The 103,201-nt window shown below is 39.4% G+C and overlaps 2 protein-coding genes, 2 long non-coding RNA genes and 1 other non-coding gene across 5 annotated transcripts; 3 read left to right on the forward strand and 2 right to left on the reverse strand.

The window, feature by feature from the left end:
• Positions 1–34,177: 34,177 nt before the first annotated feature.
• Positions 34,178–35,514, forward strand: LOC138886890 (uncharacterized). The gene is made up of 2 exons (XR_011405839.1): positions 34,178–34,246; positions 35,235–35,514. It is a non-coding gene; the product is annotated as an uncharacterized lncRNA (long non-coding RNA).
• An 18,262-nt stretch (positions 35,515–53,776) lies between these two features.
• LOC138887736 (uncharacterized) lies at positions 53,777–56,068 on the reverse strand. The gene is made up of 3 exons (XM_070169516.1): positions 55,690–56,068; positions 54,642–54,940; positions 53,777–54,493 (listed from the first exon to the last, which is right to left on the reverse strand). The coding sequence occupies exons 1-3, from the start codon at positions 56,066–56,068 to the stop codon at positions 53,777–53,779; spliced, it is 1,395 nt and encodes a 464-aa protein (XP_070025617.1).
• Positions 56,069–58,039: 1,971 nt separating this feature from the next.
• On the forward strand, positions 58,040–59,954 carry LOC138887737 (uncharacterized). The gene is made up of 3 exons (XM_070169517.1): positions 58,040–58,087; positions 58,355–59,076; positions 59,264–59,954. The coding sequence occupies exons 1-3, from the start codon at positions 58,040–58,042 to the stop codon at positions 59,952–59,954; spliced, it is 1,461 nt and encodes a 486-aa protein (XP_070025618.1).
• Positions 59,955–84,262: 24,308 nt separating this feature from the next.
• Positions 84,263–84,366, forward strand: LOC138888824 (small nucleolar RNA R71). Its single transcript, XR_011406403.1, has one exon. It is a non-coding gene; the product is annotated as a small nucleolar RNA R71 (small nucleolar RNA).
• A 1,371-nt stretch (positions 84,367–85,737) lies between these two features.
• Positions 85,738–88,319, reverse strand: LOC138886891 (uncharacterized). Its single transcript, XR_011405840.1, has 2 exons — positions 88,158–88,319; positions 85,738–86,378 (listed from the first exon to the last, which is right to left on the reverse strand). It is a non-coding gene; the product is annotated as an uncharacterized lncRNA (long non-coding RNA).
• Positions 88,320–103,201: the final 14,882 nt, after the last annotated feature.

A 103,201-nucleotide genomic window follows, 5' to 3' on the forward strand; every position in this document is an offset into this window, starting at 1 on the left:
AGTTGTAGCCCTTCGTGTCTAGTTTCTAGTAAGGTAAAGATATTGTAAGTTGGACATATGTAGCAAAGGTTATGGCCAAAATACTAAAGCCTGTCATTGCAGAGAGAGGCCTGTGCGGCCGCGCGTTGCCTTTGCGCGGACCGCACTAGCTGATACCTGAGGGGTACCTATAAATATGAGGTTTTGGGTTTTATTTAATATTTAGACCTAGAGAGCTCGGATTTTAGCGATTTTTTGAAGGTTTTCAAGAAATTCATCAGAGTAAGTGATTTTAACTCAGATTTGGCTAGAATACATGAATCTATCACTGAATTCATCATTTAATTCGTGATTTGAGATGGAATTTGGGAAGAAAATTGTGGAACCTTTCAAAAATGTAAAATGATGATTTGAAAGACCAAATGGTATCGGAATTGGATAATTTTGGTATGGTTGGACTCGTGAGGGTATGAGGATTCTGAAAATGTAAATTTTACCCGATTTCGAGACGTGGGCCCGAGGCTCGGGTTTTGCTAATTTCGAGATTTTTGATATTTTTTGAATGTTTTCGCTTGGGCTTTGTTCCCTTAGCATATTGTGATGTATTCGTTCAGATTTTGGATAGATTCGACGCACGTGGAGGCCAATTCAAGGGGCAAAGGCGTCGTGAGCTAGAGAATTAGCCAGTTCGAGGTGAGTAATGGTTGTAAATGATGTCCTGAGGGTTTGAAACCCCGGATTGCACATCGTAGTGCTATATTGTGGCAAGATACGCACTGGATGATGAGTGTGGGGTCTTTCACTACTAGGGATTGTGACTTGGTCCATCACGATTGACGATTTTACCGAATATTTGACTGAAATTCATTTATTATCATCATGATTTGGGTTGATTGCCATATTTGGGCTTCGTGCCAACTATTTGAACCCTTCAGGGATTTTTATCACTGTTTCCTTACTGCTTGACTTATTATTTGAACTCAGTCCTGTTGATATCTACTGTTTTACAAACTCAGCCACTTTTACTCAGATTTGAAACTTAAATGATATTTTTACATCATGTTTTGGGCTGAGAACTACTGTTTTACCTATGCCCAAGGGGCTTATGATGATTTCTGGACTGAGTGAGGCCGAGGGCCATATGTGAGGATATGCTGAGTGATATGAGGCCGAGGGACTGAGATACTATTTATGCCATGTGGTGGCTTAAGTGATGTGAGGATATGCTGAGTGATGATGCCACGAGGTGGCTTGATATAGCGCTTGGACCGTAAGGGGCCCCTCCGGAGTCTGCACACCCACAGTGAACGCGGGTACCCATGTGATTTGAAACAGTGGTAACAATGACACTGTATGATGCAATTTGGTCAGGTAACAATGGCTGACCATTATGCTAAGTGATTGTGAGGTAGCCCGAGGGGCTGATACTGTACTAAGAGTGAGCCTCAGGGGCTGATACTATGCTGAGCGATTGATACTGTGCCCGAGGGGCGGATTTCTACTTGTTAATTACCTGTTAAATTACCTGTTTTATTTGTTTTAAAAAGGAATATCATTTGATTTTTTCACTGATTTACTGCCTTAAATGATTTTACTGCTTGATATGGAATTGCTTTGTGCCTTTACGTGTTTTCATACTTTCAGCCATTATTTGTAATTATTACTCACTGAGTCGGAGTACTCACATTACTCCTTGCACCATGTGTGCAGATTCAGGCATAGCAGAGTTCGCACCTGAGCGCTGATTCCTTCCAGGCTAGGCAGTGATTTGGAGTTACAAGGTAGTTGTTGACGTCCGCAGCCCCTTGTCTCTCTACCCTCTATCATTTATGTTTCCTTCAGACTGTTGTATCGGATTTTGTACTTTGTAGACCTATAGCAGATTCTGCAGTAGCTCATAACTTGTGACACCCCGGTTTGGGCTGTGTCGGGATGGCTCCTACTGTTAGTATCGTTAAATTCCGCAATTTATGAGTATTATATTATATGTTATTACTGTTTATGATGATTAACTGTTTAAAAGAGGTGTTCCATTTGGGTCTGGCTGGCCTTGTCTTTACGAGAATCGCCATCACGACCGGGTTCGAGGATTAGGTCGTGACAAGTTGGTATCAGAGCCTAGGTTACTTAGGTCTCACGAGTCATGAGCAGGTTTAGTAGAGTCTCGCGGATCAGTACAGAGACATCTGTATTTATCCTCGAGAGGCTGCAGAACCTTTAGGAAAAATTTCATATTCTTGAAACTCTTGTCATGCGAACTTGTTAGTCCGAGTACTAAACTTCTTATATTACATTCTCTCACAGATGGTGAGGACGTGAGCTACTGGACGAGGTGGACGACCACCAGTGCCACCTGCTGAGGCCACCAGAGGTCGTGGATGTGGCAGAGGCAGAGCAGCGAGGGCAGCACCTGTTGATGTACCAGTTGCCCCAGCTCCGGATCAGGCACCCGCTATGGATGCTCCAGCAGCACCAGTTCAGTCACCAGTTATGCATATCGTGGTTTCGGGTCTTTAGGAGGCCTTGGCACAGATCTTATCAGTTTGCACTAGCCTGGCTCAGGCAGTTTCAGCCACTACAGCAGCAGCTACTTGACAGGCCGAGGGAGGCAATCAGACTCCCGCTGCTCGCACACCTGAGCAGGTAGTGCAGGGACTACAGACACCGGGGGCACCTCCAGCTCAGCCGGTTGCACCAGCTCAGGATTTTATTGCGCCAGTTATGCCGGATGATGAGCAGCCTCCATCATTCAGTGGTGCCGAGGGCGAGGATTCCTAGGGTTTTCTTGATAAGTGTCAGCGGATGCTCCGTACAGCAGGGATTGTTTATACTAGTGGTGTGGCATTTACCACCTTTCAGTTTACTGGGGCTGCCTTCACATGGTGGGAGGCGTGTGAGAGGCGTAGGCCGGTTGGAGCAGTGCCCCTTACTTGGTAGTAGTTCTCCACTCTCTTCTTGGAGAAGTATGTGTTGTAGTCTCGCAGAGAGGAGCTGTGTAGACCATTTGAGTGGTTGCGATAGGGGGATATGACTGTGTCACAGTATGCGTCGAGGTTTTCTGAGTTGGCTCGTCATGCCATTTGGATGGTTCCGACAGATCGTGAGAGGATCAGGAGATTTGTTGAATGGCCTTAACTATCACCTCCGTATTCTTATGACCCGAGAGAGGGTGTTGGGTTCTACGTTCGAGGAGGTGGTCGATATCGCTCGCGAGATTGAGAAGGTTCGCCGTCAAGATCGAGAGGAGAGGGAGGCCAAGAAGCCTCGAGGATCTAGCAGTTATAGTGGTGCTTCTTCGAGGGGCCAGTTTCAGCATGGTAGAGGCTGTTCTTTCAGGCATGCTCAGTCAGCCCGCCCAGAGTATCGCGGGGCATCTTCAGGTCATGGTCATCATGGATCTCAACGGGTCCAGTCATCACTCAGTGCCCTTCCAGCCCATAGTTTATCTCGTGCCCCGTCAGCTTAGGATTCTTCTATGCCGAGTGCATCATCTGGTCACTCCGGTGTGAGGGGTTCCCTTCAGTACCCTTCTCCAGCACCTAGTAGTTGTTATGAGTGTGGAGAGTTTGGACGTGTGGAGGAAGTGTCCTCATCGTATGGCTAGTTCATCTCAGCCGAGGGGTCAGCCCTTGACTTCTACTCCAGTTACCTCACCACCCGCCCAGCCAGCTAGGGGTGGAGGTCATGCATCTAGGGGTCACCCTAGAGGGGGAGGTAGATCAGGGGGCGGTCAGGCCCGTTTCTATGCACTTCCTGGCAGGCCAGATGCTATTGCTTCAGATGTTGTCATTACAAGTATTGTTTCAGTCTGCCACAGAGATGCCTCTATTTTATTTGATCCCGGTTCCACCTTTTCTTATGTGTCATCATACTTTGCTCTTTATTTGGGTACGCCCCATGAGTTTCTTGCTTTACCTGTTCATGTATCTACCCTAGTGGGCGATACTGTTGATGTAGACCATGTGTACCGGTCATGTGAGGTGACTATTATGGGTCAGGAGACCCGAGTGGATCTATTGCTATTGAGCATGGTGGATTTTGATGTCATTTTGGGCATGGATTGGCTATCTCTGTGTCGTGCTATTCTAGACTGCCATGCTAAGACAGTCACTTTGGCTAGGCCGGGTGTACCGCAGATCGAGTGGCGTGGTGTGACTGATTACATCCCTAGTAGAGTGATCTCTTTCTTGAAGGCCCAGTGTATGGTTGGGAAGGGTTACCTTTCATATCTAGTATTTGTGAGGGATGTTGGAGGTGAGACTCTTAGTATTGATTATGTCCCAGTTGTGAGGGATTTTCCTGATGTTTTTCCTGCAGACCTGTCGGTCATGCCACCAGACAGGGATATTGATTTTGAAATTAACCTGGTGCCGGGCACTCAGCCAATTTCTATTCCGACATATTGTATGGAACCAACAGAGTTGAAGGAATTGAAAGGACAGCTTCAGGAACTCCTAGATAAGGGGTTCATTCGGCCTAGTGTGTCCCCTTGGGGTGCACCAGTTTTGTTTATGAACAAGAAGGATGGCATGATGAGAATGTGCATTGATCATAGGCAATTGAACAAAGTAACAATCAAGAACAAGTATCCTTTGCCTCGCATTGATGATTTATTTGATCAGCTTCAGGGAGCGAGGGTGGTCTCCAAGATTGATCTCCGTTCGGGTTATCACCAGTTGAAGATCAGGGATTCAGATATTCTTAAGACTGCTTTCAGGACCAGATATGGTCATTATGAGTTTCTTGTTATGTCCTTCGGGCTAACCAATGCCCCAGCAGCATTCATGCATTTGATGAACAGTGTATTTCGGCCTTATCTGTATTCGTTCGTTATTATATTCATTGATGATATCCTGGTGTACTCGCATAGTTAGGAGGAGCACGCGGAGCATTTGAGAGTTGTGTTACAGAGACTGAGGGAGGAGAAGCTTTATGAAAATTTCTCCAAGTGTGAGTTTTGGCTCAGTTCAGTGGCTTTATTAGGGCACGTGGTGTCCAGCGAGGGTATACAGGTTGATTCGAAGAAGATAGAGGCGGTTCAGAGTTGTCCCAGACCGTCCTCAGCCACAGAGATTCGTAGCTTTCTTGGGTTAGCAAGCTATTATCGCCGGTTTGTTCAAGGATTTTCGTCCATTGCATCGCCCTTGACCAAGTTGAATCAGAAGGGTGCTCCATTCATATGGTCGGACGAGTGTGAGGAGAGCTTTCAGAAGCTCAAGACAGCCTTGACCACAGCTCCAGTGTTGGTTTTGGAGTTGTAGAGAAGATTTAGGCTTGAATTGGCGAAATTGATATTTTGGCAAATTCCGGTTGATAGGCGAGATTTTGATATAGGGGTCGGAATGGAATTCCGAGAGTTGCAGTAGCTTCACTGTGTCATTTAGGATGTGTGTGCAAAATTTCAGGTCATTCGGACGAGATTTGATAAACCTTTTGATCGAAAGCATAATTTAAGAATTTTTGGAGTTCTTAGGCCTGAATCCTATGTTAAATTGGTGATTTGATGTTGTTGTGAGCGTTCCGAAGTTTTGATCAAGTTTGAACGATCTCATGAGATGTGTTGGTACAATTGGTTTTAAGTTCCGGGAGTTCCGGGTGGGTTACGGGATGTTTTAGTGCAAAAATCATAGTTGTAGCAGGCCTATAGGGGTTGCAGGCCCCAGAACTTACCCATGCAGCCCGCACAAAAATGAGTGCGCCCGCAGTGAGTTCCGTGCGGGTCGCACAAAGTCGGATGCGGCTGCGGTAGGTGTCACGCATACCGCACAAAGTGGTGTGCGGCCGCGGTGGGGAACGATCCGCTGGTCCTACTTCGGAAGCTCATATCTTTTGATCTACAAAGAATTTTGAGGTGATTCAAAAACAAAAGTTGTAGCCCTTCATGTCTAGTATCCAGCAAGTTAAAGATATCGCAATTTGGACATATGTAACAAAGGTTATGGCCAAAATACTAAATCTTGTCACTACAGAGGGAGGCCTGTGCGGCCGCGCGTTGCCTTTGCGCGGACCGTGTGCGTATTGGTGCGGCCCGTACTAGCTGATACCTGAAGGGTACCTATAAATACGAGGTTTTGGGTTTTATTTAATATTTTGACCTAGAGAGCTCGGATTTTGGCGATTTTTCGAAGGTTTTTCAAGAAATTCATTGGGGTAAGTGATTTTAACTCAGATTTGGCTAGAATACATGAATCTATCACTGAATTCATCATTTAATTCGTGATTTGAGATGGAATTTGGGAAGACAATTGTGGAACCTTTCAAAAATGTAAAATGATGATTTGAAAGACCAAATGGTATCAGAATTGGATAATTTTGGTATGATTAGACTCGTGAGGGTATGAGGATTCTGAAAATGTAAATTTTACCCGATTTCGAGACGTGGGCCCGGGGCTCGGGTTTTGCTAATTTCGAGATTTTTGATATTTTTTGAATGTTTTCGCTTGGGCTTTGTTCCCTTAGCATATTGTTACGTATTCATTCTGATTTTGGATAGATTCGACGTGCGTGGAGGCCAATTCAAGGGGAAAAGGCGTCGTGAGCTAGAGAATTAGCCAGTTCGAGGTGAGTAATGCTTGTAAATGATGTCCTGAGGGTTTGAAACCCCGGATTGCACATCGTAGTGCTATATTGAGGCACGATATGCGCTGGATGATGAGCGTGGGGTCTTTCACTACTAGGGATTGTGACTTGGTCCATCCTGATTGATGATTTTACCGAATATTTGACTGAAATTCATTTGTTATCATCATGATTTGGGATGATTGCCATATTTTGGCTTCGTGCCAACTATTTGAACCCTTCAGGGATTTTTATCATTGTTTCCTTACTGCTTGACTTATTATTTGAACTCAGTCCTGTTGATATCTACTGTTTTACAAACTCAGCCATTTTTACTCAGATTTGAAACTTAAATGATATTTTTACATCATGTTTTGGGCTGAGAACTACTGTTTTACCTATGCCCAAGAGGCTTATGATGATTTTTGGACTGAGTGAGGTCGAGGGCCATATGTGAGGATATGCTGAGTGATATGAGGCCGAGGGCCTGAGATACTATTTATGCCATGCGGTGGCTTGAGTGATGTGAGGATATGCTGAGTGATGATGCCACGAGGTGGCTTGATATAGCGCTTGGGTCGTAAGGGGCCCCTCCGGAGTCTGCACACCCATAGTGAGCGCGGGTACCCATAGTGGTAACAATGTCTCTGTATGATGCAATTTGGTCAGGTAACAATGGCTGACCATTATGCGTGATTGTGAGGTAGCCCGAGGGGCTAATACTGTACTGAGAGTGAACCCGAGGGGCTGATACTATGCTGAGCGATTGATACTATGCCCGAGGGGCAAATTTCTACTTGTTAATTACCTGTTAAATTACCTATTTTACCTATTTTAAAAAGGAATATCATTTGATTTTTTCATTGATTTACTGCCTTAAATGATTTTACTGCTTGATATAGAATTGCTTTGTGCCTTTATGTGTTTTCATACTTTCAGCCATTATTTGTAATTATTACTCACTGAGTCAGAGTACTCACATTACTCCTTGCACCATGTGTGCAAATTCAGACATAGCAGAGTCCGCACCTGAGCGTTGATTCCTTCCAGGCTAGGCAGTGATTTGGAGTTACGAGGTAGTTGTTGACGTCTGTAGCCCCTTGTCTCTCTTACCCTCTATCATTTATGTTTCCTTCAGACTGTTGTATCGAATTCCGTACTTTGTAGACATATAGCAGATTCTGTAGTAGTTCATGACTTGTGACACCCCGGTTTGGGCTGTGTCGGGATGGTTCCTGCTGTTAGTATCGTTAAATTCCGCAATTTATGAGTATCATATTATATATTATTACTGTTTATGATGATTAACTGTTTAAAAGAGGTGTTCCATTTGGGTCTGGTTGGCCTTGTCTTCATGAGAGGCAACATCACGACCGGGTTCGGGGATTGGGTCGTGACAGTTGGGTGAATCCCAATAGTTCAATTCTGACTCTAACACATTGTCTAAGTCTATCTTCATTTTCTTGGAGTGTAGGCTTCAACTCCTTCTTCCATAGGACGCTTCCCTAGGGCTTTTTCAGTTCAAGCATCATCGGAGAGGTCTCCTCTAGAAGATGAGAAGTCCTCAGAGTGATCAAACCCAATGGTGACTAGTTCTGATTATTGAGAAGGGGTTATCCCTTTGGACTGGGTGCTTTTGCGAGTGGAGGCAGAAGGGTTATCGAAGCTTTAGCCATTGGAGAGATAGGGTGAAGATTAAAAACTTAGGGCTTGAGGAGGAGGAAATCTTATAGAGAGGAAGAGAAATGTGAAAAGGCAGGATTGAACCGACGTGACTGATGGGTGCAGAGAAAGAGAACAAGAACGATTGATTGATTCATTTTTCATCTCGGTTTATTAAAAAGGTAGAATGAGAGACTAAAAATGGATGCACCTCACTAATGTTGTTGGCGGTAATGATGAGATACTATGGCACAAAAAGATTTCCTACCAAAATCATTAAAACACACAATCTTTGATAAGTACTGAAATTTCAAATGCCTAATTAGAAAAAGTAATAATGCCAAGTAGGTCCCTAAGGTTTTGAAATTTGTCTTCTAAAAGAGGCTTAGTGAAAATATCAGCTAATTGATTTTCAGTAGTAACAAACTATATTTTAATGTCACCTTAAGAACATGATCTCTAATAAAATGATGGTTGATATCTATATGCTTTGTCCTAGAATGATGCCCTGGATTTTAACAAACGAATAGCACTAGAATTGTCACAGGAAATTTTAACAGGCTTAAAGGAAAGATCATAGTCACTTGGTTGGTGAGTCATCTGGAGTAGTTGAGCATAAAACTGTCTGATATCAATATATTCAGCCTCTGTTATAGATAGTGCAACTACTCGATGTTTCTTACTGTTCCAGGAGATGAGTGATTTTCCAAGTAATGACATGTTCCACTTGTGCTTTTTCTATCATCTTTATTTCCTGCAAGATTTGCATCTGAAAGACCTTCAAGCATAAAATTGTTAAGATGTGGATATCATAAACCATGTGATGTAGTCCCAATGAGATATCCAATAATTCGTTTCACTGCCGTTAAGTGCGACTCCTTGGGAGATTGGAACCTGGCACATCTGCACATACTAAACATTATGTCAGGTCGTCTGGCAGTTAAGTAAAGTAGAGATCCAATCACTCGGTGATATTTTGACTTATCCACCTATTTTCCTTCCTCGTCTTTGTCAAGAGATGTAGCTGGACTCATGGGAGTTCCAAGCGCGTTATTCATTCTAAATTTTTGTATCATTTCCTGCGTGTACTTCGTCTGACATATGAAGATACCTTCGTTTGATTGATGAATTTGAAGTCTAAGGAAAAAAGTCAGTTCTCCCATCATGCTTATTTCGAACTCGCATTGCATAAGATGTGAGAATTCCTTGCATAAGACAGGGTTAGCACTACCAAATATAATGTCTTCAACATAAATTTGAATAATGAGATTACCTGATGATGACCTTTTGATAAAGAGAGTGGTGTCTATCTGACCTCTTGAGAAGCCATGACTAACCAAGAATGAACTTTTTCTTTCATACCAGGCTCTAGGTGCTTGTTTTAACACATAGAGAGCCTTAGTCAACATAAACACTTGGTAAGGAAATTGTGAGTTTTCAAATCTAGGAGAATGTTTAATATAGACCTTCTCATCAATAAAACAATTTTAAAAGAACTTTTAACATCCATATGAAATAACCTAAATCTTTTAAAAGAAGCATATGCAAATAAAATACGAATTGATTCTAACTGAGCCACCAAAGCAAAGGTTTCGTCATAGTTGACTCCTTCCTGTTGGGAGTAACCTTGTGCGACTAGACTTGATTTGTTTTGGATGACTTTTCCTTCTTCATTCAACTTATTTCTGAATACCCATTTGGTTCCTACAATTGTTGCGTTTGCTGGCTTGGGTACCAATGTCCGAACTTGATTTTTGTCAAACTGATCAAGTTCTTCTTGCATAGCTTGTACCCAACTTGAATCTTTCAAAGCTTCGTCGACTTTCTTGGCCCTATTTGAGATTTGAGTGCAATTTTAGCCTTTTCTTTAGATCTCCTCTATTTCATTCCATCAGTTGGATTTCCTATGATAAACTTTTGTGGATATTCAGGTTCAATTCTCCATTTGTTTGGTACTGCTTCAGCATGTTGAGTAGTCGAATCAGTCTAAGATTTAGCATGCTTGCCGGTAGCTTCATTAGTCGACATTGAGATTTCATTTCCATTGTCAACTAATTCTCTTAGCTTGATATGTTCACTAATCTTGGGTTGATTCTGGCTGATATCTTCATCACCTGCAAGGACTCCTTTCTCGGCCACAGATTTATTATCATAAAAAATAACATGAATTGATTCCTCTACGCATAGAGGACGCTTGTTATAAACTCTAAAAGATCTACTATTATTAGAGTAATCAAGAAATATACCTTCATCACTTCATGGATCAAACTTACCGAGGTTGTCCTTACCATTGTTGTGGAAAAAATATTTTCTTCTAAAGGGATGGAAGTATCCAATGTTAGGTATCTCGCCTTTCAGTAGTTCAGATGGAGTCTTCATCAGAATAGGTCAAATCAAACACGTATTTAGTGTATGACATGCTTTGCTAACTGCTTCTGCCCAGGAGAAGTTTGGTAGAGAATGCTCCAGTAGCATGGTTCTAGCCATGTATTGCAGAGTTCTATTTTTGCGTTCAACTATTCCATTTTGTTGTGGTGACCTTGGTGATGAGAAATTATGAGTTTATCCTTGGTCGTCGTAGAATTCCCCAAATGATCTGCATTAAAATTCTCCTCCATGATCACTCTGAATAGTTGAAAGAAGGTACCCCTTTTCTCTATCTATTTTTTTGCAGAAGATCTCAAAGTTCTTTAGAGCTCCATCTTTGTGAGCCAAAAATATTGCCCATGTAAAATGTGAGTAGTCATCAATATTAACAAAAGCATACTTTTTTCTCCTATACTGGCAGTTCTAGTAGGTCCAAACAATTCCATACGCAAGAGCTGAAGAGGTTTGATTGTGAAAACAATATATTTGGGTTTTAAAGAAGTTCTAGTTTGCTTACAAAGTTGACATGCATCACATACATGATTTCTACAATAGTGGAGCTTAGGAAGACCAATAACTAATTCATGCTTGGATAGATTTTCAATCAAATGCATGCTGGCACGACCAAGCTTTTTGTGCTAAAGCCAAGGATCATCAGTGATTGATTCTAGACAGATATGAGTATCCAGATTATCAATGCAAACTAAAATATAGAAATTTCCATTCCTTTTTCCCGGAAGGATGAATTTACCTGATTTGTCTTCAATATCACACCCAGTTTTCTTGAATTTCACTTCATATCTAGAATCGCATAGTTGATTGATGCTTAGCAGATTGTAGTTTTGCTCGTCTACAAGATAAACTTCATTAATATCATAGTTATTGTTAAACGGGACTGTTCTGATACCGACAATTTTGCCTTTTGAGTCATCACCGAACTTGACATTTCCTCAATTGATTTTGGTGACTTATTTGAAGAGATTTTGTTGCCCATCATGTGACTGGAACACGCACTATCGAGATACCATTTTTCTTTTTAACTTTTCTTGTGGTGTTCCTGCAAAGAAAGATTATTACCTTTTTTTAGGTACCCAAGCTTGCTTAGGTATTTTTTTGGTTAGTTTTATTAATATCAGGGCCATTTTTAGGCCTTTAGATCCATCCGACAACATTTGAGTTACGAAATCTACAAAAAGAGTACTTATGACTAGTTCTATTGCAATAATGACAAATAGTAGTGAATTTTTCAATAGATCTACTAGTGCCGTCTTTACTAGTAGTATTATTTCTAGCAGGTCATTTACCAATTGAATTACAAGTCACCTAGTTAGACCTGATAGAACTGTGACTAATGGATTTGCGTATTCTATTTAGTTGCAATTGCAATTCCTGAACTTCCTCTTGAAGAAAATGACTTTTAATTTCACACACTTCAATGTTAAGTTCCTAGTCTTTCTTTTCCCTATTGAGTATCTTTAATTCATTAAACATTTTCTAAGACTCTTTTAGGATAATATCAAGAATATCTTGTAATTCATTACATCTTTTACAATCATAGGATCTTACATCACTTGTTTCACCATGTGTCATGAAGCAATTTTCAGTTTCTTCTTTACTGTCATCGTCTGATACATCCTCATCAGTCTAACAACCAGAGTATTGGTTCATATCATTTTCCAATATGGTCATGAAACATAAATTTGCTATTTCTTCAAGTTTTGAGCTATCTTCATCACTCCAGCTTCGAAGGATTTGTTCTTGGTAAAACCTCTAGAGAATTTCCTTTTGAGCTCCGGGCATTCAGCTTGAACTTGACCATTCCTTCCACATTCAAAACATTTTCCCTCATTTTTGTCTTGTTCACTGAATTGTCTAGTTCTTCTGTGTAACGACCCAACTAGTTGTTTTGAGCAATTATGTCTGTTTTGGTAGTTTAAGGTCACGAGCAACTTCATATTATGTGTATCGACTTGCGTGCGCATTCCGAGTGCGAAATCGGAAAGCTTTTATGTGAAAATATGAAAAATATAGTAATTTCTAGAGTTAAAATTTGGTTTTTAGTTGACTTTGGTCAACATTTTTAGTAAACGGACCTAGATCTATGTCCAACAATCCCGGAAGGTCCTTAGTAAAATATGGGACTTGGGTGTATGCCCGGAATTGAATTCTGAGGTCCCTAGCCTTAGAAAATATTTTTTGAAGAAAATTATTGTGCTGGATTTTAAAGGAAATAAAGAAATGAATTAATGTTGAAACTCGTTGGTATCGGGCTCATATTTTGGTTCCAGAGCCCGGTACAAGTTTGTTTTGATATTTAAGTCCTATATGTAAAATTTGGTGAGAACCGGAATTGATCTGATGTGATTTGGATGTCCGGTTGAAAAATTAGAAAATTTGAGTACCCTTGAGAAAATCATGAATTTTGAGATTTAATTCATAGTTTTGATGTTATTTAGATGATTTGATCAAACGAGTAAGTCCGTATGATATTTATAGACTTGTGTGCATGTTTGGTATGGAGCCCCGAGGGCTTGGGTGAGTTTCGGATAGGTTTAGGCTAAGTTGCGCTTGTTTTTGGATGCTTTATCATCGTTTCTTCAAGTATAAATAATACCACATTGAGCAATTGAGATCCAAATTCATTTTTGTTTTAACCATTAGATTTGTATTAAAATTACGGAGCCATAGGAAAAAGAATCATCGAATTTGGACATCGTATGAGGTTGTTATGCTCATTTTCGTGTCGGAAAAAATTGTTGGTTTCTGGTGTGTTCGCAAGTGCGACTTCTGCCTGCTCTGCTTTGTTCGCAATTTGCGAGGGTTCGCAAATGTGACATCTGAGGCCTGTTAAGTGAGGTTTTTGACGAAATTTTCCCCCATTTTTTAATGTTCTCAAACCCTAAACCTCCATGGGCGGTTTTTCAAAGACCCAAACTTCTCCAATGATGGTAAGTGTCTCTAATCAATTTCCAACTATATTTTATGATTATATCTTAGATTTAACATCCAATTCATGAGAATCTAAAGGAAAAATTGGGGAAAATTGTGAATATTTAAAAAATGTAAAATGATGATTGGAATGACCAAATGGTATCGGAATTAGATAATTTTGTATGGATGAACTCGTAGCGGAATGGGTGTTCGATTTTTGTAAATTTTACCGGGTTCCGAGGTGTGGGCCCGTGAGTTGACTTTTGTTGATTTTTTGCAAATTGTATAAGAATCATAGTTTTGTTAATTGAAATTTTTTCTCATGCGAGGTGACGAGTGTGTGCTCGGACTTATTTGTGGGAAATTTGCCTCTAGGGTTCTTAGGTCCTTATGTTCATTATGTGGAAAGTATCCCGTTATGGTTGGGTTTCCTAATTGCTTAAATTGCCTCTATATGCTCCATATGATGTTATTAGCTTTCCTCTAATTCGTACATGTTACTTGACCCTTAATTGCCTTAATTGAAGTGATTTCCTTCCTTATTGTTTTGATACTTCTTGATTGTGAGTTTCCTTTATGACTTCGTGTAAACATGATACATGTCCAATTGTTGTGGTTATCGGTGTTGTTATCACGTGCTTATTATGTCTGGTTGTTTTGTTGAGGTTATCGTGCTTCTTGGTTTTTCCGTGATCCTTATTATGTACTATTCTTGTTTAAATTGATGATTATTCATGTCGAACAAGACATATGAAATTCTTTTGGTAATTGTCCATTATTGAGTATTGACTCGGGTTGAGATCTATATTGCGAAGCTAACTGTTGAAACAAGATTGGTTATTGTTGATTCCCTTGTTAGGATGTTATTGTGTCTATTGTTGATTCACTTACCGGGATGTTACTGTTTCTACTGTTGACTCCCTTGCTGGGATGTTATTGTTCATATTGTGACTTCCTTGCCGTGATGTTATTGTTTCTATTGTTTGGGTGAGGAAGAGTGTAAAGCGCGAAGGGTGATGTCGTGCATGACATTGTGAGAGAGAGTTAAAGCACGAAGGGTGATGCCGTGCACATTTCTATTTATGCATATTGTAAGGAAGAGTGTAAAAGCACGAAGGGTGATGTCGTGCCACATTATTGAGAGTAAAAGCGCGAAAGGTGATGCGGTGCCACATTATTGAGAGTAAAAGCATGAAGTGATATTGTGTATGATATTGTGAGGAAGAGCGTAAAGCACTAAGGGTGATGTCGTGCACATTTCTATTTATGCATATTGTGAGGAAGAGTGATAAAGCATGAAGGGTGATGCCGTTCACTTTCTGTTTGTTGTGTTTCTTTATAGTTATCAATTCAAGTGTTTTAATTGTTCAGATTGCTTTACTGCAGTGACCCTTGTGATGGAACCCCATAGAGTTTTCAATACTTCGCCATATTTTATATATATATATATATATATATATATATATATATATATATATATATATATTAATACTTCAAATTTTAATAATTGTTTCATTTTTTTTATTCAATTAGTTACTCAATTAAATTCCCTTAAACTATTGGAGGTTGTATTTTACTTAAAAGGAATTTATACTAAGTTAATTTCTTAAAGGTAATAATTCTTTCGATGTTATATTTTAATTGAAAATGGTACTTTCTTTATTCAAATGATTTCTAAAAATAATTTCATCTTTTCTTGCTGAGTTCTTAATTAGCTTATAAGTTGTACTCTACTTTACGTTGTGTAAAAGAGACTCCTTGAACATCTTAATTGCATTGATTATGGACCCTATGTACTGAGTAACATGAGAACTTTGTTGTGTAAAGAGAGATAGAAATATGTGGGCACAAGATGCCGGGTGTGCTAAAAGTTTTGTAATTGAGGTTCTGATATGAGACATCGAGTTGAGATGGCTGGAATTGTGCATCAGGAACGATATGATTTATTGAGATGACATTGCCTCCCTTGTTGAGTACATTGTTACTTGTTTGTGTTCCAACTATGTTGATGTTAATTTAATTGGTTATCTTTTGTTTCCATCCGTGTTTCTCTTTATTGTTTCTTGTGATTGTAGTTTGTTCTTCCCAACTGTTGATATTACTTGTCATTTTTAGGTTGATAGTTTATTATCAAATTATGTTCAATTTAATTGACCAGTAGGTGTTTGGACTGTTCCTCGTCACTACCCACCTAGGTTAGTCTTGATAGATACTGGGCACCGCCGTGGTATGCTCAAACTACACTTTGTACATTTTTGTGTACAGATCTAGCTATTGATCGATAGTAGCTGTGTGAATCATCGCGGTGGAGACCCAAGGTAAACCTGTTGCAGCGTTCGCAAGTCTCGGAACAGTGATTTAAGTTCCGAGTAATGTACTTTTGTACTTATTTCCATATGTTCCTTTTGTTTCGGAACAATGATGTAATTATTTTTGTATAACTACTCTTAGAAAGGCTTATGACTTGTACCACGAGTTTGGGAATTGTAATTTGTTCAGAGTAATTTAATTTAAAGTTAGTAAATATCAATGTTATTTAAGTTAATGTTAGGCTTACCTGGTTTAGAGACTAGGTGCCATCACGACTCCTTCGGAGAGATTTTTGGGTCATGACAAGTTGGTATCAGAGTTTTAGGTTCATAGGTGCTACGAGTAATAAGCACTAGAGTCTTGCGGGTCGGTACGGAGACGTCTGTACTTATCGTCGAGAGGCTACGGAACTGTTAGGAAATTCCACTTCTTTTATTCCTTATCGTGCAACATTGATTCAGCTCGAAGCGTATAACTTATGTTCCTTTATATCCACTCATGTATAATATTACGCTCTCAGTGACCGCTATACGCTAGTGGTTCGTGATGCTACAGACGGACTACGAAAGAGTCAGGGATGCTCAGAAATTGTCTCAACGGGTTGTCCAGACTGAAGATACAGAGATATTGAGAGGCTATTCAATTGTTCATATAGAGGCATGGTGGTTTCCAGCATCTGGTTGGTGAGTGTGAGCTTGGGAAGGTTTAATTGATTGGCTAGTCATCGATATCGTGGCAGGGTCGCGAGGTGGATGTTTATTTAGGATAGCTGGTGGTATTGGAGTACCTTGTGATTTGTGTTGTACGAGCTGTGAAGGTTAGTTTTGAGGATCATCACATGTTGTATTCTATGGCTTCGCGCTAAGTGGAGGAGTCCACTAGCGGCGTTCAGATTGTAGAGTTAGATTTACATCATTTTTGTCCTGAGGTATGTATATAAGTAGTATTGGAAGGTTTCCAAAATTTGTATGTAACCAAAGACTGAGATCTTGCAAGGGCCTTTGAGGGGGGATATTGCATATCGACTATCCGAATAAATGGGTCAGTTCAGTAGTGATGGGGTCAGCATGGCAATGGAAGTAATTGATCATTTTGAATGGGAATTCTTTACTGGCAGTTGTGGCAGCACTCTTGGATTGGACGGTTTGTGTGACTCGGTTGAGTTGAGAAGGTGCGGTCCTGATGGCCTAGTTGCGTGCGGGCGAATCTCGGATGGTTCAACTACGGGCATAAGGAATATGTGGTATATTGTGGTTTTCTCCTGAATTGGTATCAGAAATTAATAGAGTGTGGGCATTGTTGGCTATCACATGTGAATAACGGGCAGTTTGGGAAAGACCCTTGAGTTTTGGTTTGCGGGTGCGTGGCTAGTGGCATGGTGATTACAGGGTTTTGAGGCTTTTGAGGTTCATGTTTTGTTACGCGACCAGAAACCCTATATGGGTGCTTCAGCAGAATGACTGGGTGTGAGAGATATATCAGCCATTTGATTTGCGCAGTTGAGTTGGGTATGGAAATTTTGGCATTCCTGAGGTTTGGAGCTAGATGCCCTCATGTGTGGACTATGTCCTGATTGCGCATTGTGAAGAAATGTTGAGAATGGGATAATTAATAACATGTATATCAATAAGTCATTGTGGATATTTTGAAGCATATTTATCTAATTGGCAAGGATCAAGATTTGGTTGAGACAATGTGAAAGCTCAATGAGAATATGTATCTTGTATCATTTTAAGTTTGTGTGCTCCTGTGAGATTGCCATTTTGGTTATGTTATCAAGTAGAAGGGCTATTATTTATGCCTCTGGCCTATGTTATGTACTGCTCTCTTATGTTGTAATGAGCAATGAGGTTGTATGATTATTCTCCATGCATGTTGTAATTCTGTTCAGGCTTTATGGCGACGTGGGTGAGATAGCCCTCGTGATGTCAATTGCTCATTGCACCTCAGTTGTGCTTGTTTATTTTATGTCTTATTATTTCTATTCATTTTTTCCCACAGTTTTATTTTTGCACTCTATTGTACTTGATATCAGTATTCAAATGATCAATGAGCCCGAGAATTTTGGCTTGAGGAGTATTTGGGAGTGGGATGCACGCTGCAGTGGATGTTATGTGGGATACCCTTTCCTTGCCCTCTGTGGGACGATTTGATTAAAAATTATACTTTTGTTGTTACACTTGTTGTACTTGTTAGATAATTCTTATACTTTGCTTTCCTCTATTTGTTCTACATAATTGAGTTATTGACGGTTTGGTGTAGAAACTGTGTAGTGTGAGAATCTGTGTGGTTCTATGATGAGTTGTTAGTTTGGCTGCTTGTATTGGATGAGATAAGGTTCTTAGACCTGAGATTTGTACCATGGTATTGGAGGTGAGGAGTGTTTGGAAGTATGATGTGTTTCTGCTAAGATTTGGGTAATGGCCCTTGGCGCGCGAGAGAGCTTCTTGACTTGTTGTATTCATGGGCGGCTATGAGTTTCCACATGTTTCTTTAACATGGGTAGAGTTGTGGAAGTCCGAAACAAGGTTGTATTCAATGTGAAGTATATTGCCGGCATCCAAGATGTTATTTGAGCAGCTATGGTGGTCAGAGGTTATTGCTTCGAGTATGTGAGTTGTGTGAAATAGCATGTGATTGTATTCTGGATTGGAATTTTTGGCTCGATTCATCTTGTTTGGGTGTGTTCAGTATGATGATGTGGAATTCGGGTCCTATGATGAATATCGGATGTTGAGGTTTGGGTCTTGTTCTAAGGTTATGGACTAAGGAGGAGATGAGACCATTAGTTAAGTTGCATTGTCAGTTTCGCATAGGTTGGATGATGGGGAATCACCTCTCGGTGTATGTATGAGGAGCTCATGCAGTGGTTCGATGGCTTAGGAACGACTCCGGGCACATTCGAGGACGAACGTATGTTTAAGTGGAGGAGGATGTAATGACCCAATAGGTCGTTTTGAGCAATTGCATCCGGTTCGGCAGTTTGAGGTCACAAGCAACTTCATGTTATGTGTATCGACTTGTGTGCACAGTCCGGGCGTGAAACCGAAAAACTTTTATGTGAAAATATGAAAAATATAGTAATTTCTAGAGTTAAATTTTGGTTTTTAGTTGACTTTGGTCAACATTTTTGGTAAATGGACCCGGATCTGTGTCCCGATGATCTCGGGGGGTCTGCGGTAAAATATGGGACTTGGGCGTATGCCCGGAATTGCATTCCGAGGTCCCTAGCCTTAGAAAACAATTTTTGAAGAAAATTGTTGTACTAGTTTTTAAAGGAAATAAAGAAATGAATTTGAACTCGTTGGTATCGGGCCCGTATTTTGGTTCCGAAGCCTGGTACAAGTTTTTATGATATTTAAGTCCTATCTGTAAAATTTGGTGAGAAACAGAATTGATTTAATGTGATTTGGACGTCTGGTTGAAAATTAGAAAATTTGAGTGTCCTTGAGAAAATCATGAGTTTTGAGGTTAAATTCATAGTTTTGATGTTATTTTGATGATTTGATCGCACGAATAAGTCCGTATGATGTTATTAGACTTGCGTGCATAATTAGTTTGGATCCCCGAGGCCTTGGGTGAGTTTCGGACAGGTTTAGGCTAGGTTGCGCTTCGTTTTTGGATGCTTCATCGTCGTTTATTCAAGCAAATATAATACCACATTGAGCAAATGAGATCCAAATTCAGTTTTGTTTAAACCATTAGATCCGTATCGAAATTACAGAGCCATAGGAAAAAGATATCATTGAATTTGGACATGGTATGAGGAAGTTATGCTCATTTTCGTATCGGGAAAAATTGCTGGTTTTGGTGTGTTCGCAAAGGCGAACTTTTTGACGCAAATGCGACTTCTGCTAACCCTGCTTTGTTCCCAATTTGCGAGGGCTAGGTCGCAAATGCGACATCTGAGGCCTGTTAAGTGAGGTTTTTGACGAGATTTTCACCCATTTTTCAATTTTCTCAAACCCAAAATCTCCATGGGCGATTTTTCAAAGATTCAAACTTCTCCAAATCATTAGGTAAGTGTCTCTAATCAATTTTCAACTATATTTTATGATTATATCTTAGATTTAACATCAAATTCATGAGAATCTAAAGGAAAATTTGGGGAAAATTGTGAAATCTTTCAAAAATATAAAATGATAATTTGAATAACCAAATGGTATTGGAATTAGATAATTTTTGTATGAGTGAACTCGTAGCGTAATGTTGTTCAATTTTTGTAACCTTTGGTAGGTTCCAAGGTGCGGGCCCGGAGAGTTGACATTTGTTGACTTTTTGCAAATTGTATAAGAATCATAGTTTTTGTTAATTGAAATTGTTTTCTCTTGCATTGTTTGATGTATTCAAATCATTTTGTCTAGATTGAGTGGGGCGTTGATGAATTGGTAAAGGAAAAGCTAAATTGAGTATTGAATTGGCCGAATTGAGGTAAGTATCTTGCCTAACCTTGTGTAGGGGACATCCCCTTAGGATTTGTGTCTTCTATGCTAATTGTAGTCCGTGCATGCAAGGTGACGATTGTGTGCTTGGATTTATTTGTGGGAAATTTGCCTCTAGGGTTCTTAGGTCCTTATGCTCATTATGTGGGAATTATCCCGTTATGGTTGGGTTTCCTAATTGCTTGAATTGCCTCTATATGATCCATATGATGTTATTAGCTTTCCTCTAAGTCGTACGTGTTACTTGACCCTTAATTTCCTTAATTGAAGTGATTTCCTTCCTTATTGTTTTGATACATCTTGATTGTGATTTTTTTTATCGTGTAAACATGCTACATGTCCAATTGTTGTGGTTACCGGTGTAGTTATCACATGCTTATTATGTCTGGTTGTTTTGTTGAGGTTATCGTGTGTCTTGGTTTTTCCGTGATCCTTACTATGTACTATTCTTGTTTAAATTGACGATTATTCATGTCGAACAAGACTTATGAAATTTGCTTCGTAATTGTCCATTGTTGAGCATTGACTCGAGTTGAGATCTATATTGCGAAGCTAACTGTTGAAACAAGATTGGTTATTGTTGATTCCTTTGCCGGGATGTTATTGTTTCTATTGTTGATTCCCTTGCTGGGATGTTATTGTTTCTATTGTTAACTCACTTGCCGAGATGTTATTGTTCATATTGTGACTTCCTTGCCGTGATGTTATTATTTTTATTGTTTGGTGAGGAAGAGTGTAAAGCACGAAGGGTAATGCTATGCATGACATTGTGAGAGAGAGTTAAAGCATGAAGGATGATATCATGCACATTTCTATTTATTCATATTGTGAGGAAGAGTGTAAAAGCACGAAGAGTGATGTCGTGCCACATTATTGAGAGCAAAAGCATGAAGGGTGATGTCGTGCATGATATTGTGAGGAAGAGCGTAAAGCACGAAGGGTGATGTCATGCACATTTCTATTTATGCATATTGTGAGGAAGAGTGATAAAGCGCGAATGGTGATGTCATGCACTTTCTGTTTGTTGTGTTTCTTTATAGTTATCAATTCAAGTGTTTTACTTATTCAGATTTCTTTACTGTCGTGACCCTTGTGATGGAACCCCATAGAGTTTTTAATACTACGCCATATTTATATATATATTTTAATACTTCAAATTTCAATAATTGTTTCATTTTTTTATTCAATTAGTTACTCAATTAAATTCCCTTAAACCATTTGAGGTTGTATTTTACTTAAAAAGGAATTTCTACAAAGTTAATTTCTTAAATCGCATGATAAAGGTAATAATTCTTTCGATATTGTATTTTAATTGAAAATGATAATTTCTTTATTCAAATGATTTCAAAAAATAATTTCATCTTTTCTTGCTGAGTTCCTAATTAGCTTAGAAGTTGTACTCTACTTTATGTTGTGTAAAAGAGACTCCTTGAACATCTTAATTGCATTGATTATGGACCCTATGTACTGAGTAACATGAGAACGAAATATGTGGGCACAAGGTGCCGGGTGTGCTAAAAGGTTTGTAATTGAGGTTCTGATATGAGACATCGAGTTGAGATGGCTGGAATTGTGCATCAGGAATGATATGATTTATTGAGCTAACATTGCCTCCTTTGTTTGAGTACATTTTTACTTGTCCGTGTTCCAACTATGTTTATGTTAATTTAATTGGTTATCTTTCGTTTCCATCCGTTTTTCTCTTTATTGTTTCTTGTGCTTGTAGTTTGTTATTTCCCTGCTGTTGATATTACTTGTCATTTTTAGGTTGATAGTTTATTATCAAATTCTATTTAATTTAATTGACCAGTAGGTGTTTGGACTGTTCCTCGTCACTACCCTACCGAGGTTAGTCTTGATAATTACCGGGCACCGCCGTGGTGTGCTCATACTACACTTCTATACATTTTTGTGTACAGATCTAGGTATTGATCGATAGTAGCTGTGTGAATCATCGCGGTGGAGACCTAAGGTAAACCTGCTGTAGCGTTCGCAGGTCTCGGAGTCACCTTTAATTGTACTTATTTCCATATGCTCTTTTTTGTTTCGGAACAGTGATGTAATGATTTTGTATAACTACTCTTAGAAAGGATTATGACTTGTACCACCGATTTTGGGAATTGTAATTTGTTCAGAGGAATTGTAATTTGTTCAAGGCTTATGACTTGTACCGCCTTCAGTCGTGGTTTTGACGAAAATAGTTTTCTTTTTTTTTATTCCTAGCCATGTTTATTGAGATGTGTTTTCTCAAAAGCTATAAGATCTCCACGTACCTCATCATATGGTAGTTTGTCCAAATCTTGAGATTCAAATGCAACTACTATCACACCTCCTTTTTCTATCCCAGAAACGGTATAGGGGAGTTTTTCCAATTTAAGTGACAATCGAAAATGGGATTATTTATATTAAATTCAGAGTCGTCACTTGAGATAATTTATGGTTTCCCAACTCACCGGTTTAAAGTCCCGAATCGAGGAAGTTTGACTCTGTTTTACAGTCTGCGAAACACAAAAATCCGGGTACGGAATTCTGTTAACCCAGGAGAAGGTGTTAGACATTCCCGAGTTCCATGATTTTAGCATGGTCTCTTTGATCATACTTTGCTTAATTAAATTGTCTATTACCTATTTTAGAACCTATGTGCATTCGCCTCTTTTAATTAGTAAGTTGTCTTAAAACAGGTCAAGCGTACGTGTACCCATTTGTTTGACGCGTCAAAAATCATGTCACGCATACGTATCCACAATTAATAATGCTTTATTATTATTAAGAAGTTTAGTCCAAGTTGCGTGAACGCATACTATGATTTTGTTTTTAAGATCGTAATTATGTGACGCGAACGTGTACACAACCACGATGGTATATTGAACGTGCCTAAAGCAAGCTACTCATATTTCAAAACTAAGTTTGGAATTTAATGCATAGCTACTGATTTGTAAGTAACTAAAAAGTGATAAACGCTAAGCCTTTACTTATCTAAGAAAATTTTGTGTTAATACTAAGCCTAAAATTATTTAATAGAAAAAACTAGGCTCGAAATCGAGCCCAGGAGCGAAGACAAGGGCAGACGGTCAAACAGCTTCAAGTGGGCCAAATGTCAAGACCAACTCTGCACAACTGTGCTTTCATTACTAGAAGCCCATGTTTATTATACTAAACAGAAAGTTTAAGACAAAATTGTTGAAGCAAATTAAGTAGGCATGGAGATTTCTGATTAATCTAGGGTGAGCTAAGCGAACAGAAGGCCCAATAGGCTATTTGATCACAGTCCTTATAAATAAAAGAAAAACACAAACGCTGACACTACTTGGGCCTTGAAATTGAACCCAGCATGTGAGACAAAGGTCCAGGACAACACCAAAGGTGATCCTAACCAGGCCACCCATCTAGGCCCACTTTTGGCCCAATTTGTTACTAAAACCTGCTTGTCTTCTAAATATGCTTAATAGCAAGTGCATAAATTTTGAAAATTAAAAATTGACTAACGGTATCCAAGTTTAATCAAGCTATACAAAACAGATAATTAAAAATCAAATTTATACAATTCTAATCATAATGACTCAGTAATCTTGATGTCTAGCTAATTATCAATGAGAAGCTTCACAAGACATTTCATTCTTCCGTTAAGGCAACATACTTCAACACATGTGATTTGTGATTCAAAATAGTGCTTGTATTTGCAAGGATAGCTATAGAGCGAGCTTGCAAATCTGCATCTGATTCATCATAGTTGCAAATAAATGGAGCAAACAGTTAGTGCAATTATAAATCTTCATGGTTTCACCACGCAAGGAAAAATTATAGGAAAAACATATCAAACATTCTTTCAATGCTATCTCACATAACTGATTTGCAAGTTTATCATGACAAGTAACAAAGGCAAAACAACCATTCAAAAAACCTGTAACGACCCGACCGATCGTTTTGAGCTCCGGCGCGTCATTCAATAGTTTGAGGCCATGAGCGGCTTCATCTCAGGTATATTGACTTGTGTGTATGGTCAGAATTAAAATTCAGGAAGTTTGTAGTCAAATCTAAATGAAAATTCTCATTTTGAAAGCTTAAAATTGAAGAAATGAACTAGGATTAGAATTTTGAGTAAACGACCTCGGAATTGGGATCTGAAAGTTCCAGCATGTTCGTATGATGATTTCGGACTTGGGCGTATGTCCGGATTTGGTTTTGGGTAACCCGTGAGCATTTCGGCGTATATTGTGAAAGTTAGTACTTTAGAAGAATTTCATAAATTTGGGTTGGAAGGCATTTTAGTGTTATAGATGTCCGTTTGGGATTCCGAGTCTGGGAATAGATCCATATGGTAATTCTGGAGTTGGGAGCGCGATCGGAAGTGAATTAGAATGTCCGGAGCTCATTTTGAAGTCATTTGGCTAAATATAGAAATTTGAAGGTTTTTGAGAAAGTTCGACCGGAAGTGGAAATTTTGATATCGGGGTCGGAATGCGGTTCCTAAAGATGGGGCAAGTCTGTAATGTCGAATGTGACTTGTGTGCAAAATTTGAAGTCATTCCGGAATGATTTTGGTAAGGTTTGAAACACATAGTCTCTTTTAAGGAGGTTTAAGTTGGAAAAGTCAACCGAACGTTGACTTATGTGTTACAGGGCTCGGATTTGAATTCTGATGATTCGGTTAGCTTCGGGGGATGATTTGTGACTTAGGAGTATGATCAGAAGTAATTTTGGAGGTCCGGTGTAGAATTAGGCTTGAATTGGCGAAGTTAGTATTTTGGCGAATTCCGGTTGATAGGTGAGATTTTGATCCGGGTGTCGGAATGGAATTCCGAGAATTGCTGTAGCTTTGTTATGTCATTTGTGATGTGTGTGCAAAATTTCAGGTCATTCGGACATCGTTTGGTCGGGTTTTTGATTGAAAGTGTATTTTCGGAAGTTTTTTGAAACTTAGGCTTGAGTTCGATGCGTTTTGGGTAATTTGATGTTGTTTGAGGTGTTTTGATGATTTGAGCAGGTTTTAATGATGTTATGAATTATGTTGGCATTTTTGTTCGGGGTCCCATGAGGCTCGGATAAGTTTTGGAAGAGTTTTTGGAAGATTTTTGTCGTTTTGAGCATAAGCATGTAATGATCCAAGGGTCCAGTTATAGTTCTAGAGATCCAAATTTGATTTCGAGACTTCCAAAATTTAAATCATGAATTATAGGACTGATCTGGAAATTTTGGTTTAATTTCTTCAAGTCGCGATTGGGTTTTTGACGTGAAATGTGAGTTAATTGTTTAACGAGCGAAATGGGTATTGAACTGGGCAAACGACCTCCGAATTGAGTTTCGATTGAAGGGTTGTGTTCGTATTATTATTTGTGACTCATAAGAACAAGAATCGTCTAATTACGAGTTCGTATGATGGAGTTAGAGCCTTTTTAGTGAAAATAAAAGCTGCTGCAATTTCTGCTGCTAAGCTATCTTTGGACAGCAATGTGCAGTCGTGGAGCGTACTTCTGAGACCTATATCCTTTGATATACAAGGAATTTTGAGATGATTCAAAAACAAAAGTTGTAGCCCTTCGTATCTAGTTTTCAGAAAGCTAAAGAAATCATAATTTGGACATTTGTAGAGAAAGTTATGATTGATTGAAGATGACTGGTGGAGCAGTTTCTCCAGAAATTTTCTGATTTCATAGAGCCGATTTAGAAGCTCATATCTCGGGATATATAAAGAGTTATATGGTGTACAACCTATCAAATTAAATATCTTTGAGTCTAGTTTCTAAATCTTCATACTGTTTGTCATTTGGATATTTATACAAGACGTTATGGGTGTTTAAACAGAAGGTGTCCGACAAGAAACAATTTTAATAGGATGTACAACGTGTATAGCACAAGTGCAAGGTACAACTCGACGAAGCACGGACAGATTCTTTTAAACACTGATTTGACTTATTTCTTTCATTTCTTTCATTTGGCTTGGATTATTTTGGAGAGAATTTCAAGGGAGATTTCATCAAGCATCAAAGGTGAGTTGTTTCTACTTATTTCCAAGTTAAATACATGGATTAGAGCTGAAAACTCAAGTAATTTATGGACAAAAATGGTGGTTTAGGGCTTGAAACTTAAGAAAATTAAATGGTGATTTGAGGGGTCAAATGAACTCCGATTTTTGTGAAATTGGTATGTATAGACTCGTGGCGAGATAAGAGTCGTATTGATGTAAAAATATCTGAATTTCGAGACGTGGGCCCGGGGCTCAGGTTTTGCTAATTTCGGGATTTTCGACATTTTTCTAGTCTTTTCGATTGGGTTATATTCCCTTAGCCTATTGTAACGTATTCGTTGTGGTTTTGACTAGATTCCACGCGCGAAGAGGTCGATTCAAGAGGAAAGGGCATTGCGGACTAGTCTACGGCCGATTAGAGGTGAGTAATAGATATAAATGCTATTTTGAGGGTTTGAAACCCCGGACTTTCACATCGTAACGCTATATTGAGGCGTGACATGCACTCCATGGTGAGTGCGGGGTCGGATACAATTGGGGATTGTGACTTGGTCCATCCCGTGTGATGTTTATACTATACTAGTGATTGATACACATACTTCATTGATATTACGGGGCTTGATGCCATGTTTGGGGCCTTGTGCCGATTTGTAAAATCCTTCGAGGATTGATATTACTGCTTAGCATGATTTGCATATCATTTAATTTCAGTCCAAGGTTTTAAATGCTGTTTTGCAAACTCAGCCATAATTCTAAGTGTTGAAAACTTAAATGATATTTTTAAATGTATTCCGGGCTGGGAACTTCTGTTTTGTAAATGCCCAAGGGGCTTATTATATTATTTTCTGGACTGATTATAAAGTGACTTGAAACAGTGGTAACAATGACACTGTGTGATATACTTGAAACAGTGGTAACAATGACACTGTGTGATATACTTGAAACAGTGGTAACAATGACACTGTGTGATATACTTGAAATAGTGGTAACAATGACACTGGATGATATACTTGAACAGTGGTAACAATGGCACTGTATGATATAAATTGGTCAGGTAACAATGGCTGACCGGTCAGGTAACAATGACTGACCAAGATATTGCGCTTGGGCTGTAGGAGCCCCTCCGGAGTCTGTACACACCCCCAGTGAGCGCCGTCGACGATAAATAAATATGGATGGCTCGGGCTGCACGCCGCAGTGGGTACTGGAATGTACCATCATATGCATTGCGTTGCATTCATGTATTTGTATTTATACTGGTGTTTAGCTGCTCAATTCCATATATTGCTGTATATTTGGATTTTAGCTTACTTTGTGTATTTACTGGATTTTCTTATCTTCGGACTGTAGTTACTTTTATTACTCACTGGGTCGGAGTACTCACTTTACTCTCTGCACCTTGTGTGCAGATCCAGGGCAGTCTCAGGCTCAGTAGATCCAGTTGATCAGCAGATCCAGCCTTTAGGAGTATCGAGGTAGCTGCACGGCGTTCGCAGCCATTGATCTTCTCCCTCCTATCCTATCTCTTTATTTCCGCATTATCAGACTTTGGATATACCATGTATTAGGATGATATTCTGTATTCTAGAGGCTCAGATTCGTGACACCGGGTCCTAGTGAGATTATATTGTGTATTTTGTTAAAATCTTCAGTACTTTAATCTTGCTTAATTGATATTTTTTCCCGCTATTTTTGATAAATTGGGTTAAGTGTTGAGTAATGGTCGGGCTTGCCTAGTAGTGTGTTGGGCGCCATCACGATCGGGATTTGGGTCGTGACAAAGTTGGTATCAGAGCCTAGGTTACTTGGTCTCACGTGTCATGAGCCGGTTTAGTAGAGTCTCGCGGATCGGTACGGAGATGTCTGTACTTATCCTCGGGAGGCTACAGAACCTTTAGGAAAACTTCACATTCTTGAATTCTTATCGTGCGTCCTCGATTTAGCTTGAAAAGAAACTTTTGAAATTCCTTCCGCGTGATCGTATGCACCAACGGGCGCTCAGTATCAGATGTGTCTTGATGGCTTTTGATTCCCCGATCTAGGGGTGAGGTGTAATATCTGTGAGTTTGAAGTTAGACTAGTCAGGAGGACTTGAGGCCAAATCTTTGCCAATGGCTTGAGCACCGAGGTGCTGATTTTGTGAGCAAGTGTTTTGAACTCATATGTTCATTATTGTCCTTGTTAGCCGGAATGACGGTTGGATATCCACATGATGAGTATGTTAGTGTTGCGAGGTGTATTTGTACGACTTGGTAGTTGCGAAGAAGCCTATTGGATAGTAGATGAACTGTTAAGTGATTCGTTTCTTATTGTGATTTGTTGAGTAGCCCGAGTTATGGGCGCGTGAAGAATATTTTTCGTGTCTCCTAGTTAGATAAGTCTGGGAGCTGAGATCGCTTCCGTAAATGTATTATGACGAAATCGTTGAGTCAAGGAGACCACCTTGAAGGTCGAAAATATTAAAGGAAGAATATGTTCCTACTTGGTTGAATAGCCCAATAATGGAGGGTTGAAGGGTATTTTCTATGTGTTATGATTCAAATAGGTGCAACGCATGTCCATGTATCAATTTAGATTTATGTAATTGATATGCATTATGATGCTTTGTCAAGTTGTGGATGTGTTGTTAGGATGGTTTTGGTGATTCTCTGGCAGGTGGATAGGACCAATTACAAAGGAGGCTCTGCCGAAATTTTTGAAAAATTTAGGACTTAGTAAGTGGGCTTAGCTGTTGTGTGAGTAAATGCAAGAATTGCAGAAGAGTTAAAATTCCAGATGATTCGTGTTTCCACGAGCTTATGATGGAGTGAGTTTAATCTCACCAAGATATTACGATAGCAATAGAGTACATGTGTTGTGATCTATGGCTTCGAGCCAAGTTGGGGAGCTTGCTGTTGATTAGCTGATTGCACGGTTTATTACCTGCGTGAATTCTGGTTATTGGCGTATTGGTGGGTTATTGCAGCTACGGAAAAGGACCATGAGTGGTAATTTGAGTAAATGAATTGTTGGATGCATGCTATGGTTAGCCTTATTGGCTCATGTTCAGACTTGAGGGAAGATTCATGATTTATGCCTCGTATAGGTGCAGGCTTCGAGGGAAGTGATCCCTCTAGTATCGAGAGGGTATTCATATGTTATAAAATTCAGTAGAGTTGGTTACATTCGGGGCCAAGTCAGAGCTGGGTGGCTCTCAATAGCGGTCCTAGTTAATTCAAGAGGTAAAGTGTGGTGCCTAATGATTTTGAGTCTATAAGTACGGTTAAGAGTCAAGCTTTTGAAGCAGCTTATGAAGAAAGGCACAGAATGTTCTATGATGTTTTGACTTGCGGTGTAGCATTTGAGAGACATGAAATGGTCATGGTATTTGAGACAGCATGGTCTCGTGATTTAAGGTCACTCGGGGTGAGTTTGGTTGAAATAAGTTAGGTGTTAAAGGGAGATATTATTATTTCTAAGGCAATCAAGGATAAATTGGAAGGAAGTAGATTGATTAGCCATAGTTGAGTTGGTATACTGGTGTCAGTGATCGGTTCGTTCAGCGTGATCGAGTTATGCATGTGAGGCTTGTCGGCCGCAGTGATTGATGTTATTCTGAAGCATTCTTTTGTTAGGGCCTATTATGAGTAGGCGGATCCCAGAAAGTGTTATGGTGGCTTGGACAACTACTTAGAGATTGGCATATTCGACGATTATGAGGATTCGCCTGTATGCTGCTATAGTTCTCCTGAAGTGAGTTAAATGGAAGGCTTATGTGATGAAGTATTAGCCTATCGTCGGTTCCAGAGTTGTGATGGAGATCGTGTCTATCGTATATCGGCACATAAGGTGCAGTGAGTGGTATGGAATTTGAAGTAAGGACCAAGGTCGCAGTTTGGTCAATGAATGTGATGTTAAGAGCTCGGATGAGCAGGAAAGGAGTTTTAGTGTTTTGAGTAAGATGGGTATTTGTGTCAGTATCACCTGAGATCGGTGTTCTGTGAGAAAGGCCTTGCATCCTGGTTAGGGATTCCTGATCGCTTTTCAGTGTTAGTGCAGCCGGTGGTTTGAATGTGCAGGCCTGTTAATTATTTCGGAAGATGGTGGGAGCTTGTCCCGCGGGAAGATTGTATAAGTGTGACATGTAGTCACTTGATTAATTAGAAATTTAAACCAAGTATGAGGATTTTGGTAATATCATCCATTTGAGAATTTATTCCTGGAGGGCACTCTGCTTATTGGGTTATAGACCTGTGAAATATTATTGGCCTAGCTTGGCACGATCAGGATCGACTTGAGGTCGGTGGATAGATTTAAATGTGGAAGTGAGCCTTACGTCAGGCCAGTTGTGTTTATTTCAGCAATGCGCTCTTTATGGAAGGATAGTCGCAGTCTTATTTCGTGGTCAGTTAATTCATGTAAAGATATATTGCACCGTATGAGTTGTGAGACGGCTTGGTAAATTCCTTATGTGTTGAGGTTCCGCTCAGCGGTGATGTTATATGAGCAGGATGAGACTTAGATCATGTATCGCACCTCAGTTGTGCTTGAGTTTGTAGCCTATAGCGCTATATGTTTCCTTGGGAATGATATTATGCACCTTAGTGTGTTTATGACCGATGTTCGGTATTTTGATGTGATGAGCTATTCAGCTCGACGTATATCTCCTTATGTGAGTTCTATATGTGGATCGGGTGGCACACCGCCATGGGTATGTTGTTTGGATCGGGTTGCACGCCGCAACAGTGTGATGTTCAGTTCAGTGCCCATATTTGCTTTTGTGTGTTCTGTTTCCCTGTTTTCTGAGGAAGTCTATGTTAGTGTGCGAGTTGAGTAGTTCCTTCTAGAGTTCGCCTTCCTTTTGTATCGCGTTCGAATTGATAGCATACTGGCACATTGTGGCGTCTTGTGGGATTTTTGATTATGTCTGAGGTGGCTTATTGCCTGAGCAGTTCGTACTGGGTGAGACGAGGTTACTAGATTTGGGGTCAGTGCAAACTGATTATATGAAGTATATTATAGAGCAAAGATCATTCTTTGGTTTGGGACAAGGTAATGGAACTTGTCAGGAGTGTAGATCCAATGAATTGTTGATTCAGCAGTTGGTTGTGAATTTCGGCACATCTCTTCAGTCGTATCGGTGTTGAAAATAAAAATATAAAAAAAAAACTAGAGCAAGACCTGTGTAGATCATGAGATGCAATGGGAGCATCAGATTCGTGGAATTTCGACCATTATGTTTAAAGAATGTTATTGTGGTTCTATGAGTAAGTGATGCAAAGTGTGAATTCAGCAAAGTTATGCAGTCATGTTTGGGTACAGCGTGTGGAGATTGATATGGTGGTCGTATGATGGAAACAGGCTTGGCAGGGAAATTCAGGATGTTGGAATTGGGCCTAATGGCTTATTTGCTTGAATAAATAAGTATATCTACAGAATTATCGAGCTAATGTGCTCAACGGAGTAGTGGTAGCATGGGAAGGTGCATGATGTGTTAAACAAGTGATTTTGGACTACTTCAGTGTAGTTCTCAGCACGTTCGAGGACGAACGTATGTTTAAGTGGGGGAGATTGTAACGACCCGACCGATCGTTTTGAGCTCCGGCGCGTCATTCAGCAGTTTGAGGCCATGAGCGGCTTCATCTCAGGTATATTGACTTGTGTGTATGGTCAGAATTAAAATTCAGGAAGTTTGGAGTCAAATCTAAATGGAAATTCTCATTTTGAAAGCTTAAAATTGAAGAAATGAACTAGGATTAGAATTTTGAGTAAACGACCTCGGAATTGGGATCTGAAAGTTCCAGCATGTTCGTATGATGATTTCGGACTTGGGCGTATGTCCGGATTTGGTTTTGGGTAACCCGTGAGCATTTCGGCGTATATTGTGAAAGTTAGTACTTTAGAAGAATTTCATAAATTTGGGTTGGAAGGCATTTTAGTGTTATAGATGTCCGTTTGGGATTCCGAGTCTGGGAATAGATCTGTATGGTAATTCTGGAGTTGGGAGCGCGATCGGAAGTGAATTCGGATGTCCGGAGCTCATTTTGAAGTCATTTGGCTAAATATAGAAATTTGAAGGTTTTTTAGAAAATTCGACCGGAAGTGGAAATTTTGATATCGGGGTCGGAATGCAGTTCCTAAAGATGGGGCAAGTCCGTAATGTCGAGTGTGACTTGTGTGCAAAATTTGAAGTCATTCCGGAATGATTTTGGTAAGGTTTGAGACACTTAGTCTCTTTTAAGGAGGTTTAAGTTGGAAAAGTCAACCGAACGTTGACTTATGTGTTAGAGGGCTCGGATTTGAATTCTGATGATTCAGTTAGCTTCGGGGGATGATTTGTGACTTAGGAGTGTGATTAGAAGTAATTTTGGATGTCCGATGTAGAATTAGGCTTGAATTGGCGAAGTTAGTATTTTGGCGAATTCCGGTTGATAGGTGAGATTTTGATCCGGGAGTCGGAATGGAATTACGAGAATTGCTGTAGCTTTGTTATGTCATTTGTGATGTGTGTGCAAAATTTCAGGTCATTCGGACATCGTTTGGTCGGGTTTTTGATCGAAAATGTATTTTCGGAAGTTTTTGGAAACTTAGGCTTGAGTTCGATGCGTTTTGGGTAATTTGATGTTGTTTGAGGTGTTTTGATGATTTGAGAAGGTTTTAATGATATTATGAATTATGTTGGCATTTTGGGTCGGGGTCCCATGAGGCTCGGATAAGTTTTGGAAGAGTTTTTGGAAGATTTTTGCCGTTTTGAGCATAAGCATGTAATGATCCAAGGGTCCATTTTTAGTTCTAGAGATCCAAATTTGATTTCGAAACTTCCAAAATTTAAATCATGAATTATAGGACTGATCTGGAAATTTTGGTTTAATTTCATTAAGTCGCGATTGGGTTTTTGCCGTGAAATGTGAGTTAATTGTTTAACGAGCGAAATGGGTATTGAAATGGGCAAACGAGCTCCGAATTGTTCGATTGAAGGGTTGTGTTCGTATTATTATTTGTGACTCACAGGAATAAGAATCGTCTAATTCCGAGTTCGTATGATGGAGTTAGAGCCTTTTTAGTGAAAATAAAAGCTGCTGCAATATCTGCTGCTAAGCTGTCTTTGGACAGCAATGTGCAGCCGTGGAGCGTACTTCGGAGACCTATATCCTTTGATGTACAAGGAATTTTGAGATGATTAAAAAACAAAAGTTGTAGCCCTTCGTATCTCGTTTCCGTAAAGCTAAAGAAATCATAATTTGGACATTTGTAGAGAAAGTTATGATTGATTGAAGATGACTGGTGGAGCAGTTTCTCCAGAAATTTTCTGATTTCATAGAGCCGATTTAGAAGCTCATATCTCGGGATATATAAAGAGTTATATGGTGTACAACCTATCAAATTAAATATCTTTGAGTCTAGTTTCTAAATCTTCATACCGTTTGTCATTTGGATATTTATACAAGACGTTATGGGTGTTTAAACAGAAGGTGTCCGACAAGAAACAATTTTAATAGGATGTACAACTTGTATAGCACAAGTGCAAGGTACAACTCGACGAAGCACGGACAGATTCTTTTAAACACGGATTTTACTTATTTCTTTCATTTCTTTCATTTGGCTTGGATTATTTTGGAGAGAATTTCAAGGGAGATTTCATCAAGCATCAAAGGTGAGTTGTTTCTACTTATTTTCAAGTTAAATACATGGATTAGAGCTGAAAACTCAAGTAATTTATGGACAAAAATAGTGGTTTAGGGCTTGAAACTTAAGAGAATTAAATGGTGATTTGAGGGGTCAAATGAACTCCGATTTTTGTGAATTTGGTATGTATAGACTCGTGGCAAGATAAGGGTCGTATTGATGTAAAAATATCTGAATTTCGAGACGTGGGCCCGGGGCTCGGGTTTTGCTAATTTCGGGATTTTCGACATTTTTCTAGTCTTTTCGATTGGGTTATATTCCCTTAGCCTATTGTAACGTATTCATTGTGGTTTTGACTAGATTCGACGCGCGAAGAGGTTGATTCAAGAGGAAAGGGCATTGCGGACTAGTCTACGGCCGATTAGAGGTGAGTAATAGATATAAATGCTATTTTGAGTGTTTGAAATCCCGGACTTTCATATCATAACGCTATATTGAGGCGTGACACGCACTCCATGGTGAGTGCGGGGTCGGATATTATTGGGGATTGTGACTTGGTACATCCCGTGTGATGTTTATACTATACTGGTGATTGATACACATACTTCATTGATATTACGGGGCTTGATGCCATGTTTGGGGCCTTGTGCCGATTTGTAAAATCCTTCGAGGATTGATATTACTGCTTAGCATGATTTGCATATCATTTAATTTCAGTCCAAGGTTTTAAATGCTGTTTTGCAAACTCAGCCATAATTCTAAGTGTTGAAAACTTAAATGATATTTTTAAATGTATTCCGGGCTGGGAACTTCTGTTTTGTAAATGCCCAAGGGGCTTATTATATTATTTTCTGGACTGATTATAAAGTGACTTGAAACAGTGGTAACAATGACACTGTGTGATATACTTGAAACAGTGGTAACAATGACACTGTGTGATATACTTGAAACAGTGTTAACAATGACACTGTGTGATATACTTGAAATAGTGGTAACAATGACACTGGATGATATACTTGAACAGTGGTAACAATGGCACTGTATGATATAAATTGGTCAGGTAACAATGGCTGACTGGTCAGGTAACAATGACTGACCAAGATATTGCGCTTGGGCTGTAGGAGCCCCTCCGGAGTCTGTACACACCCCTAGTGAGCGCCGTCGACGATAAATAAATATGGATGGCTCGGGCTGCACGCCGCAGTGGGTACTGGAATGTACCATCATATGCATTGCATTGCATTCATGTATTTGTATTTATACTGGTGTTTAGCTGCTCAGTTCCATATGTTGCTGTATATTTGGATTTTAGCTTACTTTGTGTATTTACTGGATTTTCTTATCTTCGGACTGTAGTTACTTTTATTACTCACTGGGTCGGAGTACTCACTTTACTCCCTGCACCTTGTGTGCAGATCCAGGGCAGTCTCAGGCTCAGTAGATCCAGTTGATCAGCAGATCCAGCCTCTGGGAGTATCGAGGTAGCTGCACGGCGTTCGCAGCCATTGATCTTCTCCCTCCTATCCTATCTCTTTATTTCCGCATTATCAGACTTTGGATATACCATGTATTAGGATGATATTCTGTATTCTAGAGGCTCAGATTCGTGACACCGGGTCCTAGTGAGATTATATTGTGTATTTTGTTAAAATCTTCAGTACTTTAATCTTGCTTAATTGATATTTTTTTCCGCTATTTTAGATAAATTGGGTTAAGTATTGAATAATGGTCGGGCTTGCCTAGTAGTGTGCTGGGCGCCATCACGACCGGGATTTGGGTCGTGAAAAAACCCCAGAAGTTAAGTCATGCTTGCAAGTTTATATTATTAATCTTAAACCAAGCTTTTTCACCATTCAAACTACTTACAAACTTCAACAAGATTATCATAACTACACTAGAAACTAGACATGCTAATATTCAATAATCAAACAACAAGTATAACATGAAGCACATCATCTTTTCATTGCATTAAATCAACATAGAATAAGGTAGGTAAGGTTTACATACCTAAATGCAGAAATAATAGCAAAAGGTTAAGTAATGTAAACACAAGACAAAAATTGACTTCTAAATACAGTAGTAACAGCTTCACTGTCAAACCATCATTATGCTCTAGATGATCAGACGTTTCCCAGAATTTTGGTTCTAACTTTTGGTGAAAAATCAGAAAAAAGAGCTAACAATGAAAATAATAGAGCTGCAATTTTTGGGGGTCTTTTAGGGTTCAGAAATCTGTTTTCAGGAGTGAGGGAAGGGTTCTATATATAGCCCCTAAAGAGTGCCATGTGCTGAAAGAATAAGGGAATTATTCCTTCAGCCTCAAAGGCATCTTTTTAACAAACTAGGACAAACGGCTGTCCCTTATTGGTTTCTGCACTTTGTGCTAACCAAATGAGGTCAGCTGCCCCTATTCTAGACCCTTCTTTCATTGGCCTTGCCTGAAATTCCCATTTCATATCCTTCCAATGACCCTCTTAAGTTTTTTGTCAGTTCAATTAGGGCCCTAGAAGTTTCTACTAATTTACAAACTAAGGAAAACAAAGATAAGACCAGAAGGGATCAAGAATCCAAATCAAAAATGCCAAAACAGAATCCTAATGATGAAATTTAAACCTAAAACTAATCTAATTAGTAAATAAAATACTTATTTAATTAAACCTAAACAGAATGGATTTAAAGGAACAATGCACTTACACAGTACTCAAATCAAAAATCAAAAATGGAACTTCAAAGATGAAAAATAGAAATTATCTTAAAACAAAGTACTGAAAACAAGACAGAAACATGAAGAAGAAAAATAAAAACACAATCATTTCATGCATTCAACCTGAAGATGAACCCTAATTAAATTAAGTTTGAAATTAGACTTATGATGATAAAGTTTTAACATGCTTCTGACTAATCCAAAGACCAGATGCAAAATAAGCAAACAAAGCAATTCTGAATAAAAGAAAAGAAGAACCTAAACCATGCGGCTAAAATCAGAAACAATTAAACATGAAGAGGAATCAAAGAAAAGAAAACAAATAAAAAAGAAAGTTAAAGGAATTACCTATATTTATTTCTTAAAGCAAAATGGACCAGCCAACAAACTTTGACCAAGTTTTAATAGGGTGACATGAACTTTAACCACAATTAATCGACTGTTCTCACTAAGAACAGTCGACTAATGGGAGTTTTGGGTTCAAACCAAACCGATAATTGACCAAAATCGAAAGAGGGGAAAGAACTAGGGTTTAAGATTTCCGGATTTAAGATTTGAAAAAGGGGGTTTTGGGGAATCGGCTATAAGATGGTGGTGAGGGCAAGCCAAGGATCATATGGTGTAAGTTTGGGACTGTTTCGGGTGATTTTGGGTTTTAAGGTCATATTTCAGATCCGAGATCGACGGAAATGGGTGGTGTTTTTGGGGAACTGATGGTGGAATGGTATTGGGAAAGGGCTCAATGTTGTGGAGGGTGAATTTGGGAGGATATGGAGCAACGGAGCCGCCGTGAGGTGACTTCCGACGGGTGGTCAGCAGCGGGGGCGGCGAGGGAATAAGGGCGGCTATGGTTTTTGGTTCAGAGAAGGGAGATGAAACTGAAGGGGTTCGATGTAGGGGGGAGGGTCTGTGTTAGGAGAGTTTTATATTAATTAGATGGCCAGTTCCTAGCCATTAGATTTAGTGATGATCAACAGCTGGGATGAAAGAGGGACAATATGGGGTCGTTTTGGGAGGCAGGGGTTGGACCGGGTAACCTGGTTTTGGGCTTGGTTTGAACCGATTTTTTGGGCATAAAATTAGCCCAATTCAAATTAAGCCCTTTCTTTCCTCAATTTCTTTCCTTATTTCCTTTTTCTTTGTTTTTTCTTTTCTTTTCTTTAATTAAAAATAATAAATTAAATTCCTAAATTAATCTAAATTATAAAATTAAACTAATTATCCAATTATAGATTTTTTAAAATTAGTTGATCCCAAATTAAAAAAAAGAAAGAAAATTGCTAATCTAAAATTAAAAGCTAAAATGTAAAATGAGCCAATTTTTTGTGGTTTTCATTTTATTAAAGCAATTAATTAACTAATTAATCCTAAAATATAAACACAAAATTTAATTGCAATGCATGATATTTTTGACATTTTTTCATAATTTTAACAGAATTAGACGTGCACAAAAATGCAAACAATTAACGAAATTCTACAAAAATCTTATAAATTGCAAACAATTTGGGAAAAATCCATTTCTTTAATTTGTAGGAGTATTTCACATAGGACAAAAATCACATGCTCACAGTTTCCCCTCTTTGCTCGGAAACACGAAGAGTTTTCGGGTAAAGATAAAGTGAGCGGATACGAGCGATTTTTGCCCGTTTGGATACTACGTGAGAAGCATTTTTAAAAGTTTGAAAGAACCCTGATTCCGAGGTTGCCTAATCCTTGCCTGTGAAGGAATCAGGTCAGTGTAGTATTGGAAGTTTTGGTAGCTGGACAACTAGGAAGCTGTGATTTCACTGCTGCTGCTGCTTCTATTGCTGCTACTGCTTGTTGAACTCCTTATTACACTGAGACAAAATGAAAAGGAGCTAGACTAATCTATTATCTATGAGTTACAAGAATCCTATCTATATATCCTCAAACTTGATCTTGAGACCTCTGCGGTTATGTCGCGCCTCTTGAACATGTTGACTTGCACTTTTGAGGTGAGCTGTTGTTATTCCTAACTTACATTGACCCCATTCTTCAAGCGGGCTCCTACTGTTATCTTGGGCTTAACTCTGAAATGTGTTCCCTTGTTTCCCTAGGCGGGTGCTTTAAAATTTGAGATCAATTCCCTTGTTCTCCAACTGAGCGCCTACTGCTGATATTTGAAGTGAATTCCCTTATTCTCCAGGTGGGCGCCTGTTGCCGATATTTGAAATGAGTTCCCTTGTTCTCCAGGTGGGTGCCTACTGCCGATACTTGAAATGAATTCCCTTGTTCTCCAGGTGGGCGCCTGCGATCAATACTTGAAATGAATTCCTTTGTTCTCCAAATGGGCGCCTACTGCCGATACTTGAAATGAATTCTCTTGTTTTCTAGGTGGGAACCTGATGCAAAAACTTGAAATGTATTCCTTTGTTTTCCAGGTGGGCGCCCGATGCAAAAACTTGAAATGTATTCCCTTGTTATCCAGGTGGGCGCCTGATGCAAAACTTGAAATGTATTCCCTTGTTATCCAGGTGGGTGCCTGGTGCCAAAACTTGAAATGTATTCCCTTGTTTTCTAGGTGGGCGCCTGATGCAAAAACTTGAAATGTATTCCCTTGTTATCTTGCTGGGCGCCTGATGCAAAAACTTGAAATGTATTACCTTGTTATCGAGGTGGGTGCCTGATGCTGAAACTCGAAATGAATTCTCTTGTTTTCCAGGTGGGCGCCTGATGCTAAACTTGAAGTGTATTCCCTTGTTATCCAGGTGGGTGCCTGATGCTAAAACTTGAAATGTATCCCTTGTTATCCAGGTGGGCGCCTGATGCAAAACTTGAAATGAATTCCCTTGTTATCCAGGTAGGCGCATCAAATGAATTCCCTTATTATCCAGGTGGGTGCCTGATGCTAAAACTTGAAATGTATTCCCTTGTTATCTAGGTGGGCGCCTGATGCAAAACTTGAAATGAATTCCCTTGTTATCTAGGTGGGCGCCTGATGAAAAAGCATGAATTGTATTCCCTTGTTATCCAGGTGGGCGCCTGATGCCGAAACTTGAAATGTATTATTCCCTAGTTATCCAGTTGGGCACCTGATGCAAAAACTTGAAATGTATTCCCTTGTTATCCAGGTGGGAGCCTGATGCCAAAACTTGAAATGTATTCCCTTATTTTCCAAGTGGGCGCCTGATGCAAAAACTTGAAATGTATTCCTTTTTTATCCAGGTGGGCGCCTGATGCAAAAACTAGAAATGTATTCCCTTGTTATCCAGGTGGGCGCCTGATGTTGAAACTCAAATTGAATTCCCTTGCTTTCCAAGTGGGCGTCTGATGCTAAATTTGAAGTGTATTCCCTTATTATCCAGGTGGGCGCCTTATGCTAAAAATTGAAATGTATCCCTTGTTATCCAGGTAGGCGCCTGATGTTGAAACTTGAAATGTATTCCCTTGTTATCCAGGTGGGCGCCTGATGCAAAAACTTGAAATGAATTCCCTTGTTATCCAGGTGGGCATCTGATGCTGAAACTTGAAATGTGTTCCCTTGTTATCCAGATGGGCACCTACCATTACAACAAAACAGACAAAACAAAAGAAACTTTTCTGCCCCAGTTTGATACTGGGAACATCTGTGAGTGTTAACCAAATAATGTTATCCAAAAGAGCTACAAGAATTTAAAAGCTAAATCCCATTATCCAGGAGGGCCTTGAACATTAAATCTCATTATCTATGAAGGTCTTAAAAACTTAAAACTAAACCCCATTATCCAGGAGGGTCATGAGAACTTGAAATTAAATCCCATTATCCAGAAGGGTCCTGAAAATTTACGTCGAACCTGTCTGGCACATGCTTTCCTCATGAATGGGTTCCTCCGGAACAAACCAAATTTCCTGCCCCTGTTTCAATCAAAGAAAACCTTATCAGTTGAAAATGCGGTGGTTAGTTTGCGGTATTCTTGCTTGAAGATGGCATTTCCACTACCATGCTTTGTTCTGATTAGCTGCCTTGGGGTAGCAAAGAATTGTTTGACCTTCTAATCGAATCTCAACCAAGAATTCTGAATGACCCGAGCACCTCACACTCATCTTGTTGTTTTACATTTCTGCCCTTCCAATTTGAACTTTTATATTTCCTAAAAATTCACGAAACCAAATGACCACTTGAACTCCCATTAACACCTTATTTCTCATTTTGAAACATGCTATTTCTAGTATGCTTTGACCGCACTTTTTTTTGTGCAATTTGAAAGTTGGTAATAAGCTTTGAGATCCTTTCTTGCTTGCTCAAAAAGGCTAACATTGGGAAAGAATTAGATAAGTAGACCCAAAAGAAAACAAAATGAAGTGACTTCGAGAATTAGGAATAAAGAGGAAAATTTGAAACAAGATGATTATTTGAGGAAGAATGGAAAAGAGACTTATCTAAGTGAAGCAGCTGGCACCAATAATTATGACATGCATTTCGGATTAAACATCCCAAACCGTTTACCTAACCAGACCGTTTACCTAACCGTTTTCATACTTTGAAACCGGGATTTTCCATAATCCAATCTCTCTACAAAGTCACGAGCCTCATTTGGCTTGTAGTGCCCTGACGGGTTTTTACCAATAAACCTCTCTCACTTGTTTATCTCTCAACTCACTATCGCCTTACAGTGCCCGCGAGGGTTTTCACCAATAAGACTCTCTCATTTTTTTAATTTTTCTCTTAGCTTTCCATCGCCTTATGGTGTCCGTGAGGGTTTTCACCAATAAGATTCTTTAATTTATTCATTTTCCTTGTGTAGAATGGAGTGTTGCCCATGATGTGAATCATACCTCTATTTTGTTTGACATGGCATTCCTCAAAGATTGATTGGAAGGTCTTTCTTTGGACCGTAATGTAGGCTTTTGGATCGGGTTGGAAAGAAAAGGCGGTATGCATGCTCAAAACAGCTTAAAATGAAAGGATTTCGAATTACAACTTTTGGAATCAGATTTTTTATAAAACCACAACTTCTGCCCCAGTTTCTGTGAGTCTGGGGAATTTTGAATTTTTATTTTTATGGGACCGAACCGTGAGGCTGCCTACGTATCCTTAAAAAGAATTAGGTCGAACGTAGTTCAAGACATAGGAATTGCTTTGTTTTTGTTACTTTTCTCTTTTTCCTTTCTTTTCTTTTCTTTTCTTTTCTTTTCTTTTTCTTTTCTTTATTTTGCTTTACCACTTTTTCATTTTTTTCTTTTTTTCTTCTCTTTTCCTATTTTTTCTTTTTATTTATATTTTTTGTATCTGTATTTCTAAACTCTGCTTCTGATTCCAAAAGAGGGGTATGAAGGAAAATAAATAAGGCTCAAAAGGGGTAACAAAGGTTAAAGTGTTTAGATAGCAGAATAATATGCCTTCGTCATTCCAATCTTCAAAACATGCCAAATACAAACAACATAATTCGAACACAAACCAAAGAAATCATACATAATATCTCTTGACTACATCAGAATTGATAGCCATATCTACACATTTGCCTTCTATATATGTTAAATACAAAGAACCATTGGACAACACTCTTATTACAATGAACGACTGCTGCCAATATGGGGTGAAATGTGGAAGGATGCATTTCAACACTTGTTGACTGTTACGCCCCGCAATATTACGTCAATATTACATCCCGCAGTTGTATATTACGATTGATGTTACGTCGTGCAGTATTAAGTTACGATGGTGTTGCACCCAATAGTATTTTACATTAAATTTGTCGTAAGCTAATTGACAGCAGTCCAAGGAAAAGACTATTTGGGGATTATAAGGATTATGCTATTTCACAAGTGATTAGTAAATTCACGAAGGTGAAGGGGCAGCAAGTCTGAGAAAAAGTTTTTGTCAAAATTTGGCATTTTGGGTAAATACGGTCTGAGTTAAAATACCCGGTATTTATAGACTAGTACCATACAAGGTACCACATAGCCATGATAGAAAGATGTATAAGGTATGTGAAAGGTGAGTAATATTTTAAGTAAGTGGGAATAATTCTCAATTTTACGGGTAATTGACTAATTACCGGGTAACGGGACATTACCTAATTAATTATGGGGATAATTAAGGAATTAAGTGGGTAATTGTTGGATAAGCCTAAAGGGCTCAACGTGGCAGCAAGTAAGCTCAAAGCACATGACTAATTAGTCATGTAGGATTAGTGGCATCAACGTATATCTTTCTTAAATAACTAAAGGTGTGTATCAAAAATTGGTCTCTTTTAAATTACATCTTCTTTAAGAGTTTGATAACACTTCGGGGCAGAGAACAACAAAACAAGTCTCGCCCCAATTGCCATTTTTTGTTGCTAATTTGGACTCTATTTGGTCGGACATAGAAGTGTTTCTTATTGCGTAGTGGAAAATGACTTCAGTCTCAAAGTTATTTGTAGTTTCTCTGGAATAAAATGCATACATTAAAACCTTCTCTTTTACAATCGTGACAACCTACCATCGATCAAAAACAAAAGTCTTGCCTCCTCATTTCATTATTAATAAGAAATAACAGAACACTAAGCACCCGAAAAGAAAAGGTTTCCGACGAATTCTTGCAACAACGCAATTCCAACGTGAATTTGTTAGAATCATAGCAACGTAAAATTTTACGGTTCTAAAGGAGTACGGTGCAATCTTCTCCAAGAGTATTATATGGAGTTTTCCCTACCCCTAGGTATGTTAAGGCTATCCCTTCTTTCTTTTGTCATGATCTATACGATACGAACGAAACGTGCAAATACACAAATTCCATATATGACTCTATTCATAGATGTATTAGAAGTGACTATGTTCTTGAATCTCCATATGTCTTATTATTCCATCGTCTGTTCATGGGTCTTAGAAAATCCGTAAAATAATGTTACGATAGTAATCAGCGGTATAATGGTCTTATGACGTATCGAGAAATTTTGTTATTGTATTTCATATGCATTTCATGCATTTATACATGTACATTGACCCATGACTCAGACGGCGTTATATACGCGTATATATGTATGTATATATATGTATATGGGATATGGGAAAAGGTTACGGCGTTATATACGCACCACCACCTGATCAGCTAGTATATGATGATGATGTTGCCCACAGTGGCTGAAATATGATTCAAACAACATTATATACGCATATATGAGTATGTATTCAAATGGTGTTATATACGCATATATATGTATGTATTCAAACAGCATTATATATGCGTATATATGTATGTATATATATATATATGTATATGGGATATGGGAATGGTTATGGTGTTATATACGCACCACCACCTGATCAGCTGGTATACGATTATGACTTTGCCCATAGTGGCCGATATGATATGATGAGATTCCCTCAGAGGCTGATAATGTTATGAAACATATACCTATGCACGACATGACATTCATACGCATATGCATGACGCTGAAAGTAATTTATGATTTACAAAGTTATTCAGACTTACGGGTTGAGTCATGTACTCTATATGTCTTCCATGTCTCCTATGTATTTATTTATGTGCCTTACATACTCGGTAGATTATTCGTACTGACATCCCTTTTTGCCTGGGGACGCTGCGTTTCATGCCCGCAGGCCCTAATAGACAGGTCGAGAGCCCTCCAAGTAGGCTATCAGCTCAGCGAAAGATGTTGGTGCGCTCCATTTGCTTCGGAGTTGTGTATTTGGTTAGTATGATTTAGATGTCTATTGTTTGGTATGGGGGGACTTTGTCCCGACCTTTGTGACACTTATGTACTCTTAGAGGCTTGTAGACATATGTCGTGTACGTGAAAGATTGTACAACCTTGTCGGCCTATGTTTGATTTTATAAATGATTATGTTATCCTATTAGGCCCATATGTCACATGTATATAATAATGTAATAAGAAAGGTACATTACGTTGGTACTCGGTCAAGTAAGGTACTGGGTGCCCATCGCGGCCCATCGGTTTGGGTCGTGACAAAAGTGGTATCAGAGCAGTTCTGTCTTAGGGAGTCTACAGGCCATGTCTAGTAGAGTCATATTTATGGGTGTGTCGTGCACCACATTTATAAGCAGGAGGCTACAGGGCATTTAAGATTGTCCCTCTTTATTCTTACTCTAGAACATGTGGTAGAGCTGAGTCATAGGAATTCAAATTCCTAAATCATATTCGCAATAAAACGGTACCCATATCCGGAAAGAAGGTTGGAAAGAGAGATTGTTGTGTAAAAGCTGAGTCAGAGGAATTGGATTTTTGTATGATGTCTACGATAAGTAAATATGAGGTCTTTAGTAGATCATGGGTATATTGAAAGGTGTAAGCTTCCTGATAAGAAGCCTTAAGACAAGAATGTCTATCCATCCTTATGGTAAAGGACAATGAGATATTAAGAAGATAAGTACAAGTTTCAACAAGAAAAAGAAGTAATAGGAAGAAAAGTACGAGGCACCCAATTGATGAAGGCTAGCGGCGTTTATAATTAAGGCAGAGGAACATAAGTTTTTTGAGTTATATTCAATAGTAATAGAGGTATATACAATTGGTCGCACCCATTCAAGATATTCCCTATGGGGATTAACAGAAGTAGTATACAAAGATATGACGGATGAATTGTTTGCGTAGGTGACATTTCCAAAGGATATTGCAAATATGCTAATAGATCTCTTTATCAGACACCAGATGGTGCACTCTGAAATAGTGCAGCCAGATATGAGTACTACAAAGACATGCACTATAAGCCTTGAAGGGATAAATATTACCTTAGTGTGGCTCGCATCCCTAGTAAAGCGAGAACGTTAAAGCAGCTTGAAGAGCCATTGAATAGAGCAAAGGGAAGATAAAAGCAAAAGAATGCCTTGTTCAAGTTTTCAAAATAAAGTGAGTGGCATAAATGTTAGTAGTAAATAAGAAAAGAGTTAATGAAGCATTATGAATAAGGTGTGATACATGGATAAAAATGGTAGAGCGTTACAGAACCTATAGTTAAATGAAGGAAGAGACGAAAGGATATGGGCCTTAAGACAACGAAAGAGTATAGGCCATAAGGTTATATCTTCACTTCGAGAAATAAGTTCGTGACTCCAACGCGACTACCAGAGTGGAGAGTTAATTCCTAGAGTAACAGAAATAAGTATGGATTGGTGAACAAGATAAACAAAACATGAATTAGGGACTGAGTGATTGGTGATAGTCGCCATCATAAGAATTTCAAATTTTGTTCCGCCAATAATAGAATGGACGACAAAAGAAGATTCATGAGAAATTTAGAGAGTGGTCATCCAGGGAGACACTTCCCTAAAGCAAGCAATGTGAGCAAAGTTAAGCTTAAGAGACTATATGTGCCAGTTACGCTAAGTGTCACCCTCGCGAATAAGGGAATTTGTCATCTTTGGTACAGAAAGATTGCCGCAAGGTGAGTAAAGATCATTGATTTTGAGAAATGATGGCAAAGATGAAGAGATAAAACATCTATAGGTAGATCCTCGTGGATTTATCTCCTAGTACACCCCTAAATGAGGCAATATGGAGTAATGTGGCATTAAGTCAGAATTAAGTAGTTCTAGTGACTATGGAATGGTAAAGGAAGAATGCGATAAATGAAAGAGGAATGAGATGGCACTTATCCAAATCTTATAAATACGCTATGATTCAAGAATATTGTGCAAGCACGACGGCAAAGAGAGGGAGTAAAGGTTCCTGCCCGAGCTGTTATTAGTAAATATGGAGCCAGTGCGAGACGTAAGTTAAGACAAAGGAAATAACCCAAGAAAGATTACGAGGAATATTGATATGAGAGTGGGCCAATGAGTAGTTAGTAATTGGTCAGAAGATCCCAGTTATGGTTAAACAGGAAGTTACAGACGAGTTATCAAATCGTGTAAAATAAACATAGTAGAACCCAACATGGAGAATTCAGTCTCGAAGAATATCATTATAATACTTGAGATATATTCAAACAAGAGTCAGGATAGTTAAAGGTACTGTATGAGAGTTACGGGGTTAAAAGAATGTGCCACTGGGAAAGCAATCAAGATATCAGTTTAGAAGCAACCATGCAAGCATAGGGGCATGGAAGTAAGCAACTACGGAAGATTATAGGCAAGTAAGGACATAAAAAAAGGTCCATAATAAGCTCACAGCTTTACGAAAGTCAAGGGTTCTCCCTAAGTACTACAATGAAAGACTAGCTGAGGAGATCAGAAAGGAGGCTTCAACCTAAGCACAACGACCTAAAGAGGAAATGGCCATGTAACAACAATCTTGCAACAATATGGTAAGCATTCCAAAGGAAAGTGGCACCTACCGTGGCTAATGAATAGGAAGTAAGAGTTAAAAGTAATATTCGAGATCATATGAGTTGTATAAAAACTTTGGCAAGTATGGCACTAAGATAAGCTAAGTATGTATGCAACGAGGGTGGGCAGAAAGACCAGGAAAAGTAATAGCTTACGTTGAAAGAAAGCTAAGATGGAAAAAAAATTGATCAATGATCGAGAGTTAGTACATTATGGATACACTCAAGATTCTGGAGCATTATCCAGGAAGCATATTGTTGACAATCATACAGCCACAGAAGGCTTCGGTATAAGTTAAAAGAAAGAATTAAGCCCTGGGCATAGACAAAGGATTGAATTGTTAGAAGATTGTATCATGGACATTCCATAACGCCTATGAAAGGCTAAAGAAATAACTGATACCATGAGCCACAGATCGAAAGATAGCTTAATCCTACGTAAAGGCTGATCAGAAGGAAGAGGAAACTAAAGAATTACATCACCCAAGTAAATCAAAAGTCTGGTTATTGGACCTAGGAAAAATTATAGAAGTTGTGCTTGAGAACATGACAAAATTACTCTTAATATCGGATGTTCAAGAGAAATAACACAACAACCATAATCTCTAATGGCTCTACAAGGAAGCCAGTTAGAAGAAGTACCAGCCTCATAAGAAGTCAGTACGAAGCTCCCACCAGATTGTGTATGTACCAGAGGTACGAGTATTATAATAAATATTCAAGTTATGGACGTGAATTACACCTAGATGGAAGGTAGGTCACAAAAGAGATAGAAGATACGATGCGAGATTTTAAGGTAAGAAGGTAAAGGTAAACAGCGTACAAGATATCAAGGGAAGAATATGTGAATAATCCATACTCCGGATAGAAGGCCAGAAGTGCTGAGATTCAATATCCAGGAATGATAGCGACATAGTCAGTGGCATATCTCATAGCCTATGGTTTCTAGGTATCGAGGAAGCTAATTAAGACATTAAAGAAGAATTAGAGGCGATATGATGTCTCACTTGATGTCCCAGAATGACATAAGGAAATCTATGATGCAAGCAAGTTGAAGGTTGCAAGTAATATAAATAGAGTTGTATAGGTCCCAAGTCATTGTATGGTGAAGCGACAAGATTCTAGAAGGCAAGAGTAACGATAAGAAAGGGCGAGTAAAAAGGTAACGGAAATGGATAAGTCCTCAAGATTAAGCCCATGACAACTAGAAGAACATATGGTTTCTCTAAATTATACAAAGCTCACTATAGCCTGAATAAACTCAAAGGAGTCTAAGACTAATAGCATTAAAAATGCCACCCTGGTAATAGAATGAGATTGTGATTGTGATAGCTAAAAGATGACGTTTGGGCCTTCGATTTAGTAATGATTCAACGAAGAAAAGAAACGGATCTTATGATTTGGACAAGATTAAAATACTCACGCAAGGTGAATCGCATTGGGATGTTGTGAGGTATGGTTATGGAAGCAGGGTATCGCCCCAGGTGGATCAATCTAATCATTTCAGATGTTCCCCGATAAAATGTGAATCCTAGCAGCAATATTACATAAAAGGTTAAGTTATCAGGGGTATATTGTAGATCAATATTGAGGTGAATCAACAATAGATGGACAAAAGCTACAAAGTATGAGATAAGATTAGGCCATCATTTTAAAGAAGAACAATAATAAGGAAGCATTAAAAGGACTTAAATTTATACATATGGAATGACCAACGAGAGTAAGCTGGGACTTGGTAGCAGACCTCAGCAATAATAAATTAAAGTAAGAGCTATGGCAGTAAATTCATACGGATGGTTAAACGGACCTATGCGATGAGATTTAGCAATATTCGTAAATCCAACAAAATATCAAGAAGAGGACTTCAATATACCCATAGAGGCCTAGAGAGGCATCCTTTTAAGCCTTGTATATACAAAGTAAGGCCTACAGATTGACTAAAAGGTATATGGAAAAAGGAAAGATGAATCACATAAGTGCACCTACAAAGCCAGGGTCATACAAGCTGCATGACAGCAAGTAACAGAAGTTACAAGATTAGGAAGATTTCGACCACAGGTCATGATATGAGCAAAAAGACTAAAGGAGGAAAATACCCTAGACATTGGATTTATTCACAGAGCAAATGCTTAAATGGCAAGAAGAGTATTAAGGTATTCACAAGAGCTATAAGTTACGAAAATAATAAGAGCATCAGTCAACATTCGAGGACGAATGTTCCAAAGGGGGGAATGATATTACGCCCCACAATATTACGTCAATATTACATCTCGAAATTGTATATTACGATTGATGTTACGTCGTGCAGTATTAAGTTACGATGGTGTTGCACCCAGTACTATTTTACGTTAAATTTGTCATAAGGTAATTGACAGCAGTCCAAGGAAAAGACTATTTGGGGATTATAAGGATTATGTTATTTCACAAGTGATTAGTAAATTCACGAAGGTGAAGGGGCAGCAAGTCTGAGAAAACAAATTTTGTCAAAATTTGGCATTTTGGGTAAATACGGCCTGAGTTAAAATACCCGATATTTATGGACTAGTATCATACAAGATACCACATGGCCATGATAGAAATATGTATAAGGTATGAGAAAGGAGAGTAATATTTTAAGTAAGTGGAAATAATTCTCAATTTTACGGGTAATTAATTAATTATCAGGTAACGGGACATTACCTAATTAATTATCGGGATAATCAAGGAATTAAGTGGGTAATTGTTGGATAAGCCTAAAGGGCTCAACGTGGCAGCAAGTAAGCTCAAAGCACATGACTAATTAGTCATGTAAGATCAGTGGCATCAACGTGTATCTCTCTTAAATAACTAAAGGTGTGAATCAAAAATTGGTCTCTTTTAAATTACATCTTCTTTAAGAGTTTGATAACACTTTGGGGTAGAGAACAACAAAAGAAGTCTCTCCCCAATTGCCATTTTTTTTTTTTGCTAATTTGGACTCTATTTGGTCGGACATAGAAGTGTTTCTTATTGCGTAGTGGAAAATGACTTCAGTCTCAAGTTATTTGCAGTTTTTCTGGAATAAAATGCATACATCAAAACCTTCTCTTTTACAATCGTGACAACCTACCATCGATCAAAAACAAAAGTCTTGCCTCCTCATTTCATTATTAATAAGCAATAGCAGAACGCTAAGCACCCAAAAAGAAAGGTTTCCGACGAATTCTTGCAATAACGCAATTCCAACATGAATTTGTTAGACTAATAGCAACGTAAAATTTTGCGGTTCTAAAGGAGTACGGTGCAATCTTCTCCAAGAGTATTATATGGAGTTTTCCCTACCCCCAGGTATGTTAAGGTTATCCCTTCTTTCTTTTGGCATGATCTATACGATACGAACGAAACGTGCAAATACACAAATTCCATATATGACTCTATTCATAGAAGTATTAAAAGTGCCTATATTCTTGAATCTCCATATGTCTTTTCATCTGTTCATGGGTCTTAGAAAATACGTAAAATAATGTTATGATAGTAATTAGAGGTATAATGGTCTCATGACGTATGTAGAAATTTTGTTATTGTATTTCATATGCATTTCATGCATTTATACATTGACCCATGACTCAGACGGCGTTATATACGCGTATATATGTATGTATATATATTTATATGGGATATGGGAAAAGGTTACGACATTATATACGCACCACCACCTGATCAGCTGGTATATGATGATGATGTTGCCCACAGTGGCTGAAATATGATTCAAACGGCATTATATACGCATATATGGGTATATATTCAAATGGCGTTATATACGCATATATATGTATGTATTCAAACGGCGTTATATATGCGTATATATGTATGTATATATATACGTCGAATTGTTCTCTTTTGATCACCTATGGCCTGCACCGGATACACCCCCATCTTGATGTATTCCTAGATATATGGAACCATGGTTCACCATCAATTTTCCTCTTCAACTACATTACAGTAAGCATGCTGATCACGTACTTGAATATGTAGAGGGCCAACATAAGCCTTATCCGCATGGTGTAACATTGACGCCAAGGTAGCCAGGGCATCAGCAATCTCATTATGAATCCTAGGAATATGCCTGAACTCTACTGATCTGAATCGTTGACAAAGATCGTGCAAATATTGTTGATACGGTATGAGCTTTAAATCTCGAGTCTCTCATTCTTCCTGAATCTGGTGCACCAACAGATCCGAATCTCCCAAGACCAAGACTTCATGGACTCCCGTATCTACAGCTAACCTTAAACCCAGAATGCATGCCTTGTACTCAGCCATGTGTTAGTGCAATAGAAACAAAGCTGGGCCGTAACAGGGTAGTGATACCCTGTTTCAGAAATGAGCACAACCCATATTCCGACACCTCATGTTAGAGGATCCATCAAATAAAAGTTTCCAACCTGGCTTTTCATCCTGCTCCACCTCATCAATATGCATCACCTCTTCATCAGGAAAATAAGTCCTCAATGGCTCATACTCTTCATCCACCGGGTTCTCGGCCAACTGGTCGGCCAATGCTTGGGCTTTCATCACGGTTCGAGTAACGTAGATGATGTCAAACTCTGTGAGCAAAATCTTCCACTTTGCAAGTCTTCCTGTGGGCATAGGCTATTGAAAGATATACTTTAGAGGATAAAGGCGAGAAATGAGGTAATTAGTGTAGGACAACAGATAATGCTTCAACTTTTGTGCCACCCAAGTTAGGGCGCAGCATGTCCTTTCAAGGGGAGTATACATAACCTCATAGGATGTGAACTTCTTGCTGAGATAATAGATGGCTTGCTCCTTCCGGCCAGTTATGTCATGTAGATCCAACATACAACCGAATGAATTATCCAGGACTGTCAAATAGAGAATTAAAGGCCTTACGGGTTCCGGCGGGACCAACACGGGTGGGTTTGATAAGTACCCCTTGATCTTATCAAATGTCTCCTGGCACTCATCAGTCCATTTGACCGCAACATCCTTTTTCAGCAACTTAAAAATGGGCTCACAGATAGTCGTGTGTTGAGCAATAAACCTGCTAATGTAGTTTAAACGCCCGAGCAGACTCATCACCTCAGTATTATTCCTTGGCAGTTATAATTCTTGGATAGCTTTGATCTTTGACGGATCCAGCTCAATGCCTCGCCGACTGACTAAGAACCCCAGCAGTTTTCCAGACGGAACACAAATGCACACTTGGAAGGGTTAAGCTTAAGATTGTACCTGCTGAGCCTCTGGAAAAACTTCCTCAAATCTCCGACATGGTCGGACTGTTGCTTTGACTTTATGATCGCATCATCTACATAAACCTCAATCTCCTTGTGTATCATGTCATGAAACACAGTAGTCATTGCCCTCATGTAAGTTGTCCTAGCATTTTTCAAACCAAATGGCATTATCCAGTAGCAATAAGTTCCTCATGGTGTGATGAATGCTATCTTTTCTGCATCTTCCTCATCCATCAAGATCTGGTGGTACCCCACATAGAAATACATAAAAGACCCGATCTCATGCTTGGCACAGTTGTCAATCAAAATGTGGATATTTGGCAATGGAAAATTATCCTTTGGACTTGCTTTGTTGAGAACGCGGTAATCAATTCACACCCTAGTTTTACCATCCTTCTTTGGCACTAGCACAACATTAGCTAACCAAGTAGGGTATCGCGTGACTCGAATGACCTTTACATCTAACTTTTTTGTGATTTCTTCCTTGATCTTCATACTCATGTCAGTCTTGAACTTCCTTAACTTCTGCTTGATGGGAGGGAATGCCGAATCAGTTGGCAATTTGTGAACTACCAAGTCAGTACTCAAACCCGGCATGTCGTCATATGACCATGCAAAAATGTCTTTATATTCAAACAGTGCTTTGATTATTTCTTCCTTGATTTGTGGTTCCAAGTGTACACTTATCTTGGTTTCCCTGATATTATCTAGATCCCTAAATTGATTGCTTCGGTTTCATTCAAATTAGGCTTGGGTTTCTCTTCAAAATGATTTAGTTCTTTACTAATTTCCTCAAATGCCTCATCTTCATCATATTGTGTTTCATCATCACACTCTATTTATTGGATTATTATTTTAGAGTTTGATTGGCTTTTAAGACTTGGCCAAAAATTCCTCATACATGTCATGCTATTGAAACCATCACAAAAAGAACGATACAAAGAAAGACAAAGATGACACTATCAGGAGTAACAGGAAAAGGGAAATTGCATTTCATTGAAAATAAAGGATAGGAGGGTTTGTTCATCAAAACAAGCAAAAAATAAAAATCTAGATTACAACCCTGGAATAATCCAGATAACAGAAAGGAAAACAAAGCAAACTACCAAGAATCCTTCCGAGTAGGGAAAGGAGTAGCATTCCAATTGTTAAGCTTCACTTTTGGACCAATAAACTGCACATCTGCCTTGCTGAAACCATCCTCGATTTCCACCATGTTCACTTCATCAAATAAACTCTAGAACCTTTCAATCAACTCCTCACAAAAGTCGAGCACAAGCTTTGGAACTGCTGACACCGAACACTTCACTACCCCTGACTTGACGAAAGACTTGGAGAGGTGTGGGATAGGCTTAGGGAGCAACCACGCCTTCTTTTCTGACTTTTTAGCCTTCTTCACATCATCCCCTGTAGGCTTGAACCCCATACCAAATGTACCCAGATTTTGACGTAGAGACACTAGCTGCATGATACCTTGCAAAGATGCGCCCAGACCCTTGCCCGGTACAAAACCATTCTTTACCATCTCATTTGCTACTATGACGGTTGCAAAAGCTAGCTTTGAACCTGGAATATATTCCCCTTCCGGAACCTTCTCAACTCACACTGTTTTGGAAACTTGGTAAACCCAAGGCCCCTTATCATCTTTAGCCTCAATAATCGGGACGGATGTATCATTATAAGCACATAAGTTCTCATCACCATGCACAACGATTTCATGTCTGTCCAACTCGAACTTTACCATCCGGTGCAGAGAAGACGGGACTGCTTTGGCAACATGTATCCAGGGCCTACCCAATAGCAAATTTTAAGAGATGGCCAACTCCATGGTGAATTCAACTGGTCCTATTGTCAGCTCGAGCACGATGTCGTCAATAGAATCTTTTCCCCCTCCATCGAAACCTCGGACACATATAACAATCTTGTGAATTCTACAAGTATCAATTTTTAGCTTTTGTAGAGTGGAGAGAGGGCAAATGTTTGGACTGGAGCCATTGTCAACTAACACCCTTGTGGCCACGGAATCTTCGCATTTCACTGTGAGGTAAAGAGCCCGGTTGTGCTCCGTACCCTCTGGAGGCAACTCATCATCCGATAAGGTGATCCTGTTCGCCTCGAATATCTTATTGGTAATCTTCTCCAAATGGTTCACTGTGATCTTATCAGGGACATGAGCTTCATTTAAGATCTTCATGAGGGCCCGACGATGCTCGTCTGAATGTATCAACAATGATAGAAGAGAAATCTGAGCGGGAGTCTTTCTCAATTGTTCCACTATGAAGTAATCATGCACCTTCATTTTTCTCAAAAATTCCTCCGCCTCCTCTTCGGTGACTGGTTTCTTCACTAGAATTGGACTATCTTTGAGTAGCTTGGCTTTCCCTAATTCCTCTAGGGCAAAGCATCTCCCCGAATGAGTCAACCCCCGGGTTTCATTAACTTTCTCTTCCACTTCTTTCAACTTATAAGTTACTAATACTCGATTGTAGTTCCACGGGACGGCCTTGGTGTCATCTACCGGTAGCTGGGTCACAGGTTTAATGACAATAGGAGCCGTACGAGCTCCTTACACAATTATAACAGGCTTACTTGCTACCCCCGGCACGACCACCTTCAGCTTTCCTTGCTTTGCTTCAGCATCATCTGGGGACCCCTTCATGCCTACCACGGACCTTAGCATTAAGCTTGCTTAGCTTGTCTGTCAACCCCTCAACTATCAAAGATGTTGCATTTGGAACAACTAGAGTTTTGACTGAATTACTTTCACTGGCACGGATCATCATGATAGACTTCAAAGGTTTCTCGGGATTCCCATCCTTATACACTATCTCAATCATATGTGTTTCGGCATGGGCTGGCAAGGGATTTTGATTGATTTTGGGCGCTTCTAGGCTTTGGACCTCAATCCGGTTTGTATCAATAAGCTCTTGGATGGCGCTCTTCAAATGCCAACACTTTTCTGTGTCATGCCCTAGAGCATCAGAACAATATGCACATCTGAGGGAATAATCCAGGTTCTTCGGAGGGGGATTTGGTAATTTTGACTCAATCAGCCTTAGAACGCCCAACTGCTTTAACCTCTAAAATAGACTGGTATAAGACTCTCCAAGCGGGGTAAAAGTTCGCTTCTGCTGCTTCCTTTATTTTCTATACTCCATCCTAGGGCAAAAGCTTAGACCAGTAGGGTTTTGGTATGTTTGTGAAGGTAGATAAGTATTTTGTAGAGCTGGTGCATGCCATTGCGGCTAATGAGGGGGTTGAGCATAAGACTGTGCACGATGGATATGGTATTGGGGTAGCATGACTGAATACTGAGGGTCTGGTGGTGGGAAGTATTGTTGGGGTTTATATGGAGTTTGGGTGTAGGTTTGAGACTAGGGTCTAGGCTGGGTGTAATGGTGCAGCGGACCCTTTGGGTCAGGCCACGATCCTGAGACGACCATAGCAACATCTTCTTTTTTCTTTTTCCCTAACACGCCCCCAATGCCATTTCGGATCGCTTGTGTGGTTGCTTTGATGGCAGAGTAACTCATGATCTTGCTCGATTTGAGCCCCTCCTATACCATTCCTCCCATCTTCACCACTCCATTGAAAGACTTATCTATGGCCGAGACCAGATGACCAAAGTAAGTAGGCTTTAAGGTCTGAAGAAAGCAATCCACCATTTCATCTTCCTTCATTGGAGGGTCGACTGTGTCTTCTGTTCTCTCCACTGGAAACCATACTCCTTGAAACTCTCACTGGGATTTTTCTCCACCTTAGTCAAAGATAGGCAATCTAGGACAATATCTACGTTGAAATGGAAATGTCGAGCAAAAGCCTGAGCCAAATCATCCCAAGTGTACCACCTGCTATTGTCCTGGAGGGTGTACCATTCCAATGTTGCACCACTCAAACTTTGACTAAAATATGCCATCAGCAATTCATCTTTTCCCCCAGTGCCCCTCATTTTGCTGCAAAATGTTAAGTGGGACACAGGGTCTCCATACCCATCGTACAAGTCAAATTTGGGCATTTTGAATCCAGCAGGCAGCTGGACATCAGGAAACAAGCACAGATCCTTATATGCCACACTCACTTGGCCACCTAACCCTTGCATATTTCTCAGCGACTACTCAAAGATTTTTACCTTCCTAAATATCTCCTCTTATTTTGTGCTTTTGGGTGGCTTCTCAGTTTCAACATGGTGTTCAAAGTGAGGAGTGTAGGAGTAGCGATCCGAGAATTTGAAGGTGGGCTGGCGTAGTACTGGTTGTCTTGGGCTTGGAATGTTGGCTCCCTAGATGATCGATGGAGGGTTTCTTGTGGAGCTGCTACGAAGACAGGGGTAACTGGCGGGGCAGGGTATGTGGGTGTTTTGGCTGGTGGAGCTTGGATGGTTTGGGAAGTGGTGCCATGATAGTGGTGGTAAGGGGTGAAGCTGATAACTAGGGATTCTAGTTCATGTTTCACTCCTTTTTGCTTGAGTTTTAATTAAAAATGTATACAAATAGTCCCAAAGGCTTACATGTTGTACTTGTTTGCAGGGTTTGGTCAAAAAAGTGACAAGTAGTCAAAACCAGCTCAAAAAGGAGTGAAGCATGCACAAATACCAAGAACAAGTCAAGGCACTACTGCAGCATGAAATCCACAGCAGCCGCAAAAGACCCACCACAGCTACAGACCATTTAGTGCGGTCCGCAGTGGATAAGTTCAGAGAGGTGCACTTTTGGGGGATTCAAGTAGTTTTGTCCTCGGAGGATTTCTCATGGCCGCAATAGCCTCTTCGCGGCCGCAATCCATTTTATGTGGTCCGTGGAGAGGGGATTCAGAGAGCTGGAGTTTTGAATATTGAATGCCAGACCGCAGTGAAGCCACTGCGGCTGTGGTGCAGTTTATGCAGCCCACGGTGGCCAAATTCAGAGAATGAAAAGTCAAGCCAAAAAGCTTCATCGTAGCTGTGGTGCATTTTCAGCGGTCCGCAGTACCTCTGTCAGGGGTATTTTTTTCCAGAAAATTCGACCTTGTATAAATACTTTCTTTTCACATTTTAGGGTATCAGTTAGAATCCAGAGCACATGAACGACGGTTTTGTTCCATTTTGAGTAATTTGTAGCTAGTTTAACATTGAATCTTCAAAATCATAGTATTGAATCTTCAAAATCATAGTTTGTAATCATATTATATGTGTTATTCTTCATCTAATTATCTGTTTTCTTCCATTATTATGAGTATCTAGACCCATTAGCTAGGGTTGTGGCTCAACCCTAGTGTGGGTATTTGATGGGTCTTTTGTTTTAAGGTTTAGATGTTTATGGGTGGTTGATATTTGGACTAATTTGTGTTTTCCATGTTGAATTAGTGGTTGCAAACACTAATTTGTGCCTTTTTGACTTATGCTCTTCTTGAGAAAGAGAGCTTGAGTCTAGAAAAATCAGTCCAACAAAGAACTAGGGTGTATTCAAGAGATTGATAGCCTCAATTAAAGGGTTAAACCTAGACATAGTAATACCCGACTTGAGCCTATATTACTTGCACAATTTTGACACCCAATTGGTCTTGAGAAAGTCAATTACGATAAAAATACTCAAGCTACCGAGAGGTATAGAGTGAGTAGTTCCAGGAATTGGCTATATCGCAATCCCCAACATAACAACTTTGCCTTAGGCTGTAGAACCCGTCAAGTATCCACCTAGGAGAAAGTCACTTCCCTAGTACCTCGTTATCTATTTAGAAAACCGTACAAACATTTACTCTTAGTTTTATTTAGAATCTTATTAGCATAATATTAGAACTAACAAACAAACAATTATGATTGGAAGTGTAATTAAGAGCACTACGCACTACTAGTTTAGATAGGAATCCAAATCCCAGTCAATCTAGCTCCCAATGGATTCGATCCCGACCATCTCTGGTAAAAGTTGCATCGACCGCTCTTGCCACTTTGTAGTGGTGTAGGGTTGGACCCGATCACTTTTTGGCACTGTTGCTGGGGATCTAACGGTTTTGGATATCTATCTAAATAGTTTTGTGTATTATTTTTCTTTCCTTCTATGTTACTAATTGTGTGTGACGCAAACTCAGGTACAAAATGGCTGCAAACAATGCACCTCTTGGAGATCTTCCACTAGGGGAGGAGGTAGATGACAATATTGATGATGAGGTTTCTATAGTGCCTCAAGGACAAAGGAGAGGCCGCCAGGCCAATAATATTGTTCCAGACCCTCCCCCTCCACCTCCAAGAGTGGCTCCTCGGGTGCTTCCAAACGAAGGATATGCTAGTGCAATTGTCCCACTCCGGATCCGGGCGGGCAATTTCTAAATTACAAATGTGATGCTGACTTTGTTGGAGCAGTGAGGGTATTTCACAGGTGCTTCCCATCATAATGCATACAAAAATCTCAAGGGTTTTGTAGATACGTGTTGGGGAAGCAAGCAAACAAATGTGGCAGAAGATGCGTTGTGGTTGAGATTATTCCCTTTTTCACTTAGACGGAAAGCTTTGGACTGGCTCAAGAGGCTTCCCAACCATTCCATCACTACATGGGATGAGTTGGCCGATATGTTCACAACCAAGTTTTTCTCACCAGGACATATGGCAGCATTGAGGGATGAAATCTTAGCATTCAAACAGGAACCAAATGAGCCCCTTCACAAAATCTGGGTTCGATATAGAACTATGGTCAAGGAATGCCCCAACAATGATATGACTGAGGCAATGATTCAACAGACATTTTATCGGGGTATAAACACGACTAATCAGTATGTGGTGAACCAGTTAGTAGGGGGTAATTTCATGAAGCTACCTTATGATGAGGCTTGTGACATTCTTAATGAGATTGCTAACACATCCTTCGCTTGGCAAAGTAGAGTCACTGTGCCACAGGGTGACCCCACGGTCATTCACTTGCACAAAGAGCTCCATGATCATGGACAGGCAATAGCAAAGCTGACAACAACAATGAACCAGCTTGCAAAGGCACAGTTACAGCAGGTTCAAAATCCACGACAGGTAAATGCTATGGAAAGTGTCAACATGTTAGTGAACAAAAGAAGACAAAGAGGTCAAAAGAACAAAGGGAGTTCGGATCATTATGACCAAGATAGTGGTGGATTCCAAGATGATGGGTATGATGAGCAGAATGAAGAAGTGCAATACGTGAACAACTATCAGGGCCAAAGGGGCAATTCTTCCAACCAACAACAATGGAAACCCCAAGGCAATTGGGGAAATCAACAACAAGGGAATAGTAATTGGGGGAACAACAACCAAAATGCAAATTGGAGCAACCAGAACAATAATCAAAACAATCAGGGTAATTGGAGTGGCAACAACAACAACTGGGGTGGAAACAACAATCAGGGTGGTTGGAACAATGGAAACAAAGGAAATCGGGGGCAAGGCTTTCAAAGGCCCCCCAATGTATGAACAACCGAACAATCCACCCCTATTTCCATTCCAAGGTCCTAGTTCTTCCAACAATGAAATGGGGAGAATTGAAATAATGTTTGAACAGATAATGAAAAAGAATGCTGACTCAGATTCCCATTTGGCTTCCCACAATACTTCAATCAGAAACTTAGAGGTACAATTAGGCCAAATCTCACAATCCTTGAATAATCGCCCTAAGGGGGTTCTACCTAGTGATACGGTAGTCAACCCAAATGGTGGGAACAATTCTAGGCATGTAATGGTGGTAACTATAAGAAAGGGACGAGGCGGTGATGTGAATGCCTCCAAACAAAAAGAAATTTTGAGTGATGAAGTTGAGTTGCAAAAAGATGAGATTCCTTTGGTGGTTAAGAATGTGATTGATGAGAACGTGACTAAGGAAGTGAGTATTGATATCCAAGATGCCGAGGTGGAAACTCAGAATGACGTGAACCCGTCTAGGGAATATGTAATAGACATGTCAGAAACGGTTGTGCCTAAAGCCAAGGCTCCTTTGCCAAGGCCACCTCCACCTTATCCTCAAAGGCTAGCGAAGAAGAAAAATGAGAACTAGTTTCAGAAGTTTATTGACATGATGAACAACTTATCCATCAATGTGCCTTTGGTGGACGCTCTAGAGCAAATGCCAGGTTATGCTAAATTCATGAAAGATTTGGTGACAAAGAAAAGATCCTTGGATTGTGAAACTATCAAGATGACCCACCAAGTTAGTGGAATAGTACACTCAATGGCTCCGAAGCTAGAAGATCCCAGTGCTTTCACCATTCCTTGCACCATTGGGAGTGCAGACCTTGCAAAAGCTCTATATGCTTTGGGGGCAAGTATCAACTTGATGCCCTACTCAGTTTTCAAGACTTTGGGTATTGGGCAACTGAGGCTGACATCCATGAGATTTCAAATGGTGGATAGAACAATGAAGAGACCATTGGGTATAATTGATGATGTTCTTGTCCGGGTGGACAAATTTATCTTGCCGGTTGATTTTGTGATCTTGGATTGTGAGGTAGATTATGAAGTTCCTATCATATTGGGAAGACCTTTCCTTGCTACTAGGAAGGCCTTAGTTGATGTGGAAGCAGGGGAACTCACCTTCCGGGTGGGTGATGAGAAAGTGGTCTTTCATGTGTACAAGTCAATGAAACAGCCCAACAGTTCTAAAGTGTGCTCTTTTGTGGATCTTGTCATGGTAGTGATAGTTGATGATACTAGTGCAATGATCAATGTGGAGGACCCTCTAGAGGCGGTATTGTTGAATCTTGATGTATATGAGGATGAAGGTCGGGTGGAGTGCATCAATGCTTTACATGGAATGGGCTCTTACTCTTATGAGCCTCAGAAACTCTCTTTGGATCTTGAGAATAGGAAGACTCCACCAACAAAGCCTTCAATCGAGGAACCTCCAGTATTGGAGTTGAAGTCGTTGCCTCCACACCTCAGGTATGAATTCTTAGGCCCTAGATCAACTTTGCCAATTATTCTTTCCTCTTGTCTTACTAACATGCAGGTAGATGCCACATTGGCAGTGCTCCAAAAGCAGAAAAAGGGAATTGGATGGACCTTAGCTGATATTCAGGGGATAATCCCCGCCTTTTGTATACACAAGATTATTCTTGAAGATGATGCAAAGCCCTCTTTGGAACATCAAAGGAGGTTGAACGAGGCAATGCAAGAAGTTGTGAAAAAGGAGGTGATCAAGTGGTTGGATGCCGGGGTTGTGTACCCCATCTCTGATAGCTCTTGGACTTAGCCAGTGCAATGTGTGCCGAAAAGGGTGGTATGACTGTGGTTACCAATGCACAAAATGAGTTGATTCCTACCAGGACTATCACCGGGTGGAGGGTGTGCATGGATTACCGCAAATTGAATAAAGTGACCCGCAAGGATCACTTTCCATTTCCTTTTCTTGATCAGATGCTAGACAAACTTGCTGGGCGTGTCTTCTACTATTTCTTGGATGGGCATTCTGGGTACAACCAAATCTTGATTGCTCCGGAAGATCAGGAGAAGACCACCTTCACTTGTCCATATGATACCTTTGCTTTTTCTAGGATGCCATTTGGGTTGTGCAGTGCACCGGATACATTTCAGCGGTGTATGATGGCCATATTCACCGACATGGTGGAAGATATTTTGGAGGTGTTCATGGACGACTTCAGTGTTGTGGGTGACTCGTTTGATGAATGTTTGAAACATCTTGATAGAGTGTTGACCCGTTGTGAAGAAACAAACCTTATGCTTAATTGGGAGAAATGCCACTTCATGGTTGAGGAGGGCATAGTCCCTGCCATAAAATTTCAAAGCATGGTATAGAGGTGGACAATGCAAAAATTGAAGTGATTTCAAAGCTCCCTCCCCCTACTTCAGTCAAGGGAGTTAAAAGTTTTCTTGGGCATGTGGGGTTCTACCGAAGATTTATCAAGTACTTTTAGAAGGTAGTGAATCCCTTGTGCAAGTTATTGGAAAAAGATGCCAAGTTCGTGTTCAATGAGGGATGTATGCAAGCCTTTGAACTTCTCAAGCACAAGTTGACCACCACTCCTATTATTACCGCACCTAATTGGAGCTTGCCTTTCGAGCTTATGTGTGATGCAAGTGATGTTGCGGTTGGGGCGGTCTTGGGTCAAAGAGTGAACAAAATGTTTCATCTAGTGTATTATGTGAGCAAGACAATGAATGATGCTTAAGTGAACTGCACGGTGACTAAGAAAGAGCTTTTGGCTATTATGTTCACAATGGAGAAATTTCGGTCGTATCTCATGGGTGCCAAGGTCATAGTTCATATCGATCATGCCGCACTACGGTACTTGATGACGAAGAAGGATTCAAAAGCTAGGTTGATGTGATAGGTCTTGTTACTTCAAGAGTTTTATTTGGAGATTGTGGACCGGAAGGGTAGTGAAAACCAAGTGGCGGACCACTTGTCCCACTTGGGGAAGGAGGGGAGGCCTCGTGATAGCCTAGAGATCAATGATTCATTTCCCGATGAGCAACTCCTTTCTGTGTCGGTGAATGGTATGCAATGGTTTGCGGACGTTGCTAATTTCCTTGTGACTGGTATAATCCCGTGTGAGCTCTCTTCTAACAAAAGGAAGAAGCTCAAACGGGATAGTTTGGACTTCTATTAGGATGAGCCGTACTTGTTCAAGGTCTGCATGGATGGTATGATCCGAAGGTGAGTCCCGGAGGAGGAGCAATTGAGTATCTTAAAGGCTTGTCACTCCTCCCCATATGGTAGTCATCACAGTGGGGTGAGGACCGCTTCAAAGGTTCTTAGTTGTGGGTTTTACTGGCCAACTTTGTACAAAGATGCAAGTGAACTTGTAAAGAGATGCGACGAATGTCAAAGAGCGGGTGGAATTTCAAAGAAAGATGAAATGACTCTCAATACAATCCTTGAAGTTAATATTTTTGATGTGTGGGGCATTGATTTCATAGGCTTGTTTTCTAGTTCGTGTGAGAACACATACATTCTAGTAGCATTTGACTATGTTTCAAAGTGGGTTGAAGTTGTGGCTATACACAATAATGAGGCCCAAAGTATTGTTGCATTTCTCAAGAAGAGCATTTTTACTGGGTTTTGCACTCCTCGTGCAATCATAAGTGATGGGGGGTCTCATTTTTCTAATCAAGCTTTTGACACTTTGCTGGCAAAGTATGGTGTCAATCACAAAGTTTCTACTCCTTATCACCTCAGGCGAGTGGCCAAGTTGAAGTCTCAAACAGGGAAATTAAGAGTATATTGTCAAAGACGGTCAGTGCAAATAGGACCGATTGGTCAAAGAAATTGGATGATGCTCTATGGGCTTATAGGACTGCTTACAAGACTCTGATTGGTATGTCTCCATACCGGCTGGTGTTTGGGAAAGCTTGCCATTTACCGGTTGAGTTAGAGCACAAGGCCATAAGGGCTTTGAGGAAGCTGAATCTTCAATGGGATGTGGCAGCCCAGACTAGTTGTTTTAAGGCCCAAATCTGCCCCAAAGTGTCTTGGCCACTGATTTTAATGACTTTTCTTACTCTTAGCAACCACCCTACCTAATTGTAATGACTTTGTATGCCTTAGCAACCACCCTGCCTAATTTTAAGGACTTTTATGCCTTAGTACTCCTATAAATAGGGAGTTCTTCTCATTCATAAGATACTAGATTATTGATTAAGTATATCATACTTTGAGAGTTCTTTTGAACCTTTGTTACTTGTGCTTTGAGATTTATCTTTCAACCTTTACTAGTTCTTAGTTCAAGGTAGTAAGATTACTTCTCTTTTATGATATCTTTGATTCCTTTGTGGTATTCTTAGAAGGCGATTAATACTAGTTATTAATTGTTGTCTCAAGTTACTCGTAAAGTGGTCAAGATCCGAATCTATTGTTTTGATTTGCTTTTTAAGTAAAGGCGTTTGATTTCTTCCATAAATCAAGACGTTGTTACTTTGATCTTGTCAAGGCTATAGAACTTGCTTTCTTGGAAGTTCTTGGAATTCTTTCCTTGAATTTTTCTCGTATCCTTTATTTTCATCTCTTCAAGTGTAGTTGTTCAATTCCTTGTTGTTATTGCTTCCGCATTTACTTCTCAAATTCTTACTCTAATTTGGATTCCCGGCCTAGTTGTTATCAAGTGGTATCATAGCGGTTTCTATCAAGATTTTGTTCTTGATAAGTCTTGGGATTTCTTAAATACTAAGAGCAAAAAAAAAAGAATTAACAAAAAAACAACGAAAAATTAGTTTATAAGAAAAAGATATAGAATTGCTTGCTCTCCAAAAACAAAGGAAACAAGAAAAGGGGATCCTCGATTTTCTTACACTTTCTAATCTACATATTTATCCTTTCCTTTTTGTTCATGACTTGTTTCAACCGATCCTAAAAGTTCTAGGATTTGGTTCCTTTTTTTGTTCCCAAAAAAATCTGAATTTTAGTACTAAGAACTTCATACAAGTTGGGTTTAACTATAAATCTACAAAGTATTTTGTCCAAAGGTTATTCAAAGAGAAAAAAAGAAACTAATTTGTGTGATACAGTTTATTTTTTTTAAAGATGTCGTGTACAGGTAGTGATGATGAACAAAGGATTATCCAAGAAGCCAAAATCAAAACAAGAAATAATTTTACCTTGTAAGCTATACATCAATAATTCGAAAGGTGGAATTTTCAATTCTAAGAAAGTTAAACTTGTCGTTGTTGAATTTTCTAACTATGCTGCTATTTGGTGGAAAAAGCTTACTAGGGACAGATTGCAAGAAGGACAAGCACCAGTTGCTACTTGGGCTGAGATGAAGAGGGAGATGAGGAAGAGATTCATACCATCACACTTTCAAAGAGAACTACAACAACGTCTTCAAACATTGAAGCAAGGGTCCATGTCTGTGGATGAGTACTTTAAGGCTATGGATATGCCTATGATCCAAGCCAATTGTACGGAGGAAGAAGAGGCTACAATGGCTAGGTTTTTAAATAGTTTAAATATGGAAATAGCCCACGTAGTAGAATTACAACAATATGTAATAATAGATGGATTAGTTGATTTATCTGTATAGGTAGAAAATCAAAATAATGAAAGTAAGCTAGCTCATGGAAAGGTCGGACAAGCACCATTTCCAAGAAGCCATGGCCAAATCATGAGATAAAGAGTTCTTCTAGACCTCAATAAGACAAGGGAAAAGGTAAATTTGAGAACAAAGGGGGAGGTAAAACCTTTAACCCTAAACCTTTTACACCTTCTAGTTCTATTCTATGTCAAAGGAAGGGGACATATGATGCATGGATGTCCAAGTAGAAGAAACATCATTCTAAAAGAAGATGGAGGATATGAGAGTGAAAAAAGTGAGGGAGAAGAAGAGAGAGATGTGAGTGATGAAAATGATGTAGAACTACCTAATGATAGCATGGTTGGGGTAGTTAGGAGGATTATGTCCATCAATTTGGGACGCAATAGTGAAGAACAACGAGAAAATATATTCCATACTAGGTGTGGGATAAAGGGAAAAACTTGTTCTATGATCATTGATAGTGGTAGTTGTGCTAATGTGGTGAGTTCATACTTTGTGGAAAAACTAGGACTTGAATGCATGAAGCACCCTACTTCCTATAGACTCCAATGGTTAAATGATAGTGGTGAACTAAAGGTAAACAAACAGTGCATGATTTCATTTAATGTTGGAAGATATGAAGATGATATTCTTTGTGGCATAGTACCTATGCAAGCTTGTCATATATTACTGGGTCGTCCTTGACAGTATGACAGGAATGTTTTTCATGATGGAGAAAGAATAGATATTCTCTTGAACTAAGTGGCAGGAAATTTACTACTACACCTTTATCTCCTTCTCAAGTGTTTGAAGATCAAAAGATATTAAGGGAAACAATGGGAAAACCAAGAGGAGGGATAAAAAGTGAGCTTGAGGAAAAATAAAAAAAGGAGAGATGGCCCAGAGAAAGAGAGAGAGGGCAGCAATTTGAGAGAAGAGATAAAAAGGGGTTCGAATGAAAAAATAGACAGTCTTGGTGAGAGGAAAGAGGCGAAGGAAAGAAAAAAATACAGTTTCTATATAAAAGCCAAAGAGTGTTTAAATGCAATAAAAGAGGGGCTGCTCATAATAATACTTACTTACAAAGAAGCTTTAATTAATTCAGAGTTGCTAACTTCTTCTTTGCCAAGTAGTATTTCTTCTCTTTTGTAGGATTTTGAAGATGTCTTTCCAGAAGATATTCCTTATGGATTGCCACCTTTACATGGCATTGAGCATCAAATTGATTTTGTACCTGGATCACAAATCCCAAATAGGCCAGCCTATAGGAGTAATCCAGAAGAGACAAAAGAACTTCAAAGGCAAGTTGAGGAGTTGCTTGAGAAAGGTTTTGTGAGAGAGAGCATGAGCCCTTGCTCGGTTCCCGTCCTATTGGTACCAAAAAAGGATGGAACTTGGAGGATGTGCGTGGATTGTAGAGCAATCAACAAGATTACGGTAAAGTATCGCCACCCTATTCCTCGTCTTGATGACATGTTGGATCAATTACATGGATCCAAAATCTTTTCTAAAATTGATCTAAAAAGTGGTTACCATCAGATTCGAATGAATCCTGGAGATGAATGGAAAACTGCTTTTAAGACCAAATATGGGCTTTATGAGTGGTTAGTTATGCCTTTCGGCTTGACTAATGCACCTAGCACTTTCATGAGATTAATGAATCATGTTTTTAAGGATTTTCATGGAAAATTTGTTGTGGTGTACTTCGATGATATCTTGGTCTTTTCTAACACTTTAGAAGAGCATGTAGAACACCTAAAACAAGTTTTTGAAGTTCTTAGAAAGCAATTTTTATTTGCTAATCTTAAAAAGTGTACTTTTTATGTGGATCGTGTGATTTTCTTGGGTTTTGTAGTTAGTTCTAAAGGAGTTGAGGTTGATGAAGAGAAAATCAAAGCAATAAAAGAATGGCCTAAACCTAAGAGTGTAACTGAAGTTAGGAGTTTTCATGGACTTGCTAGTTTTTATAGGAGGTTTGTGAGAGACTTTAGTACCATTGCTTCTCCTTTAACTGAAGTTATTAAAAAGGATAAGATTTTTAAATGGGGAAAAGAACAAGATGATGCTTTTAACTTGTTGAAAGAAAAGTTATGTTCTGCTCCATTGTTACAATTGCCTGATTTTTCTAAATCTTTTGAAATTGAATGTGATGCTTCGGGCAAAGGAATAGGTGCTGTTTTGATGCAAGATTCTAAACCTATTGCCTACTTTAGTGAAAAGTTAAGTGGAGCCACATTGAACTATTCCACTTATGACAAAGAGCTATATGCTTTGGTAAGGGCTTTAGCCACATGGCAACATTACTTGTGGCCAAGAGAGTTTGTCATTAAAACTGATCATGAATCCTTGAAATACTTGAAGAGTCAAGGTAAGCTTAGTAGAAGGCATGCTAAGTGGGTTGAATTCATTGAAACGTTTCCTTATGTAATTTCTTACAAACAAGGGAAAGAAAATGTTGTTGCTGATGCACTTTCAAGGAGGTATGTCTTAGTTTCTACCCTGACTTCTAAATTAATGGGTTTTGATCAAATCAAGGGACTTTATGCTAATGATGTTGATTTTGGCAAAATTTTTGCAGATTGTAAGTTGAGTCCTTTTGAGAGGTTTAACCTCCAAGATGGGTTTCTCTTTAAGTAAAATAAGTTATGTATCCCTAATTTCTCTTTACGCAAAGTATTTGTAAGGGAAGCACATTGTGGAGGACTTATGGGACACTTTGGAGTCCGAAAGACATTAGACATACTTGCTGAAAATTTCATTTGGCCTGGAATGAGAAAAGACGTTGAAAGAATGTGCACGCAGTGTTTGGAATGTAAACAAGCTAAATCTAAAGTGTTACCACATGGTCTTTACACGCCATTACATGTTACTACTTCACCTTGTATTGATATCTCTATGGATTTTGTGTTAGGTCTGCCTAGAAAAAGGTATGGTAAGGATAGTGTATTTGTTGTGGTAGATAGGTTCTCCAAAATGGCTCGTTTTATTTCTTGTTTAAAGACTAATGACGCTTCACATGTTGCTGATCTTTTTGTAAAAGAGGTTGTCAAATTGCATGGTATACCTAGAACAATTATTAGTGATAGAGATGCTAAGTTTTTGAGCCACTTTTGGCATGTATTTTGGGGGAAGTTAGGCACTAAATTGTTGTTTTCTACTTCTTGTCACCCACAAACTGAAGTAGTTAATAGAACCTTAGGAAACATGTTGAGGGCACTGTTTTTAAAGGTAAATTAACTTCATGCGAAGATCACTTGCCTATTATTGAATTTGCCTACAGTAGAACAATCCATTCTTCTACAGGTATGTCTCCTTTTGAGGTTGTTTATGGATTTAATCCCCTTACTCCACTTGATTAATTACCATTACCTACTAATGATATTGCTAATCTTGATGATAGGACAAAGGCTGAGATGATGAAAGAAATTCATGAGCAAACAAGGCTTGCAATTGAGAAGAAAATAAGCAAACTTCCTTGAGAAAGAATAAGGGTCGAAAACAAGTTATTTTTAAACCAGGAGATTTAGTTTGGGTTCACTTTAGAAAGGAGAGATTTCCTTACAAAAGAAAGTCAAAGCCGCATCCTAGTGGAGATGGTCCATTTCAAGTCCCTGAAAGGATTGGAGACAATGCTTACAAGCTAGACCTTCTTGGTGAGTTTCAAGTAAGTCCTACATTCAATGTTTCTAACTTGTCTTTGTTTGACGTAAGATCGAATTCGGGGAAGAATTCTTTTCAAGAAGAGGGGAATGATAGCATCACTGATGAAGATAGAGTTTTGGAAGCTCAAAGAAGGCCATTTACAAGATCTCAAGCTAAAGAATTGCAGACTAAGGTTGTTGGACTTCAATGGCAAATAAAGAAGCTTCTAACTATAGAGGAAGAGCTCAAGCCCAAAGGAGAAGAATTGTCTATGTTTTATAATTTTTTGGTGGCTCACACTGAAGTCCAAGAGAAGGAAGATTGGGTCACCCAAATAAGCCCTTGAAGTCCACCAAATAGGCTCAAAATGAGCTTAAAAGAGGTCCAAAAGGAAGTTTTACAAAAGGAGCCCAATTGGAGTCCAAACCAATGGCCCAAACTAATTTTTTTAAGGCCCAAATCTGCCCAAAGGGTCTTTGCCACCCCACCTAATTTTAATGACTTTTCTTACTCTTTAGCAACCACCCTACCTAATTGTAATAACTTTGTATGCCTTAGCAACCACCCTACCCAATTTTAAGGACTTTTATGCTTTAGTACTCCTATAAATAGGGAGTTCTTCTCATTCATAAGATACTAGATTATTGATTAAGTATATCATACTTTGAGAGTTCTTTTGAACCTTTGTTACTTGTGCTTTGAGATTTATCTTTCAACCTTTACTTGTTCATAGTTCAAGGTAGTAAGATTGCTTCTCTTTTATGATATCTTTGATTCCTTTGTGGTATTCTTAGAAGGCAATTAATACTAATTATTAATTGCCACTGAAATCTTCTTACTGAAAGCCCTGCAATGAGGGAGTGTATCCTTTGGAAATGGGAAAAAGGGGTACATTCTTAGTGTTGGAAAAATTGAAAAGTCGCTCACTCACTCAATTGAGAATGTATACTATGTCAATGGCCTCAAGTACAGTCTCTTCAGTGTCTATATGTGATAAAGGAAATAAGGTGGAATTCTTGTCCAAGATATGCACAGTTACAAGTCTAGTAACTGGTGAAGTAGTACTGATGGCCAAAAGATACAAGAATATCTATGTTGCTGATTTTGAGTCTCTACAAAATGGTGATCTGAGTTGCTTGAAAGAAGTTGATGATAATGTTGAACTGTGGCACAGAAGACTGGGGCATACAAGCTTTTCTCTACTAAATAAGCTAATTCAGAAAAGAAGGGACTACCACTACTGGCTCTTCAGACTGGCTAGTAGAAGCAGTAGTTTTGCCTTAAGGATCTTTGCCTTTGGGGTTGTCATCACCCTTTAGGCTGTACCAGGAGAAAGGCATCTTGGGCTTCACCTTCACATCAAACTTCCTTTTCTCCACATCTTGGTCCTCATAGTACATAGTCAAGAAATTTGGGAATGGGTAGGATCTATCACCTTCATTCACCACCCTTGTAATCACCCTAGACATAACATTTCCGATGTTGATCGAGTACCCCGCCATGATAGAAGCCACTAATATTGCCCAGAGATAGGAAGAGAGTTCTCATGAGTAGTGGGGTCTAGCCTGCTCCAAACAAAGGTCTCCCACCCTTTTGCCTCGAAGTTCAGGGTTCTCCTTAAATTTGGACTCCTGTTGTCAACCATGCTGGGGTGGTACCTGGGATTGCCAAGTAATCTGCTACCCACGGACGGGCTGCCTCATCCAATGCTACCTTTTCTAAGTATAATGTTTCATATTCCTTCGGAAAGCGCAGGTATTCATTGATTGTTTTCCCATCAAACTTTACTGTCAAATTTCGCACCTTAGTCACTTTCATGCCCTTTTTGATGTGGGAAACATTAGCGTAGAACTCCTTGACTAGCTGCACATTTTCCTCTTCAACGTTGCCTATAAAATAGTCCCAACCCGATCTCGCTCTGAATTGCCTCTTCACATTAGGGTTGTAAGGCAGAAGATCCTTGTCAATGAATTTCCGTTCAAGTATCAACTTCCTCTTGGGCCACCACTCTCAAGATTTGTGGTAAGCAATCTCACTGATAAATCTTCTTTTCCACAACTCATGGTTTCTAGTTCTCTCCACACCCCCGGGTTGTGGCACACCCCCTCCCTCTTCATCCAGAACCTCATCGTCGACGGGATCATCTCTAGGTGAAGAACTAGTAGGTGAAGTAGATGCTACACTATCACTGCCCTCAGCTAAGCCCTCATACGACTCAAAAGAAATTGGAACTGAAGATTGAGCAGTAGGAGTGCCCGGAGGTGAATCTCTCAATTTGTGCCTCTCCGGCCAGTCAGAGAAATACTTTGGCACTGAGTCAGAGTCAGATGCCTCCCGGGAGGGCAAATACTCACTTCTCTCTAAATAGGAAGCAGCTCTAGCTGCAACCTTTATTGATCGTCTAATTCCTTAATTGCCTGTCGGACTTGGGGGGTCAATTTGATCATTCCTCGTCCCCTACCCAGGGAGGACTCTCCTTTGCCTTTCTGTTTATCACCTCCGCCTCGTGATTTAACCATCATCTGCAAATGGAATTCAGTTAAAGCTTGTTAGTATCACAATGTCAGGAGAAACAGTGAAGAATATAATTGCAGACAACTGACTGCGGACTACATAAAAAGCAATGCAGCCGTAAAGGGACTACCGCGGACCGCACAAAATGGCACCACGGTCCGCATTGAGGTGGGGGTCAGAATACCCACACTCTGATTAAGGGCACCGCAAACCGCAAAAATTGTTGTGCGGACGCGGTAGGTCATTGCGGACCGCGAAAATTCGACTGCGGCCGCAGTCCTCAATATCAACCTCCCTGAAGTTTTACCACCGCGATCCGCACAAAATGGCATCGCGGGCCGCAGATAGCCACCATAGACTACAAGAAATCCACCACGGACCGCGGTAAGCCTCACTCAGCAACACCAACCTAGGGTTTGAATATTTATCTCATTTTTAGCCTAAATTCACATATTATTAATCCCCTAGGTGGTTAATCATCATTCTTTACTAATTAACCCTAATATAAACATCATTAAGTAACTCTAAGCTAAAAATTGAAAGAAAAAGGGAATAAAAAGAAATAGAAACTAAAAAATTAGAATAAAGTAAAACAAAATTGAAGATTAGGCCAAGAGTTGTTGTACCAGAAATGAGATGCACATAGATGATTGAAATAGTGTTTCAATTTGCACTTAGGGCTAAGGATGAACAGTACTTTTTACTATTTAGAGCAAAAATGAGCGAAAAGGGTAAATAATGGCCTGAGGTCCTATTTATAAAAAAAAGAACCTGGACCCACTATACCTACCCACCGAGGACCACACAAAATGCACTGTGGTTCGTGGTACTCAAACATATGAAGCACTGGAGAGGCAGGCACCGCGGACCGCAAGAAATGCACTGCGGCCACGTTAAGGCACCGCAGACCACATACAATGCATTACGGTTGCGCTGACAATCTTCAGAGAATCTCCACTTTTTACCATTCAACACTGCGGACCGCAATGAAATTTTGCCCCCCAAAAATGTCATTGCGGAAGCAATCCAAACTTCAGAGAGTGCATCATTTTTCCAGTTTAGTCCTGCACTGCATCAAAACAATCCTACACACATCTACAACCAGTTAGACCAAAAGCAAATCCTATACTAAAAAGAAAATCAAAAAGAAAGACACATGGGTTGCCTCCTAAGAAGCGCCTGATTTAAAGTCGCAGCACGATACAGGTTACCATCAAATTACATTAAATGGATCAGTGCCACCATGTGGCTGTCATAAATCTTGCCAAGGTTGATAACAACTAGGTCGGGAATCCAAATTAAAGTAAGAATTTGAGAAGTAAATGCGGAAGGAATAACAACAAGGAATTGAACAACTAGAATTACAGAGATGAAAATAAAGGATATGGGAAAAATTTCAAGGAAAGAATTTCAAGAACTTCCAAGAACGCAAGTTCTACAGCCTTGACAAGATCAAAGTAACAACGTCTTGATTTATGGAAGAAATCAAGTGTCTTTACTTAAAAAGAAAATCAAAACAATAGATTCGGATCTTGACCGCTTTACGATTAACTTGAGACAACAATTATTCCATCCATTTTTCGACATTGTGTATGGATGATGATATAGAAATTGAGTTATCCGAGCCTTTGGAGGAGCCAATGAACGAGGAACAAGGTGCTTACATTCTTGAATTCTTCATGCCAGAGAGACAAAATTACATACCTCATCTGAAAGCTAAGAAGTATAGAATGCGAAATTGGTTGCTTTACCCAATTACATCTATCATATCACCCTGAGAGCGTAACAAGAAGCTTGAAGTCAAATTAAGAGTTCAATTCATAAGTTCGAGGTGATGGCAAAAATGGTTCAATTCGTACCGCGACTATAAATTAGGCACTTGTTGGGAGGCAACCCAATTTTACTGCTTTTTTTTACTTTGGATTATTTATTATTTTTATAGTGTTGTTTTGTTATGTAGAATTTTTAGCATAGGAAGCAAAGTCATTGGAAGAGTACAAAAGCGAGTAGATGGTTGGAACTAAGTGTGGGGTGCCTGCACAAAGGACCATGCATGGGAGAAGTCTGAGTACCCCGTGAGCCGCTATTGCTTCGGTCTTTGGCCTTTCAGGGAGTTTCTTGTCCACCCTCATTAATTTTTTGCTTTATTTGTGCATTGGGGACATTGCACTCTTTTAAGGGTTAGGAGGGAGAATTCCTCTAGATAATTAGTAGTAGTATGTTAGTAAAAATGTTAACTTCTTATTTTGATTTTAGCTTCTTATTTTTGTTTTCATAGTTGTGCAGTATTTTAGTAGGTTAATATTTTTTTAAATGTCAAAAATAAGAAAATTCGAACCTGCACAAGGTGCTTATCAGTGGTCAGTCCAGCAGACCTGGCCCGAGCATGTCACAACCGTCACGCCCTCCTACAGCTTGTTTTGAGTGTGGCGATACACTCCATATGGTGAGGGTTTTCCCTAGACTTAGGATAGGTGCACCTCCATAGCCTTCTCAGCCACAATGTGCTCCACCAGGTCCTCAGGCTATGATTGCAGCACCAGCTGCCAATCCACATGCTCAGCCAGCCCGAGATGGAGGTCGGGGTGGCAGGGGTCGTCCTAGAGGGGGAGGCCACGCCAGATACTATTCCCTTCCTGCCCGTACTGAGGTTGTCGTCTCTGATTCTATCATCACAAGTATTGTTCTGGTGTGTCATAGAGATGCATCGATTCTATTCGATCCAGGCTCCACTTATTCTTATGTGTCCTCTTATTTTACCCCGCATTTGGGCGTATATCGGGATTCTTTGAGTTCCCCTATTTATGTTTCTACTCATGTGGGTGATTCTCTTATTGTGGACTACGTTTATTGGTCGTGTTTGATTGCTCTTAGTGATTTTGAGACCAAAGCCGATTTATTATTGCTCAGCATGGTAGATTTTGATGTTATCTTGGGCATGGACTGGTTGTCACCCCATTATGCTATTCTTGATTGTCATGCCAAGACCGTGACGCTGGTTATGCCAAGTGTGCCGCGAGTAGAGAGGAGAGGTACTTTAGATTACACTCCCAGTAGAGTTATTTCCTTTATTAAAGCTCAGCGGATGGTTGAGAAGGGTATGCAGCGTATCTAGCATATGTGAGAGATGTCAGTATTGATACCCTTGCAGTTGATTCACTCCTAGTAGTGCGGGATTTCCCTGATGTGTTTCCAGCTGGTCTTTCGAGCATGCCGCCGGATAGAGATATTGATTTTGGCATAGATTTTTTGCCGGGCAATCAGCCTATCTCTATTCCTCCTTATCATATGGCTCCTCCTGAGTTGAAGGATTTGAAGGAACAGTTACAGGAATTGCTTGATAAAGGCTTTATTCGGCCCAGTGTGTCAGCTTGGGGTGTTCCTATCTTGATTGTGAAGAAAAAGGATGGTTCTATGCGTATGTACATTGGTTATCACCAATTGAACAAAGTTACAGTGAAGAACCAGTATCCTTTGCCTCGTATTGATGACCTGATTGATCAGTTACAGGGTGCTCGAGTGTTTTCTAAGATTGACTTGTGTTCAGGTTATCATTAGTTGAAGATTTGGGAGCCAGATATCCCGAAGACTGCTTTCAGAACTCGGTATGGTCATTACGAGTTCCTTGTTATGTCATTTGGGTTGACCAATGCCCCAGCAGCATTTATGCATTGGATGCACAGTGTATTCCATCCATATCTTGACTCGTTCATTATTGTCTTTATTCATGACATTCTGGTGTACTCCTGTGGTCGGGAAGATCATGAGCAGCACCTGAGAATAGTGTTTCAGACCTTGAGGGAAAAGAAATTATATGCGAAGTTCTCAAAATGTGAGTTCTTGTTGGATTCTGTGACATTCTTGGGTCACATAGTATCGAGTGAAGGGATCAAGATGGATTAGATAAATTACTCTATTCATAGAAATACTAGGGGTGTTTATATTCTTGATTCCCCATGAGAATTATTATTATCTTCTGTTCATGGGTCTCAGAATAATACGCAGTTGAAAAAGGTTATCCGAAAGGAATATTGAGATTATTACGTCTTTTTCATGCATTTCACCCACTGATACATATGCATTGACCCATAAATAGATGGCGTTATATACGCGTATAAATGTAAATATATGTATATGGGATATGGTAAAAGGTTACGGTGTTATATACGTACTACCACATGATCAGTTGGTATATGTTGATGATGTTGCCCATAGTGGCCGAGACGATATGATGGGATGCCCTCAGTGGCTTGATGATATTATGTACACCCATACGCATGTGCATGACATTATAAATGTTTCAGAATTTACAAAGTTATTCAGATTTAAAGATGTGTTTCTTTATTCCATGTTTCATCTATGTCTTTTATGTACTAATTTTCATGCCTTATATACTCAGTACATTTTTCATATTGACGCCCTATTTCACGGGGCCTGGTTTCACGCATGCAGGTGCAGGGAGGCAAGCTGACGGTCCCCCTTCTTAGGATCCCTGATCAGCGAGAGTTGGCTTGCTCCACTTGATCCGGAGCTGCTTTTGATTTTGGTACGATACTTTTGTATATATACATGGGTATGATGTGGCTCAGTCACGTCTTTGTACAGTTATATTTCTAATAGAGGTCTGCAAACAGTATGTCTAGTTGGATTGTATGTGTCCTTGTCGGCTTTCAGTTTTGGATGTATAGTTGTCTATAGCAGCCTTGCCGGCTCGCCCACTGTATTCTGCATGTATACGTACACATGCCTTGTTGGCAGGTTTCCTTCATGTATGTTATTTTCATAATTCAGCAAATGTTATTCAGGTTCATATCTTAGAAGCTTGCTTAGGGGTGTTTGATAGGTAGGACTCAAGCACCCGTCGCGACCCATCGGTTTGAGTCGTGACAAAAGTGGTATCAGAGCAGTTCTGTCCTAGGGTTGTCTACAGACCGTGTCTAGTAGAATCTTGTTTATGGGTGTGTTGTGCACCACACTTATAAACAGGAGGTTGCATGACATATAGGATGTTATCCTCTCTTCTTATCCTAAATCGTGCAATATAAGAAATTCATGTTCCTAACGATATGTTATATTTTCAGCGATGCCTCCAAAGACTACAGCCACCCAGAAGGGAAAGTCTGTGGCTGGTGAGACTACTAGTCGAGCGCCACGAGTTACCAGGGCTCGGGGAGAGTCTCATAGTGAGGTTCCATCTCAGACTTCACATACCTCGCCCTTTCTATTAGAGTTTCGAGAGGCACCAGCTCTAGCACCTGCCCTTGTACCTCCAGCTTCTCAGCCAGATGCACCGGATCAGGAGATGAGAGATGTTATTCCGTTATTAACCCGATTGGTAGCCGCACAGGCTTGGCATCAGAAAATAGGTATTGGTCATGTAGATAGGTCTATCAGTGCGAGGGTTCGTGACTTCATTAATTTAGACCCTCTGGTATTTACCGGGTCAGATCCGAACGAGGACCCTCAGGTATTTATTGATAGAGTGCAGAGGACGTTACGGGTAATGAAGGCCACTGTGATTGAGTCAGTTGAGCTAGCTTCCTATAGACTTTAAGATGTTGTAGTTAATTGGTACGAGTCTTGGGATTGTCCAGAGATGAGGATGCCCCTCCAGTAGTATGGCAGGAGTTTACAGAAGCTTTTCTTCGTCATTATCTGACACCAGAGCTTAGACGGGCCACAGTTGATAGGTTCTTGACCCTTCGATAGGGTAACATGAGTGCTCGAGAGTACAGTCTTCAATTTGATTTGTTGGCTAGGTATGCTCCCACTATTGTATCTAAGATGGAGGATCGGGTTCACCGGTTCATGATGGGATTAGAGCTCACTTGATTAACGATTGTATGTCGGTCTCACTTCAGCAAGACATAGATATTTCTCGTATTTACGCATACGCTTAGGGTGTAGAGGAGCGTAAACAGAAACATAGGGCCAATCGTGAGCATGATAGGGCCCAGAATAAGAGAGCGAGCTCTTCGGGTCCTTCATGTGAGTTTCGAGGTGGTCAGAGGCAGCAGTACCCAAGGTATCCAGCCCAGCCATCAGCTAGCGCGCCCCCTCAGTTTGGCGGTAAGAGATTTGATCATTCCTCATATTCATGGTCTGGTCTGAATTTTAGGGCCTTAGGTTCTCAGTATAGGGGTGAGTTAAAATCAGATGAGTCTGCCCTTTCCACGATTTGCTCAATATGGTAAGCAGCATACCGAGCAGTGCCGTATAGGATTAGGTGTTTGTTATACTTGTGGTTATCCGGGCCACGTTATGAGGGATTGTCCGATGAGAGGTAATGTAAGCATAGCTCAGCCAGCGGGATCTGTAGCCGGTTTATCACCATCAGTACGCCCCCTTGGGCAAGGTCCACAAGCACCAATGAGTCGTGGTAGAGACAGACGTGGAGAATCTAGCTCGAGAAATCCTTAGAACCGCATTTATGCGTTGGCAGGATGACAGGACCAGGAGTCATTGCCTGATGTTGTTACAGGTATATTATCAGTCTCCTCATATGATGTATATACGCTGATTAATCCAGGTTCCACCTTATCATACGTTACTCCGTTAGTTGCTAGTAAGTTTGGAATAAAACCTGAATTGGTTAAACCTTTTGAGGTGTCTACACCTGTTGGGGACTCGGTGATAGCTAAGCGAGTATATAGGGGTTGCATCGTAGTGGTTCATAGTCGATCTACTGTAGCGGACCTAATCGAGTTGCATATGGTAGAATTTGATATTATAATGGGTATGGATTGGTTGGATTCTTGTCATGCCAACGTTGATTGAGATCATAGATAGTCCGATTTCAATTTCTAGGGGAGCCTGTTTTGGAGTGGAAAGGTAATATAGTGTCGCCGAGAGGTAGATTTATTTCCTATCTCAAGGCAAGGAAGATGATCAGAAAGAGCTGTATTTATCACTTAGTTCGGGTTCAGGTTGTGGAAGTAGAGTCACCAACCATTCAGTCCATCCCTGTGGTTAATGAGTTTCCCGATGTTTTTTTTATGAGCTTTCGGGTCTCCCGCCAGAGCGAGAAATTGATTTTGCCATTGACCTACTACCAGATACTCACCCAATATCTATTCCTCCCTATAGAATGGCCCCCGCAGAGTTGAAAAGGTTAAAAGAACAACTAAAGGACTTGCTTGAAAAAGGCATTATCAGACCTAGTACATCACCGTGGGGAGCACCTGTGTTATTTGTGAGGAGGAAAGATAGTTCCTTACGGATGTGTATTGATTATAGACAACTGAATAAGGTGACGATCAAGAATAAGTACCCGCTCCCAAGGATTGATGATTTATTTGATCAGTTGCAAGGTGCCAAGTGTTTTTCAAAGATAGACTTGAGGTCCGGGTACCATTAGGTAAGGGTTAAGGATGAAGATATTCCAAAGACAGCATTCAGCACTAGATACGGGCATTTTGCGTTTCGTGTTATGTCGTTCGATTTGACCAACGCCCCAGCAGTGTTCATAGATTTGATGAACCGTGTGTTCAAACCCTTTTTAGATCTGTTCATAATTGTATTTTTCGACGATATATTGGTGTATTCTCGTTCAGAGGCTGAGCATGCAGATCATCTGCGTACTGTGCTTAGAGTTCTACAAAAAGGGAAGTTGTATGCAAAATTCTCTAAGTGTGAATTCTGGTTAAACACTGTAGCTTTCCTTGGGCATATCATTTCGAGTGAAGGCATCTGGGTGGATACACAAAAGATTGAGGCAGTAAAGACTTGGCCTAGACCCACAACACCGACGGAGGTTCGTAGCTTTCTTGGTTAGGCAGGTTATTATAGGAGATATGTAGAGGGATTTTCTTCCCTTTCAGCACCTTTGACAAAGTTGACTCAGAAGGGAGCAAAGTTTCAATGGACTGATGCTTGTGAACGGAGTTTCCAGGCATTAAAGGACAGATTAACGTAAGCACCGATTGTAATGCTTCCAGAAGGGATTGATGGTTACGTTATCTATTGTGACACTTCAAGCGTTGGGTTGGGTTGTATGCTGATGCAACATGGTAATGTTGTGGCTTATGCTTCTAGACAACTAAGAAAGCATGAGAAGAACTACCCGATCCACAATTTAGAGTTAGCCGCGGTGAACCCGATCCACAATTTAAAGTTAGCCGCGATGATTCATGCACTAAAGATGTGGAGGCACTACTTATATGGAATTCATGTTGACATCTATACGGATCATAAGAGCCTCCAGTACATCTTCAAGCAAAAGGAATTGAATCTACGTCAAAGGAGATGGTTGGAGCTACTTAAAGACTATGACGTTGATATTTTATACCATCCGGGAAAGGCGAACGTAGTAGCTGATGCCCTTAACCGTAGGTCTATGGGTAGCCTGTCGTATTTACAGCCAAAAAAGAGGGGAATAGCCCATGAGGTTCATCAGCTAGCTAGTCTTGGAGTTCGGTTACTGGACTCAGGTGATATTGGAATTACTATTCAGGATACGGCAACATCCTCTTTAGTAACTGAAGTAAAGGAACGCCAGTACGAGGATCTTGTGTTAGTTCATTATAGGGATACCGCTCTTCAGAAGGAGAAGACACCGTTTGATATTAAGAAGATGGAGTCCTCAGATATCAAGGGCGATTATGTGTGCCTAATGTTGTAGGGTTGCGTCGGCAGGTTCTAGAAGAAACTCACTATTCTTGTTATTCTATCCATCCAGGAGCAACAAAGATGTATCATAATATCAGGGAAGTGTATTGGTGGGACGGAATGAAAAAGGATATAGCAGAATTTGTTGCTCAGTGTCCTAACTGTCAGCAGGTTAAGATTGAGCATCCAAGACCCGGTGGGTTATTGCAAGCTATGGAGATTCCGACTTGGAAATGGGAAATAATAAATATGGACTTCATCGTAGGCTTACCTCGTACCCAACGTAAGTTTAATTCGATACGGGTGATTGCTGATAGGCTTACAAAGTCAGCCCATTTTCTTCCCGTTAGGACTACATATTTCTCAGAGTATTATGCAAGGCTTTATATTAAGGAAATAGTACGACTACATGGTGTCCCTGTATCTATTATCTCGGATAGAGGACCTCAATTTACAGCTAACTTTTGGAGGTCCTTCCAAAAAGGATTGGGGACTCAAGTAAGTCTTAGTACAATATTTCATCCCCAGACAGACGGACAGGCTGAGCGTACTATTCAAACACTAGAGGATATGTTACGAGCTTGTGTAATAGACTTCAAAAGTAGATGGGATGATCATCTGCCGCTTATTGAGTTCGCATATTATAACTACCATTCCAGCATTCAGATGGCTCGATATGAAGCTCTTTACGGACGGAAGTGTAGGTCGCCTATAGGATGGTTCGATGTTGGAGAATCTAAATTACATGGGCTAGACCTGGTTTAGCAGGCCATAGAAAAAGTAAAATTTATCTGGGATCGACTGTTGACAGTTCAGAGTCGTCAAAAATCATATTCTGACGTGCGGCGATGAGATTTACAGTTCGGGGTTGATGACTGGGTATTCTTAAAGGTGTCACCTATGAAGGGTGTGATGAGATTTGGCAAGAAAGGCAAACTTAGCCCATGGTATATTGGGTCTTATAGGATCATTCAGAGAGTGGGCCAAGTAGCTTATGAGTTAGAATTGCCCTCGGAATTGGAGTCTGTCCATACGATTTTTCACATATCTATGTTACGGAAGTACATTGGTGATCCTACCCAAGTGGCGTCCACGGATGATGTACAGATTATAGAGGACTTGTCATATGAGGAAATTCGGGTTGTCATCCTAGACCGACAAATCCGCAAGCTGCGGAATAAGGAGGTAGCCTCCGTGAAAGTACTTTGAAGGAACAACAATGTGGAAGAAATGACTTGGGAGGCCGAGGAAGACATGAAGTCTAGATATCCCTACTTATTTCCTCCTCCAGAGAAGAGTCCGACTGAGACGTCATAACCATAAGGTACGTGTATAAATTCTTGTGTTGGTTATTGTCGTTGGTCATGTAAGGACATTGTCGTTATTCATAATTATGGTCATGTGTGGCGTTGGGTTATTAATCTTCTACGGGGAGAGTTGGTAGTGGTGTTGTTACAGAGACAACCCTGCCAAAGTTATATAGATCATGGGGAGTTAAAAATTCAAGGACAAATGTTTCTAAGGGGGAAGGATGTTACATCTCACATTTTCGTACATTAAAAGTTTTGTCTTAAGTTAATTGACGTAGACTCGGGGATGAGATCATCTTGACTTTAACGTATTTACACTATTTATAACAAGCGATAAATAAGTGATATGAAAGATAAAGGGATACACGAATTAAAAAAACGAGTTTCGTTGAAAGTGGCCAATTTGAGATAAAATACGGGTCGAGCGATAATATCCGATAATTATGAACTAGTACCATATGACCACGGTATTATAATTTATAAATTATATTAAAAATAAGTAGAATTTTAAGTAATTTGGGGTAATTTTTAAATTACGCGGGCAATTGGTTAATTACCGAGTAACAGAACATTACTCAGTTAACTAATAAGTGAGTAAAGATTAATAATCTTCACCACACTCCCCACGTAGCAGTAGGCCACTATTCAAGCATATGACTAATTAGTCATATAAGCTTAGTAGGCCCAAAACGTGTAAACCACTGAAAACTTATAAGAAAAGTTTGGTCATTTTCAAAGCTTGGTCATTTAAAGGCTTGGTCCTTTGAAGCTTCGTTCATTTTAGTCAGAATGAAATTTAATTCTTGCTTCCTAAATTCAACTCTCCAAGAACAGGCGCCAAGTTTCAAATTCTCCAACGGAAATTCTTGCAAACAGTTATAACAAGTATTGATTAAAACCGTAGCAAAGTAAAATTTTGCGGTTCTAGTACGGTGCAATCTTCTCCAACAATATTATACGGAATTTTCCCTACTCCAGGTATGTTAAGGCCATCCCTTCTTTCTTTTGGCATGACCCAAATTATACAAAAGAGACGGGTAAACGCACAGTTTCCATAAATTATTCTATTCATAGAGATACTAGGGGTGTCTATATTCTTGATTCCCCATGAGAATTATTATTATCTTCTATTCATTGGTCTCAGAATAATACGCAGTTGAAAAAGGTTATCCGGAAGGAATATTGAGATTATTACGTATTTTTCATGCATTTCACCCACTGATACATGTGCATTGACCCATGACCAGATGGCGTTATATACGTGTATATATGTAAATATATGTATATGGGATATGGAAAAGGTTACGACGTTATATACGCACCACCACCTGATCAGTTGATATATGTTGATGATGTTGTCCACACTGGCCGAGAAGATATGATGGGATTCCCTTAGTGGCTTGATGATATTATGTACACCCATACTTATGCACGACACGATATTTATACGCATGTGCATGACATTTTTAATGTTTCAGAATTTACAAAGTTATTTAGATTTAAAGATGTGTGTCTTTATTCCATGTTTTATCTATGTTTTTTACGTACTAATTTTTATGCCTTACATACTAGTACATTTTTCGTACTGATGACTATTTCATGGGGGCTGCATTTTATGCCCGCAGGTGCAGGTAGGCAAGCTGACGGTCCCCCTTCTTAGGATCCCTGATCAGCGAGAGTTAGCGTACTCCACTTGATCCGGAGCTGCTTTTGATTTTGGTACGATATGTTTTTATATATACATGGGTATGACGTGGCTCAGTCCCTTCTTTGTAAAGTTATGTTTCTATTAGAGGTCTGTAGATAGTATGTCTAGTTGGGTTGTATGTGGTATTGTCGACTTTCAGTTTTGATGTATAGTTGTCTATAGTAGCCTTGCCGGATCGCCCACTGTATTCTGCATGTATATGTACACATGCCTTGTTGGCAGGTTTTCTTCATATATGTTATTTTCGTAATTAAGCAAATGTTATTCAGGTTCATATCTTAGATGCATGCTTAGGGGTGTTTGACAGGTAGGACTCAGGCACCCGTCGTGGCCCATCGGTTTGGGTCGTGACAATAGTGCCTAAAGAGCAACGTATAGTAAAACTCCCTGGATCTCCACACTTTTGTGGGAGTTTATTTTGTAAGATTGCACTACAATGCTCTTTGAGATTTACCACTGAGGTCTCTTCTATATTTGTCTTCTTTGTCAGGATCTCCTTCAAGAATTTGGCATAAGCTGGCATTTGTAAGAGCATTTATGTGAATGGTAGGTTCATATTAACTTGTTTCAGCATATCAAGAAATTTCTCAAACTGCTTGTCCAGCTTTTCTCTATGTAGCTTCTGGGGGAATGGTAAAGCAGGCATATGCTTGCTCTCTTCATGTTCCTCCCTTCTCGAATTCTCTTCTTTCTTCTTTTTCTCAGCTCCCTTCTTGTCTTTCTTCTTCTTATCAATATCAATTTTCAGTTGCTCCCCACTTCCTTTTTCAGGTTCCATATCTTTTTGGACTGGGGTGGGCTCTTTCAACACTTGCCCACTTCTCAGGGTTATAACATTCACTGTTTCTTTGGGGTTTCTCTCTATATCAGTGGGCGGGGTACCTGGGAGTCTCCCAGATAATATTGTTGTAATTTGCCCCCCTTCCTTCTCTAGATTTCGAATTGCTACCCCTTGTACTTCAAATCTTTCATCAGTTTTCATAGTAAAGGCCTTCATGAGATCTTCTAGACCAGGCTGAGTGGGCTATTGAGGTTGAAACTGCTGCCTCTGCTGATTCACAAAACCAGAGCTCCTTGTCCTTAAAATCTGGGGTTGTTTTGTTGCCATGCATTTGCAGTAGCCCCAGGTGAACTCCATGAAACATCGGGGTGCTTCTGACCCATTGCATTGAAGTTATAATTCCCCACAACATTCACTTCCTCAGTTAAGGCTTGACACTCATGAGTAGGGTGTCCTCTTTCACATATGTCACAAGCTGCATGAGGTTCACTATGTATGGTGGCTAAGGTTAGCTTTCGTATTTCTTTGGCCATAGCATCAAGTTGTACCTGCATAGAAGTATTAGCATCAACTTGGTGCAAACCAGTTGATCTTCTTCTTTTAGCGCTCTCAGAGGGCCACTGATTTGCATCTTCAGATAACTCATCAAGAATTGTAACTATTTCCTCTGGATTCTTCTTCATCAAAGGGCCTCCAACTGCATTGTTCAATGTTCTACGTGAGGCCAATGTCAATCCATCCCAAAAGTCCTGGAGTTGCATCCAGAGTTCAATTCCGCTATGTTGACACTTTTGCACTATCTCCTTAAACCTTTCCCATGCTTCAAACACGGTTTCAGTCTCTTTCTGGCAGAAGTTATGGATTTCTTTTCTAAACTCGCTCGTCTTAGCTGAGGAGAAATATTTATCAAGAAATTTTCTGGTCATCTCCTCCCATGTTCTAATCGATTCCTAGGACAAGCTTCCAAGCCACTGCTTTGCTTCATCTTTGAGTGTGAAGGGGAATGCTCTTAAGTAAACTGCATCTTGTGACACACTATTGTATTGAAATGTGTTCATAATCTCCTCGAAGTCTATTAGATGATTGTTTGGATTTTCATTCATATTTCCTCAGAAGACACAGCAGTTCTGAAGGGTTTGAAGCAACCCTTGCTTCAACTCAAAAGTGTTAGCTGCAATTGGAGGTGGTCTAACACTTGATAGTCCTTGGTTGTAGACCGGTCTAGCATAATCGCCAAGTAATCTCCCAGTCCCAGGAGCTATATTTCCAAACTGATCTGCAACCAAGGGTTGATTTTGAGCAATTCTCTAACCCCTCTCTTCTTCATAGACTTCTTCTACAGCTCAAATAGCTTCTTCTTCAACATTCCATGTAGCCTTTTTCTCTTTGTTGGGCTGCTTCTCTTGCAGCCAAATCCACATTTTCATCATCACCGATTCCAGCCATAGTTTCTTTGGTTGAGGATTGCCCAACCTTTTCTAACTTCTCAGTGAGATTTCTTTCTTTCCTCAGCTGTCGCAATTGTTTTTTATCTCGGGCTCGTATGGTTGCACTTTTTTCACAGAAGCTCGAGTCATGCACCAATCTAAACCTGCAACCTGCGCACAGTCAAAGAACACCAACGCCCGGCAATGACGCCAAAAATTGACGAGTGCAAAACAACACTTATAATTATGCTCGATAATCAAATATAGTATAGTATAATATTATATCCACAGGGATTGGAGTTAAACAATATTTTCGTAGTTTCTAGTTTAATTGCCATCCAAGATGATCAAAAGTTGAGTTTGATGTGATTAGTACTAAAATTAACTAAGAATTTAAAGCTATTGACTAATGACAATCGACGTAAGGAATAAGAAAAGAAAGATATCAATGGAGAAGATAAGGTTTTGATAGGATAGGTGCAAGATAATTGTTTGGGATCTAACTCTAGATAATTCACTTCTAATGTTCAATTGAGTCTCTCGAATTCACTCAATTATTAGTTCAAATGTTTAGTAGAAACACCTCTTTCGATTAAGTCTCAACCTCTCAAGATTAACCAATTTAAGCTCTGTAAACATATGCAAGAATGCGTAGTGGATTGGTCATTCGGAGAACCTCTCTCGATTATCCGCCTAACTAGGTTTAATCAACAATTCAACTAGCCTCTTCCGATTACTAAGAAGAATTAATGAATTCAACCAACAAAATAATGCAAAGATATCAGAAGTTATGCCTCTCTCGATTACATGAACAAGTGAATATAGATGCAACAATTAAATCACCCAAAATGATTCAATACATAAAACTAGAGTTATAATCCACAAACAAATATCAATTCACCAAATCCATCAAACCCTAAAGAGAACTACTCCATAGATAAGGAGCAATTCATCACATATATGTTTAAGTTAAAGGAAAACATAAAACGATCCAAACTCGAGTCTTGAGTGAGGATTGAATGATGAAATCCTTGTGCTTTTGCTTCTCCCACTCCTCCTTACCATCCTTAGTTCTAAAATATGTCAAAAGTCCATAAAATAAAGTTTTTCCATGTATTTATACCAAGTAGGGTCGGACCCAGATGAAACCACCTTCTCCTAGCCGAAATAGGACATTGGCTCTGTAAAAATTACATAGGCGCGCCGCATCATGCGGGGCATTAGTGGGGAAATCCAGAGAGCTCAACTTCTATCAGGTAGCCAAAAATACACTACGGCCTCGCACTATGCGTCGCATCATTGCAAATTTCTTAGAGTTTGCTTTTTGCTCGATTTTTGAAGTCCAGATGTAGTTCTCGACCCCGAACGCGATCTCGGCTTAATCCTTTGGGCTTTTACTCAGACTTCAAAGATCCAGATAGCTCGAATTAGTTCCACAACATCTACATAGCTCGGAATCACTCCTACAAGGCATAAAACACACAATAAGTACAAAACACTAGCGATTAAATCTCAAACCCAAGTAAAGTGCAGTGAATTAGAATGGAATAAGCGACTAAAATACGAGATTATAGTCCACCATCACTCAGCACCCAGATCTAGTTCAGCTGGCTCTTGTGAAGCTTGTATTGCTTCTAAGCTCGTTAAGGGCCTTATCACGATTCTCTTCCATCTAATTTTGTCGCAATGTGATGTTTCTATGTCCATTGAGAGCCTTTCGACAGTATCAGCTAGATTCTTGATATCGAAAGCCATTACTCACAGCCCGAAGAGTTATGCTCTCACCAAATGATGCAGCTGCAATGGAGCAGTACAAATTTGGAAGAGAAAACTAATTTAAAGCTAAAGCTAGAATTAAACTAGGAGAAATTTTCATTGACAACAAACCCTAAAAGCCATTATAATATATAAATGATGAAATCAGAAATAGGATAAGATTGCTAAGCAAGGAACTAGTAGGAGCTCCCTTCCCAGCTATCTTGCCAGTTACCGTATTGATAGAGGATGGAATCTACTAAAAAGACCTAATAGTAATAATAGAAACTTGATAAATAAAAATATTAGGGACTAAAATGCTAATGGCAAAACTTGGACTCTCCTCCTTTAAAACTAACTCCAATGGCTAAGTGCAACTCCAAAAACGAAGGATACCACTTCTCTGTTGCGATACGCATCAAGGAAAAGCCCCAATTAAGGATCCAAAAATAGAAAATTTAGAGACACTTTTTGTGAAGTCAGGTTCCAAGATATAGAAAAATCTATTCAAAACAAAGCAATCACAGACACTCATGTATTCTTGGATCATAACATTGGCCTTCAACCACCACTGGCATCCGTACGATCAGAATCAAGATACCAGATTATGTGAATATCTATCTCATCTAAGGAGAATCTCTCATTGGTTACATGGGATGATTAGTCCTCTAGAGAGTGAGTTGATAAATAATGTCTCTACGGCAGGTTTGGTGAATTACGTGGTGACTTCGACCCTTAATGTAAATTTCGACTTAGAGTTATCTTCATTCAATATGGCTTGACTCTGTTTCTTATATGCTTCATTTTGCAGAGTACATTGGTTTCTATTGAGCTTATGCAGAGAGTGTTGAAGCATATAATACTATCTCAGAGTATAAGAAAGCCACCGAGAGACTAAAGGCTGAAAATAAAAAGATATCAGGTCATCAGGAAAAATCGATTACTAAAGAGTTAGAGCAGATGGAGGCAAAATTAAAGGAATAGGGAATCTCTTTTGCTAAACAATTTTCTAAAGCAAGCAAAGAAATTTGGAGTCTCAAAGCTGCTCATTCAGAAGGACATATACTCAGGCTAGCTTGTGGAAGAGTATTCTAGGGCCATAAATGATCTCCAAATATTGAGAGATAGAGTAAAATCTCTTAAGATGGCACTTGAAGTTTCGGAAGCTGCTCTTAAAGATTTGAAAACTTAAAATGCAGAGCTATAAGCCAAGAATGAAAAAACGTCTCCAGACTATGAAGATCTCAAGATCTAGTCCGAGATCGATCCGAATTGAATTTTTTTAAAACCCAGTTAAAAACTTAGGAAGAAGCTCATGTCGCAATACCCAATATTAAAAGGAAAATTGAGAAAGCCAAGCTAGCAATAAAGAATGCTCGGTGAGCCATGAATTCATCTATCTTTAAAGGAGATTCGTTAGAGGAAGGGGTGCTTCTTGACCAACAGGATGAGACAGACAAAGAAGAAGACACTGAGCCACATCCTACCTCTCCATTTTCTCAAGCTAATCACCTCCAAACTGCTCTGTCAACTTCCCAATTAGCTAATCTGGATCTTGCCTCCCATGAATCAAATGATTCCTGAGAATATATCTTTTTTTGTGCCTTGTACAGTTTGTCTGGACTTTTTTGCCTTGAAGTATCAATGAAACCTTGCAACTCATATTTTTGAGTTTGAGTATTTCGTACTTTAAAAATAGGCAAAATACATAAACAGGTCTTCAAGTTTTCTCAACGGTTAGCCAGACACCTCAACTGACCCGTTTATCATTTTAATACTTTTTCTCCACTAAAGTACGACTTCGTGAATCCTTCACGCTGACATGGCAAAGTGTGTGCTTTATACTTAATTCTAAGCGCGTGAAATGCTCAAAATTAAGGTTTTTTTCTTTTTTCTTTTAATTTAACTTTATTTTATGTGGATTCCACTGTATTTTATTTTTCACACATTAATTTCACTTTCTTCCCAAAATATTTCATCTTCACCAAACCTCTTCCTTCCGCCATTAATCCACCCCCTCTTCTTCATAAACAATTACTATCAATAGTGGTGTAAAAGCTAACAACAATGGAGCTATGTTCAATTTTTGCAATGTAACCTAGTTCAACAATGGAACCTAGTTGAATTTTGCGTGCCTAAGCAAAAGATAGAAACAATGGAACCTGATTCGTCTTTGCAGTGATCCAAGCAGCTACAAGAACCTTTAGGCAAATCGCGAATCTTGCCGAAAATGCCTATTTCCATCATCCCTTCCAAACCCCAAAATTCTGAAACCCTAGCCTTAAATGTGAAAGGCCCCGAATTGCTCGTCTTTGCTTCAAATCAGCAGTTGATACAAAATGGATGAACACAATTATTTTGGTTCTTAAATTTTCTGTTGGGTAACAACATTGGCTCGATACAAATTTCACAGGTAAAATTTTGATGTTCATCTGGTAATTCTGCCACTGCAATTTCTTGTGCTTTGTTTTGTTCTGAATTATTTTGGCCATGTTTTTGCAGTATGTTTCCCATTATTAGTGTGAGTGGTGTGTTTGATTTTATTTTTTTTGCAATTTCCCTCTTCTGCAAAGTAGTTGCTGAAGAAAATTGGAGACGAGGAGGAAGGGCCGGTGGTAATTCATAGAGATGGTGATTAAAGGAGCTTTTTCCATAATTATTGTTCTTCTTTCTTTTTTAAATTATTATTATTGCTTTTTTTGTTTTGTTTTATAATAGGTGGAAAATTTTTTAATTAAAATTACACATGGCATTTTCTCGTTTGTTCGTTTGAAATGGATCCGAGAGTGCATTTCACGCGAGGTGGGCTGATGAGGTCGGGTGTTTAATTGACCTACTTTATTGAAGACTTGAAGTGTCCAACTGAAAATGGGGTCAGTTGAGGTGTCTGGTTAACCGTTGATGACAACTTGAAGGGCCCGTTTATGTATTTCGCCTTAAAAATATTTTTGTCTTTCTCCATTTTCAGAGTTACCATTTCTATTGAACGTTTATACTTAGTCGCATTGACTTAAGTTATTTTCTATTTATTTTTTTCGAAGCAAGAATTTAGAGCCTAAATGTTAAGTATTTGGCTTAAATATAAAAGAGGACTTTTTTATATTTTTCGATACTTGTGGAGATGACATCTCATTTTTATTTAGGCGTAAAATGAGATAACAAACCCGGATGGATATCTAGTCTGAAGGAATATCGATTTCGAATTAGAATCGTGAAAATACACTAAGTAAAATGGGACATACGTACGGATAATATAAGTAATATTCGAAATTCTTATTAATTTGTACAAGACAATTGATCCTTATACAAAGTACGAATAGCAAGTCACTTTAACACACTTGACTAATGGATAATAAAACAAAATACAACGAGTTGTTCGAAAGGCTTTACATTTGATCAAAATGGTCGTTGTAGGACCGAATACAAAGTATGTAAGATATAAATGCTTTTTCGGAATGAACTTGTTCCGATTGCATCACTTCATGTCATCTTGTGCAAAACATTTCCTGAAGTAATTTTTTAACTGATCTTTGGTCTTCGTAATGCATCTTGATAATTTATCTTCACGGCTATATGGTGTAGTCCTCTCCCCCCCCCCCCCCCCAGCACAGTATTTGTGTTGTAGGTATGAAAACTCTAACATCCGTTTAGTCGCTTAATTATCTTAATCCAATTGCTAGACTCTGTATTCTAATAACTTCATCTTTCATTGGTCCATTTCCTGAAAAGGAAGCATGGGAATCTCCCAAATATGATTGGGGGGAGGGGTAGTGGCAGGGAGAGAAAATATATAAGCGATATGGTGGAGGGGATGGAGGAAGGAAAAGAAAAAAAATTAAGCTTTCATGCGCTTTTCCACAGTGAGACTCAAACTATGTGTCATGTCAGCTAGTTGTGTTTAATAGACACATTTTACTTAAGTTTAGGTGTTAAATAGGTACAATCTCAATTAAGATGTCTAAACGGTAATTAATATCATGTTTAAAGGGCTACATATGTATTTGGCCTTTAAATATTGTCGTATTAGGAGGGAAGTAGAAGCGTTTCAAGTATTAATCAAGCAAAATCCATTGATAACTCGGCTTCCCAGAAATCAACTCTAAGATCTCTGCAGTCATCTCTCTTGCAGAAAGTTAAGCACAATTATGTAGTTACAATTCTTGATGCATTTCAATTGAGAAATCCGGACTATGCTTTTTCATCTATCGTCAACTATATCATTCAGTATGGTTAAAATATTAACACACGCTTTTCAATCTCATGATTCATTTGAAAGCTATTTCCGAAACTGATATGTGAAAGGAACAGCCATGACAAAGAAGCTTTGTGCAGTAGGGGGATAATATCATAATCAAAATTTTGATGTCGATAAGTTTCAAAACTTGTAGTGAAGTATAAAGAAAAAAGTGACATTATTACTCATCAGTGAGTAACCAAACCAAGTGCCAAGTGGAGGTGAAAATAGTACCAAGTGAAAGTGAAACTTAGCCCCTTGCATTTATGCAGCACAGGGCTAGTAACCCGAAACATTTTGCTCCATACCGATCAAAGATGTTAAAAGGAAAAGGATACGTCATAACTTGAGCTTGACCTAAGTAATGCCATACCTCTTAATCAAAGATTACCTCTGTTTCAATGGATGTAGTGGAGGAACTCATCTCAGTGTGAAGTTTGTTAATTTCTATTTGATGTCAAATTGGCACCCGTGATAGTGAGAAAAGAACTGAGCAAACAAATTAATCTTTGCATGTCGTGGATGGATTCAAGGAATACATGAAAGTCAATGAAGATCACAAGTTAAATAAGCAAATAAAATTTTCTGAAATAAGCTTCTTAGAAACAATAATTTCTTGCAAGCAGTATGATTTATTGATAGTTGTAGGCTCTAATTCAAAAAAATCTTTCTTTCTTCAGATATCATTTTTAGCGCCATTTTCTACAACCTTTCTTGTTATCATGCCTTATCTAGTGGTGCTAACGAACACCGTAAAAGACACTGAGATTGAAAAGGAGAAAACTAGTAAAAGAGAAAGGTAGAAGGAGATAGAATAAGAAGTTTCTATGTACTGAAGATGAAGGGAAAAGAAGAGGAACTCTCTAGTCTCTGCAAATACTATGTATTAGAAGCAGGAGCAATCATCATGTAATGATAGTGGAAGCAAATAAAACATGTCCAAACAATGACAGAATGGTATAACTAACAAAATTAAAGCACAAAACCTCGCCAGTCATCTTTGGTAGGTCGTTAGCAGTCATATGTTAATTGTGTATTCAGTGGTTTCCAGTTCAAAAGGCAATGCACTGTACCAAAAAGAGAAACTTTTTGATACAGTGGAATTCATATTTATATAGAGAGAGGTGTTGCAAGTAGTGTGCCTGGAGGTGTTACCACCAAATGATATTCATACAAGTTTAATGGTCGGATTCTTCTTCATTGTCTAAGCTGAACCAAATTAATCGATATGCTGGTAATGTAAATCATATTACACCTCTGGCAGTGAGCGTGAGTATAGATATATATCTTCGATTAATATATTTTATAATAATATGTTTGAAGCCAGTGAACGAATACTACATCTGCCCAAAAAGTGACCGAGTCCTTGGGGAGTTATATATGCCTGGTTCCCAATTCCCATTTCAACAAGTGGGGTCTGGGGAAGGTAATATATGCGCAGACCTTAACCCTACTCCGAGGGAGTAAAAAGGTTATTTCCGATAAATCCTCGGCTCAAGAAGACGAAAAGAGACAATATATCAATATCATCAACAGAAACCATAGAAATAATAACAACATTATAAGAACCAGAAAATAGATGAAAAGCAAAAATAATAACTAGTAAATAAAGATCTGTCACTATGAAAAAGGAAGAGTAATGCGAACACAACATTGACTACATAGCAGTCTAAGACAATATTCTATCAGACTAGCCTCACACTGGTACGAATTATAAATATACTCCTAATCTACAAGATTAATACTCGACCTCCACAGCTTCATATCAAGGGCCATGTCCTCGGAGATCTGAAGTCACGTCATATCCTGCACGATCACCTCTCCCTAATACCTCTTAGGCCGCTCTCTACCTCTTCTCGTTCCCACTAAAGCCAACCACTCGCACCTCCTTACCAGGGCATTTGGGCTTCTCCTCTGTACGTGCTTGAACCATCTGAACCTCGCTTCCCGCATCTTGTCTTCTATGGGAGTCACGCTCACCTTCTTCCGAATATCTTCATTCCTAATCTTATTCATCCTAGTGTGACCGCACATCAACCTCAATATCCTCATTTCTGGTACTTTCAACTTTTGGATATGTGAGTTCATAATTGGACAACACTCAGCTCCATAGAACATGATCGGTCTAACCACCGCTCTATAAAACTTACCTTTGAGTAGCGGTGGCACTTTCTTGTCACATAGGACTCCAGATGATAACCTCCATTTCATCCACCCCACCTCTATACGGTGTGTGACATCCTCATCGATCTCCCTATCCCCTGGATAACCGGCCCAAGGTACTTGAAACTTCCTCTCTCGGGGATGACATGTGATTCAAGCCTCACATCCATGCTCACTTCTCTCGGCTCAGCGCTGAACTTGCACTCTAGGTATTTCATCTTAGTCCTGCTCAACTTGAAACCCTTGGACTCAAGGGCATGTCTCTAAACCTCCGACCTCTCATCAATACCGCCTTGTGTCTCATCTATCAGAACTATGTCATCAGTGAATAACATACACCATGGAACCTCCCTTGAATATAGTCTGCTAGTGCGTCCATCACCAGGGGAAATAAGAACGGGTTGAGCATAGATTCTTGGTGTAACCGTATAACAACCGAAAAATGCTCCGAATCGCCTTCCACTGTCCTAACCCGAGTCTTAGCTCCATCATACATATCCTTAATCGCCCTAATGTAAGCAACCAATACACCTTTAGCCTCTAGGCATCTCCAAAGAACCTCTCTAGGAACCTTGCCAAATGTTTTTCGCAGATCAATAAACACCATGTGTAGATCCTTTTTCCTATCCCCTGTACTGTTCCACCAACCTCCTAATATGGATAGCTTTCATAGTAGAACTACCCAGCATGAATCTGAAGTGGTTGTCGGATATACACACCGTCCTCCTCACTCTCACTTCTGCCACTATCTCCCAAACGTTCATGGTATGACACCATAATTTGATACCCCTATAGTTATTACAACTCTGGATATCACCTTTGTTCTTGTACAACGGAACCACCGTACTCCACCTCTACTCATCTAGGATCCTCTTTTTCTTGAAAATACATTAAACAGCCCAGTCAGCCACTCCAAACCTACTCTACCTACACCTCCAAAATTCTATCAGAATTTCCTCTGGCTCAGTCGCTCTACCCCTACTCATCTTACGTATAACCCCCATGACCTCCTCAACCTTGATGCATCTACAGTACCCAAAGTCACGGTGACTCTCGGAATGCCCAACTCGCCTTGCATAATATCCTGATCTCCTTCTTCATTCAGAAGTTTATGAAAGTAAGCCTGTCATCTCTGCTTAATCTGAGCCTCTCTCATCAATATTGTACCGTCCTCGTCTTTGATGCACCTCACTTGGTTAGTCTCGAGCCTTCCTCTCTCTCACCTTGGCCAACCGGAATAACTTCTTCTCCCTGCCTTTGACCCCTAGTTCCTCGTATAGACTACCAAAGCCACAGTCTTAGCCTCTGTGACCGCCAGCTTCGCCTCCTTCCTAGCTACCTTATACCTCACTCTGTTTGCTCTCCTCTCCTCCTCGCTTGTGTTCCCTATTAACTTCAGGTACGCCGCCTTCTTCGCTTTCACTTGACCTTGGACCATTTCATTTTGCCACCAGTTGCCTTTGTACCCGCCAGAGTAACCCGCCGAGACCCCTAACACCTCTATCGCCACCTCCCTTATATAGTCCACCATCGTCGATCACATATCGCTCGCGTCCCCATTACTCCTCCATGCTCCCATAGCCAATAAACTCCATTCTAACTCCTGGGCTTTTTTCTTAGTCAAGGTTGCCCACTTGATCCTCGGTCGTCCTCGTGTAGACCTCTTCTTTCTTTATCATGATAGCGACATCTATCACCAATTTCCATTACCACAAATAAATTGTCAAGATTGAGGCACTTCAATGGTGGAGCAAAAAAAACTCGCAAGATACATATAACCTCTTGATTTGAGTCCAATTAAATTACAGTAAATAAACAATTTGTCTTTATCCTACGATCAGGCTTTGCTACATTAAGTTAGCTATCAGGGACTTGACATGAGAAATGGATGCTTCACTTGAATTAGGGTTGTTGGTTTGAAATTTAAACTTGATTATTAAAATGTATGAAGGTACATATATCATGTGCACAATGAGTCATCTAAAGGTGGAATCTTTTTAACAATTAGTATTCCATAAAGTTCTCATCAAATATTTCTTTTTTTTTTTGTTGTGAACGATATATTGCCATATTTTTCTTCTTCCTTCTTTAGACCATATTGTCGAACACATAAATGTGGCAAAGGAAAGACCAAAAAAAGCGCTTCATAATCGCCAACAAAATTCGAAAAGTTAAAATAAAAGAGATAAAGATATAAGAACCTAAAAAGAAGCTACTTAAGATAAACCCAAAAAAACATTGTCAAAGAGATGGTGAAGAGATACCATTGTTTCAATTCAGGGCTCATTTTCTGGAGTCACAGTTACCTTATGTAGTCAATATAAACTTATACTTTAATGCATACTAGGATTTCGAATATGACAATCTTACAATGAACCCTTACAAAAAGCGTACCAAAAGTGGAAGCCATTATCACGAAGCGTAGGCATTAATTAAATTGGTTTCTCGCCTCTTGTCTTGGCTTTCGTTACCGCCGCCTTTGGTAATGGAAAAGAAGAATAGAATAGGTGGTAACCCTAATGAATGGGGAGAGGACCAATTTATAGAGGTTCTCACTTTCCGATAAGTCCATCAAGTAACCGATCAGACGGACGAGATTTTATTATTAGTTAAATATTAATTAAGGGCCTTAAACCTATTGGGCCACACACGTAGGAAAATCTTACGTTCTCCTACTGCACTCAATAATCAATAATATTAATATTTAATAATATAAACATTAGTTTCATATAAGCAAATCCGTTTATGTCCATCATATATACCATAATACGACAAACTATGGAGGTTAAATATATTTTGTCCTTCTTCAAAATTTACATACTATATGGTACAAGGGATTCCCAGCATCTCATAGAAAAAGAGTATGTAATGTAGAATTTGAAGAAGAGTATTTGACTTTTATTATTTTTATTCTGTTATGTCAATTGGAGTAGTGTGACTATGTTACTATTGATAGATTTCAATGCCATAAGATGTATGAATAATTTTCTATTCTAAATAGAAAGAAAGCCAAATTTGTCTAAATACTAGACATAAGGAAGCATGGGATAAATGCAGGGAACAAAAAATTCTAGGAGAGATTATACTCACTTTCGTATATACAACAGTAGCAACTTATCATACCAAGTCCATAAACTATAAAATATTATGGTCCACTGTAATGTCTCATTGAGACTTATCCTTTAATATCTTAAAATAATAATGTATACACCATAATGAGAAATAGAAATCATTAATGTACATCAGAAACACATAAATGAGCTCAGAGTATCAAAACATCATAAATACAGCTAAGACTCATTCTATGTACATATTCTTTAAATATCTTTGGATGTAAACCTTTCGTTAATGGATTTGCAATCATGCGCTCAGTCCTAATATGCTCAAGTGACACTCCTTGTTTCTGAACTTCCTCTTTGATAGTAAAGTACTTCAATTCCATATGTTTGGCACCTTTGGAGTACTTATCGTTCTTAGAGAAGAATACTACTGCAGAATTATTATAGTAAATTTTTAGCGGTTTGGTAATGGTGTCGACATCTGCGCATTTGAATTAATATGATTTAATAAGCTCAAGAATAGAAAGTCTCATAAATATCTGATAAACGCAACTGTAACTCTATTATAACTATCCCAAAATCCTGGTGTTACCGAGTAGAAAAGCTACTAAGTGCCTAACATAGTCTAAAACTCTAGTACAACTATCTGAGAAAAATAGAATAATATTGTACTAGCAATTACCTCGAAGTCTTCGAGCATGTACTAGCACCAGATCTAGCAATCGCCACGTCCATATGTACCTAGATATGCACACGAAGTGAAGAGTGTAGTACAACCAACCCAATATATTCAATAAGTAACAGGACTAACCTTGGGCTGAAAGCAGTGATAAACTCAGAAGGATACAGGCAGAACCAAAACAATAACAACACTGATATAGCAAAGAGAATGACAGTAATAACTCAGAGAAACTTCCATATACATCTTGTTCACAGTGCAGAAATTTAGTCATGAATTCCCTCAGTACCAAGTTTAGAAGTGTTACTTACCTCAAATTGCGCAATTCAATGCTCCAACAAACCCTTGCCTCGCGAATCGGCCTCCGAACGACTCGAATCTAGTCACAAACAACTTAATATAATCAATACAAGCTATAGGAATCGATTCCATACAATAAAGCTAAGTTCTTTAACCAAATTAAAAAAAGTCTACCTAAAAAGTCAACTATAGGCCCACACCTCGAAACCCGGCAAAATTCACAAAATCCAAATACTCATTCAATAATGAGTCTAACCATACCAAAGTCATTTAATTCCAACCACAAATCGACCCTCAAACCCCCAAATCTTACTCTCCAATACCTAATCAAAAATCCCCCAAATTTCACCTCAAAAACACATAATCTATGTTGGACCACAAATGGGTATTCAATATTAATGGACAAAAATGATCAAAAGTTGCTTATATCTTAATTTGTAGTGAAATCCCTCAAAAAATCTCCGCTAGCCGAGCTCCACAAGTCAAAACATGAAATAATACAACCCACGATTAGGGGTTTTTAAATCTGTCTAGGTGCTCCTCCTTTGCAAACACGGAAAATGCCTCACGTTCGCGAAACACAGAATTTCCCAGCTGAAATACCTCTTACGTGAACGCGAAGGCAAAATTCCTGGTGCCCCAGTCGTCATCATCATTCTACGTGAACGCTAAGCCCCTCTCGCGATCGCGATGAACAGACCCACTAGACCTTCACGAACGCATGGCCTTAATCGCGAATACGAAGAACAAAAACCTCCTACCCTTGAACAACTCTATGCTAACGCGATCTCTTCATCGTGAACACAATGAAAACTGCACCAAACACTAGATCAGCAGTTCTATAAGGCCAAAACTCAATCCAAAATCAATCGGAATCTCACCTGAGGCTCCCGGGACCCCATCCAAACATACCAACACATCCTAAAACATCATAAGAACTTAGTTGAAGCCTCAAATCACATCAAACAATATCAAAAATACTAATCGCACCCCAATTCAAGCCTATTGGAACTAATGGATTCCATCTTCTAAAACCAATGCCAAAACCTATCAAACCAATTCCGATAGACCTCAAATTTTTTACACAAGTCATAAATGACACAGCGGACCTATTCCAACTTCCGAAAACAAAATCCGAGCCTGATATCAACAAAGTCAACTCTCAATCAAACTTTTCAACTTTCCAACTTTCGCTAATTAAAGCCAAAACGACGTACGAACCCCCAAATAAATATCTGGACATTCTCCTAAGTCCAAAATCACCATATAAAGCTATTGGAACCATCAAAACTCCATTCCGGAGTCGTTTACTCATAAGTTAACATCTTGTCAATTCTTTCAACTTAAGCTTCCAACCTTGGGACTAAGTGTCCCAATTATTTTGAAACATCTCCGGAACCAAATCAACCACCCTAACAAGTCACATAACCACAAATGAACATAAAATTAGCAATAAATGGGGGAACGAGGCTACAATACTAAAAATGACTGGTTGGGTCGTTACATTCTCCCCCTCTTAAACAAATGTTCTTCCTCGAACTGGTCTAGCATCATACCTAGAGTCTCTAATAGGTGTGGATTTCTTCTCCGCATCTCCCGCTCGGTCTCCCAAGTAGCTTCCTCGACTGGCGGACCTCTCCACTAAACTTTCACTAAAGTTATATTCTTTGATCTCAACTTTTGAACCTGCTAATCCAAAATGGACACTGGCTCCACATCATAAGTCATATCTCCATCTAATTGTACCATGCTGAAATCCAAAACATAAGACGGATCATTGTAATACTTTTGAATTATGGAAACATGAAACACTGGGTGAATACTCTATAGACTAGGTGGCAATGCAAGTTTGTAGGGCACCTCTCCAATCCTCTTAAGCACCTCAAAGGGCCATTATACTGAGGGCTCAACTTGCCCTTCTTCTCGAACCTCATAATACCCTTCATGGGCGATACTCTGAGAAATACCTTCTCTCCCACACTATATATGAAATATCACGAACCTTCCGATCGGCGTAACTCTTCTACCTAGACTGTGTCGTGCAAAGTCGATCCTGAATCAACTTGATCTTTTCCAAGGCATCCTGAACTAGATCCGTGCCCAACAACCTAGCCTCCCTCAGCTCAAACCACCCAACTGGAGATCGACACCACCTCCCATATAAGTCCTCATAATAAGCCATCTGAATACTTCATTGGTAGTTGTTCTTGTAGGTAAACTCTACAAGTGGTAGAAATTGATCCCAAGAACTCCTGAAATTCATAACATAAGCGCGTAGCATATCCTCTAGTATCTGAATGGTGCGCTCGAACTGTCCATCCATTTGAGGTAGAATATTGTACTCAACTCAACTCGTGTTCCCAGCTCTCGCTGCACTTCTTTCCAAAATTACGATGTGAACTGTATGCCCCGATAAGAAATAATGTACACCAGCACACCGTGTAGGTGAACAATATCAAGGATATAAATCTCAGCCAATCACTCTAAAGAATATGTAGTCACAACTGGAATGAAATGTGCGGACTTAGTCAACCAGTCCACAATCACCCTAATAGCATTGAATTTCTTCAAAGTCTGTGGGATCCCAACAACAAAGTACATAGTAACATGCTCCCATTTCTACTCAGGAATCTCAAGTCTTTGAAGCAAAACGACCGGCCTCTGATGCTCATACTTCACCTGCTGACAGTTCAAGCACCGAGTCACATACTCCACTATATCTTTCTTCATTCTTCTACACCAATAGTACTATCTCAAGTCTTGATACATCTTCGTGGAACCCTGATGAATATAATACCGCAAACTGTGGGCCTCCTCAAGAATCAACTCACATAACCCATCCACATTGGGAACACAAATCCAACCCTGTAATTGCAACACCCTATCATCTCCAATGGAAACCTCCTTGGCATCACCATGCTGCGTCGTGTCCTTAAGGACAAGCAAATGGGGGCCGTCATATTGACGCTCTCTGATACGCTCATATAAAGAAGACTAAGAAACCACGCAAGCTAGAACCTGACTAGGCTCCGAAACATCTAACTTCACAAATTGATTGGCCAAGGCTTGAACATCTAATGCAAGCGGTCACTCACCAATAGGAATATATGCAAGGCTACCCATACTCACCGTCTTTCTACTCAAGGCATCAGCCACCACGTTGCCCTTCCCAGGATGATACAAAATGGTGATATCATTGTCTATCTCTGCTGCCTCAAATTTAGATCTGTTTGCTTGAACAAGTGATGTAGACTCCGATGATCTGTAAATACCTCGCAAGATACACCGTGAAGATAATGCCTCCAAGTCTTCAATGTATGAACAATGGCTACCAACTCTAAATCATGAACGGTGTAGTTCTTCTAATGGGGCTTCAACTGGCGTGTGAAGCATAAGCAATCACCCTACCCTCCTGCATCAAGACACACCCAATACCAATCCGAGAAGCATCACAATACATTGTATATGAACTCGATGCTAAAGGCAAAACTAGAACTGGAGTTGTGGGCAAGGTAGTCTTGAGCTTCTGAAAGCTCTCTTCACACTCATCTGACCACCTAAATGGGGCACCCTTCTGGGTCAATCTAGTCAAAGGTGCAGCAATGGACGAGAAACCCTCTACAAATCTGACCACCTAAATGGGGCACCCTTGACTTAAGTCGTAATTCTGCTCCTTTAGCTTAAAAAGAGAATGTTGTAATTGTGAATTAACAAGATAACTATTTTGTTGTGAGAATGTAATTAACTTGATTAAAAAAACCAAGTTTGTGTCCCTATCAATGCAATGTAATGCTATCGGTGTTAATATGATATATTTCTAATGGAAGGTCCTTTGATACGCAAATGGTTTCTAAATGACTACCCAATATTTTCCAATAGTTAGGTAGTATTTTCTCTTTATGATTTTCCCAAATATAAAAGAGTGGCAATTAAGAATAAATAATTTATGCCAAATAGAACTCACTTATTCCTAAGCGATTCTATTAAACAAGGTTTAAAGCCTTGAGTTTTTGATATTCAATTCTACCAAACCCTAACCCACTTTTCCAGGTAAATAGAGTAAAATGGAATTAGTCAATGTTTGCAACCACCAACAATAAATGAAGCATAAGAAATGAATAAATATCAACCAACCATTATATATATATATATATATATATATATATATATATATATATATATATATATATATATATATATATATTCAAATGTTAAGCACCCATTAACATTACACCCATTTAGGGTCCACAACCATAGTATTTAAAACTAGCTACTCATACTAGAATCCAAGAACAAAGCAATAAATAAAGTCATAAAGCTTACAAAGTTACACGACTCTCTCTTTAAAAGCTTCCAAAATAATGGTGTATTCAATGCCTTCAATGTAGCCTCTTTTTCAGACAAGATGACCTACAAAAATCATAGTAAATCTATTTATAATGGGTCAAAAGTTGGGGTCAAAGTTAGACAAAAATGCCCCTGCAGAACACATCTGCGACTGCAGAATGGTCGCAGATCATGTATGCAGTCCACAGACTTGCTAGGTCGCCGCATAATTGCGTGCCCAGTTGCCTAGTTCCCCATCGCAGATCCATTATGCGGTCCACATATTGATTATGAGACCGCAAACTTCATTGCAAATGCGCTCTCGCAGAATCTCCTGTTGCATTTATGCGGTCATTATGCGGTCTGAAGAAGAGTTATGCGACCGCATAATAGACCGCATATTCCTCTCTTCAAGGGCTGGAAAAACTGCTTCAGTCTGTGGTAGGTTTGCGGCCCGCACATCACTTCTGCGGTTGCAGACCTGCCGCATTTCTTCTCTTCTATGGCCTTTTGTTTTCTTTTCCATGTTTGTGGTTCTTTAAGTCTCGTACACTACAAAACACCAAAACTTCATAAGAAATAGTTAAAATACTTTAAAAGACAAGCTAAAGTCTATGTAATTAGTATCAAAAGTGTCGAAATTCTACAGCACATCAACACCCCCAACTTAGATGCTTTCTTGTCGTCAAGCAACTAAAACAAAATCATCCTATCATACACTACTCTATTTCCGACAGATCACAAAACAGCAGTGACTATAGATGGGGTTGACTATCAGCTAACAAGCATGTAATATCTTTTATTCACCTTCGTGGAAGACAACTATCATTTAGCAATTCGACTAATCAACTTGTAAATTTCGGGCCTCAAGCAAAATGACAGAATGCTACCCACAGCTAAGTGTGCACTTGTATTCTACTTCAAGAACCTAACTTCTGCTAAAACTTTTAATTCATGTGTGCACACCACAAAGAAAATCCCCAACTCACAAATATGTTAAGGGAATACAATCAAACATTATTTCACTCAGAAAGAAAGCTAAATGCTACAAGTATCAGTCCATATGCTTGCCTTATTTTAATTCGCTTCTATCTCAGGAATAATTGGTTTAGATCACCAAGGACTTTTCACGGGTTATAGTGTAGGCTTCGGGATGGGTTGGACAAATATTTGGGAATGTAGTGGCTATATCCTCCTTGAATTCTACATACACTTTGCTTCATTACCACATAGCACTTATTGACCTCAAGTTACCGGCATAGAACCGCCTTAAAATACCTCTCTAATTTTCTAAAGACTCCACTCCATTTCTCTCTTATTCTTTTATATATATATATATATATATATATATATATATATATATATATATATATATATATATAATATTTTTTTCCTTCTTCGGAGCTTGAGTATCTTCATATATACAACTTTGAGGAATTTCCACTTAACACTGGCACCCCCAACTTAGGCTTTTAGCCTCATTCTTAATTGTTCAAGGAAGGATGGGTTCAAAAAAAGGGAATTATTTCACAAAGGGGTAAAGGTTTGTAATGTGGTAGCCAAATAAAAGGTTAAAGGCTCAACGAGGGTAACTAGGGTAATTGATGAACCAGGGAGGTCAATTTGGTCAAAATTAGCTAGCAATCACAAATAGAGCCTAAGATCATTTCAGCACCCAATCATTAACCTGAGAGTTGCATTAAGAAATCAACCGGGCAAGTTGTAGACATCACAAGTTAAGCATATGCATTATATATATAAATCCTCACT

The sequence above is a fragment of the Nicotiana sylvestris genome, chromosome 3 (genome assembly GCF_000393655.2).
Source record: "Nicotiana sylvestris chromosome 3, ASM39365v2, whole genome shotgun sequence".
NCBI lineage: Eukaryota > Viridiplantae > Streptophyta > Magnoliopsida > Solanales > Solanaceae > Nicotiana > Nicotiana sylvestris.

Bases quoted from the DNA above. Each gene is read 5' to 3' on its own strand.
- LOC138887736 (XM_070169516.1), bottom strand. From the start codon at position 56,068: ATGCAAGGGTTAGGTGGCCAAGTGAGTGTGGCATATAAGGATCTGTGC. The intron at 54,941-55,689 runs GTTTCCAGTGGA...CTGATGCTCTAG, and splicing joins TGAGAGTTTCAAGGAGTATG to GGCATGACACAGAAAAGTGT. The intron at 54,494-54,641 runs GTCCGTGGTAGG...CCTGTGACCCAG, and splicing joins TAAGCAAGCTTAATGCTAAG to CTACCGGTAGATGACACCAA.
- LOC138887737 (XM_070169517.1), top strand. From the start codon at position 58,040: ATGGCTGCAAACAATGCACCTCTTGGAGATCTTCCACTAGGGGAGGAG. The intron at 58,088-58,354 runs GTAGATGACAAT...AAAAATCTCAAG, and splicing joins ATCTTCCACTAGGGGAGGAG to GGTTTTGTAGATACGTGTTG. The intron at 59,077-59,263 runs GTATGATGAGCA...CAAAACAATCAG, and splicing joins GGTGGATTCCAAGATGATGG to GGTAATTGGAGTGGCAACAA.